General features: G+C 34.3%; 5 protein-coding genes across 5 annotated transcripts; 4 read left to right on the forward strand and 1 right to left on the reverse strand.

The window, feature by feature from the left end:
- The first annotated feature begins 5427 nt into the window (after positions 1 to 5427).
- On the forward strand, positions 5428 to 58278 carry LOC134852849 (kinesin-like protein KIF17). Its single transcript, XM_063868681.1, has 18 exons — positions 5428 to 6125; positions 24345 to 24508; positions 29523 to 29644; positions 29898 to 30164; positions 30626 to 30854; positions 31720 to 31877; positions 33582 to 33643; positions 34450 to 34814; positions 37347 to 37441; positions 37824 to 37892; positions 44891 to 45071; positions 46047 to 46179; positions 46823 to 46990; positions 47408 to 47533; positions 48127 to 48262; positions 48652 to 48812; positions 57604 to 57697; positions 57837 to 58278. The coding sequence occupies exons 1-18, from the start codon at positions 5901 to 5903 to the stop codon at positions 58163 to 58165; spliced, it is 3084 nt and encodes a 1027-aa protein (XP_063724751.1). The 5' UTR covers positions 5428 to 5900; the 3' UTR covers positions 58166 to 58278.
- Positions 38708 to 40466, forward strand: LOC134852850 (uncharacterized). The gene is made up of 2 exons (XM_063868683.1): positions 38708 to 39199; positions 40045 to 40466. The coding sequence occupies exons 1-2, from the start codon at positions 39085 to 39087 to the stop codon at positions 40269 to 40271; spliced, it is 342 nt and encodes a 113-aa protein (XP_063724753.1). The 5' UTR covers positions 38708 to 39084; the 3' UTR covers positions 40272 to 40466.
- A 5173-nt stretch (positions 58279 to 63451) lies between the features above and the next one.
- Positions 63452 to 69255, forward strand: LOC134852851 (neurocalcin homolog). Its single transcript, XM_063868684.1, has 4 exons — positions 63452 to 63656; positions 63843 to 63982; positions 64397 to 64526; positions 68208 to 69255. The coding sequence occupies exons 1-4, from the start codon at positions 63549 to 63551 to the stop codon at positions 68409 to 68411; spliced, it is 582 nt and encodes a 193-aa protein (XP_063724754.1). The 5' UTR covers positions 63452 to 63548; the 3' UTR covers positions 68412 to 69255.
- Positions 69256 to 71330: 2075 nt separating this feature from the next.
- Positions 71331 to 74701, forward strand: LOC134853559 (neurocalcin-delta B-like). Its single transcript, XM_063869559.1, has 2 exons — positions 71331 to 71531; positions 74498 to 74701. Exons 1-2 carry the CDS (start codon positions 71331 to 71333, stop codon positions 74699 to 74701), a joined length of 405 nt encoding a protein of 134 aa, XP_063725629.1.
- Positions 74702 to 133342: 58641 nt separating this feature from the next.
- On the reverse strand, positions 133343 to 139146 carry LOC134853125 (uncharacterized). The gene is made up of 3 exons (XM_063869068.1): positions 137242 to 139146; positions 135356 to 135620; positions 133343 to 134650 (listed from the first exon to the last, which is right to left on the reverse strand). Exons 1-3 carry the CDS (start codon positions 139009 to 139011, stop codon positions 133728 to 133730), a joined length of 2958 nt encoding a protein of 985 aa, XP_063725138.1. The 5' UTR covers positions 139012 to 139146; the 3' UTR covers positions 133343 to 133727.
- Positions 139147 to 144179: the final 5033 nt, after the last annotated feature.

Genomic DNA, 144179 nt, shown 5'->3' on the forward strand with positions numbered 1-144179 from the left:
ACATTAGAACACAACAATTCCAAGAATTATTAACACAAATGGACACAATACAAAGACAATCAATTGACCAAAACTTACGCAAACTTGCCGAAACCGCAGGATTTGCAGACATCTATACGCAAGACTATAGCGGATATTTTAAAGACATTAAAGATTATATATATCTAAACGGTGAAAAATACCGTCCCCAGGATATATCGCCTATCAATATTTTTAGCTTTGTTACACTCAAGAATGAAATTCTTGATTTTCTAGGATGGCCCTACTACATCTTAGAAAAATTGACTATTTTATACGCAATGTTTAACTTTATTGGATTTCTTTTTTCACTCTTAAAAGGAATCTATAACACATGTGCTATACACACACAAGTCAATAGACAAGCAAGTGTAGCACGCATACTATTTGCAGGATTTTTTGGAATTTTTTCTACATCAATAAACAAAATTCTTTTAGATGCACAAATAAAAGAATACAACACAAAAATAGCAACAAGACAGAACACATACGACGAAGAACATAACAATGTAGACACAACGCCAACAGCACCACAGTTACCACCCCTACCACATAACCATCCATTATCCCTAGTCCCACGTAATTTTCGAAACTTAGCAATAACACATAATCCAAATTTAAGACCAACCATATCACTAAGTCCCATCCAACATATAATGACACACCACTCACAAGATGAAAATACCTATGAACAAATTATAGAACAACCCCATACCACCGCTTTTCAGTCTCAAAATAATAATTTTTTTAGCCCACGATGAGCCGACAACTTGGATCCCTACACCGTTCAAATTCCCATCCAACCAACCTCACTACTCCAATTACAATAATACCACTTTTTGCTTTCCCACCACCCGATTTCCCAACCAGTAATGTAACATCAGGCATGAATTCCGATACTAATTCACACATCTCAGTTTTATACTCCATATCATAACTCAATAACCCGAATATTGAAACCCCCGATGAATTTGCCGACTCTGAACCATCTCCATCCAATAATTTTCACACCAACCCCTCAATTTTTTCCCAACCCCCTTTTCAACCAATGATACCAAATAACCCTGTCCCCACCAATTCTACACCCTCTTATGCTTCCCAAGTCACTCCAACCTATTCTTCATATCATTCAGACCGATCATCCAATTCTCCAGATACCCCCCAAATCTCCCCAGAACTAGATAATTTTATTACATTACAACAACAACCCTACCACCTTGACACCCCCACCATAAACCAAATTTCATCCACAATAGATTCATCCAACCCTCCTACCCCTACACCCTCTTCAATTTATACCGAATCATTAGCACCATCATCCACATCTACTGAATCTTCACTCAGCACTAATAGAGCTTACCGCACTTTTAAAAGAAAGTTCCCCAACCATCCTTTCCCAGCAAAACCAGGAACAGCCCGTGAATATATAAATCACCCAAATCACACTAATACAAAAGAATTTTTAGCTATCACCTTACCCTCATTTCCACAATACACCTTAAACACCCCTCACGACACTAACGAAACACATAACTTTGTAGACGAACACGTTTTAATGCCTACCCTTCCTTGGACCTCATATTATCATTTTACTAATCCCCTTTGCTTACCTTTATCTAACACTCACATCGATATAGAACGAAATAAGGACATGCTATATCGACTCACTACACCACTAACACCTAGACAATTTACTTACATAGGATATAAAAAATCACTAAAAACATACACTGCACCCCGAGCTAACGAATATACGCTAGAATATTACGATCATAACATCATCAGAACTAACCAAGATCAATTCTTAGACGATGACCGCTTCGCTAACCCACAAATCACAGAAAAATTTTTCATTAAAACACCATATGTATTTACACTCAATATATTTGATCGCAAATTTGACCACATCATCTCAGAAGCACTAACAGACACGCAAGCCTACGAAAGTTTTAAAGAACGCTTCCAAATATTTTCACTAACCTTTCATTTCCTTGCACCACATGAAAGAGATCTGCACTGCTCACACGATATTATGTTGCGCACTAAACAAACTCACACATATACATATTATCGTTTTATCCAAAATCACTTCGACCTACACACTCTCTCCAGACAACCACACCACCGTTTTCAATTCATCAATTCCAAATACACCTCACCATTCTTTCTTAACTTCACATATTGCATTAAAGATACTAACCTTCATGGTATTCTTCGAAATTATGATCCCATAACCCAAATGTATATTTTTTGTCCCATCACCAAGACCTTCAACGCAGAAGAATCCCGACCCTTCCTTCTCCCACACGAATTTGTTCAACCTATAGAAATCCCCATTTTAGAATTCATCCACAACACTAAATCAATCACAAATTATATAATCTAATCCAAAACACACCTTATGAGTTTGCAGTTGGCACTGAAGAACTAACCACCATTAAAGCACTTCAATTGCTTTGGCCACTGCTTCAAACTAAAAATATCATCCGCATCTTAGCTAAATTACTAACAACTTCAGATCTCATCCACGACATCTTCCCCCACGGTTTCTTCCCCGACGACTAACAGGTAAATATGAATTATACATATTATTAACTAATTAAATTAAAATTAGAAACTAACCATTCTTTATTCATGTCTTCTTTAGAATTTTAGCCTTCATCCAACGATCATCTGAAAAATTCACAAAAGAAAATAAAAATTGAACACTTCTTCAAACTGTTTAAAACTCTATTAATTTTTTGCACCAAACAAATCACTAAAAATAATACCAATCCAGTAATTTAAATTATAAAATTTTTCCCAAATGCAGAAAATCTAATAATGATGAAAATTTGTAACTTAATTTTCCCCAACAACTAGCAGTAAATTTGCATTTCTATGTAATAAATTGATAAAACGAAAATGCAGTACTAACCTTTTGATATTTCCATTCATTCGCACAAAGATTCTATCCACACTCGCACAGCTCGCCCACGAAGAATTGTTTAAAATAATGAATTTCAGTTTCAAGCTTTCACACTCAACAACTCTAACACACGATAACAAGTTTCAAACTTTCCTTTCACCCGGTTGGAAAGGAATTATATACTAAACAACACTAACCAACGCAGCTTACTAAACACCACAAATCATAGAATAACAGCATGACTAAGAAAAGGAAACCAACGGTACCCAAACCGGATTAACCCAGTTTAAAACTGGATAATTTATTCTTTTGAAGACTATTATAAAGTCTAAGAAAGAAATAATAAAACACAAAAAAGTCGAAAGACAAACCCATACCAAAAACAATTTGATTTTTGAAAAAAGGACACAACCAACAAAACATAAGAAAAACCACAACAAACCCAACATAAAACGTTGTCACATAACAGGATCTCTCACAAAAACCGCATGCAATCATACTCCCACTCCTGGCCTAACCCACCAGAAGAGGACGTCCTGAGCATGCTCTATAGCCGGCCTAACCCACCGTGCTACATCCACGCTTTGTGACCACACTCCTATTTTTAATAAGAGCTACTCAAGGGTGAGTAACTCTTCAAAATAACTGAACTAAAACAAAAAGCTTTTGTGAAAACAACTAACCAAAATCATAACTAAAACATTAAACTAATAAAAAATTTATAAAATGTAAATTATATCTTGCAGTATATATATCAGCATACAACACCAAAGACGAACATCCAAAGACAAGATGACCCCACTACACTCGAAAAAGAATGGCCAACCACAATCAATATGCCGCCCACAATCACAACTCAAAGGATTTAGAGTACGACTTGACTTCGCAGAAAAGGACTTCATTGAACTAGAACAATGACCACCTCGATGTTCAAGTATACGTACAGATCCGAGTAACCAGGTATCCCCTCCACACACAATCTCCACGCCATTCCCAGACAAGGTCAAACACAAAAGAAGTTCTCTACATGAAACGGAAAAACCTGTCATAGCCAACCATTCTGAAATCAGATTTGAGTTTGTTGCGAAAACCCAGTCGTTGTCTTGAGAAGACACAACGATTGAATCTGGGACTTCTCTAATAAGAAAACCCAGAAGAAATAAGATGTTCGCCAAATACCAACGTCCATCATCCATCCTTTGAATTGCAGAAAGACTATTCTAAAAAACTCTGTAAAACCCGGATGGGTGGAACCTGATCTAAACTACATTTTATGATTGGATAAATTAGATATTTTACCACTGTAAAGTATTTAATATTAACCAATCATGATCCATCTAACTAACAACCCACTTATTTGTAAGTGCTGAAATTACTTGTAATTTCAGCACCAGAGAGATTTGAATTTAACTTAGAAATTAGTTGACTCTCCAAGAAGACTTCAGCTGCCGCAATAAACCAGTATACCCTAGATCTATTGAGCCTAGCAGAGACTAGTTAAACAACCTGAGACTAGATAGTATAAGAGTAAGATTAGGATCGGTATTAGACTAAGAAGTTGCACGAATCTATCCGGCCGAAAATAAGATAGCGTGACGAGCAGACGGTGTACCCTATCCGAAATTACTCTATGAGTTATACACTTCGGTCCTAACTCATTATGGCTATTGTAAGTGACTCAAAAATATTTCTGATCTAATAAAAATTACAGATCAGAAGGGCCTGGCCGGCGTGAAGCCTATTTTTGAATACTTCATATCTCAGCAGCGAGAATAGATTCCGCTCAAGTAAGCGTAGTGTTTCCGTAGCTTAGACAGCTTGTTTACATTGTGCTGTAACTTTTTTTTAGTCTTCTTGTTTTTTTGTGTCTTCCCCTTGATACCGCAACACTTTGCATTAAAAGCCCGAGTTTGACGAAAATGACAACTGACAAAGCTTGAAAAGTAGTTCTTAACTCAGCATTGACAAGTAGCGACCGCTTCCTCGGCTGCGCTTGCATTAGTCAAAAGTGGTATTCATTCGGCACGCTTGCTCGACTGCGCTTACTTTCTACACACGTGAATCGGTGTTTGCCGCTATCTAGATTGTAGTTAAAGAGACTTGTGTACTTTTTATTTATTGATGCGAGTTGTCGCTTTCCCTAAATTTTGTGAGTCGTCTTTGTTGTGAGTTGTCGTATTACGCTTCCTTTTAGTTGTTTCAGTTTAAAAAATGCTTCCGTTGTAGCACTTTTTTTCCTTTGTAGCTTTTTATTTCAAATTCATATCAAAGGGCTTTCTTTGACGCTTTTTGTCCATTTTACTTAAGCTAGCGATCGGAAAGTTGAGAAATTCATTGACTGTATATTGTCTTTAGGGACAGATGAAAGTATAATCTGGCAAAACACTTCATCTTTAAGCGGTAATTTCCATCACAAAACACGGGGCTCACTTGCACCATGCTTAACAAAATCTAAATTTTATCTGTCTAAATTTATTCATAATTTAGCAAGACCACCTGCCTGTGTAGCTACCGCATGTAGTTTGTATTAATAGCGAACGAGGTAGATCTGTGCGGTAAAACGCTCTAATGCGCACAATGGTAGCAGTTTAGTTTTTCTCTAGCCTTGTTCTTCATTCCTTCAAGTGGATAAACATCAGGTGGTTTTCATAATTTATAATTAAATTAACCAACAAGGTATTAAATAATGCGGCTTCTTAACAATGCTTTTCTATAGATATTGCTAAGCTATTGACTTCTAATCCAAAACTTAAGATTGATTCCCTTTTTTTGATGATTTCCAAGAAACTTCATTACGTCAGTATACGTTTGCAAAAGTTAATCTGCCAGAATTCTATCTTCTTGACAGCTTTTTTGAGACATAGGTTTTTCCAGTTATTTCTCAGTTTTTACAAAAAGACTAGTTGGCTGAATTATTATTCAGTTTTAAGTTGAAAATTTTTGCTAGTTGTTAATCAGTTATAACGTTATCAATATGGCAGAAGCAGTAAAAGTAATAGTGCGATGTCGACCTATGAACACACGTGAACGGAACTTGAACTGCGGGGAGGTGGTCTCGATGACATCGCAGACTCAATGTACAATTGTGAACCCAGACGCTCAAAGCGACCCCCCGAAAGATTTCACGTTCGATGGGGCCTATTTCACAGATAGCACCACTGAACAGATTTACAATGACGTGTGCTTCGACTTAGTAGAGGTAGACTTTTCGAAGTTTATGTTTCCATTTGGCTGTTCGTTTAATTTAGTTTGTTCATCTATTCAACCAACAGATGAAAGGCCTTTTTGGCGACAATTCCGCTTTCTACGATAAGCAAGTGTATCGAAACCGGGTACTAGACTTTGTTTTGCCGCAGACAACTTTGCCCACAGGATGAATAAAATTGGAGTCATCTCCATATTTAGTATCTTTTTTGCATGCAATATGTTTTCTATTGCAGTGAGTAGTACTGTATCTGTCTGAAATTGTAAAATTATTTTTTAGCTTGGGAAGAAAAAGGACTCGTGTCTGCCTGTTTTTATCGGCTTAGTTTCCGCATTAAGTAATTTTTGTGAAGGTTCAGCTGTTTTAGTCATTTTAGAATCCTCTACTAAACATTTGCAACGGTGCAGGTCACTGGTTCCAAGAGGTGCAGGTTCCAAGATTTTATATAGTTTTCCTTTTACTTTCGTGTTTTTCAGTGGTTTAAATCGTTGTGGTTTTTTTTATATTGGTTTAGTTGACTGCAACTACATCGTTTGAGGAGCGTACATAGATTTTAAAATCTTTGTATAAATCTGGATAGATAATGAAGTTAAAATTTTGAAAATTAAAATTGTTTAAAATTTTGAAAATTTAAATTGTTTAAAATTTTATATGACCGTTTTAACGGCCCAACCGGTCTCTGTAACTTTTCTCTGTGTTGTTACAGCTCGGTTGTTGTTGTTGTTGTAGCTACATCGATCTCTGCTTTGAGCCTCTGGTTGAGTTCGAGGGAGAGAGAGAGTTAAGGAAATTTTGATCGCGAGTCTTTGTTCTCGTCTCGGCATTTTCCCTTTGTATAGCACCCTCAAGAGGGAGATTTCGATTTTGTTATGAAACCCGTTCTAGGGGCCAAGTTTTTCGGCGTGCGGAGAACCGAGTGAAACTCCATGCCCGGTTCAAGCGGGCAGTTTTTATTTATTGGGGAGAACCGAGAAAAACTCCCGTTACGTGGGGTTATGTGATAAGCTGCAGATATTTGGCAGCTCCTTCGGGATTCTCCCATAAGCTCTCGATGGTAAGTGAGATTGGGTGTACCGATGGCAATGTGAGTTGAATATCCAGATCGCAATTTTGACAGTGTACATCGAGTTTTGGTGATAAAATTGGGGGACATGTACTTCTGTGGTGCCATCAAGATTTTAAAGAAAATTGTTTCTTTTTTGCGATTTGTCATAGGTCTTATGCTGTGATAGCTAAAATTCAGTTGGTTGTCAAATGTTACTCCTAGAATTTTGGGGTTGCGAGTAGTCGTAGGCTAGCTTCCTCAAACATAACTTTTGGTTGAAATTAAATTCATTGGTCGAAGTTGAGAATATTGGTGTTGTGGACTTATCTGTGGTTAGCATGTAGAAACCTATCACTATCCAAAGATAAGTCCACAACATCAGTATTCTCAACTTGGACCAATGAATTTAGCTTGAACTATCGGTTATTTTGTAGTATACCTATTTCAATTCTATTCGATAAAATATGAGCCTACAACAAGTGGTTAAAGCTGAAATACTTTCGTTTTTATCGAGCTCTTTTTTGGAGTTTTCTGTCTTACGGACCAGTAATAGAAATAAGCATTTGTTCCGAACAAAATGTAGAGAAACTTTTTCTTCTCATGTTTCAGTTTATTAAAGTGTCGTTGAACATAGTTCAGACCTTATAAAGATCGTCATGATTTTTTTCAGGAAAAGTAGTAAAGTTGTTTACGCTCAAATTTGATTTTTGCGGTTGAGCTTTTGATTTTTTCTTAATTCAGTTCATTTCCTTTGTTATAAAGAAGGAAAACTTCATTATCGAACACTTGAAGTGTTAAGTCACGAAAAACGTGATTGACATCTAGTGTGGAATTTAATTTAAGTTCCCAGCGGAAAAAAAACTTTACGTATTGATCCAGTTTCCTCAAATTGAGTTGATTTGATCAAAACGAATCAATCATAAATTGTTCAAGAAATTAAAAGAGCTTTAAAGCCATATGTTTACTTTGAAGTTAGAAAGTTGAAGTTTAAGAAAATTAATTTAATTTGTCTATTCTGTTTCTTTGCGTTCATTGACTTTTTTCCATTTGTCTGTTGGCAATTTTTTTTTTCACGCAATATCAGGTACCTTAAATAAGTTTCGGAATGAGTCGAGTGATATATTGCAAAATAAGTTTTTCAGTGGTGAGAAAATCCGGTTTGCTTTTCAGTCTTATTTTGAGCGAGAAGGTGTTATAATGGCAGAAACAGTCTTCATTTAAGGCGTAAAGAAATTAACTTTGATCTAGGAGAAGTAGTTTTTTAGCTTCATCTAGCGCCTCCACTACAATATGAAATTTTTCTGTCAAATTGAATTTGTTATGTCAATTTTCAAAGCTGTAGTCAAATTGCTTTCATGACTCAATGAAACAATTTAGAAATTTTTTTTATTTTTGTTAAGCTCACGGATAAGCAAGCGTTATCAAACTGGAATATAGTTTTTTTTCTAGCTATCAACTAGTTCAAGATAATCAGTTGAATCACTTGCTGACTTCTTTTCTCTTCTCCTAACATCCTCCAGGCTGCTTCCACTTGTGGCTTGGAGTTAAAACAGTTGCCTTTTACGCTAAGATCTGGGTTTCGAGTCGTGACCTTGTTTCATTCAGTATCAGGGAAATTGAAAAAAAAAATTGATTTGTCATAGGTCTTATGCTGTGATAGCTAAAATTCAGTTGGTTGTCAAATGTTACTCCTAGAATTTTGGGGTTGCGAGTAGTCGTAGGCTAGCTTCCTCAAACATAACTTTTGGTTGAAATTAAATTCATTGGTCGAAGTTGAGAATATTGGTGTTGTGGACTTATCTGTGGTTAGCATGTAGAAACCTATCACTATCCAAAGATAAGTCCACAACATCAGTATTCTCAACTTGGACCAATGAATTTAGCTTGAACTATCGGTTATTTTGTAGTATACCTATTTCAATTCTATTCGATAAAATATGAGCCTACAACAAGTGGTTAAAGCTGAAATACTTTCGTTTTTATCGAGCTCTTTTTTGGAGTTTTCTGTCTTACGGACCAGTAATAGAAATAAGCATTTGTTCCGAACAAAATGTAGAGAAACTTTTTCTTCTCATGTTTCAGTTTATTAAAGTGTCGTTGAACATAGTTCAGACCTTATAAAGATCGTCATGATTTTTTTCAGGAAAAGTAGTAAAGTTGTTTACGCTCAAATTTGATTTTTGCGGTTGAGCTTTTGATTTTTTCTTAATTCAGTTCATTTCCTTTGTTATAAAGAAGGAAAACTTCATTATCGAACACTTGAAGTGTTAAGTCACGAAAAACGTGATTGACATCTAGTGTGGAATTTAATTTAAGTTCCCAGCGGAAAAAAAACTTTACGTATTGATCCAGTTTCCTCAAATTGAGTTGATTTGATCAAAACGAATCAATCATAAATTGTTCAAGAAATTAAAAGAGCTTTAAAGCCATATGTTTACTTTGAAGTTAGAAAGTTGAAGTTTAAGAAAATTAATTTAATTTGTCTATTCTGTTTCTTTGCGTTCATTGACTTTTTTCCATTTGTCTGTTGGCAATTTTTTTTTTCACGCAATATCAGGTACCTTAAATAAGTTTCGGAATGAGTCGAGTGATATATTGCAAAATAAGTTTTTCAGTGGTGAGAAAATCCGGTTTGCTTTTCAGTCTTATTTTGAGCGAGAAGGTGTTATAATGGCAGAAACAGTCTTCATTTAAGGCGTAAAGAAATTAACTTTGATCTAGGAGAAGTAGTTTTTTAGCTTCATCTAGCGCCTCCACTACAATATGAAATTTTTCTGTCAAATTGAATTTGTTATGTCAATTTTCAAAGCTGTAGTCAAATTGCTTTCATGACTCAATGAAACAATTTAGAAATTTTTTTTATTTTTGTTAAGCTCACGGATAAGCAAGCGTTATCAAACTGGAATATAGTTTTTTTTCTAGCTATCAACTAGTTCAAGATAATCAGTTGAATCACTTGCTGACTTCTTTTCTCTTCTCCTAACATCCTCCAGGCTGCTTCCACTTGTGGCTTGGAGTTAAAACAGTTGCCTTTTACGCTAAGATCTGGGTTTCGAGTCGTGACCTTGTTTCATTCAGTATCAGGGAAATTGAAAAAAAAAATCAGAGAAAAGTGAATTGTTGGTTTTTTGTTTGTTCGTTCAAGGTTTGTCGGCCAAATTGTCACGACGGATTTTGATTGTGCTGTAGACAGTTTTCCTTGTAGTTACTAGTTCAATCGTTGTTCATTCTAATATCAGAGAGGACTTGAATGATTAAAAAAAAAATTCATAATTTTTTTTGGTTCAGTTGCTGTCTGCTCAAAGAATGTCGCCTTAGTTGCCATATCGCTTATTTTTTTTGCTTTTAGCAATTTTCATTTTAGTTGCAAGTGCAACTGCTGTTCATTCTATTTTCAAGGGGGACTTGAAAGATTTCCAAAAAAAACGAAAAATCATTTTTTTTCGGTATAAGTCGTTGTTTGCTTAGTTGCAACATCACTGCTGTTTCTTGTGCTGTTAACAACTTTCATTGTAGTTTCAAGTGCCATTGTTGTCCATTGTTTCATAAATCATTACTTAAAAAAACTTTTTATATATTTTTTCGGCTCAACTCGTGTCTGCTCTAAGATTGTCGGCTTTGTTTCTTTTCGTAAATTTTGTTTCGTTGTTTATTCAAAATTCAAATTACTGAAATGTTTGCCTGGAATAAATTTATATCGAGACATATGAAAGTTTATGACCTGTTTTTTTTCAAAATTTCTTTTTTTGGCTTTTATGTTTTTTTTTGTTGTATCGCAAGTGGTGCGCCTCTGTGAATATGGTAGGAAACTAATAGGATAATGAGAAACATCAGAACAGCAAATTTAAAATTTGCGCCTTATAACAGATGGAAACGCTTTTTTCTGTGGATTGATCGCCAGGTTGATTAAAAATGTCATGGAGAAGTATTAATGAACGATTTGATTTATCACTTTTTAGGCCGTGAGTTTTTTCTTTCATGAAAAATTCTTACAATTTGTTTAAGCTCTAATTATTGGTTCTATTTTTGATTTTTTGAAGTTAAGTTCATATTCATTTGCTAAAAAGAAGGCAAATTGCAAATTACGCTCTCCAATTACAAATAGAAAATTATAAATGGGAAAAAAGTCGATGATTTGTTGCTTCGAAAGTGGATTTTAGTTTTGCAGTCAGAATTTACAACGGAATAAAAATAAAACTTTTTGAATCAGTTTTCTTTAATTTGGTTAGTTTTAAGAAGAAAGTGTTTGTCTTAAAAGGTTCTTGAAAGTCAAAGAGCTTTGACGTGTTACACTTTTTCTTCGAAATTTGAGAAGTGAACAGATAAATATAGTCATTTTTTTTCGGGTTCCTTGAGTTCATTGACATTTTTGCAACTCAATGTTGGCTTTATTGTGTAATTTAGCTTGTGTTTTTGAAAATAATGAATTGAACTGGGTTTGCTTTTCAGTCTTATTTTGAGCGAGAAGGTGTTATAATGGCAGAAACAGTCTTCATTTAAGGCGTAAAGAAATTAACTTTGATCTAGGAGAAGTAGTTTTTTAGCTTCATCTAGCGCCTCCACTACAATATGAAATTTTTCTGTCAAATTGAATTTGTTATGTCAATTTTCAAAGCTGTAGTCAAATTGCTTTCATGACTCAATGAAACAATTTAGAAATTTTTTTTATTTTTGTTAAGCTCACGGATAAGCAAGCGTTATCAAACTGGAATATAGTTTTTTTTCTAGCTATCAACTAGTTCAAGATAATCAGTTGAATCACTTGCTGACTTCTTTTCTCTTCTCCTAACATCCTCCAGGCTGCTTCCACTTGTGGCTTGGAGTTAAAACAGTTGCCTTTTACGCTAAGATCTGGGTTTCGAGTCGTGACCTTGTTTCATTCAGTATCAGGGAAATTGAAAAAAAAAATCAGAGAAAAGTGAATTGTTGGTTTTTTGTTTGTTCGTTCAAGGTTTGTCGGCCAAATTGTCACGACGGATTTTGATTGTGCTGTAGACAGTTTTCCTTGTAGTTACTAGTTCAATCGTTGTTCATTCTAATATCAGAGAGGACTTGAATGATTAAAAAAAAAATTCATAATTTTTTTTGGTTCAGTTGCTGTCTGCTCAAAGAATGTCGCCTTAGTTGCCATATCGCTTATTTTTTTGCTTTTAGCAATTTTCATTTTAGTTGCAAGTGCAACTGCTGTTCATTCTATTTTCAAGGGGGACTTGAAAGATTTCCAAAAAAAACGAAAAATCATTTTTTTTCGGTATAAGTCGTTGTTTGCTTAGTTGCAACATCACTGCTGTTTCTTGTGCTGTTAACAACTTTCATTGTAGTTTCAAGTGCCATTGTTGTCCATTGTTTCATAAATCATTACTTAAAAAAACTTTTTATATATTTTTTCGGCTCAACTCGTGTCTGCTCTAAGATTGTCGGCTTTGTTTCTTTTCGTAAATTTTGTTTCGTTGTTTATTCAAAATTCAAATTACTGAAATGTTTGCCTGGAATAAATTTATATCGAGACATATGAAAGTTTATGACCTGTTTTTTTTTCAAAATTTCTTTTTTTGGCTTTTATGTTTTTTTTTGTTGTATCGCAAGTGGTGCGCCTCTGTGAATATGGTAGGAAACTAATAGGATAATGAGAAACATCAGAACAGCAAATTTAAAATTTGCGCCTTATAACAGATGGAAACGCTTTTTTCTGTGGATTGATCGCCAGGTTGATTAAAAATGTCATGGAGAAGTATTAATGAACGATTTGATTTATCACTTTTTAGGCCGTGAGTTTTTTCTTTCATGAAAAATTCTTACAATTTGTTTAAGCTCTAATTATTGGTTCTATTTTTGATTTTTTGAAGTTAAGTTCATATTCATTTGCTAAAAAGAAGGCAAATTGCAAATTACGCTCTCCAATTACAAATAGAAAATTATAAATGGGAAAAAAGTCGATGATTTGTTGCTTCGAAAGTGGATTTTAGTTTTGCAGTCAGAATTTACAACGGAATAAAAATAAAACTTTTTGAATCAGTTTTCTTTAATTTGGTTAGTTTTAAGAAGAAAGTGTTTGTCTTAAAAGGTTCTTGAAAGTCAAAGAGCTTTGACGTGTTACACTTTTTCTTCGAAATTTGAGAAGTGAACAGATAAATATAGTCATTTTTTTTCGGGTTCCTTGAGTTCATTGACATTTTTGCAACTCAATGTTGGCTTTATTGTGTAATTTAGCTTGTGTTTTTGAAAATAATGAATTGAACTGGGTAGCTGGGATTTTGTGTCTCTTTAGATCTTCTTGTTCAGTTTATTACCTTTGGTCACTTTACGCTAAGTTCTCTTTCAAAATAGATAAAATAGTATTAGGAAATAGACATGGAATATCTGGCACCAGATTTCACCAATAGTCCTACGAACAAACGGACAGAAATAATCTGTTCGTCCTCGCATTGAACATTTGATCTTTGTATTAAGATAAACTCGAATGGAAAATCACTCTTTAACATGCTGTAATTTGGTTAATAGTTGAGAAGGATCCTGACAAAATTAGGCGAAAATATTTAGACGCGACCCCGTTAATATGAATTTTGATGCATTTGGAAAAAGCAATTAAGAGTAAATTATAGTTTTATTTGTTCATTGGTCTGTTATTGCGCTCGAAATTTGTTGCTCAACACAAATTGAACTACCGATATTGAATAAATAAATAAGGTACAAGAGTGTCAAAATAAACTAGTCTCGAATAAAAGGTATTCATCAGTGCCAAAAATATTAAACTGCTTCAAAATGTAGATCAATTAAAACAGTTTAACTTTTATTCGAACTTCTTTCTCTTTTGTTGGAAAACGCTTACTTTGACGAAATTGTCTACTGCGTTTTAAATACTGTTCATTTTTTTTATAGGTTCCATTAAATTTTAACAAATCTGTTTTGGTTTATTTTAAATTTTTTTGGTTTTGGCTTTTTCAATATCGGTTTCATGGCATCATTTTGCGGCGTTTAATGAGCTTAAAAAAGTTACTTTTGCGTGTGTTGCGGAAAAGATTTTTTTTTTTGCAAACTGTTTTTTGCTCATGTTGTTATTGTAGCTACTTCGATCGTTCATATTTGTGGGATCCAGGAGAGAGTTAGGGAAATATTGATCGTGAGCGTGTTTGGTCATATTGGTTTTGTCTAGTTTAATCTATCACTGCAGTTTCCCGTGGTCACTAGCGCCAAAATCGCCGTAGAATGCGAACCACCTGTTCCAGTGATATCGTCTTTGTGCTGGCACCTTCCCTCTGTATAGCACACTCAAGATGGACGTTTTGATTTAGTTGTGAAACCCGTTCTAGGGGCCGTTTTGATTAGGTTGTGAAACCCGTTTCGGTGTGCGGTGAACCGAGTGAAACGCCATGCCCGGTTCAAGCGGGCAGTTTTTATTAGGGAGTAAAACCGAGAAAAACTCCCGTTACGTGGGGTTATGTGATGAGCTGCTGATATTTGGCAGCTTTTTCGGGATTCTCGCTTCGTAACTTTTGCTCTGATCCTTTGTCAATTTTAAATTCTTCACTTGGCGTGTTTTTCTAAAATGAATTTCCTTGAAGGCAAAACGGTACGAAGATTCTCGAATTTGGGTAGATCGTTGTTCGATTTTTTGTTTTTAAGGAATTTTCTTTTCGACTTTGGGGTTTTGTCTCATTTTTGACGAACTGGGTTCCGTCTCATTTTCATCATGATTTTTTTGCTTCGTTGTCTTTCTTGTATCGCAAGTGGCGCGAAGCTTGACCCTTAAGTATTTCGGAACTATTCGTTTTGTTAACAAAAACACATTGGTCGTTCGTCACTCTGATTGCGCCCTCGAAAAAAATGTGTATCATATTCAGGTTTAGTGGCATTGTTTTATTAGTTTTCAACATAGGTCAGACTCTTATATGTGAAGAAAATTTACCGCAAATTCGGGTTTTTACTACGGGTAAAGGGTAACTTTAAGGACCATAGTCGACCGACAGCAAATTATCTGAACTAGCCTCTCTAAGTCCCAAATTTTACTCTGTAGCACTTAACAGTGTTTGTCGGGTCTCAAAATGCCAGTTTTCATCATCCGCACTAAGTTTTTGAAAACGCGTGAAATTGTAAGAAACTGCAGGGTTAATTAATTTTGTCACACTGATTTTTTTTATTTTTCTCGCTGAGAATGTTTCACGTCTCGCGAACATTTTTTTCTCCGTTCATTCGAGAAACAGTTCACTACGATGGAAAACCTAACGCAGACGGTGAAATTTGGCATTTTCAGACCCAGAAAAAATTAGTAAGTGCTTCAAATTAAAAATTGAGATTTTCAGTGAAGGTAGTTTTGATCATTTGCTGTGGGTCGATGTATAAATTTTGTTGTAATTCTAAATAAATGTTGTCCAAAATGTGCCTTAAATAGGTGTTTTAAAAGTGAACACCTAAATTTGCTTTTATTTTTGTCCAACCTGTAGGTGCTGATGATTAGTTTTTCTTAGGTCTTGCAATTTATATTCAGGCTCAATTTTTTTTTTTGCGATTTGACTTATGATTTCTTTGTAAGTTCAGTTCATTTCCTTTCTGAAAAGGAAGGCAAACTGCATTATCGAACAGCAAAAGTAAAAAGTTAACGAAAAACGTAATAGACCTCTGGTTTCGAAAGTAGAATTTGATTTTTAAACTTCTCATCAGAATAAAAGTTTACTTGTTGATCCAGTTTTTCTCAAATTGGATAATCCTAATAAAAAAGTGTCAATCATAAATCGTTCTAGAATTTCAAAGAGTTTAAGGCCATCTACTTTTTTTGAAATTCGAAAGGTGAGTTTTTAATAGAACAAGGCAGTTTTTTAGCAAGTGGATCTAAATTTGTGCACCCGAAATGCGCTGAGAGTATTTGTAAATCAGCCAGTCATATTTTCCACAAAATTAAGCAATCAGGACTGTTGGAAAAAATCGATTATAAGCCCTCTTCATAAGAAAGACTCCAAATCGGACGTCGAGAGCTTTAAGCAAGTATCATTTTTTCCTATCGTTGAAAAAAAGTTTGAACAATGATTGTTCATATATCTGTACAAAGACCTCTATCAATTTTTCATGAATCACAATACGGTTGCCGAAACGGACGGTCAGGCGTCATACAATTGCCAGTACTCCTGGAAAAAGTATTGAAAGCAGTAGTCAAATCGATATTATTTGTATGGATAAAGAAAAAGCTTTTGACAGCGTAGGTCTCGGAATCTTATCTAAATCATTGAAGCTTTGAATCAGAAGACGATTGACTGAATGTCCCGTCAAATTTTTGAATTAAATGTCAATTGTAATTAATTGGTGATAGTTGTTAGCTTCAGGTTTTGCCCAAAAATAAAGTGTAGTAAACGTTTTTTTTTGAGATTTGTCACCAAAATCTAGTATGTCAGCAACGTAAATCTTTTTTGCCGAAAAAACCATCGAATATGGTGGCTGACACGTATCCGGCATGTCACTCACTGTTAAATGTAATTAACTCTTCTTCCAGTTCATTTCAAATGACGTCACCTGATTCAATATAAGTTTCTACAGCCTATTGTTCCGACCGTTTCAGGAAGTCGGAAGCAGCAATGACGTAGGTTGTGTTTGTCTTACGCCTATCGATCAACTCAAAAAAACTAGCAGAGCTTCAAAGGTGGTATCGTATTAAACCCTTTTTGGTGGTTTTTCGGATTTTAGCTAAAGAATATTTCAGCATTTTTTGTTTCATTTTTTAGTGCAAATTGCGAAGTTAACGACATTTTTTTTTGAATCTTTCCTTGTTTACTCTGATTTTTTCCTGTCGATTTTTTTGTGCTGCTGCCAAAAAATGGCTCTTTAATGAACTGGTGGGCGTCAGTTCTCCCATTATATTTACTCATTATATTTTCACTGGCTCAGAATTTTTTGGCGTTTTGCTAAAGTAAGTCTTGACTTATACTATTTTCTAGTATAAGGAGGAAATGGCAAACATTCATATCAATATCATCATGGTTGGTGTAACGTGTAGTGGTTGGATAGTAGGTATGGGTTTAGGATGCTTGTTAAGAGTTTTTAGAGTATTTTTTCTATGCCTAAATTTTTTGGTTGTTTTTCGGCGCTGGAAGACGTCGGCTTTAATTTCGTCGGCTTATTTTCCGAATAATTTTTTTTCGATTAAATTTCGTTGGTATTCTATAGCAGTGAATGGATTTTTACATGTTGTTGGAAAAGTTCAAATCAACCTCCTAGACCCTTCTCAATAAAGTGAAAAAGTCAAAAAAAAATGTTAATTAAATTTTTTTTTGAGTTTTTTTTTCTCAGCTTGCGTAAAAAAAATGGTTCAAGCGTTGTGTTTATGGCATTCTTTTTGGTGCACATAAAATAGCCCATTAGTTTTTGTACTTTTTTGTGTTTAGTTTTTTGAGTTTTTTGACCTTTGATATTTCAATTTTTTTTCATTGGATTATAGTCCATATTTTGTAAATTTCATGTGAAAAACGAGGACCAAGCAAGTCTGCAGTCCTATCAAATCAGAATTAAATAAACTCAAAGTTTTCTGTAATTTCGTTCAAATTTGCTGGACACATTTTTTGTTTTCTTGTGTGAACTTGAGTTGCTGTCTGCTATTTTTCCTAATACACTTGTTCCATTCAATTAATTTTTGATAGTTCCAATGTTAAAAACAAACACAAATTTTTTTTAGTTTTTAATTTCTCAAATTTAAAATTTTTTTTACACGTCCAGATAGTATTGATACGGTTCTAGGGTCAGTCTTTTTTAAAATTGTTCTATGAAATGTATTTCTTATCTTTCCATCAGTAGTAGTTTAGTTGCGTTTTTCTAATTGAGTTTTCTTCAGTTTTTTCTTCCTGTAAAATTGTAGTTTTTGTCCAATCGAAGTTTTTTTTTCTAGAAATTGAAATCGGCGTTTGTTTTTGGCCTCGGATTCTTGCAAAAACATTTGATTGTTCTTAGCCACTGTCTCTTTCTTGTTTTTTACCTTGTTTCATTCGAGTTTTTTTTTTGTGTCATGTCAAAAAAGTCAGAAAACGTTTTTTCGATCAGTTTGATGTTTACAAATGGTTTCATCGCGTGTCTTCTGAAAACCTTGATGAATTGCAGGCAGTGTTACTCGGCAGATAGAGAGAAACTAATAATGTTGCTTGTTTAATTTTCGAAATTATTTTGCTACAAATTTCCAATTTTATTTTTAAACTTTTTTAATAGATTTTTTTCCATCGCAAGTGGTGCGAAGCTCTGCTTCTCCTGTGTTCAATTTCTCAAAATAACCTTCACGACAATTTTGTTGCAAAATCAATTTTTGTGTTTTAATATTTGCTTTAACCGTTTTTATGTTTAATGAAGTAATAAATGTGTTGCGACCAGCAGTTACAATTATATCAAATTATAGGCAAAATCAATGATTGGAGAAACTTTCAGGTTTAAAGAAACTTCTGGTTATAATTGTCGGAAACATAAATAATTCAAAAAAAATGTCTTCCATACTTGAATTTCCCAGAAGCGCTGTTTTAAAGTTTTTGAAAATCCTTATTGATTAGCAGTTGTTATTGATTTTCCAAGTTATGCTGTGTCCACATGTAGTCAAAAAGTATGTGGAATCTAGATCTTTATCTAACATTTCTAACTTTTGCTTCGCAATTTTTACTTGAATCTATAAAGATTAAAAAGCGTTGCCAAATAATCTGGGTATTGTACGAAAATTTTGTCGACGTGTTTTTAGGTTGAGCAAATCAATTTTCCGAGCGCTCCGAGAACACTATTAACACTCTAGTTTGACAAAAAAAATTGCAAAGCACCAGTCAAACATGACGTTTTTAAGCCCTTTTTGGGAAATTTTGACCAAAAAAAATGTTTTTTTTTTTCCGGGACGCGCTGTTCAAAATTAGTAGAGATGTTGGCGCCAAAGGCCGAAAATAGATGTCAGAAAATAATACCAAAGGGACGATCCTTGGTTGGTAAGGGGAGCCAGTCTTTGCCGCTTCTTCGAATTCGCCTGAGATCTGGCGGCCTGCACGACTGAAATATGGAAATCGTAGTTTTCTTAATGGTTCGCAGTTTTGCGAACCATTAATTGAAACGTATTGCGAACCATTTCTGTTTTTAGTTGAAACGCAAATTTCAATTTCATGCTCAGAGTTATCTGGCCAGGATTGCTTCGTTTTTTTTCGCAAAGGTTTGCGAGGTTTCATTGGCCTTGGTGTGAAATTTTTGGAAAGTTTGCTTGATTGGGCAATGTGTCGAAAGATTCTTTGCCCAAGCTATTTTAAGAGTTGCAAAATTAATGGAGTCAAATCAAAGGTTTGCGTCATAGGCAAACAATTTGTCAAATTTGTTTGCCTGTCAGCGTTCTTGCGACAAATTAGAATTGATTTTCGTTTTCTTCGATACTAATTCGCAGTATATAGAATTGATTTTCGTTTTGTCCGATTTTAATTCGCCGTATATCTTCCACGATGGATGGTGTTCAATTTAAATATGTCGCTGAACTTATCATAAAACCACTGGACACTTTCGAAGAACTTAAAAAGACAGTTGCCCGGTTCGAAAACTTGTGTTTCTTATATGAAGAAATTTGTGATAGCACAGAAGAGCAGAGGACTTTCAAGTTGCAGCTCTTCGAAGCTACTGAATTGAAAGATGCCGCGGAAAAACTGTTGGAGGGCAGAGAGCTCAAAGAGAACCTAGAGAAGGATTCCGCTAAGGATTCAATGTCGGGCTACTGTTTTGCCAACCCGTCCATGAAGACGGACAACGCATTGAAGTTCAATTCGTGGAACGAAAAGGCTGAACAAACGATTATTCAGTTGAAGGAAAGCATAGCTTTTCTGGATCATTACACGCGAGACACCGATATGGTGGAATCGAAGCTTCTAGCAAGACGAATGAAAGATAAATGTTCGTTCGTTGAAACCAGTAACACTAAGCTGCAGATATATAAACTGCCGGCTTGTGTGGCTTATGAGGATTCAAAATCGAAGGTCAGACTGATCAGAGTTGGGCCACGAGACATAGACTCTCTGTTCAGACCGACCAAAGTGGTCATGATGACAGGAATGACAGGTTCTGGCAAGACTTTAATGATGAATGCGTTCGTGAACTACCTTTACGGAGTTGATTTTCATGACTCTTTTCGGTTTCAACTGGTCGAGAAAAGTCAGGAGAAGCGAGAACGAGACTTTGGCTCAGACTCAGAAGCGATGAGCATGACTTCTTGGGTGACTGGCTACGAGTTGAAATGGCAGACAGGCTTTCGGTTTGAGGAGAACCTTCTGCTAATTGATACACCTGGATTCTCAGATCCGCGTGGGTTATTAAGGGACCAGGAAATCATACAGAGCATTAAACAGTTTTTCGAAGACGACTCTGCGTGTATAGTTGGCGACATAGCATCAGTTGCTTTCATCATGAAAGCATCATCCAATAGGCTGACCAAGGAAGAAAAATATTGCATAGATCAGGTGCTTAGTCTGTTCGGGGTAGATTTGGGGAAAAATTTGACAATTTTGTTTACTTTTTCCAACGACGAGGATCCGCCCGCCCTTGAGGTTGTCAGAGCCGACAAAATCCCTTTTATTGAATATCTTTGCATGAACAATTGCAGCGTTTTTGGGAAACAAAACCCGATGAATAAACTTTACTGGGAGCAAAACGAAAAGGCGCTCGATTGCTTTTTCAAAACACTTTCAAATATTGAAGTTACCGATTTGAATCTAACGAAAGAAGTGTTGAAGGAACGCGATTGTTTGAAAATAGTTCTCGAAGATCTAAAGCGGAGAATCGGAGAATCTATATTGATGCTTAAAGATATGGAGGCTTGTATAGACGCTGTGCTGGCTATAGTTTCAAATATTGGAGGTCATGAACAGGATTTGCGTAAGGTGAACTTCAGTTACAGAACTCATCGAAAAGTTCTCGAAACTGTGTCCAAATACTGCATGAACTGTAAAACATGTAAACATTCGTGCCACGTTGGTTGTAGGAGTCCTTGGAACTACTGGTGTTCATGTTTTGACTCATTTTCAAACTGTAAAGTGTGTGATGGGAAGTGTGGAAAAAAGGATCACGTAAAAGAGTGTAGAATGTATAAGATCGTGGAGACACAAGTGAGCCATACGGTAGATTCTCTGCTCCAGAAGAATCAGATTCCCACTGAGGATCCCGATGCAGAGCGAAAGCTTCTGGGCATGTTGCTTGACAATTACAACCTCCGTAAAGAGTGTGTTTTTTACAAAATATTGAACGCTATTTCAACCATGCACAAGTTGGATATCATCGCTCTAAGAAACACAATGTTCACTCAAGAAGACTACCTAACTTATCTCATTGAGAGAGAAGTGAGTTTCGGCACATCAGACGGGAATGATAAAAGAACACAGGTAGAAATGCTGGAACAAATGCGTGAAGTTCTGCGCATAGGTCATTTTATGCAGAATTCGATTCGAAACGCGAGTGAGTCTTTTGATGCTCCGCAATCCAGAACAGTTATGGAGATTTGGTTGAATATGCATGGTGGGTATGAGAGGCAAGTTGACGACAAGCTTACGAGTTTTCAACAAAATTTTGTGAAAGCATCGGCCTCAGAGAAGTGTGATGGTGCAGGTATTTTGAATCGGACCAAAAGATTGTTGAATATTCCGATCGGAAGAGAGGCAGTTGGAGCATATCAGCTGCTTGATAGAAAAGTTGTGGGATCAAGCGCACCGAATTAGAGTAGACTGAGTCCTCTTAGGGCAGAAGTAGCAGACAGTACTTAGTTCACCATTACATGTTTGTTACCATAAAAGTTCAAAACTGTCGAATTAGTTAGACTTTTGACTCGGTTAGATGTTTAACTTTTTCCTCGTCATAATAGTCGTTTGTCAATTGTATTTAAACAAGGTTGGGATACTCAATCCTGCAAAATTAATTAACATTTTTCTATTTTTACTCTCGAATTTGCTTTTAGCCTAAAAATTTACAGCAGGAAGGATTGATTTTTAGAAGTAGCTCTAGTTGATGTAAATTATGATTTTGATTCGGATATTCAATATACTTTTATTTCTCAATTCCAGCTTGTACATAAGAAAAAGGTAGATCTTTATTTCAATTGACTTGGTGGATTCTCTTTTTCTGTCAGCTTAGCTTGTGTTTACTGTGTCGCTTGCTGTGCGAAGCTCCGCGTCGCCTCCCGGTTGAACAACTTATTCGAACGATCATTTAAATTAAAAGGGTTGTAAAAATCGAAAAAAATCGAAAGTTATTCATTTAATTGAAGAGCGGTAACTAATCAATAGGTTCTCTTAGCTTTTTATTTAACAGTTTTTTGGGATCCTTTTAATGACTGAAGTGGCTGTAACATGTCACCATATTCGATCGTATGCGAGCTTGCTTTGTTGTAAATGAAATCAAGTGAAAAACTACCCTAATCACATCATAAGTCCCTCAATCAAGTGAAAAACTACCCTAATCACATCATAAGTCCCTCCTGCACGAAAAGTCGGTCTCAGCAACAATTTCAATCACAAACGAGCTTCTAGCGAGCGTAGTGTTATATTACGAATCACTTTTTTTTCTAATCCAACTGGCAAATAAAAGTAATAATTTAATGGCAATTTGCTACACTAGCATGGGCAGTTGAATATCATGTTCTATCTGCTTTATTAGTGAATAGTGTGTATAGATCGTCACGCGTTCATGAGCAGAGGTGAGGACGTGTGATGCTTTAACTTTAGGTTGAGAGTTCGATTCCAGAACATGAGCAGACGTATAATTTTTCAAAGATTATTTAAATTTTTTTTGTATTTGACATTTTAGAGCTTTTTTTTGCCGTTTTCTCGCTTGTGTTTGCAAAGTGTTTTCTCGACTGTTTTCCGTATGGCATCAAGCTAATTCGGTTCCCATCGCATCGAGCTATTTTTGTCGGACTTCTTTTCTAACTTCTGGCGGTCATAACGTTTTAATAAGCTCTTCTGAACTCTCTAAAGATAGATTACGAAATACAATGATGAGTCCAAAACTTAAAAAACCTATTCATTTTAATGACTATGTTTTTAAGAATCATACTTCATTTTAGTTGAATCTTTTTCTGTTTTGGTTTGCTTTAAGTAGATTGTTTCTTATTAGTTTAAACCAAAAAAAAAGTTTAAAAAAGTCATTGGAAAACAGAAGTTGAGTTTTGGCTCAGAAGGACAGATTTACCTGGCCACGGTTGCCTGCAGAGCTTCGATAAGCCCTATCAGACTTCACGATAGATGGCGAAACGCATGATTTTTCCCATTTAATTTTAATCAGATTGTAGCATGTTTGTCCAGCTTTGTCGGCTGATCGGTGCTGAACTGCTCTATTGTTACGCAGCGTTCATAGATTCAGACAAAGAGACAACTCAACCCACATCAAGCTATGAAACCGCGATTGTAGGCAATAATTTGCGGCTGCCGTGGACCTGAAACTAGACCCCCCAGTGAGCTGAAATTGATATCACAGATTTGATTTTGATCATACCTTCGCCAATGAATTCAGATTTGTCGTGGTTGCGGCATGATTTCACGATGTAGATAGACCGTTACATCTTTTTTCGGCCGGAACTTGCTTTCTTTTGAAGTTGACCGGAAGGAACTATGGATTAGCTAGTGTGTTTTTCCGATCGATTTTGACTACCTCAAAGAAAGTACTTCGCAGGTAGTCAAGTGTGGTACAGATTGAAACCAAGCCCATTCAACCGTGATTGCACAAAAAAAGCTCAAAAGTTTTATCCGTTTCGAGAAAGATGGGAGTCATGATTTTCATCTCTTTTTCAGGCTAATTTTCAAACTGGATAAATTTCAGACATTCCTCTATTTTAATTTTATTAGCCATATTTATAGCTTTTTAACCAATTTAGTCCCCTCTCGCGTTCACTAGTTGAAACCGAAAAAAGGGAAAAATCAGATTCTTTTCTTTTTAATTTTTATTGCAAAAATAAGCGTGACGGAAAATTCTATGCTGCTTGCCAAACAACCGGCTATCTTTTCAAAATTTTTATGTTCAGTTATTTTTGAGCTCACCATTTGCATAAAGCCAAATCGAATTAATCCAAAAAGTGGTCATTTCAGTTTAAAAAGAGATCGTATTTCTCCAACAAGTGTTTGAAAATCTTATAACCTGTTTTTTTTTCAGATACCTGATCTACAAGCATACTTTCTGATACTTCATGTTCAGATGTCTGTTTCTTCTAGAATGTTCTGGAAGGCTATAATGGCACTGTGTTCGCCTATGGGCAGACTGGATGTGGGAAGTCTTTCTCCATGCAGGGAATCCCCCAACCCACCACTCAAAGGGGAATCATCCCGCGTGCATTTGACCACATATTCGAGGCAGTGGCTATTGCTAAGGACAAGAGGTAGCTAAATTTCCAATATTTTGAAGCCTCTTTATAATGAAGTTTTTCCAATAAATTTTGATATCAGAAAAAGTAACAAAAATAGCATTTCAAGTCAAATCCATGTTTTATGTAACCACATATGTAAGAGATTGATTTTCCATGAAATTCTTTTGTTGCCTTTTATTACGCTTGCGATTGGCAAGTGATATCAAAGCAGAACATAGAAGTTTCAGGGCAACAACTTGTCTAACAGAATCTTTGAATCATTTCGTGCCAAAATGCATACTTGGTCAACACATGGCGTATTTTGAACATATAACTGCTTTTTTACTCAAGCAAAGCTTATGTGATAGTATGAACTCCTTTTTTTCCAAACTAACTCACAAATATTAGTGTTCATTTCGAAAGTGTTCTTTCTATGCAGTATGTGCTCAAGATCAATAACCAGCTATTCAGTACAGCGAATGCTAAGGATATTAACAGAGACTATTATATTACAAGTAGCACTTTAGCTTCAAATTGGAATTAGTAAGTTTTGAATGGTTTAGTGTGCTTTAGGTTAGATCAGTTTCATTTGAAATCGATTCAAGTTGATGGCATAGCGTATTGTTTTCATGTCAAAAATTTTTTCAAAAAAATCATAATTTTCCAGAAAGTTTGCTTTTTTGTTCCGAGCATTGAAAATGGGGAGTACCTTCGTATTTGGGTGTGTATTAGATTTTTTCCTTTCTTTTTGTTTTCTACGCGAAATCAGCCATCACAAATTATCATTGGTTTGAGTTGAGTGATATATCAGATTACAGCACTTTCAGTCGTGATTCGACCGACATTAAAAAATTTCAAACAAGTTTTCCCAAAACCGGTTATAAACTTTTGATTTTTCGTCTTATGTTAAGCGAGTAAGCAGGCTTACATTAGCTTATTTATGCTCAATTTAAGCCTTGAAAATTTGATTTTACCCGAGTTACTTCAAAAATGCAATAAGTTCCTGAAAAAGCATTGAAAATTTTTTTTTCTTCTAAAACTGTTTTCCAATTTGCCTATTTTACTATGACTGTCAAATATGCCTTCTCACCACGCAAATGTTAACTGGAAGTCAAACTGCGCTCTTCGTTTACAAAAAGGAAAATCGCGCAAAATTGTTTTGAAAATGGATTTTAATTACTTGATTCCCCAACGGAATAAATAAAAATTTATGTATTGACCCATTTTTTGTACGGGCTATTGAAAATTGGGAGGAACTTTATTTTCGCGGTGTTGTAGTTCCTTTTTTTCCCACGCAACATCAGGTACCACAAATGGTCATCGGAATAGGTCGAGTGATAAATCATCAAATCGTTTTCAATCGTGATTCGAACCTTAAGTAAGTTTAAAAAATTTTCCCAGTTTCAAGATGTTTTGTCTAATATCTTCAATTTATGATTTTTCGTCTTATTACGAGCAAATAAAGCGAGCGAGCATGCTTGTAGCAGTAACTAAACTTATGAAGGTAACAGTAACTATATTGATATAGCATTGAAAGCATAGATATATTCAATAATCCCTATTTACTATTTCGCGGTTTGACTTTTGATTTCTTTTAAGTTAGGTTCATTTCCTTTGTTGAAGGGAAGGCAAACTCCATTATCGAACAGCAAAAGTGTAAATGTCGAGAAAAACGTGATCGACTTCTAGTTCCTGTTTGATTAAAACAGGTATAATGGGAATTCCTGTTTGATTAACACAAGTATTATGAAAGTGTATAATTTTGTGTTTTTTAGTTTTATTTTTTTTATTTGTAATGAAGCGGTTGCTACCAGTTATATTACACAAAAAGTTATGGCTGTCGAAAATTCAAAAGTTCACTTTTTGAACTTTTTTTGAAACTTCTCGATTTTCTAGAAGGTTATCCTGCCAAATCGAACTAAAAAAAATCACTCCAATTTATTTTACAGATTTAGAGAGCAGAACTATTGGAGGTTTTGCGTGAAGCCCAGTTTTTGAACTTTTTCCTTTCTCTTACGCGTCAATTGAGAAAAAATCAAGTATTATCCAACGGGTATTTGCAATTTTAGCTGGCCTCTAGTTTGTATGGGATTGGTTTTTTTATTATAATTATTTATAATTATTATTTTTTTCGGAGACGCTGTCGATATATATATATTTTTTTCAAAATCTGGTTTTTCTCGAAAACTACTCTACCGATTTTCAAAATAGTGTTACCGACGGAAAGTTCGCCCACTCCCCTGTGTGGCTGTCCAATCTGTTAGTCTCTATTTTTAACCTTAGATCTCTTTCTACTAGCCTTCAAAAAAGTGTGTGGGGATTTTTGTCCAAATTTTTTAGGACTTTTTTAAACATTTTTCTCCTACCCTCCTAAATTTTAAATTTTAGTTTCAATCGAAAGGAAAGATTTTGAGAAGGTACCTTGCGTAAGCGGTTACGCTCAATTTTTTTACACAAAAAGAAATGAACCTGGGAAATGTCGAGTTTTCGTTTTTTTTACCTTTTTTGAAACTTTTAGTTTTTTCTCGAAAACTACCCTCCCAAATCTGGGATTTTGGGTTCAACGGAAAGTAAAAGTTTTAGGAACCTCCCATACATAAGCGATGACGCCCAATTTTAATTGTTGAAAATTTTGTGGCCCTTGGGAAACCGATTTTTCAATTTTGACCTTTTATTAAAAAAACTTCAGACTTTTCGAAAACTACTCTCCCAAATCTGAGGTTTTTTCTTTCAATGGGCATAACGTGTTGTGGAAAGTTCGCCTGCAGAAGCGGTTACGCCCATTTTTTTTCTTAAAAAAGTTATGGCTCTCAGAAATTCAATTTTTTGATCGTTTTTGAAACTTCTTGATTTTCTCGAAGGTTATCCTACCAAATCGAACTCAAAAAATTCACTCCTTGTTATTTTGAGAACCAACTGAGGTTTTGCAGGAAGCTCACTTTTTGAAATTTTCCCTTTCTCTTACGCGTCAGTTGCAAATTTTTTCGAACAAGTATGACAGCTTTTGCTGGCCTGTAGTGTGTATGGGATGGGGTTTTTTTATTATAATAATTTAATTTTTTTGAAAGGCTTTTGAAAAAATTTTCACTTTTTTCAAAAGTTTAGTTTTTCTCGAAATTAATCTACCGATTTCCAAAAAGTGGTACCAATTGAAAGTCTACCCACTCGTCTGTGTGGCTGCATAATCTGTTAGTCTGTTTTTAAACCTTAGATCACTTTCTACTCGCCTTCAAAAAAGTGTGTGGGAATTTTTTGCCCAAATTTTTTGATTTTTCACATTTCCTCAAAAACTACCCTCCCAAATCTGAGATTTTGGATTCAACTGTTAGAACAGGTTGTGGGACGCTCACTTGCATAAGCAGCTACGCCCAATTTCTTTAAACAAAAAGTTATGGCCCTCAGAAAAGAAAAATTTCGATTTTTCGAAGCTTTTTGATTTTTCTCAAAAACTACCCTCCCAAATCTGAGATTTTAGTTTCAATGGGTATAATGGGTCGTGGAAGTTTCGCCTGCAGAAGCGACTACGCCCATTTTTGTTACACAAAAAATTATGGCTTTCAAAAACTAAAACTCAAAAAAATCTTTGCTAGTTATTTTGAAAACCAACTCAGGTTTTGCGTGCAGCTCACTTTTTGAATTTTTCCCTTTCTCTTACGCGTCAGGTGAAAAAAAATTAAAAATTATTGAACAGGTATCCAGCTTTAGCTGACCTGTAATGTGTATGAGATTGGGTTTTTTATTATGATAATTTATTATTCTTTTTTTTCGAAATTACTCTACCGATTTTCAAAAAGTGGTACCAATGGAAAGTTCGCCCACTTCCCTGTGTGGCTGCAAAATGCCCTAATACTTTCTCACCTTACCCCACTTTCTACAGCCTTCGAAAAAGTGTGTGGAGGATTTTTTGTACCCAAATTTTTGGATTTTTTGCTTTCCCTACCAGAAAACTACCCTCCTAAATCTGAGATTTCGGGTTCAACGGATAGAACAGGTTGTGGAAAGCTCACGTGCAAGAGCAGCTACGCCCAATTTTTTTACACTAAAAGCTATGGCCCTCAGAAAAGTCAAATTTTCGATTTTTTGACCGTTTTTTGAAACTTTTTGACTTTTCTCAAAAACTACCCTGCCAAATCTGAGATTTTAATTTCAATCGAAAGGCCGGATTGTGAGAAGCTCCCCTGCATAAGCGGTTATGCCCAAGTTTTTGTACACTAAAATTAATGACCCTCGGAAAAGTTGATTTTTCGATATTTGACCGTTTTTTAAAACTTCTTGGTTTTCTCGCAGGTTTTCCAGCCAAATCAACTCAAAAAAATTCACTCCTAGTTTATTTTCTTAGAGAACCAACTGAACTTTTAGGTGAAGCCCAGTTTTCGAATTTTTTCCTTCAAAATTTCAAAAATCATCAAACAGGTATTTTTCCAGCTTTTGCTGGCCTCTAGTTTCCAAAGTGGAATTTAGTTATGAGATTTGACAGAGGAATAAAAAATATACCTATTGATCCAGTTTTCTCGAACTGGCCTGATGAAATCGAAAAAGTGTCAGTCATAATTAGTTCTAGAAAGTCAATGGGTTTCAAGGATGTATATTTTTTCTTTGAAAATCTGAGAGGTGAGATTTTCTCTACAAAAAAAACAAACTGTTTCCTTGCGTTAATTCATTTTTTTTTCCAAATGCCAGTTAGCTATGTTTATGAAAGTTTGGTAGACGTAGTTTTACGTTTTTTTTCATGGAACTATTTTTTCGACTGGCTATCGTCTAATTTGTTTTGTTGGCTAGGTTGCCATGCTGTTTTTGCGATGTATGCCAAGTGCTCTTGAGCTCTCATTTGCCTCTGTGTTATATTGTGCGTTTGTTAGGACGTGTTGTCGGCGTTTGATTACAGAGACGGAGGCTTTGTAATTTGAGATGAATTGGTTTTATAATCTGAATGTTTCTAATGAAGCTGACCGAGAGTTTGGAAAACGTATTCTTTTGGTGTCTCAAACAGCGAGAGTTAGATTTTATAATAAAAGTAGTGGTTATCTCCAATTTGTTTTCATTATAGGTTTCTCGTGCATGCGAGTTATCTGGAGATCTACAATGAGCAAGTCAGAGATCTGCTGTCGAAGGATGCGAAGAAGCAACTGGATCTGAAGGAGCATCCAGAGAAAGGAGTCTATGTGTCAGGTAGTCCACCGTCCAGCGTCACTAAATAGCTTCTTTTCAGTCTAGTATCAGTGTAAAATGATAGAATGAACCCCAAGAAAGGCAGTCATTTGTCCAATTTTTGCTCACAATGAAGTACTCTGAAGTTGAGGATAGAGCATAAATGTGGCACTTGAAAGATCTCTTGGGGAATGTAATTAGTTGTAGTAAATTACTTCAATTTTTGAATGAGAAAATGCCGTAACAGTAGTAGTAATAGTAATTTTTGTTTCAGGTCTCTCTCAGAACGAGGTGCGCAATGTCGAAGACTGCCAACTGCTGATGGCCAAAGGGTGGAACAACCGAGCAGTGGGAGCCACTCTGATGAATGCCGACTCCTCCAGATCCCACTCCATATTCACAATCAACATCGAGATCATGGACTCCAATGCAGCAACACAGTCAGTTGGTGCTCCATCAGCCGGGGGAGGGGAGGAACATTTCTTGGCTTCAAAGTTGAATCTGGTTGACTTGGCGGGAAGTGAGAGGCAATCTAAGACAGGTGCGTCCTAAGACTCCGCACATATAGAGTGTGCAATCAGTTCCATAATGTTAATCGTGCGGTTTTTTTTACTTCGACCTATGGCTCAACTATGGTTTATCCAGCCAATTTTTACTAGCTCAAAGAAAACTTGTTCTGGGTTCAAGTTTCACTTGGGCTGGCTTATTCACATTCTCTGAGAATACTGTTGTTTTAACTATCAAAACAAATGTCTAATCTAATCATAAACTAAGGTGATTTATGATTGTCAAAATTTTGAAAAATTAAAGCTCGTTCATTAACTTGGAGTTAAATTTCACCCAACGCAAAAAAACTATACTAATCAACCAAAGTATGAAAAATCTAAATTTACTGATAGTTATTCACATAACGATTTCTTACCCCGGGTATTCCTATGTTTATTATATTTGCTGTGTCCCTTGATAAACAGCTCAAACAAAGTAATCGGTCTAAATGTGTAGGCGCGGCGGGAGACCGTCTGAAAGAGGCCACCAAAATTAACCTGTCCCTGTCTGCACTGGGTAATGTCATCAGTGCCCTGGTGGATGGGAAGAGCAAACACATTCCATACAGGGACTCCAAACTGACTCGGCTGTTGCAAGACTCCCTCGGAGGCAACACTAAGACACTCATGGTGGCTTGTCTCTCACCTGCTGCTGATAATTACGATGAGACTCTCTCAACTCTTAGGTTAGTTAAAGAACCACGATAAAATGTATTCAGTGTTTATTCTGAGGACATGGCTTAATATGGCATTTCTTGCTTGTAAGGCCTCATGAGTGGTGTTCAAGGAAAGTTTTATGACTCTTGTAACAGTCTTGTAATAAATAAAGCTGCTAAGTATGGATATCAATAGCGCTGTCGTCATTTATTTGTTCACAATTGAATTCTGATCAAATCGCGCCATCATTCAATCAAATGCTTTTGATTGAATGATGGTGCGAGTATTAACTCCTCCTGATTCTCGTAGTACTTTGTTGAAAGTTGAGTCATGGAACGTCAATAGATGTGGTCAGCTAACATCTAACGATTGGAACTATCAGTAGCGGATTTACGGGGGGGGGGGGGGGGGGGGGCTGACGCTGCCCTCCCCCCTCAGGGATTCGACCCCCTGCCGACCCAAAGGGTCCCCCCTTTGTACTATTTTAAGATATCTATTTTTGGTGAGGTACCTTAAAATTTTTCTAAAGCCAATAAATACTAATTTTTGATGGGGGAGCGCGCGCCGAAAAAACGCGATTTTCCAGAAAGTGCCCTAATACGCCTTTTTTGGCCTGTTTTTTTTCAAAAACTTGCCTGCGGCGCATAAAATTTGGTCAAAATGGGGCATTTATAGTGATTTGGGAGAGCTCAGAAAATCAATTTGGTCGACCTAAAAAAATCGACAAAATTTTCGAAAATTTTTCAAAAATACGCCCCCCTCTCTCGGGAAAATCCTAGATCCGCCCCTGGGGGCTGTTAAAGCCTATATAAAAACATTTATTTAAAGATTTGGGCGAGGATTCTTGGTTTTTATATCTTAAACATAAAATTATTTATTATGATTGTTCTCTAGGTATGCGAATCGGGCGAAGAATATAAAGAATAAGCCGAAGATCAACGAGGACCCTAAGGATGCGCTGTTGAGACAGTATCAAGAGGAAATAATGCAACTGAAGGCCATGCTAGACGGGAAACCACTGCCAGCAACTGTGACCACAAATCAGAATAAAGGTAGGCATAGATCATTTTCAAAGCGCTGTATTGGTTAAATATTTTTACTCTTGCAATAAGGAAGGGTATTGCAATCGATATAAGAGTTTTTTCCCGGAAAGCACTTTGTTGACTGGATCTCCTATTTTAAGATATCCATTTTTTAGCACGTTGTACGTTTTACGGCTGTAGTTTAAGAGCTGTTTTAGAGCTACCATAGGGATACTGAAAATGCAGCTGAAAAAAAAATTTTTCGTCGGCTTTAATGATTTCACCCAATTTTTGTCGCGTTACTTGCCGGGTGTATAATTCTGTACTTTTTTGGTAGATTTTTAAATTCCTTTTTCCTCCTTGTCAAGTGTTTAACTGTAAATCATGATTTACTGTTTTTATGCACGCCAAAACTTAACATTAAAAAGATTTTTTTGAGAGTTTTTCTGGTAGCACTTCGCATTAAATTTTCTGTTTCGATTTTTGATTTGTTATTTGTTCTACAAGTTCGGGGAATTAGTAAGTCGAATTGGTTAAGTGTGTTTTAGTTTACATCAGTTTCAATTGAAATGGATTCATGTTGATGACATAGCATATTGTTTTCATGTCGAAATTTTTTCAGTCATTATTTTCCAGAAAATTTGCTTTTTTTTGTTCCAATCATTGAAAATGGAGAGGAACTTTGTATTCGGGTGTTTTCTTAGTTTCCTCTTTTTTCTCAAATTTCGTTTTCCACGCAAAATCATCGGAATGGGTCGAGTGATGTATCATATTGAAGCCCTTTCAGTCGTCATTCGAACAATATCAGTGTTTAGAAAAACCTGTTTTAAATTGAGAATCAAAAATTCAAAAAAAAAATTCAGCAAAAAAAGTTCGAATTTCTTGTCGTTTTTCTTCAATAATTTTTGTCCAATTTGCCTATATTACTATAACTGTCGAATGTGCTTAAATTATATTTTCACTTCAGATCTTTATATTACACCACGCTGAAAAGACGACACTAATTTGAATAAACTTTTGCACAGTAACTGGCTATCCTTGTTTGCATCTTTGATTTGACTGTTTTGCTTACAAAAGAATGTGCTAAGTGTTGTACGAGATTCAGGAATCTTGGTTTTCCTGGCTGAAATTGTTGAAATAAAGAAAGTTCGCAATTTTTTTTTCAGATTTTCTGCCAGTTTTTTGCGCTTATTTTGAAATTTGGTTATGTTTCCTCCATTATGATCTTACTTTATACAAAAAACGGATAGGGGTTTTTCTTATTCCTATTTCGTCCTGTATGATATGCAGGTTGTATGGTTGCAAGATTTTAAGCAAAGTTTTTGAGTAAATTTAGGATTTTTTGGATCTATTTTGTTTTACCAACGTTTTTTTTTTCAATCATTTCCATTTATTGGTTATAAGAAAGAATTGAACGAAATTCATGTAGTCCGAATCTTGATTTTGTTCTAGTTAATTGCTTTGTATAACATTTTTCGTCGAGACATCTATTGATGTTTGGCATTTTATTTTGTATCGCAAGTGGTGCGAAGCTCAGCTTAGCTTCTGTGTTAGAAAGTTGATCTTTCAAAGAATCATTTCATTGGTGAATTTTAAATCTGGGCGAAACTAATAACTTAAATCAGGTTTTCAAGAAAAATAGCTCCAAGAGGATATTAATTACTTTTTAGTCTTTGTGTAAACCTATCATTTTAACTTAAATTTAAACTTTGATTACATATATTTGTGTTTTAGTGACGTCTAACAGTAGTGGTGACCGTGTGAAAATGGACAAAGAAAAAGAACAGATTAAACAGGTTAGTTAAAAAGTAAGAATCAGACGGCAGTGGAACATGCATTGGAGTTGATGAAGATAAACATTCCATCCAGCTGATGTTTAATAGTATGAACGCGGTTTGGCTCATTTGTTTTTTCGAGGTTTGACTTTTGATTTTTTTTCAAGTTGTTTTCATGTTCTTTTCGTTTCCTTTGTTAAAAGGAAGGCAAACTCCACTATCGAATAGCAGAAAAAGATAAGGTCGTCAAAAACGTGATCGATTTCTAATTTCAAAAATGCAATTTTATCAGATTTCCCAGCAAAATAAAAAATGAAAAATTTTACCTGTTGATCCAGTTTTCTCAATTTGGGTAAAATTTATCAAAAAAGCACCGATCATAAATGGTTCGTGAAATTCAAAGTGCTTAAAGGGCAATTTTTTTAAATTTAAAATTCGAAAGTTAGTTAAAAAAACAAATGAAATTTTTGTTTCATTACTCTTTGGCAACTCTCAGTTGGCTATGTTTTAACCTAATCATCAATATGGGTGTTGTTATGGGCGAAGCGGAGACTCGATAGGCTAATATGTCTTCTTCCAGTTTTGATGTTATGTTTTGAAGCGGATGTTTGTTGACTGTGATTGTATGTTATAGATTAAACTTCAATTTAAGAAGTCTAAAACAATAAAAAGGTTTATAACTTTTTTGGACATAGTTTTTACGCGAGGAAATCAGTGATTAACTGAAATTCACATTAAAATGAGCAGTTTTTGAATTAATAACTTCGTTCAGGTTTGTTGACCGAAAAGACAATTTGTGTTAAAATATATTCTTCTTGGCTATTTAGGAGTACGAAAGCCACTTGAGGCAGATGGAACAGCAGATTAGTGACTTGAGCAGAGCGAAGCAGATGGTCGAACACGAACTAACCTCTCTCAAACTCAAATCCACCCCGAACTCAACCGCTTCTCAAGGTCATGACCTGAGCCACAACCGAAGTGAAGAAGGACTCAGAGATCCCCCCAATGATGATGCAGATGATGACCCCTGTAGGGACGAAGGGAGACAGGGTGTGAAATACGGTCATGATGAAAATAGAGAAGAAAAGCTGGTGCGTGCAAGAGGTGGCTTTGACGATGATGGCGAGGGGGAGTTAAACGAAGGCATCGATGACGAGGAAGGGGATCTGAGAGAGTTCTACGATGATGAAAAGTGAGTGGATGTCATTCAATCTTTCTCATAATGTTTTTTTAAGGAAACAAACTACTTAATTGGGCCACCATTAAATTTAGCATCTCTAGAATGCAACACAAATCCTGAGCAACCATTAAATTTAGCATCTCTAGAATGCAACACAAATCCTGAGCAACCATTAAATTTAGCATCTCTAGAATGCAACACAAATCCTGAGCAACCATTAAATTTAGCATCTCTAGAATGCAACACAAATCCTGAGCAACCATTAAATTTAGCATCTCTAGAATGCAACACAAATCCTGAGCAACCATTAAATTTAGCATCTCTAGAATGCAACACAAATCCTGAGCAACCATTAAATTTAGCATCTCTAGAATGCAACACAAATCCTGAGCAACCATTAAATTTAGCATCTCTAGAATGCAACACAAATCCTGAGCAACCATTAAATTTAGCATCTCTAGAATGCAACACAAATCCTGAGCAACCATTAAATTTAGCATCTCTAGAATGCAACACAAATCCTGAGCAACCATTAAATTTAGCATCTCTAGAATGCAACACAAATCCTGAGCAACCATTAAATTTAGCATCTCTAGAATGCAACACAAATCCTGAGCAACCATTAAATTTAGCATCTCTAGAATGCAACACAAATCCTGAGCAACCATTAAATTTAGCATCTCTAGAATGCAACACAAATCCTGAGCAACCATTAAATTTAGCATCTCTAGAATGCAACACAAATCCTGAGCAACCATTAAATTTAGCATCTCTAGAATGCAACACAAATCCTGAGCAACCATTAAATTTAGCATCTCTAGAATGCAACACAAATCCTGAGCAACCATTAAATTTAGCATCTCTAGAATGCAACACAAATCCTGAGCAACCATTAAATTTAGCATCTCTAGAATGCAACACAAATCCTGAGCAACCATTAAATTTAGCATCTCTAGAATGCAACACAAATCCTGAGCAACCATTAAATTTAGCATCTCTAGTATGCAACACAAATCCTGAGCAACCATTAAATTTAGCATCTCTAGAATGCAACACAAATCCTGAGCAACCATTAAATTTAGCATCTCTAGAATGCAACACAAATCCTGAGCAACCATTAAATTTAGCATCTCTAGAATGCAACACAAATCCTGAGCAACCATTAAATTTAGCATCTCTAGAATGCAACACAAATCCTGAGCAACCATTAAATTTAGCATCTCTAGAATGCAACACAAATCCTGAGCAACCATTAAATTTAGCATCTCTAGAATGCAACATAAATCCTGAGCAACCATTAAATTTAGCATCTCTAGAATGCAACACAAATCCCGAGCAACCATTAAATTTAGCATCTCTAGAATGCAACACAAATCCTGAGCAACCATTAAATTTAGCATCTCTAGAATGCAACACAAATCCTGAGCAACCATTAAATTTAGCATCTCTAGAATGCAACACAAATCCTGAGCAACCATTAAATTTAGCATCTCTAGAATGCAACACAAATCCTGAGCAACCATTAAATTTAGCATCTCTAGAATGCAACACAAATCCTGAGCAACCATTAAATTTAGCATCTCTAGAATGCAACACAAATCCTGAGCAACCATTAAATTTAGCATCTCTAGAATGCAACACAAATCCTGAGCAACCATTAAATTTAGCATCTCTAGAATGCAACACAAATCCTGAGCAACCATTAAATTTAGCATCTCTAGAATGCAACACAAATCCTGAGCAACCATTAAATTTAGCATCTCTAGAATGCAACACAAATCCTGAGCAACCATTAAATTTAGCATCTCTAGAATGCAACACAAATCCTGAGCAACCATTAAATTTAGCATCTCTAGAATGCAACACAAACCCTGAGCAACCATTAAATTTAGCATGCTACATAAATCCTCAATTTTAACAATCATGAACGTAGTGAATACTTTTATGTAGGTCTTGGTGATTTTTGTTTTTTTTTGTTTTCAGAAAAAAGTCCTAAAATTTGTTCACTAAAATTTCGAAATGGAAATTGATTATCAGATTTCTCAGCGAAATAAAAAATCTCAAATTGGGCTGATTTTATCGAAAACGTGTGAATCATAAATTATTCCAGAAATTCAAAAAGCCTTAAGGCCATATTTAAGGCCATGTTCGTAGATCCCACCCCCTTTCTTTTAGAACGAAACCCCCTTCAAAAGTCCTTTTTTACTAACCAATTTCATATTCATTTTTTGAATTTTGGCATGATTTTGACGATGAGAGTTTTCAGAGAAAATGCCGGACTCTTCCTCCCCGACTCTTCTGATCTTTTAAAAACTTATCTCCATGCAATGAAAAACGCTTATTTTCTACTGAAAACTTCCCCCTCACCCGTCGATCATTTTCAACTTCAATGACCAAACCTTCCCACACCCCTCCCCCAATATCCGTTCATTTTGAAGCCCATGAGAACTAAATACTCACGAGCAATAATCTAGTTAAGACACTCTGAAGTCTATGCTCTAAGTTGAAGCTTTCCAATGTCTAATGTAGAGTGTGTTGCTTAAGTGGCGACTGTGAAGGGGTTCAAGATGAAAGTGGAAACTTCCTGAAAGTGAAGGACAGTGGAGACGCATCTGCCTTCAAAAAGAGTCCCGAATTGAGTAAGCAGAAAACAAATGGGCTAAATAAAGTCATCGGTTTTCTTAATACGATAGAAGATATACCCCAAGCTTATACATTACTTATTGGGCCTAATACTGTAAATGATTCGTAAACATGTAAAAATTGAAAAGAAGAAATTAAAATATATCAAGTGAGTATACAAGATTAATCAGTAGTGATTGGTGGTTATTGATTCGATCAACCTTTGAGTGAGCACCTTTAAATATTTTACACTACCCTGTTTTCAGGCGAGCTTTTTGACGCAGTAAAATTCTGTGATGAATTTTACGTATCATGAAAAACTTTTCTGTTTCCCAAAACAGAAGATGGTTAGCGATAACTAATTCTATTGTGAGGTATTTGAGGTGTTGTCTGTTTAAGGGCGCAAGAATGCCCGGCCCAAGTCGTCAGCCCCGAACCTCATCTCCATCTCAGAGGCAGATGCAGAGGGTGAGTCACACATGTCCACTCTCGCAGAATCGAGATACTAGTACACACTTATAGTGCTACGAGAAGAAGTTATGATGAGGACTATGATGTGAACCATTTTATCCCTAAAATCCCCCTATCCTCCTATAAAAGGTGTTCAACCAAGTGAACAAACTCCGCCTAAGTTGGTTTAAGGCAGAAAGTATTTTTTTTGGGCTTGTTATGACAACTTCATTAGCAATTTTGGTGTTCTTTGTTTACGTGGGCGTGTCATTTTTGTCTGCATTATTTGCAATGTTTGCCGCTTTTTGGGATTGGATGCAAAATTCGATGGTCATGAAAAAAGGGAAGCTGATGTGTGATTTCACGGGAATTTTAGTGTGAACATAGCCGGCGAGTTCAACAATGATGGTAGTTGAACAAATCGTTTATTCGCGGTTGATGAAATTTAAGCCCTGAAAACTTTGCGCCATTTTGGATTTTCGTTTTTTTTCGTTTTTCTTCAGTTTTTTTGTCCAATTTACTTGTATTACTATGGTTGTCGAATATGCCTAAATTATAGTTATACGACAGATCCTGTTATCACACCGCGTAGAAAAAACTACTAGAATTTGAAAAAAAAACTGTTTTATTGTTTTTTTAAAGACTTTGGTCGGGAGAGTCTGTGATAATTGCCCAGTAACTTGTTCAATTTGGTCTTCTTTTCCTCCCTTGACTAAATTTGTTTTATAAAGAATCATTTTTATAATGAAATTTAGCTGGAGTTTTACGCCAAATTTGGTCACAGAAGATATTTATTTGATGCTTACTTTTTGGCACAAAATTTCAATGAGCACAACACGCTAAGCTCTGTGCAGCATTTCTTTTCTCTTCATTCAATCAAACTCGCAAGTAATTATTCATCAAACGAGCAGAGAAAACATCTGCGTACAAAACAACACATAGGTCAGAAGAAAACGTTTGATCAATCAGTTGTGATTCAATCGAGTAAGAACAACGAATTGATCTGGGAACTATCGTGTCAATCGCGGACAATAATTGGTCTTCTAAGAAACTATATCTACTATTCATCGACCCGACAACAAAGTATAAAGTTGTGCTAGCTCGCTTTTTGTATCTACACGTGACGGATATAGTTCTTCTCGACTAAACCAAAGACTATCAAAACAACAACAAGAGCAACAGTGATCAAAAATAGTGTTGATTGGCGAGGATGACGCTGACCAACTTTGAGATCAAGAGTGTGTGTGTTGTGTGCGAGGTGCCCTTCGATTCTTTGGCGGAGAAAGTGCCTGGATGGAGCTACCACTACAAATGCTTCCACTGCAGTAAGTTCATTTTGATATCCTGTTTTTGTTTATGAGTAACGAACGTAGTTAAGTCGCTTTCATAGGTCTTGCTGATTTTTTTCACGATTTTTTCTTGCTGATTTTTTCAGGATGCTGATTCAGGAAAAGTCTTAAAAGTATGTAATAACTACAGATGTGCATTCATACATATTGATGCATTTATGAAAGCACTTAGGTATATATGCTTTTTTTGATTTTCATTGAAATTCATCTGCTGAAAATGACGTAAATAGTACTCTCCAAACACGAACGTGGAAATGGCGCGAAAAAAAACGTAAATGATTTCTAGTTTCGAAAGTGAAATTTAGTTTTTAGATTTTCAGCGGAATAAAAAGTTTACCTGTTCATCCAGTTGTCTCAAGTTGGGTTATTATTATCAAAAAAGCTCAATTCATAAATCGTTAGCTAGAAATTTAAAGAGCTTAAAGGTTTTTTCTTTGAAATTTGAAAGTTGAGCTTTGTTCAACAAAGTCAGTGTTTTTTTATTTTTACTTGCTTTCATTACTTTTTTCCAATCTTCGATTGGCTATGTTCATTCGTACAGTACCAGTGAGCCCATAGTGGATGCCATGCATTAATAACGAAGAAGAACCCTATGAGTGTTCAAGTAGAATTGCCTTCTAAATCAATCCTTGGTGATGAATCAAGCAGCGATTTTCGATCAATGGCACTAATACGTCAAGATGAGGCTATAGGTTAAGATGGGGTGGTTATTGGGTAGACATAAATTAGTTATAATTTTTTGTTAAGAAGCATGCAACAAAATTTTTTAAGTAATTTTCCATTCAGAAGCAAGTCACAAAATTTTGCAAATTTTTGTTTAGAAGCATGTCACAAAGTAGTAGAAGACGAGTACTTGTCTGACTCCTCCTCCCCCTGCAACCCCATCTACTGTCTCTCCTGCGGGGTGGGGGAGTTCAGAGAGGAGAGCATAGAGAACAACCCCACCCACTACTACATCAAAGACCGCGTGAGGAAAGTGAGACATGGAAAACTGATTCCCTTGATGGGACTGAAGAAGAAGATATCCTCTGGGTTGCATCTCAAGTGATAGAAAAGAAGCGAGCGAAATGAAATCAAATGAGTTCAAATCAAATCAAATGAATTTTGATCAGTCGACGTGCTCAAATTATCCTCCAAAGAACTGAATATCTTCCATCCAATTTGGCAGATATTTCTCAGAAGTAGTTTAATATGTGAATTTCTTCTTAGAAAAACTGACTGAAATTATTTAGATTATCTTCAATTTAGGTTTTCGCGGTTCGAATTATGATATCTTCTTAATTTCGATTCAAATTCATTTGCTAAATGGAGGGAAAATTACGCTATCTACTTAAAAATGTGCAAATGGCGCGAAACCTGAAAATCTTTTTAGTTCTTGTTGAAGTTCGATTTTAAATTTCAGTTCTCCTCTCTGTAGCGGAAAAAATCTTGATCCTTTTTTAGAGTCAATGATAGTTCAGACTCTTTTATAGGTCGCGATGATTTTATTTGTCGTTTTTTTTGTAGGAAGTTTTTTTCCTTGCGATAATCAAGGGTGTTGCTATTGGATGCTAGACTTTTTTCCCCGTACAGAATTTTGTTCACAGAATAGTCATTTTAGTAGGAATGGTAAATATAACTTCTGACATGTTCATATTCTTGATATTCGAATTAAACTACCATCATTTAAGTAGTAATTAGTTAAAGACTGTTTCAAGTTTTAATTAATTTCGAGTTCGTGTTTTTCGTTTTAACACATTTTCTTTATCTGGCAGGGTTTTTTATGGGCTTACTATTTAAGGCATGATTTTTGTTTTAATTTAAATCAGTAATTTGTACAGTCAGAATTTTTTTCGTTCATTTTTTTCTGTTTTTTTTTCTCTAAATATTTAAACAGTTTGTTTTTTTTCCGGCTTAGTCAACTTATATTGCGTAACTTCGAGGGTAAATATATTTCTATAGAATTATGTGCTTCAGGATGGCTCGTAAAATCTTTTAAAACTGAATGAAGATTTTTTGACAACAGTTTTGTTTTCGTCGAAACAGGTTTCGACCCAAAATTAGCTTTTTTAATAGCCCACGGCCTGCTTGAAATACCGTTGGGGGAGGGAGATGTCATCTATTTCGCCGCAACCGGTCGCACCTTGAGGAGGCGGATGACACTGGTTACCCCTCCAACCGTGACCGAAGCGGGATTCAAACCAATGGCCCTCGTGTTGAGAGACATGTGCGTAACCCAAAATTAGTAGCCTCGGTGAATGATTTCCAATTGTTTTTAAGGCTGTTTATGAATTTCATCCGATGCAACCATGAAATTTTTGTAGCTGTAGTTTTTCCAATTTTTTCGGGTGATATTTTCAAGTAATCTTTTCAACTTAATTTACAGTAGTTTTTTTGACTTCTCTTTTATTCCACTGATTATATTGTAGCGCAATGCGTAGCGCAGTTCGATGTTTTGGCAATCCAATTCAATAATGGCTGTTGTGTTTTGACACAGGTATTAATCAAAAAGATTTTTACAATCATTTGAAAATTTTGGTTGTTTTTTTTTGTCGTTTTGTCAATTTTTTTGGAGTCGTGGCTTAGTGTATCGCAAGTTGTGCGAAGTTCAGCTTCGCCTCTGTTTAAAACTTGTTCAGGCTCATATTAACGTTTTTGTGGTTTGAATTTTGAAATTCAGTACATTTTCTTTGTTAAAAGGAAGGCAAACTCCACTATCGAACAGCATAAATGTAAAGGTGACGAAAAACGTGATTGACTTCTAGTTTCGGAAGTGGAATTTAATTTTCAGATTTGCCAGCGGAACAAAAACTTAAAATAGTACTTATTTATTCAGTTTTCTCAAATTGAGTTAATTTTTTTTCAAAAAAGTGTGTATCATAAATTGTTGTAGAAATTCAAAGAACTCTGAGGACATCTTTTTCTTCGAAATTTGAAGTTTTTTTTCAAAAAAAACAGGTCAACTTTTTTTGTTTACTTGCGTTCATTGACTCTTTTCCAACTGTTTGTTTGCGGTGTTTCTTCAATTAGGGTTGTTTTAAGAAAGGAATTCGATCATGACATCTTGAAAAATGATTAAAAAAGCCGATCGTTTTATTCGTCTTCCTTGTTGATTGACACTTTGTTAACTTCTTGTTGGCTATGTTTTAACTGAATCAATCTCTACCCTATTTAATCAGTATCCAAATAAGTTTAAGCCGAGGAACGACGTAAAAATTTTTCCCCTAGTTATTAACTAATTTCATAGCACAATTTTTCTTGCGACTTCAGGTATATCCGCTTAATTAAGCTTATTAATAGCTGCCTAGTTAAGAGTAATGAACGTCGTGAGTACTCTTATAAAGGCCTTGCTGATTTTTTACTATCGCTTGTAAGAATTCATTTGTTGCTGTTCAGTTGACTAATATGTTATATGTGAAGTATGAATTGTTAGCAAGAAGTATGGGCTTGTTAAACCTACGAAATGGCAGACCGTTTTCTTGCTCAGGGCTTTATTTTGTTGAGGGTACTTTTCGTATTCTCATAACTTTGGCTATTTTATAGATAATTTTTTTACTTTTTCCCCATAGTGAATCTTCGCCGCTATAAATAAATATGTCATGTAACTTCTTAAGGCTTTTCATAAACCAAGGATAGCAATATCAGCCGGAAAACAGTTGATCTACTTTAGATAATAGCGTTTATTCGATTAGGCCTATCTCTTGTCAAGCGCTATTCAACTTTTGCGATTTTTTCCAGAAAAACATGTTTACCCTTGCGATTAGCAACGGTTTTGTAATGTGATAACAGATTTTTCTGCTGTTGAAAACTTTGTTTGTAGAGTTCGCTTTCGATAAGGCTACGTGTTTTATTTTGCTGCATTTTTAATTAAATTCAATTTTGGTTTGTCAGGGCGCGCAGTTGTCGTAGAGTTAACATCTGAGACAGGTTGATGATACTTCTTATAAAAAAAAAATTAGTTGGGCTTATGTTACATCCGTTTAGTTGACTCGTATGCTATTGTTTGAAGGGCGAGATTGAATAATAAGTTGGTCGTCTGTGCTTCAGGGGGACTGAAACTTAATGACAGTATTAAAACTCAATGAACGTAGTGTAGACTCTTATATTGGTCGTGGTGATTTTTGTTTCGATCATTGAAAATAGGGATGAACTTGGGATTTGGGTGTTTTAGTTTTTCTTTTTTTTTTCTCACAGAATCAAAAAACCACGAAAAATCATCGGAATGGGACAGGTAATATATCTGATTGAAGCCTTTTCAGCCGTTATTCGAATATTCAAAAAGTTTTCCCAGCGTCTCGAGAAAAACCGTTTTGTAATTTTTGAGTCTCAGTCTGATTTCGAGCGCGTAAAGCGAAGTTTGTAGGCTAAGAAAACTTGATTGCGAAGCGAGTCGCGAGTTATTTGAAATTATGATTATTCTTACAATTGCTATGATCTGCTGAGACATTTTAATTAAATTTATTTTTAAGATTTCCTAGCGGAATAAAAACTTTGGGTTCATGTTATCAAAAAAGCGCCACTCATAAATTGTTCAAGAAATTGAAACAGCTTAAAGGGCATCTATTTTTTCTTTGAAATTCGAAAGTTGAGATTTTTCGAGAAAGTTAGTGTTTTTTGTTTAATTTTTGCGGTCATTACTCTTTTCCAATCTTCGATTTGCTGTTTAATTTTTTCAAACGGTAAATCTTAACAGTTTCTCGAAAAAAGTGTTTTTTAAGGTATTTTAAAAAATTGGGAATTTTTTCTCAGTCAGTTTTTGCTACTGTAAATTTCACAAACTGGTCTAACAGTAAGCCTTCGCAATTATTTAACTTAGGTGTAACATGGTGTCTTCAATCGAGGATACGATTTGAGAACACCTATTTTGAAAAAGAAACGATGAAAAGAGGCACCCACAGGGCTGCAATGTTTAAAACAAGGTTGCACATTAGCATTTAAAACAACTTCCCCTGATTGGCTGATTTTCTTGTGTGCTTTGACTAACTGAAATTCAAGATATGTGCGTTTGAAAATTCAAGATATATTCGTTTTGTCCGGATAATTTAAATCAGCACTGTATTACTGTGCAACTTAAATAAATCGAACAAGAACTCAGTTGCTTATGCGGTTTTTTTTGTGGAAAAACTTCTCGATGGATTTCGTGAACAAGATATCGAATGACGAAATGGCTCGAAAGTGCCGAAAAGCGGTTATATATCTTTTTTCCGGATTGTTGATTTGCTGCGTATTTATTGTGTCCGGCTTTTTTTCGGAGTCGATCTTACTGAAAGTTCCAGTCTAGTTGTTTAAAATCTGATTAGATTATCTTAAAGACCATAAAAGTCTTCGATCACTACTTGGACCTGGTTTATATTAAAAATTCGCTCCATTTTCGCTCCTAGCATAAAACTAGCAAATTTCGCTCCATTTTCGTGAAGGCAATTTTCGGGAAGTTTTCGTTTTAAAATCAGCTGCTTGCTTCCTGGATGTGAGGCGGATGAGGGTCATCCTCGCTCATATGCAGTGTCTTCATGAGTGTGCAACAGATTAAGAAGCGAAAAAACAAGAATAAATTAATCTAATTTAAGTGAAATAACAGTTCAAAAACGATTTGTGAATAATAGCATTGTTACCTTCAAATCCCAAAATATTCCTCAGAAAATATTCGCATTCCTTGCCTTGTACCAAAGTCATATCTTTCTGCATTAGGTTCCCCTAGAAATGCCAAAAATGTGGAGAGTCAATTGACAGCTAATGCACGACCATCTAGTCATTCGGAGACACAGCAGAATTCTACGCAGCGACAGCAAACAGATGTCAATTGTGTCGCACCCGAGAACCAGAACGGCCAAGGTGTCACCACCGAACAGCAGGAGGCAGCCATGAAACGGTACCTACATCTAGTACTAGAAGCATGGATCTATTCAATAGTCCACCTCCACATTTTATTTGCTACTTCATTGTGTAAAGTTTTCTACACTTGGAAAATGTTGATTTTCGTATTTGATTTTTTTCCTTTTGGTTGGGTTTTGAGCCAACTTTTTGCTTTAGTTGTTTTACCCTGAGTTGCAGTTTTGCTTCATCAAATTACAGTAGTTTTCGAAATTGTCCTTATTTCAAAAATTAAGTTAAATTCCATTTTATCATTATTTTGCCGTAGTTCACGTTTGCCTTATGCTGAAAAAGAGGGCAAACCATCATCTACATGCAACAGTGTCACTTGCAAGTTCAAAGTCTTAAGTTTTTGCAATTGTGTGAAATTGCATTTCTCACCGTAAAGTTTTAACCTATTTAACCTATTATAAGACACTTATTTAAAAGAATAAAAACTTATCGGCTACTTTAATCCATGATTGGCCATCTTTTATTGACTTTATTGGTAGGCTCATCAGGCCTTGCTTCACTTTCAAAAAAGCCATAATGGGCTGCGACATGGGGCTAGTCGGGTCAATATTGAAATTAATGACTGAATCGCAGTTAAATTCAATTTTTTCATGGGTTCCATGACCTTTCTTGAAGATTTAACACTTTTTTTCGAAAGTTCAATCTGAGTGCATAAGTTGCACCAATCTATGAAATCTTGGCTTAGGGTCATATTTAAAAATTCACTAGCATTTCCTTATTTCAAGAGTAATTACTAGCATTTCGCGATTCCTCCAGTATTTGACGGTTTCAAGAAATGATAGTAATTATCAAAATTGGCAAGGACGACTCAAAATTGGCAAGAAAGCGTACGCTCCCTCCTATATTCGCTACTGATTTCAGCTCGTACAAACCTTGTCTAAAAATCTCAACCTAAAAAAATTGCGAAATAAGTTTTTCGGCTTTCAATTTTTTTGCAATTATGCTGTGCTCTGTTATTTAGCCTGGCAGAACTGGAGGCGATGTTCAACCAGAAATTCATAAAGGGAGGAAGTGGTGCTACTGGCTCTGGCTCAAAACAGACTGCAGCTGGAGATAGTGTCAGTGCAGGATCTGGAGTTGGGCTGCAGGAAAAGGTTTGTTAGAGCAATTCACTAATCAATCATCCCTGCTATTTTAGAATGGTTTTTATCATAAGAAGAATGTAATGTCTATAGTCAGTGTCACTTTTTAAAAGATATTTTTCAGCTGAAATTCAGATGTAAAGTGACCTGGAATGAAGTAAAATCTGGGTGAGCGTAAAAGTTATATTGAGGGCGCCCTTAAATTGTAACTTCGTTGGATAAACACTAAACGAAATTCCTATATTTTGCCGAATATTGTTAATCCTACCGTTTTTAATTCGATGTTGACCTTGCTGATAATCTTCACTTCGTCAAAATCCCTCCTTCTTGCCCGTTTTTAAGAAGAAAAGGACCTGTTCTCTTTAATTTGGTCCTGTTTTCTAAATGAATTTTTGGTGGGGTTATTCTCCACTGTGTAATGCTGCAAACAGTTCCTTTTTTGGCCGAAACTTAGTAACCAAATTTCCTACCTTAACCTTTTGACGGAGGGGCTTGTTAATTTTGTTTCTTTTTGGTCGATGTTAGAAGTTATGAGGAGGAAACTTATCAACAATTCAATGTAGTTCAGTTATTTACATGAAGTATATGGGTAGTTCAAAAAGAGTTTTTTCCCTTGAAATCTGAAATGAATTTATGTTGTGTTGTGTGTTTGTAGAGACTGCGTCGTAAGCGACAGAAGGAGAAGACAGAAGAGGAGAGGAGGCGGAGACAGTTGAGGGAGGCGGCAGAGAGGGACAACATGGACAGTGTGGTCCAAGTGTACGACAGTGTCATGAATGAGATACAGGACAGGGAGAAGGGGGAGGAGAGGCTGCAGAGGAAGGTCAGTTAAGAGAGGGGGATGAAGGATGGACCTAATGGACAGGGAGATAGATTTTAGAGTGTGAATAGACGAAGCTCATTCTCTCATACTGTCGTTTTGTTTTTCATTTTGTCGGTTTTGTTTATAATGAAGCTCGTTTATTTAAATATCAAAATTCGAGAGAGCATTGAAGTGAGCTTTACTTTCAGTATCAAAGGCTAATTTAATTTAACAATACGAATAAAACAATACATTTCAACATGATTTTATCAAATCACTTTTTTGACCCAATTTGCACTTATCATTGCACAGGTTTCGTGCGAAGCGGTGTCTGCGTTTTTTGAGCTGGATAAACTAGGTCCACGATGTTGTTAATATATATAGCATAAAGAAGTCAGATTTTCAACTGGTTTGAATTGAGTTTAATCGTTTCTTCAGCTAAAAGCGGCGGAGACTGAGATCCGTGACTTGACGTCTGAGTTTGAGCTGGAGAGGAGGGACTACTTGGAGACCATCCGCAGTCAAACTAAACAGATGCAGCTGGTGGAAGCCATTCTGGAGAAGGTATGGAAAGGAAAGAATTGTTCATTTAAAGGTAGTAACCTCGTGAACACTGTAGCACGCTGACATATCGTAGCGTTAGTTCTCTTCTTTCTAAAGAAAGCGGCTGATTCTGAGTTATTAATATCAATAAAACATTACTTCAGAACAACTAGCTTGAAACTTACCCTTAGATTAAAACTCAAAAACAATTTAATTCCAGCTGAATCGGATGTTTTGAGAAGTTTGAAAATCTGATTGGATTGTGTTCTGTGACGTTGAGCATTTGATGATATTGCTATTATCGAATGGTTGGTAATTATTCAATTGAAGAAAAAAAAGAAGTTTTCTTCAATTTTTGAGCCAGATTACAAATCACTTGAGAGACTTGATTTGACATGGATCCGTTAGTTCAGCGAATAAAAAAGTCTTAGTTACGATTTGCATGCTTTTCCCTTGCAAATAAATTATCTTAATTTAACTTAACTATGTTTGTTAAATCGCAAGATGAAAAGCGATGCAGAACAAAGCGAGAGGACCAACTATACGCTAGGTGTGTTCAATTGATGGTTCTTTGAATGCTGATGGTATTGTGTATGTGAGGGGGCGTGTTGTAGGTGCAGCCTCTGATCCAGCGGGACTGCAACTACTTCAGCCTGAGGAAAGTGAAGGAGGAGGCCAAGTATGATGTGGATGGACTGTGCTGGCGACTCCCCGAAGTACAGCTCATCAAAACCAACTTGCCCAGTCTCGGTCAGTATCTTGTGGTAGTTTTTTTTTGCTGCAAAAAACATACACTGATCCAAATAAAAAAAGTGAATATTCTGGACAGGTTTAAGTTTTCTGACAGTTTTCGAAAAATAATAATTAACGTGTTACACTTTTTATAGCTTATATTTTATTATAATAATTCGGAAGTTTGCATGGATAAGGAATATCAAGTTGTATAGTTTGCAATGAGGTGTGGAAAATAGCCATAAGCCCTTAATTGGACTGGTGTACCGTCAAATTCTCGGGAAAGCTTCTATGCTCAAGTAACAAGCGACTCATATTTTATAGCTGAGTCTGAGTTGGTAGTTTTGTCAATATCATAATGTTCATTTGTGAGTGTTGGTGAACGGATGGACTGCTTGTGATTCCAGGCCAAGATGGGCAGCAGCAGAGAAATGGGACCACTGGTCCATTTGGGACTAAGTTGTCGGACAGCAGTGGTGGTGGTGGCAGAGGAGGAGGAGGAGGCAGCAATGGGTACGCACAGGCGGGTAGAGGGGACAACCTACATGACAACAGCCAGTCTCACAGGGTACTTATATCAAATCAAACAAATGATTATCTCACTTGCCAAAACAGGTGTACTTATTATCGGAAACTGGACTTTCGTATCCTGTAAACAATTTTCCGTGCAAAACCTGTCAACAATTAAGGTTGTTTTATTTTGGAACTTCCGTTACTTTGGAGCAGCTGTTAAATTAGTGCAGTGGAAAGGAGGTTACAAAGATTTGGGGTTAGTATCCAGTCCGGACCATGTTGTTTTATATTTATGTAATTGAGGTTTCAATTGTTTAATGTTTTTGGTCTTCGTCCCAGTTCTTGTCGGCTTAGGTTCCGTTGTTTTTTTTACTTGCGAGGTCAAGTGACTTGTAATCGGGAACTAAACTTTTTCCCCATAAACAACTTTGGTTACACATTCAAGATGTACGTGCAGTTTCTACTGTGCAGGCTGGCATACTCATTTTCTTGGAATTCAAATAAAAGTATCTTTTGATCATTGCGGGTTGTAATTAATGTTTTAAAATATATTTATTGAAAAAATGTTGATTTTTTTTTCGGATTCGTGTTTTTCGGCCTAGTTTATGTCGGTTCATTTTCCGATTTTTAAAATGGCATTTATAATATCTGGTACTGTTTTAATCGGCTCACTTTAAAAAACAAGTACATGTGTTTTTGTATTGTGTTCTGTAATTTAACGTGGGAAAAGTTGTTTTTCAGTAAAATTAAGTTTTATGAAAACGCATAGGCTTTTCATTTTTATTTCAATTTTTTTCGAGTGGCTTCGGAAAAAATGTGTGTCTGCGTTTTTCCTAGTCTCTTTTTACCTTGCTCCACCTTCAGCAGCCTTCAGAAATTTCAGCACGGGGAATATGTTTGACTCATATTTTGGATTTTCCCGCCAAACCTGACATTAAGATTTCAATTGAAAGAATCGGTAACGGAGATCTCTTCTGCATCAGCTGCTAGGCCCTAATTTTTATAGATAAAAGTTGTGGCCTCAAAAACTACCATCTCATATCAGGCCATATTTCGGACTTGTTCTTTTTTTGAATTTTTCTCAAAAAGCATCTCATACCTAGGTCAAATCGAAAAAAAAACTGGCTGTGGGAATCTTTCAAGCAGAAACGTTCCAATTTTTCAGTTAAAAGAATTAAGGACTCAAAAAAGACAATTTTTTGACAGTTGTGTAACTTTTCGGCTTTGCTCGAAAATCACCCTCCCAAATCTGTGTTCAGTAGATCCCGATCAGTGAAGCATATTCTGTAAAAACTCTTGAAACTTTATAGCTCATTTTTTTTTGTCAGCGGTTTTTGAGGCTCATCAGGTGGGCAACCAAAAATTTCAATCAATTTGAGCAATTTTCTCAACTAAGTTTTTCAAAAAAATCCTTCTTCCATATTTTGCTCTATTCATTCTCTTGTAACGCAATGTGTTTCGCTTTGCCTTTGCATTCTAAAGATCAGTTCGATACCTCTCAAATGTCTTTCAGGTTGCAGTTCATTTACAAAGCGATAGAATTTGGACAGCAATTTTTATCTTCATTTTTTCAGCGTTGTGTTTGCTATTGAATCGATTTCCGAATGCTAAATTTCAGTTTCGCACCTTTTTAACTCTAAACAACCTAACATCATGCAATTTCACTTACTAGCTTTGTTACCTTTCAATTTATAATCACTATATTTTAAAAGCCATTTCTATAACTTTAGACCGCTTTAATCTAAAATGAAAAGAAAACTCACTTCAAATGCGTCTTGGTAAACATCAAAGAGTAAAGCGAGAGATATTTTTGCCAATGAAAGCCAGCAAATTTCGCGCTTCTTACTTCGCGTAAGTAATGATTGGAAATGACCTTGCCAATAATTCGGATTAATAGTTTCAGCCGGTACAAAATTTAAAAAATAATAAGGTTTTTTCAGTGGCAAAAGGTTAAAAATCAACGCACCGTCCAAAAAAGGTTGATTGTCGCGACATAAAATTACTAGTGCACGAGTCCAGGTCTTGCATTTAATACGTTTTTAAAAAGGAAAGAATTAAACAAAAATAAGACAACACACACTGGCGTAACACAAATTAGACAATGCTAAAGTTTAGATCAGTTTTGTCTTTGAAACAGACATATTGTCTTGAATTCTTTCATTTAATATGCGGTATTTTGTGAGTTTATGGCCACTGGATGCATCGAAAAAGTTCTAGTTCTTGCACGGAGGCGTCGTTTTGAAGGCTGCCCACTACTTTCAATTTACTAGTGCTATTTCCACTGCATTTGCTGTCGTAGCAAGCCCACTCACTGCCGCATCTCGTGTTTTCCAACAGAAAAGTGAGAATTCAACTTCACCATGCTTTTTACTTAGTCAGAGCCGATGTAGGGACACAGGCCGTCAATTTTTCGGGCTCCAAACAGTTTTTGTGGCATATTTTCTGATTTTTTTGAACGTTCATAACATAGGACTTGCCTATTTTTTTCTTCTTTCAAATGCATGGAAAGGCAGCATATTCAAAGCAAACGCTAAATCATGATTTGTTTCGTAGGTCACTGTGAGACCCAGCTCAATATTTTTTTAGGTAACTGAGATGGAAAAAACAACCCTAAAAATGCACTCCGGGGATTTTTAGGAATGAACAAAGAGCAGCTGGCTCAAAAGCTAACAGTTTTTCTAGGCCGGCGGTTTAGTGCTAAATCAGTTAAAGGTTGCAAAAACCGATGATAGCTTTTTTTTCTGGGAAGACAGTTGTATATACATGCGATACCAGATACACTAACATGAATTGAGTATTGCTGATAGAACATTTCGGAAGTAATGTTATAGGTTCCATCGGCTAACCAGAGGTGATTTTTCCAAAATTGATAGCATTTTGTGGTCACCTCATAAAATGATCCGCTCATGATCAATTGATCCACTTTCATACCGGATAAAATTTCCAGAAAGTTCAAGAATCTCGAAGTTTAGTGCAACGGGGAAAGGTGTCATATTTATCTCTAGCTGCTTGCGTGTGCGTGCAGCCGTTTAAATCAGTTTTTTTAAGTTGAAATGACCACTCTATTTGTCATCCCAGCTAACTTTTATTTCTGGCAAAACTGCCCTGGAAATTGCGGCAGCCGGTGTAAGTCTCTCACTGAGCTCTTTTAAATGCTTGATGTTTCGGACATCTGATTTTCCCGCTGAAATGTCTTGATTAGGTTCTCCACGCGTCTCGGTCAATTCTTAATTTTCAATAATTGCAGCTGCTCGGAACTTATATGTTTTATATTCTGAGGAAATCCTGTTTTTGGTATAATTTCGCTTGAAAAAATTTCGTGGCCCAAAGCCCAGCTTGTGTTTAGGTAAATATGTGAAATCGAAAGAAGACTCGATCTTTATTTCTTTTTGGTGTTTGTTTTTTTTTTATGATTTCAGCACACCCTTAATTGACTCTCAGAAAACATATTTGTCAGAAACAAAACGTCGAATTGTCATGAATTTAGCTGAAGCTTGTTTTCTTGTAATTATGTTGATGTTGATTTAAAATTCATCTAATTGAATTTTAAATACGAACGGGTCGATGAGAGCATTTTTTTTTATTAAAGCTTTACTGAGTATGTATAACAATATGTGTAACAGTTCATCAATATGATGCGTGCGTTACTTACAGGGTTAACTTTGGTGTGATAGGAGTTAAGATAAGGAAAGGAGTTCATACAGCACTAATTTTGGTATAAAGTTATAAAATAGGAATTAAATTATGGGGGGTTTAAATTCTTCAGTAATAAAATGACTAGGTAGTAAAATGCACGGTGGTAAATTGATTGTTATTTTGTAGGACACCCATTTTTGTTTATGCGAGTGCTTGCGCTCATGTATTGACGTATATAGGAGCACTGCAACGTATTTTATTAAGTGTAAAAAATTGAATTAATTTTGGTTTTGGTGATTAGAAATAGTTTTTGGTTTTGGTGATTAAAGGATAATTTTATTTCAGAGCGGGTGAAACTGGTGAAGACCCTTAGATAGGTCATGATTTTTTTAGAGAAAAGCGTTAAGCTTCGATCGCGCTGAAAAGTTGACAATTTTTTGACAGTTGTGTAACTTTTCGGCTTTGCTCGAAAATCACCCTCCCAAATCTGTGTTCAGTAGATCCCGATCAGTGAAGCATATTCTGTAAAAACTCTTGAAACTTTATAGCTCATTTTTTTTTGTCAGCGGTTTTTGAGGCTCATCAGGTGGGCAACCAAAAATTTCAATCAATTTGAGCAATTTTCTCAACTAAGTTTTTCAAAAAAAATCCTTCTTCCATATTTTGCTCTATTCATTCTCTTGTAACGCAATGTGTTTCGCTTTGCCTTTGCATTCTAAAGATCAGTTCGATACCTCTCAAATGTCTTTCAGGTTGCAGTTCATTTACAAAGCGATAGAATTTGGACAGCAATTTTTATCTTCATTTTTTTCAGCGTTGAGTTTGCTATTGAATCGATTTCCGAATGCTAAATTTCAGTTTCGCACCTTTTTAACTCTAAACAACCTAACATCATGCAATTTCACTTACTAGCTTTGTTACCTTTCAATTTATAATCACTATATTTTAAAAGCCATTTCTATAACTTTAGACCGCTTTAATCTTGCCTATTTTTTTTCTTTCAAATGCATGGAAAGGCAGCATATTCAAAGCAAACGCTAAATCATGATTTGTTTCGTAGGTCACTGTGAGACCCAGCTCAATATTTTTTTAGGTAACTCTGAGATGGAAAAAACAACCCTAAAAATGCACTCCGGGGATTTTTAGGAATGAACAAAGAGCAGCTGGCTCAAAAGCTAACAGTTTTTCTAGGCCGGCGGTTTAGTGCTAAATCAGTTAAAGGTTGCAAAAACCGATGATAGCTTTTTTTTCTGGGAAGACAGTTGTATATACATGCGATACCAGATACACTAACATGAATTGAGTATTGCTGATAGAACATTTCGGAAGTAATGTTATAGGTTCCATCGGCTAACCAGAGGTGATTTTTCCAAAATTGATAGCATTTTGTGGTCACCTCATAAAATGATCCGCTCATGATCAATTGATCCACTTTCATACCGGATAAAATTTCCAGAAAGTTCAAGAATCTCGAAGTTTAGTGCAACGGGGAAAGGTGTCATATTTATCTCTAGCTGCTTGCGTGTGCGTGCAGCCGTTTAAATCAGTTTTTTTAAGTTGAAATGACCACTCTATTTGTCATCCCAGCTAACTTTTATTTCTGGCAAAACTGCCCTGGAAATTGCGGCAGCCGGTGTAAGTCTCTCACTGAGCTCTTTTAAATGCTTGATGTTTCGGACATCTGATTTTCCCGCTGAAATGTCTTGATTAGGTTCTCCACGCGTCTCGGTCAATTCTTAATTTTCAATAATTGCAGCTGCTCGGAACTTATATGTTTTGTATTCTGAGGAAATCCTGTTTTTGGTATAATTTCGCTTGAAAAAATTTCATGGCCCAAAGCCCAGCTTGTGTTTAGGTAAATATGTGAAATCGAAAGAAGACTCGATCTTTATTTCTTTTTGGTGTTTGTTTTTTTTTATGATTTCAGCACACCCTTAATTGACTCTCAGAAAACATATTTGTCAGAAACAAAACGTCGAATTGTCATGAATTTAGCTGAAGCTCGTTTTCTTGTAATTATGTTGATGTTGATTTAAAATTCATCTAATTGAATTTTAAATACGAACGGGTCGATGAGAGCATTTTTTTTATTAAAGCTTTACTGAGTATGTATAACAATATGTGTAACAGTTCATCAATATGATGCATGCGTTACTTACAGGGTTAACTTTGGTGTGATAGGAGTTAAGATAAGGAAAGGAGTTCATACAGCACTAATTTTGGTATAAAGTTATAAAATAGGAATTAAATTATGGGGGGTTTAAATTCTTCAGTAATAAAATGACTAGGTAGTAAAATGCACGGTGGTAAATTGATTGTTATTTTGTAGGACACCCATTTTTGTTTATGCGAGTGCTTGCGCTCATGTATTGACGTATATAGGAGCACTGCAACGTATTTTATTAAGTGTAAAAAATTGAATTAATTTTGGTTTTGGTGATTAGAAATAGTTTTTGGTTTTGGTGATTAAAGGATAATTTTATTTCAGAGCGGGTGAAACTGGTGAAGACCCTTAGATAGGTCATGATTTTTTTAGAGAAAAGCGTTAAGCTTCGATCGCGCTGAAAAGTTGACAATTTTTTGACAGTTGTGTAACTTTTCGGCTTTGCTCGAAAATCACCCTCCCAAATCTGTGTTCAGTAGATCCCGATCAGTGAAGCATATTCTGTAAAAACTCTTGAAAGTTTATAGCTCATTTTTTTTGTCAGCGGTTTTTGAGGCTCATCAGGTGGGCAACCAAAAATTTCAATCAATTTGAGCAATTTTCTCAACTAAGTTTTTCAAAAAAAATCCTTCTTCCATATTTTGCTCTATTCATTATCTTGTAACGCAATGTGTTTCGCTTTGCCTTTGCATTCTAAAGATCAGTTCGATACCTCTCAAATGTCTTTCAGGTTGCAGTTCATTTACAAAGCGATAGAATTTGGACAGCAATTTTTATCTTCATTTTTTTCAGCGTTGAGTTTGCTATTGAATCGATTTCCGAATGCTAAATTTCAGTTTCGCACCTTTTTAACTCTAAGCAACCTAACATCATGCAATTTCACTTACTAGCTTTGTTACCTTTCAATTTATAATCACTATATTTTAAAAGCCATTTCTATAACTTTAGACCGCTTTAATCTTGCCTATTTTTTTTCTTCTTTCAAATGCATGGAAAGGCAGCATATTCAAAGCAAACGCTAAATCATGATTTGTTTCGTAGGTCACTGTGAGACCCAGCTCAATATTTTTTTAGGTAACTCTGAGATGGAAAAAACAACCCTAAAAATGCACTCCGGGGATTTTTAGGAATGAACAAAGAGCAGCTGGCTCAAAAGCTAACAGTTTTTCTAGGCCGGCGGTTTAGTGCTAAATCAGTTAAAGGTTGCAAAAACCGATGATAGCTTTTTTTTCTGGGAAGACAGTTGTATATACATGCGATACCAGATACACTAACATGAATTGAGTATTGCTGATAGAACATTTCGGAAGTAATGTTATAGGTTCCATCGGCTAACCAGAGGTGATTTTTCCAAAATTGATAGCATTTTGTGGTCACCTCATAAAATGATCCGCTCATGATCAATTGATCCACTTTCATACCGGATAAAATTTCCAGAAAGTTCAAGAATCTCGAAGTTTAGTGCAACGGGGAAAGGTGTCATATTTATCTCTAGCTGCTTGCGTGTGCGTGCAGCCGTTTAAATCAGTTTTTTTAAGTTGAAATGACCACTCTATTTGTCATCCCAGCTAACTTTTATTTCTGGCAAAACTGCCCTGGAAATTGCGGCAGCCGGTGTAAGTCTCTCACTGAGCTCTTTTAAATGCTTGATGTTTCGGACATCTGATTTTCCCGCTGAAATGTCTTGATTAGGTTCTCCACGCGTCTCGGTCAATTCTTAATTTTCAATAATTGCAGCTGCTCGGAACTTATATGTTTTATATTCTGAGGAAATCCTGTTTTTGGTATAATTTCGCTTGAAAAAATTTCGTGGCCCAAAGCCCAGCTTGTGTTTAGGTAAATATGTGAAATCGAAAGAAGACTCGATCTTTATTTCTTTTTGGTGTTTGTTTTTTTTATGATTTCAGCACACCCTTAATTGACTCTCAGAAAACATATTTGTCAGAAACAAAACGTCGAATTGTCATGAATTTAGCTGAAACTCGTTTTCTTGTAATTATGTTGATGTTGATTTAAAATTCATCTAATTGAATTTTAAATACGAACGGGTCGATGAGAGCATTTTTTTTTTTATTAAAGCTTTACTGAATATGTATAACAATATGTGTAACAGTTCATCAATATGATGCGTGCGTTACTTACAGGGTTAACTTTGGTGTGATAGGAGTTAAGATAAGGAAAGGAGTTCATACAGCACTAATTTTGGTATAAAGTTATAAAATAGGAATTAAATTATGGGGGGTTTAAATTCTTCAGTAATAAAATGACTAGGTAGTAAAATGCACGGTGGTAAATTGATTGTTATTTTGTAGGACACCCATTTTTGTTTATGCGAGTGCTTGCGCTCATGTATTGACGTATATAGGAGCACTGCAACGTATTTTATTAAGTGTAAAAAATTGAATTAATTTTGGTTTTGGTGATTAGAAATAGTTTTTGGTTTTGGTGATTAAAGGATAATTTTATTTCAGAGCGGGTGAAACTGGTGAAGACCCTTAGATAGGTCATGATTTTTTTTAGAGAAAAGCGTTAAACTTCGATCGCGCTGAAAAGTTGATTGGTTTTGATTAGTTTTTGGATGACTCACTCGTTCACCCTTAAGCTTATATTCTTGTAAAATTCTCTTGTCGCTAGTTTCGGATAATACGAGACAGGCCCAGACGAGTCAGCATGAGGAAAAATGTTGAAAACTTTCTGAAATTTTGCTGAACCCAATTAACGATGTTTTTCCTCAGTGTAACTTTTTTCTGGCTGCTGATTCATAGTCCTTTTTGTTTTGTGATAATGCACGGGAGGTTTTGAATAATTACCATTCACTACAAAGTAGTTACCATTCACTACAAAGCAAATGCCGTTTTCTCAAGCAAATTAGAATTTAAGCTTTGACTATTGACGTTTCAATAAACTCAATTAAGCTTGAAGGACGTATTAACAATTGCATGATTTTTCATGATGTTTTTTGTTTTTTCATAGATAGTTCGGAAAAACATTCACTCATTCGTTTGTCATGCGTGTAAAAAAGAATAATTATTGCTCTTGTTTGCAGTTTTTCGATGAAAACTACGGAATCCAACAGGACGATGTGTTCCAAAACTACATGAAGCCTAAGAGAGCACAGAAGATACTGGAGCAAGGCGCAGGTAAAAAACACTAAAAAGTGGAGGTCATTGTTTGTGTTTGAAAATTTTACGTTAAATATTAGCTTTGTGTTATGGTACGGGATCACTTTTTCAAAAGAAGAAACAAATTTCATCGGTCTGATTTTATGTGTCTTTTCAGCGACCAGAGGCATGAATGACAACTCAAATTCAAGGCGCAAGTCTATTTCTTCCCAAATGACATCCAGTGGGGACCATCTCGGATCCTCTTATCGCAATTCACACCAGCTATTAGGGGAGCACCCACCCTTCTGCTCTTCCTCCTCCTCCCCCATCGGATTGGGAATGGGGGCGGGAACTAGCAGCACCGTTTTAATGTCCCCCTCAAATGCGTTTGAGATCCCTAATCCGAAAAATGTTCGTCTGGAGAAATTGGATTTGAATGCGGAAAGACCTTTCTCGAATAAGTCGAAAAAGAAGAAAAAAGAGAAGACCTTCGTGGCTTATTAGTGACGAATTATGAAAGTCGAACCAAATTTGATGCTATGTTTGTATTATTTTTGACTTGTATTAAAATGTAGGTAATGCTGATTATTTGATATGTCGGCCAAAGTATTTGATATGTCGGCACTTATTTTAACCTAATATAGTTTCCGTCTAATATGTGCAGCCGCGATGAATTCTCATCTCTTTTTTAGGTTCTGCCCAATTATGTCTCAAATTTTTGGCATTATCTACGAGCTTTAAGTTGTTTTGAAAAAAATATGTTCAAAAAGCAAAAATAAATAAAAGTGCTATTTTAATTATTTCATGTTTTCATTCAAAGTTTTCATGATTACAATATTGTATTTTCAAAAGGCAACACCGAAAGTTAAAGCTGCAAATACTCCGGGCAAATTGCGGAAGGGACGTACTATAAGTATTGGTAAAAAAAAGAAGTAGTAGTAATAGTGTTTTGTATCGAAAATCGAAAAGTTGTCCAAGTCCGGATATTGGATAGATTTTTGCCTCCTTTCTTATCAGAATCCTAAGTGGAAACAAACCCCATTGTACTACCACAATAACACTATTTTGTGTTACTCCCATATGTGTTGTTGTTTGTTGATGCTGTTAGATTTTTTTGTGGACACGGCTAACTCATTAATGATACGTATCATTTACCGAAAAATTAAAGTACAGCGAAAGCTAAAAAGTCTAGGTTTACTTTAAGACTATTAAATATTAGAAGGTGAGCTAGAGGCTCTCTTTTTTGGTAAAATTATGATTTTGAGGGTACATGAAATTACTTTTAAAAGTTGAGAATTTATGGAATGAGTTTGAGATTTGCATTATACTTGTTTTTTTTTTTCCACGGTCTTCTTTGAATCACGCTTCTTTATTTATCTTTTATTTTGTACATGAGGATTTACGATTAATCAATTCCTTGTTAAAATAGAAAATACAAGAGCTCTTATCATTTGGTTAGACTGTAATGAATACAGAACGGAACAATAAAATAATTAATTGGTTTCTGTTGTTTAACCCCGAATTGGGTAACCATTAGCTAAAAATATGAACAGAAAATTTTGAAATTATATCCCCGTTTGAACCCGAATCAAGTTGGCTTCGATTGCTTTTTCTGGTTTACTGTTAATCAAACGCTGTCATTGCTTCTGAAAATATATGCGGGGTATCTCGAAGCCTACAGGTAAGATGTGCCAATGAGCGCAAAGAATTATTTTTTTTTTGGAGAATATCTTAAAAGGTGTTCACACTCAATTTTGATTTTTTTATTGTTAGTTTTTTTCACTTGCGAGAGCTAGTGACTCGTTATTTTGAGTTCAATTCAATTTCATGTTCTGAAATGGAGGTCAAATATCTTTCCAATCACAAAAGTGAAAAAGACGCAAAAAAGGATTAAGTTTGTGTGAAAAGTTTTCCCAGCGGCGTAATAATGTATGTCGGTTTTACCCTAGCGATTAGCGCTGTGTATTATTACAAACTTTCATTGCACTAGCGATCAGCGTAGGGCATGATTACTAGCCTTCTTTTTTGTCTAACCTGACTCGCAAATAAAAGTGTTCATCAAAACTGTTCACTTATTTGGAAATTTAACTGTAGCATTGGAAGTTGCATAGCATCTGTTCTCTGCTTTTATTGTGGCTAGTTTTTGATGCCTATTAAGCGTCCGTGGCTGAGTGGTTAGTGCGCGAGACTCAAAATCTATAGGTCGTAGGTTCGCACCCGAGACGTAGTCGAATTTTTACTAATTCGATGCTTTTTGTCTAATTTTTCCTATTGCACTTATAGAGCTGCTTTTTGTCGTTTTTTCGCTGTTGTTTGCAAAGCGCAGCTTCGGCTCTGCGTTCAAATTGCTTTGGTTTTATCAAACGAATGTCGATCTTAAAAAAATCAGGAATTCAAAGAGCTTTGAGGTAGCATTTTTCCCGCAAGTTGCAAATTTTAGATCAGTTTATGCGTTTTTAATCAAATAGCATCTTTATCCGCTCTTTTAAAGCGCATTTTTTTTGCCTGATTTTTAAGAAAATTATATACGAAAAAGTTGATTAGTCCAAGAGGCCATGGTTCAATAGTTAAGACAAATCTATCTCAATCTGGAGAAACTTATAGGAAGCCTGTAGTCCAATTGTTTTTGAAGAGTCATAAACGTAGTGAATACTATATAGGTTTTGTTGATTTTTTAGGAAAGGAGTTGAAAGGAAGGCAAACGCCACTATCGAACATCAAAAGTGTAAAGACCGTGTTGATCGACTTCTAGTTCTAAAAGGGAATACAAAGCTTGCCTATTGACACAGTTTTCTCAAAAAGAGCCAATTTTATCAAAAAAGTAAATCATTAAGTAATTTTTTGTTTTTCGTGTTCTTGCGTTCATGACTCTTTTCCAACTGTCTGTTGGTTGTGTTATTTTGGAGCTAGAGCTCCTGCTTGCCGTTTGTTCCGCTTGTGTTTGCAATGTGTAGCTCTATTTCAATCTGTCTTTTTTCGACGGTTCGATTTTTGAAACGATGTTTTTGCGATCGATTTTCAAACGGAGCTCGTCCAAATGAAGCTTTGTTTCATGAACAATTTTTTTACTCTTACGATAAGCAAGGGTATTGCAACCGGTAACTGGACTTTTTTTCCCGTAAACAACAGTCCACAGGGCTCGTCTGGACTCATCTCTAACGTGTTCCATTATGTATTCAAATTTCTTAGCGTTCCGGGCCAACGAGGTAACGAATATGCCGGGCTTGGAGGTAACGAATATGCCGGGGACGGCAAAGTTCATGGGTTTGAGTCTGACCAGGTTCTGTTTTTTTAAACGAGAAATATTCTGTTTCAAAAAAAAATTGTCGGCCAATTATTTGTCTGCTTCTCGGTTGCCGGCTTAATTGTCACTTCTTGGAATTGTTTTTACGCGCATTTTGTAAATGTTGTTTGAAGTTTTTGAATTAGGCCTACATTTTGTAATTTATAACCTTACCTTTACTTCATATTTCCTTCTTTGTTTTTTGTTTTGCTAAAAAATTCCTCGGACAGAATTATTTCGGCCTAAATTTTCATCTGTTAAATGACCTAATTTTGGGACGTTTCGAGATCAACATAATTTTAGCACTCCCTCCCGCACTTTTCACGTTAGTGTTATGTTTACCAGCCTGTTTGTTGAAAATTCATTTTTTTTCGTTGTCGAAATATTTTTCTTTTGCAAAAATTTCTGTTCTTCTCAGAAACTTCTGATTTTCAAAGAAAGAGTATCTAATGATAGAACGCTTATTCCTCTGTGTGCCTGCATACTTGCCTAGAGTCTTTTCTTACTTGACCCCTGTGTCTACAGCCTTCGAAGAAATGTGGGGAATATTTGACCCATTTTTGATTTTTGTTTCGTTTTCTCGAAAACTACCTCTCTCAAATATGAGTTTTTGGTTTCAATGGGTAGAACTGTTTTGACAAGCTTCTCTGCATAAGTATATACGACCAATTTTTTTTTCACATAAAGTTGTGGCACTCGGAATTGTTAAATTTTTTCACCGCTTTGTGTTTTTTTCGACTTTTCTCGAAAACTAAACTCTCAAATCTGTATTCTGAGTAAATGAGATAAAAGATGGTGGAAAGATCGAATAAACAGGTTGTTGAAAGCCTACCTTTCAAATTAGCTATGCCCAGTTTGTTTTTGAAAAGTTATGGCTTTTGAGGATTTTGGAAAGTCTTTTGAACTTTTTTGAATACTTACGACCACTTTTTAGAAACTTTTTGAATTTTCTTAAAATTTACTCAATCAAATATGAGATGGAAAGTTCCATTGAAAGAACGGGTTGCGATAATTGTTCCGCAGATGCAGCGATTCCTTGTTTTTTTCTAAGATTACTCTTATCGCCTTGGGAGAATTGATTGTAAAATTTTCTTACTCTCCTGACTTATTTCAGTAGATAAACAACTAATTTGTTAGGCAAAGTCCAATTTTTGAAATCACACTTTTCGTGCCACATCAGTATAGCAAACTCATTTAATATTAAACACGTGCCTTTAGCTTTAGCTGGGCCTGTAGTTGTTTTTATCGAGGGCTACGAAAAATTTGATTCGCCTTGTTTTTTTCAACATAATTTTTTTTCGACTCATGTTTTTTTTTATGTTTGTATTATATCGCAAATGGTGCGAAGCTCCGCTTCGCCTCTGCATTGAAGATTATGCAAATGTCAAATTTTCTTGTCGGTGTAGGTCCGATCAGCAGTGCCTAAGTACAACAGTGCTGCAACCAAAAATGTGTTCAACTGTTCCAAAAATTGATCATTTTCGAGAATTTTGTTTGTGAATCCTTGGCAGTTTTGCGTAAGTACTGTTTGGGAGCGAAACCGAGAAGACAATTTGCCGAGCTAACTGTTTGTTCAGAAAAATTAATGGCGTCGCGCTTGGTGAAATTTTGATTGTTCAACAAGCAGCATCAATTAAATTGATAGTTTTTGTCTTTTCAACTTCCATCCATTTGAATATAATTTCAGTCAGTGATTTGGAATGAGTAAAAACAGTATTCAATACAGTTTTTGGCATTTTTGAGCAGTATTCTGGTTTTCGTCACTGTTTTACTTCGGCACTGCTGTACTGCCCCGTTTCTTTCGTTCAACAAATGGAATAGCAAAACCCAAAATGGGACAAAAAACGTTAATGACTTCATTTCAAAAGTATGTTTTAATTTTTAGCGAAAAAACGTGAATGTTTTTTAATTTCAAAAGTGAGTTTTAATTTAAGATTTTGCTGAATATAAAATATGAGCTAGTAATCCAGTTTTTTTGAGTTGACTTATTTATAGAAATTGAACGAGTTTTAAGGTTAAGGATTTTCTTTCGGTTTTCTTGAATGCATTTCATTTCTTTCAGTTCTGATTTTTGTTTCTTTTTAAACGTGTGCAAAATTAAATTTCAAAAGCTAGTTTTTAACTGCTGGAATGAATTGTCATTACAAAGTTTGAAATATTATTTTATAATGTTACACCAAATTGTTTTGCTCCAAAATGAGAATTGAGAAAATCTGTGGAAAGCTTTTATTGCAGCCTAAATCGCAATGAAAAGCTGTCAATATGGTTGATCCCAAACTACTCTGTCGATCATTTGAGTTGTAGTTTTTTTGGGAAAAGCACTGTCGAATACATAATGCCTTAACTCTTCAGCTCGATATTGTCACAATTTGATTAGTTTTTCTAGACAATATATACTTAGTCAATCAGATGAGATAATTCTATTAATCAACTGTCACTATAAAAACATCTTTGACAATGTGTTAGTTCTTGAAGTTAATTTTGTTTTGCTGATTTTTTTCAGAGTAGTACTGGTTCGTAGGATTGATTGACTGCATATTGGACATTTGAGACTCACAGGATATACAGGTCAAGTGAAGTAGTGATTGATTGAGTAAGGAAGTGATGGGCAAGCAGAACAGTAAGTTGAAGCCAGAGGAGCTGGCCTCCTTCCGGGCTCAGACCGAGTTCACAGATGAAGAGATAGTCGAGTGGTACAGGGGGTTCCTCAAGGTACACATTCAATGCCTTCTAAGGTGCAGTTAAACAAACAAATTGTTTTTGAGCAATCATGGTGTGCCGCGCAAGTACTGATCTTCGACCACAATTAACTGCACAACAAAAAAATTACAAAATTATACAGTTTCAGAGCTTTGTCGGATACAGAAACTAATGAATCCGATGCGACTATATGTTTAGGATTGTCCGTCTGGCCAATTGAGTGTGAGTGAGTTCAAGAAGATTTATGGAAATTTTTTCCCCTGTGGAGACGCCTCCAAGTTCGCAGAGCACGTGTTCAGGACATTCGACGTCAACGGAGATGGAAAGATTGACTTCAGGTTAGATCCAGCGGGAACATTCCTATTAGTTATTGAAAATAAGTTGGCGTCCTCAAACCATATAATTTGAAGATACCAGAAGATTCTTTTAGGATTGCTTATCGCGTCGTCTTCTTACATTTGTGACACGCCTCGACAAAAGTTATCCGGGAAGTTTTTGTTATACATTCAATTCTGTCATCAATTGCAGAGCAGAGTACCGATGTAATGTATCATGTATCGTGCAGATCATCATCATTATTGAAAACTTATTTGCAGAAATCTGTATAATTGTTGATTTCGGTCATATAAAAGAAGCAACAAAGCACGTATAAAAATCGTAAAAGGAAGATTTAGAGGTTCAAATTTCTTACGTTTTTTAAAACGAAGATTTGAAATTTGGAAAATCAGTCGATGTTTTTGTTCACATCGCAGGGAGTTCATCTGTGCACTGAGTGTGACATCGAGGGGCCAGCTAGACCAGAAGCTCAGATGGGCATTCAGCATGTATGATCTAGACGGAAACGGATTCATATCCAGGGACGAGATGCTAGAGATAGTTTCGGTATGTTCAACTGTAGTGAAACATCCTTGTACATTTTAAATCAAGCAAATATTGTCTCTTTATAATGAGCAAGCGAACGACATCGCCCTGTAGAGTTAATCGACCAAATTTTATCAAGCAAATAAAATAACAAAATTCTGTATTCTAATTGTTAAGAAAAAATACAGTGAAAAATCTTCCATCTGATGCTAGGTTTTGAAAAAAATCATCGTGATAAATTTTAGTCCTTTCAGTTCACCTATATTGTTTCCCCCTGTTTCCATTCTGTTTTAACATTCAAAAAATTGAAAGAGTTGGTTGTGCTGTTTTGACGATTGCGATTAGCAAACATTATCAAATCGGAACTTATACTTTTTCCAGGTGAACAATTTATTTAACAAAACCACTGAATCCATTTCGCTTTTCCAGGTAAACAACTTATTGAACAAAACCATTGAATCTGTTTCTCAAATGTGTACTTTTGTCAACCAATGGGCATATTTTGAGCATGTTTTTGTTTTAAATACCTTTTCTATTCGAAATTTGTTGTTGTATGTTGGTTCTAAATTAACCTGCTCCGGTCTGACATAATTTCAGTTATTTCGATGTTTTCACTTCTGTTTATTCAGATGAAAGGGTTTTAGATTATATTTTAATCGACTTAGTGAACTCATTTTGGGTCGTTGGATGAGCTGAAAAGTTTTCATGTCTGTGTGTGTTATGAGGGGGGAGAGGATGCTTTTTTAATGAACAGTATTTTTTTCTGCCCTACTAGTTCTTTCTGCTTTCTTGCCGCTTCACAAGTTTTGTTACGATGCTACTTTAGCATTTAATTGTTTTACTCGGTATGTTTTTTCAAAGTGAACTTGATGGCAATTCGATGACAATTCGAAATTAACACATGAAAAGTTTGGTAGATCTAGTTTTCTTTCGAAATTTTGGCTTTTTATCGAATATATTTTCTGCATGATATTTTACTCGTTGACTTCACTTTACAGTGCGTCTTTTTTCATCCGAGTTACAGAAGCTCATCTTAAGGTATATTACAAGACAAAGATTTTGAGCTGATATCCGGCATTTCATTGTACAATTAAGTAACAGGGGAGGGTTCTCATGCTTGAAGGACCGAATGCTTGAAAAATGTCAGCCAATCAAAATCGCTAAGCGTTTCTATTGGCTAATGCCTTTCTCAGAAAATCGAAGTCAATATTAACAGAAAATGTTTTAAATCAGTGGTAAATAATAAAACCGCAAAACTATTTAGATAAACATCAATATTTATGAGTTCAATTTTATAAGATTTTTTAATTCTTGAAAACTCATCTGCTTATTATCTAATCGGTCAGTATTAACACTATTGGCCTGGATTTATGTTTTTACTGCGAGATTTTCACGGTTTACTTTGAGATTTTGAATACTCAATTCTGATTGGCTGAAAGTAAGCTAAAATAAATTTCAAGCATTCGGTCCTTCAAGCATGAGGGACGCCACCTAAGTAACAGTTGACAGTATAACAAAGTCACACATTACAATAGCGCGGATGTACAGGCTCTTTGAAAGAAGAAAAATGATATTCCTAAAACACACGAATTTGGGTGTTGAAGTCGAGGAAGGCCCTAAAAAGCATAATTTTTTAAATAGTTTGTTTCACTATCAAATTGCATCAAAAAGGTTTTTGTCTCGGTTGTATCATGTTATCTAATTTAGCGCTATATCGTTTTAATTCTGTATATTTTCAAGTGCGGAGTTTATTCACACGTGCGAACTGTAGTATAATATTAGGAAGTCCTTTCTTTTTTAACCTAAGTCGCAATTAAATGTGCTCATTTGATTTTGTATTTTGGAGAATACAATTTTCCAAAATAGCATTTTGGAGAATTTTGGAGAAATAGCATTTTTGGAGAATAGCTGGGAGAAATAGCATTTTTTTGGAGACATAGCATTTTTGGAGAAATAGCATTTTGGAGAAATAGCATTTTTGGAGAAATTACATTTTTTTTTCAATTCTGTTTTTTTTATATGTTCGGAGCGTATTTGCACGTATTTTAGTGCCATTCCACTGGGGTTTAGGCAATTAGACGATAAACAAATTAGAAGATCAGAAAATAACGGAATTTAGGCAATAACTTGCGTGTAAATAGCTTGAAGTTTGTTACAAACTGAAATTAAATTTTGGTGGAGTAAATACTGTTTGTTCAACCACAAATCAGATTATTAATGTCACAGTTGTATAATTTATGCATTTCAAAAATATAATTTAACTTTTGATTTCACGTTTTATAAGTAACTTACAATAGTAATTTTGATCAGTTCTGTGATCATATACTCTTTTTGTTTTTGTGTAAGTTCACGCTAAAGAAAAAGTTTTCTTGGCTCAGATCTCAACGTCTAAATTCAAAAGCATTTGTCGTCTATATTCAGTTTTTTGTTACGGTCGTCTAATTTGCTTGTCTTCTAATTTCCTAAGCCTGTATTCCACTCCACTTCTTATTTTGGTTTACTTTTGCTCTCGTAGCATTGTTCTTAGCGTTTTTTTGGTTCTTAGCATTTTGCTGCAGTTTTTTTGGCTTACTTTTGCTGCCCTTGCATTGTTTCTGGTTAAATTTTGCTGCCTTAGCAGTATACTTGGAATAATTTTGCTGCATGGATGACTAGTGTTTGAAGATGTCAAACGACTGTTTTGCAGATGCTAGGAAGCGTGACTCTCAATCTCGAGGTCGGAGGTTTCATTCCGGTACATAGCAGAATTTTTATTAGTCTTACTTTTTCTTTCTTTTTCAATTTTCACCCTTTTAGAGCTTCTGTTGCGGTTTTCTCGCTTGTGTTTGCCTCCGTGTAATTTAAATGTGATTTTACCCAAAGACGTTACCTAACCCCAAAATGCGGATTTAGGGGTGTGGATTTCGTCGACCTTTTCTTCAGGTTTTGATTTTCTGAGCTTTCTCAAAACAAAATATCCTAATACGCCAAAACGCAGGCAATTTTTTGCGTCTCCTGAAATACAGGCAAATTTTTGTGCCACCTTTTAAGTTTTGTCTTAATTGGTGCCGAAAGCACTTTTGGAATGAAATTTAAGTTTGTTTGATGCTCGATTTTTGAAAAAGCTTTCCAGGTGGAACTCAATTTAAGATCAATGAGAACAGAAGTGATTTTATTACGCGTGTTGAAATGATTTATCATTAACTTTTGTGACAAAAAATAGTTCTTGAAGCTTCAGTTCACTTAGGTACTCCCTCGCACGAAAACAGTTACGCAAGTTTCGAAAATAATCTGTGCGTTAAAATAACTGTGTTTTCTGTGATACACACTCCGAGGTGCATATATAGAGTTTTCTCGAGAGGGATGCGGATTCCCAAAAAAAAGAATACTTTTCGTCGGCCGTTTTGAATCGGCAAAAAAACTTTTTCGAGCTCTGTTTAGTAGTTTTGCCAAAAAGTTTTTTTCCCTACAAATTGCCCTAAAATGTTATTAGAGCAGTTTTGAAGGGTTTTGATTTGAAAATTCATGTTTACAAATATAAGGTTTAGAGAATAAAGGCACCAAATATGCTTTACGAGTGGAAAATGAAAATTGATATGGTAAAAAGACGCAAACGGGGACCATTTGGGTTGCCAAGGGTTCGAATCCTGCTTCTATTTAAATCCACAACGTATTTGTTGCTGTCTTGTTTTGTATTTTTGCCTGATGTAAATGTGTTTGAAGGCCATTTACAAGATGGTGGGCTCCGTGATCAAAATGCCCGAAGATGAACAAACTCCGCTGCAGAGGACCAACAAGATATTCAAACAGATGGACAAAAACGTGGATGGGAAACTATCCTTGGCAGAATTCATAGAAGGAGCCAGAAGCGACCCCTCTATTGTGCGGCTGCTGCAGTGCGACCCAAGTGGGGTGGGGACATCCTAGAAAACTTAGACTGTCAACCCTCCTCCCTCTAAATAAAAAAACTCTATCCTGCTGCCGAACACATCTGCCCCCCTCCTACTCCCCCACTCAACCTCAATTTCTGCTATACTTTGTCCGCTCAAATCAGAGACCCTTCTTCTGCATAAGCGTAACAAGTTGCTACGAGATTCTGGTTTAGTACTACTTAGACGTGCTCTATCAGTAGTGAGATATATCATTTCATTTGCTGACATGAATGGCAGTTGTTGTTGTTGTTCAAATCATAACTATTAGCCCGAGTGCAATAACCGAATGCGTGAACAAATCACTTTTGCGTAACAGAAACAGATCGAATTTCTATTTTTCTGTATTTTGTTGAGGTCAAAATTCGGTATTGATTTTATATTTTTCTAAATTGGAGAAACCTGGTTTGAAGCAAACAATACCAAATTTTTTGAAAGTTAATTAGTAATAAAGCTCATATATGTGCATGTAGTTAAACATCAAATAAGTTCTAATAAGTGTTTGCTTACAAGATTTTTAATGATTAATTTTGAGTGGAGGTAAATGATGGTAATTTCAATATGATGATATTGGTTCGTTTGCTGAGATGATTATAAAGATAACCAACTTTATGTGTGCAGTATAATTATAAGTTGATTGTTGTGTAGTTTGTCTACCTAACATTACCTATTTTCTTAACTTCTTTTAAAATTCAACTCAACCCAATTGGCCATGAATTTGAACCATATGCCGGCCAATTGAGTTACAGTGTGTGCTAAGGCTTTGAATCCAAATGTTGTTTCTCAAAACATCTGTTTGTTGGCCAAGTTCTTTGAATCCAAAAAATAATATCAATTTTTAAAGGATAATTTTGAACTTGGCCATCGTAATGACACGCTACAAAGTAAATTATGAATTTAATTTAATTACATTAATTGTAAAGATGCATAGTGCCTTTTTACCCTCTAAGTTATTTCTCTTGATTGAAATGATCATTTAACTAATGCTTGTGATTTAATATCCCGTCAAATTTAATTTTAAATAAGCAATACCACGAAATTTAAAGAAAAGAAGCACACCATTTGCAGAAGACACTTTCATTAGTGCATGGCGTATCCAACGTGAAGCGGCCTACTAGCAGATGCGTCGATTAGAATGCCCATTTAAAAGAGTTGTTTGAATATTCGCTCATTCACGTTCTGTTTGCTCAAATTTGCACATTTTGAACAGTAAGCTTTTGGTCGAATTTTTATTAAGGCGAAAGCCAAAATTTAACTCTTCTAACAAAGCAATTAACTTTGAATTATTCATGCTTGCAATATTGAGATACTGATTGCCTCTATAATGGAATGACGATGGATAGAGGTGGCGTAGAATGCATGGAATAGTTAGTAATTTACAATCATTCTCTGATTTTCTGGGTTTAGAAGCTTCGACTGTGATAGAATAAATTGCTTTCTGCGGTTTTCTGTCCTCGCAAACACCATTCTCGTTTTCTGACAGAGTCGTGATGGTCGTTTATACTCTTCCAGCATCCCTGAAGTCTCCATTTTCTCCCAAGTTTTTCCAGCATTCTATTGCATGAGCGAGTCTAAAGAAGGCTTAGCCCGCAGATGTAGCAACTGGATAACTTTCTTCTGTTGTCAATCGATAGTTTGTTTTTGAGATGGTGTCAGAGAGTAATAGAAAAGACATGAACAATACGTTAGATTTGGCAAAATAAAAGGCTAATTTATTCAGAGAATGATTGAAAATTTAGGCTAATTTATTTTCGTCTTAATGCACCCAGTTAAAGCCATAAACGCATGCTAAAAGGCGCGCAAGCTAATCGCTACGCCTAAATTTTCAAATATTTCTCTTGAATTTTCTCTAAGCTTAAAATGTTTTGTACTAGTAGATGTGTTCCTTAATGAGTGCCAGATTTGTACTGATTTTTTTTAGCTGGCCGGAAAAAATTATTTAAATGACTATTCTGGTATAAGGCTTTTTGGTTCCACAGATTTAAGTAAAATTCAACTCAACCCAATTGGCCTTGAATTTGAACCATATGCCGGCCAATTGAGTTACAGTGTGTGCTAAGGCTTTGAATCCAAATGTTTTTTTCTCAAAACATCTGTTTGTTGGTCAAGTTCTTTGAATCCAAAAAATAATATGAATTTTTAAAGGATAATTTTGAACTTGGCCATCGTAATGACACGCTTCAGTGTAAATTATGAATTTAATTTAATTACATTAATTCTAAAGATGTATAGTGTCTTTTTACCCTCTAAGTTATTTCTCTTGATTGAAATGATAATTTAACTAATGTTTGTGATTCAATATCCCGTCAAATTTAATTTTAATTAAGCAATACCACGAAATTGAAAGAAAAGAAGCACACCATTTGCAGAAGACACTTTCATTAGTGCATGGCGTACTAGCAGATGCGTCTGTTAGAATGTCCATTTAAAAGAGTTGTTTGATTATTCGCTCATTCACGTTCTGTTTGCTCAAATTTGCACATTTTGAACAGTAAACTTTAAGCCGATTTTTTATTAAGGCGAAGTTTTCTGGAGAGGGATGCGGATTCCCAAAAAAGAATACTTTTCGTCAGCCGTTTTGAATCGGCAAAAAATATTTTTCGAGCTCTGTTTAGTACTTTTGCCAAAAAGTTCTTCTGCCCTACAAATTGCCCTAAAATTTCATTACAACATTTTTTGAAGGGTTTTGATTTGAAAATTCATGTTCACAAAATTAAGGTTTGGGAACTCAACATTTAGAGAATATAGGCAACAAATATGCTTTTAGAAAGTGTTTTACGAGTGGAAAATCAAAATTGATAACGTAAAAAGGCGCAAACGGGGATCATTTGGGTTGCCAAAGGTTCGAATCCCGCTTCTCTTTATATCTGCAATGTGTTTTTTTTGCTTTCTTGTTTTGTATTTTTGCCTGATGAAAATGTGTTTGAAGGCCATTTACAAGATGGTGGGCTCCGTGATCAAAATGCCCGAAGATGAACAAACTCCGCTGCAGAGGACCAACAAGATATTCAAACAGATGGACAAAAACGTGGATGGGAAACTGTCCCTGGCAGAATTCATAGAAGGAACCAGAAGCGACCCCTCTATTGTGCGGCTGCTGCAGTGCGACCCGAGTGGGGTGGGGACATCCTAGAAAACTTAGACTGTCAACCCTCCTCCCTCTAAATAAAAAAACTCTATCCTGCTGCCGAACACATCTGCCCCCCTCCTACTCCCCCACTCAACCTCAATTTCTGCTATACTTTGTCCGCTCAAATCAGAGACCCTTCTTCTGCATAAGCGTAACAAGTTGCTACGAGATTCTGGTTTAGTACTACTTAGACGTGCACTATCATTAGTGAGATGGATCATTTCATTTGCTGACATGAATTGCAGTAGCTGTTGCTGTTGTTGTTGAAATCATAACGATTAGCCCGAGTGCAATAACCGAATGCGTGACAAATCCCTTTTGCGTAACAATAACAAATCGAATTTCTATTTTTCTGTATTTTGTTGAGGTCAAAACTCGGTATTGATTTTATAATTTTCTAAATTGGAGAAACCTGGTTTGAAGCAAACAATACCAAATTTTTTGAAAGTTAATTAGTAATAAAGCTCATATATGTGCATGTAGTTAAACATCAAATAAGTTCTAATAAGTGTTTGCTTTTATGCTTACAAGATTTTTAATGATTAATTTTGAGTGGAGGTAAATGATGGTAATTTCAATATGATGATATTGGTTCGTGTGCTGAGATGATTATAAAGATAACCAACTTTATGTGTGCAGTATAATTATAAGTTGATTGTTGTGTAGTTTGTCTACCTAACATTACCTATTTTCTTAACTTCTTTTAAAATTCAACTCAATCCAATTGGCCATGAATTTGAACCATATGCCGGCCAATTGAGTTACAGTGTGTGCTAAGGCTTTGAATCCAATTGTTGTTTCTCAAAACATCTGTTTGTTGGCCAAGTTCTTTGAATCCAAAATATAATATCAATTTTTAAAGGATAATTTTGAACTTGGCCATCGTAATGACAAGCTACAAAGTAAATTATGAATTTAATTTAATTACATTAATTGTAAAGATGCATAGTGCCTTTTTACCCTCTAAGTTATTTCTCTTGATTGAAATGATCATTTAACTAATGCTTGTGATTTAATATCCCGTCAAATTTAATTTTAAATAAGCAATACCACGAAATTTAAAGAAAAGAAGCACACCATTTGCAGAAGACACTTTCATTAGTGCATGGCGTATCCAACGTGAAGCGGCCTACTAGCAGATGCGTCGATTAGAATGCCCATTTAAAAGAGTTGTTTGAATATTCGCTCATTCACGTTCTGTTTGCTCAAATTTGCACATTTTGAACAGTAAGCTTTTGGCCGAATTTTTATTAAGGCGAAAGCGAAAATTTAACTCTTCTCTTCTAACAAAGCAATTAACTTTGAATTATTCATGTTTGCAATATTGAGATACTGATTGCCTCTATAATGGAATGACGATGGATAGAGGGGGCGTAGAATGCATGGAATAATTAGTAATTTACAATCATTCTCTGATTTTCTGGGTTTAGAAGCTTCGACTGTGATAGAATAAATTGCTTTCTGCGGTTTTCTGTCCTCGCAAACACCATTCTCGTTTTCTGACAGAGTCGTGATGGTCGTTTATACTCTTCCAGCATCCCTGAAGTCTCCATTTTCTCCCAAGTTTTTCCAGCATTCTATTGCATGAGAGAGTCTAAAGAAGGCTTAGCCCGCAGATGTAGCAACTGGATAACTTTCTTCTGTTGTGAATCGATAGTTTTTTTTTGAGATGGTGTCAGAGAGTAATAGAAAAGACATGAACAATACGTTAGATTTGGCAAAATAAAAGGCTAATTTATTCAGAGAATGATTGAAAATTTAGGCTAATTTATTTTCGTCTTAATGCACCCAGTTAAAGCCATAAACGCATGCTAATAGGCGCGCAAGCTAATCGCTACGCCTAAATTTTCAAATATTTCTCTGTTGAATTTTCTCTAAGCTTAAAATGTTTTGTACTAGTAGATGTGTTCCTTAATGAGTGCCAGATTTGTACTGATTTTTTTTAGCTGGCCGGAAAAAATTGTTTAAATGACTATTCTGGTATAATGCTTTTTGGTTCCACAGATTTAAGTAAAATTCAACTCAACTCAATTGGCCATGAATTTGAACCATATGCCGGCCAATTGAGTTACAGTGTGTGCTAAGGCTTTGAATCCAAATGCTTTTTTCTCAAAACATCTGTTTGTTGGTCAAGTTCTTTGAATCCAAAAAATAATATGAATTTTTAAAGGATAATTTTGAACTTGGCCATCGTAATGACACGCTTCAAAGTAAATTATGAATTTAATTTAATTACATTAATTCTAAAGATGCATAGTGTCTTTTTACCCTCTAAGTTATTTCTCTTGATTGAAATGATAATTTAACTAATGTTTGTGATTCAATATCCCGTCAAATTTAATTTTAATTAAGCAATACCACGAAATTGAAAGAAAAGAAGCACACCATTTGCAGAAGACACTTTCATTAGTGCATGGCGTACTAGCAGATGCGTCGGTTAGAATGTCCATTTAAAAGAGTTGTTTGATTATTCGCTCATTCACGTTCTGTTTGCTCAAATTTGCACATTTTGAACAGTAAACTTTAAGCCGATTTTTTATTAAGGCGAAGTTTTCTGGAGAGGGATGCGGATTCCCAAAAAAGAATACTTTTCGTCAGCCGTTTTGAATCGGCAAAAAATATTTTTCGAGCTCTGTTTAGTACTTTTGCCAAAAAGTTCTTCTGCCCTACAAATTGCCCTAAAATTTCATTAGAACATTTTTTGAAGGGTTTTGATTTGAAAATTCATGTTCACAAAATTAAGGTTTGGGAACTCAACATTTAGAGAATATAGGCAACAAATATGCTTTTAGAAAGTGTTTTACGAGTGGAAAATCAAAATTGATAACGTAAAAAGGCGCAAACGGGGATCATTTGGGTTGCCAAAGGTTCGAATCCCGCTTCTCTTTATATCTGCAATGTGTTTTTTTTGCTTTCTTGTTTTGTATTTTTGCCTGATGAAAATGTGTTTGAAGGCCATTTACAAGATGGTGGGCTCCGTCATCAAAATGCCCGAAGATGAACAAACTCCGCTGCAGAGGACCAACAAGATATTCAAACAGATGGACAAAAACGTGGATGGGAAACTGTCCCTGGCAGAATTCATAGAAGGAGCCAGAAGCGACCCCTCTATTGTGCGGCTGCTGCAGTGCGACCCAAGTGGGGTGGGGACATCCTAGAAAACTTAGACTGTCAACCCTCCTCCCTCTAAATAAAAAAACTCTATCCTGCTGCCGAACACATCTGCCCCCCTCCTACTCCCCCACTCAACCTCAATTTCTGCTATACTTTGTCCGCTCAAATCAGAGACCCTTCTTCTGCATAAGCGTAACAAGTTGCTACGAGATTCTGGTTTAGTACTACTTAGACGTGCACTATCATTAGTGAGATGGATCATTTCATTTGCTGACAAGAATTGCAGTTGTTGTTGCTGTTGTTGTTGAAATCATAACGATTAGCCCGAGTGCAATAACCGAATGCGTGACAAATCCCTTTTGCGTAACAATAACAGATCGAATTTCTATTTTTCTGTATTTTGTTGAGGTCAAAACTCGGTATTGATTTTATAATTTTCTAAATTGGAGAAACCTGGTTTGAAGCAAACAATACCAAATTTTTTGAAAGTTAATTAGTAATAAAGCTCATATATGTGCATGTAGTTAAACATCAAATAAGTTCTAATAAGTGTTTGCTTACATGCTTACAAGATTTTTAATGATTAATTTTGAGTGGAGGTAAATGATGGTAATTTCAATATGATGATATTGGTTCGTGTGCTGAGATGATTATAAAGATAACCAACTTTATGTGTGCAGTATAATTATAAGTTGATTGTTGTGTAGTTTGTCTACCTAACATTACCTATTTTCTTAACTTCTTTTAAAATTCAACTCAATCCAATTGGCCATGAATTTGAACCATATGCCGGCCAATTGAGTTACAGTGTGTGCTAAGGCTTTGAATCCAATTTTTGTTTCTCAAAACATCTGTTTGTTGGCCAAGTTCTTTGAATCCAAAATATAATATCAATTTTTAAAGGATAATTTTGAACTTGGCCATCGTAATGACAAGCTACAAAGTAAATTATGAATTTAATTTAATTACATTAATTGTAAAGATGCATAGTGCCTTTTTACCCTCTAAGTTATTTCTCTTGATTGAAATGATCATTTAACTAATACTTGTGATTTAATATCCCGTCAAATTTAATTTTAAATAAGCAATACCACGAAATTTAAAGAAAAGAAACACACCATTTGCAGAAGACACTTTCATTAGTGCATGGCGTATCCAACGTGAAGCGGCCTACTAGCAGATGCGTCGATTAGAATGCCCATTTAAAAGAGTTGTTTGAATATTCGCTCATTCACGTTCTGTTTGCTCAAATTTGCACATTTTGAACAGTAAGCTTTTGGCCGAATTTTTATTAAGGCGAAAGCGAAAATTTAACTCTTCTAACAAAGCAATTAACTTTGAATTATTCATGTTTGCAATATTGAGATACTGATTGCCTCTATAATGGAATGACGATGGATAGAGGGGGCGTAGAATGCATGGAATAATTAGTAATTTACAATCATTCTCTGATTTTCTGGGTTTAGAAGCTTCGACTGTGATAGAATAAATTGCTTTCTGCGGTTTTCTGTCCTCGCAAACACCATTCTCGTTTTCTGACAGAGTCGTGATGGTCGTTTATACTCTTCCAGCATCCCTGAAGTCTCCATTTTCTCCCAAGTTTTTCCAGCATTCTATTGCATGAGCGAGTCTAAAGAAGGCTTAGCCCGCAGATGTAGCAACTGGATAACTTTCTTCTGTTGTCAATCGATAGTTTGTTTTTGAGATGGTGTCTGAGAGTAATAGAAAAGACATGAACAATACGTTAGATTTGGCAAAATAAAAGGCTAATTTATTCAGAGAATGATTGGAATTTTAGGCTAATTTATTTTCGTCTTAATGCACCCAGTTAAAGCCATAAACGCATGCTAATAGGCGCGCAAGCTAATCGCTACGCCTAAATTTTCAAATATTTCTCTGTTGAATTTTCTCTAAGCTTAAAATGTTTTGTACTAGTAGATGTGTTCCTTAATGAGTGCCAGATTTGTACTGATTTTTTTTAGCTGGCCGGAAAAAATTGTTTAAATGACTATTCTGGTATAATGCTTTTTGGTTCCACAGATTTAAGTAAAATTCAACTCAACTCAATTGGCCATGAATTTGAACCATATGCCGGCCAATTGAGTTACAGTGTTTGCTAAGGCTTTGAATCCAAATGCTTTTTTCTCAAAACATCTGTTTGTTGGTCAAGTTCATTGAATCCAATAAATAATATGAATTTTTAAAGGATAATTTTGAACTTGGCCATCGTAATGACACGCTTCAAAGTAAATTATGAATTTAATTTAATTACATTAATTCTAAAGATGCATAATGTCTTTTTACCCTCTTAGTTATTTCTCTTGATTGAAATGATAATTTAACTAATGTTTGTGATTCAATATCCCGTCAAATTTAATTTTAATTAAGCAATACCACGAAATTGAAAGAAAAGAAGCACACCATTTGCAGAAGACACTTTCATTAGTGCATGGCGTACTAGCAGATGCGTCGGTTAGAATGTCCATATAAAAGAGTTGTTTGATTATTTGCTCATTCACGTTCTGTTTGCTCAAATTTGCACATTTTGAACAGTAAACTTTAAGCCGATTTTTTATTAAGGCGAAAGCGAAAATTTAACTCTCCTAACAAATCAAGTAACTTTGATTTTTTCATGCTTGCAATATTGAGATAATGATTGCCTTTATAATGGAATGACGATTGATAGAGGGGGCGTAGAATGCATGGAATATTTAGTAATTTACAATCATTCTCTGATTTTCGGGGTTTAGAAGCTTCGAATGTGATGGAACTTTAAAACATGTCACTTTAAAACATGTTTTCAAAGTACCTCTACAGTTCACTTGCAAGCGCGCATGTTACGAATTTTTTCACGCCGATTGAACGCACGCTGCGCGTTATCTAGTTTTGTTCAGTTTTGTGCAAGCAACTTGACTGAAGTATAGTATCTTTCTCGGGGACATATACGAAATTTCTTATTATCTGTTTTCTGAATACTTGAAGCCTATACTTTTCCTTAAAAAAACTTTTAAACAGCCCAACAAGTATGTCTGTTTAATGCATTGAGCGCATTTTCTCTTGAGCCAACTAATAGTGAAAAATTGGTAGCAAGCTCTTTAGTTGAGCGAAAGTTCTTATTTTTTTTGCCATTTTTTGTAGAAACTTTTAAAATAAGAAAGTGAAAACAAAAAACGTTGTTTTGTTGTTGAAGGTGAGTTTGTGTCATTTGAAAATTTTTAATAAAAATTTTAGATTGATTTATTGAGTATTTCTCGCAAAGTTTATGCTCAAACGTATCAGCTGATTAGCGTATTTTATCATTTTGCAATTTTTGTCTATTTGTTTCTCTATTTCATAGACCAAATTGTTGAATAGGATCGGAATTAATACCGTGATTTGGTGTATTCCTTGCCTTCTTTTGATTATTTATAACAACAACAGTCCACATTCATTTTTTGTGTTTTATGTGTTAAAAGCTTCAGAGTAGGTTTTATGGTTTTGAAAGATGAGGAAATGCAGTCTTTTCCATGTTGTACACACGTTCCATATTGCACATGTTTCCAAATGTACACACGCCTTTGTCCAGATTAGTTTTTTTGTTATTGAATTCAATAGCGCATCAGTTGTAGAGAAGCGATGAATAAAACCAAACTGGTTTTCAGAAATAGGGTTATTTTCATCCACGCTACGAACCATCCATCTGTTATTCCAGTAACCGTTCCTTAACGTTTGAGAGAGTTGGAGTGAAGGATATTGGTCAATAGTTTTCGGCTGTCGCGTGGTTACCGTTTTTGAAAACTGGTTTTGCATAGCATGAAAATAGTTTCACATATATTTGATATACGATATTTTAATCCAGCAGCGTTCTTAAGAGCGGATAATTGTTTTTTTGATTAGCCCGACAATGCACTAGAAAGTATAGACTTAACTTCATTTTAATCTTTTTTTTGGGTGACAAAGCAAAAAGACAAGTTGTTTCAGTGTTTATTGTCTGTCATGCAAAATGCCGGCGTTGATAGTTAGGAGTCAATCATAATTCTTTCCCAAAGTATAAATTTTGGAAAAATGTGCGATTGACATGTGGTCTGTTATCAAATCGCGAAATGGATTTCCGAAAAAATCAACAGTGACCATGTCACATAATTTGTATCTCAGTATGTTGATAAGTTTACAGTTATCATAATAGTTTTGAAGTGAAATGGAGTTTGATCGACTTTTTTTTATTCATTGTAACTTTTCTTTTTTTCTAAGTAAAATTAAGTTTTCTTTCAACTTTTTATATCAGTTCTCCGATTTTTTATGGAGCGAAGGTTCTTTCATGAAGTAAAGGATTTAATGATGCTGGAAATTTCTGTAGTTGTTTTTTTAAAAAAATTAAACGATTTCCCTATCAACAAAATTTGCAAAGGCGGATAATTGCTTTTCGATGAAAAAAAATTAATCGAATTGTTTATGTTTTTCACTGGGATCTTCCAAAGCTAAAATTAGATTCGAGCTTAATTTTTTGGACGCGCTTAGAGCTGATTTTTACTGTATCTGTTATTTAATGTATTCGTTTGTTCATAGCTTTTTTAGTTAGTTTTCCACGAAGGAACCCAATAGTGCAAAAACTCGATGTCTAAATCGCTAATCATTTTACCTTTACAGGTTACTGAATTGTAAGTGGTTCTTATGTTATTCGGAACCAGTTTGTTAGCGATTTTTGTCCGTACGAATTTCTGGCAGATTCTAAGCAATTTGAGGCCTTGTTGATAGATATATTTACATTTCAGTCAAATATTAAGATAATAGTTTTGTTTTCACTGATTGTGGAATCAACGTCACAATTAAACACCAAACAAATTTTTGAGCGAAAAATCTGTCCAGCAGTTTCTAGCTACAGGGTACATTCTTTACAAAATGTTTTTTTACGGGCTTTCAGTTATACTGTCGTTTAACTGAATTTCTTAGGCATGCAGAAAAACAAACAGCCTCCTCTGGATTTATTATTTGACCTGTCTTGTCTGAAAAACTAATAACTAGGTTCAATCACCGGAAAGTTTGAGGAAAATTTTGGTTGAATCCGCTCTTCCGCTTTTCCAAGGATTGTTTTCTGCTAGTGTCAAGAAACTTCAGTTTTTTCTAAATTTTCCGACCTATACTTTGAATGTTCAAAAATAATTGATTCTTCATTTTTGATTTTTGTTTCAGTTTTCTGATTGTTCGTAAAAGTTATAATTGGTTCACGGCTGGTATGACTGCTTCCGCATATCATCAAATTTTTGTTCTCGTAAACAAAATTTCTATAGAGTTTCAACTTAAATCTCAAAAAAACTAGGGAGTCGAAAAATGCTTTTGTATTTTATTTTGTTTGCAAAGTCGATGTGGGTCAGTGTCGATTCATTAAGATTTAACAATGGGAAATTGAGAGCACAGAAAAAAAATGAAAAAATGGTCATGGAGCAAGGGTGTTGATTGCTGCTTTACAAATTATAAAGACGCGTTTTTGAAAAATATCATCATTAAAAAAAATAAAAGCTGAACGGCATCTGAAAATGCATATGATGATTACTCCGATTTAGTGAGTTTTGTTTTTCTAGAGCCTTTAGCATATGCAACAGATTTGCTTCTATCGGAAATATTGGATTTTCTTGGTATAATTTTTTGAAAAAGCGGAAACTTATGAAAAGAAATGCTAGGCATTGTAATCGCCAATACGTTCATTGCTCATTTAATTTTGTAACGTCAAAATTTTTTTTTACTACAATAATCTTTCAAAACTGCGAAAAAATGACTGTTTTTCGAATCAAGCTGTCAAATAAGTGAGAGAAGGTGATAAGTTTTGTATGTTTGAGTAAGACCTCGTACATTCTACTGGACTCCAATGTATCAAAATAGTTTATAGCCTTCCGCTGCTCGAACACTTTTATTAAAATAGGGAAGAGGTTTCCTAGGCCTAAAGACAGGAAATAGTATTTCGCGAGCAACAAGTTAGGTTGTAGATTCCCGGTCTATCTGCATTTTAAATGATAAAAAAACACTGAAGTGTTACAAGGATCAGTAAAGCAGAACACATTTTATCTAGTGTACAGCAGACATTTTTTTTGTCAGATCCAACATAGTGAGCTGATAATGGTAGATTCAAATTTAACTTTTTTATAGGTTAGGTTATCTCAAGATTGTTACAATTATGGTGAAATAAATAAATAAAAAGATCTAGTCTTGATCTTACAACTTTTTCTGGTTAACGGAAAATTGGCAGCTCCCTAGAGTTACCATACTGCTCTACGTAATGTTTTATAGTTGTTTTTTTTTGAGAAAAGCATAAGAAATTGTAAACAAACAATAAACCATTTGAAAGCAATATACTGGAAAAATTTTTCTTTCCCTTTGTTTTTACGGTTAAATATAAATGAACTTTCTATTTAACCGTGAAAACAAATAGAAGTTCAATCAAAAAGTATTTTTTAAATTTCACTTAAGTCTGAAGTAGAAGTTTCGCAACTGTTTTTTTTTCAAGCGAGAGGTATTTCATTCCTTATCCTAGGGGCTGCCAGGATTTCCTAAGTGCGTAAACAAACAGTTGCGAAAATGCTCTAGTGAACAAAACATTTATGTGTTTACTTATTATACATACAAATAAAGTTAGTTTTCTCACTTTAAAGCATGTTTTCAAAGTACCTCTACAGTTCACTTGCAAGCGTGCATGTAACGAATTTTTTCACGGCGATTGAACGGCACGCTGCGCCTTATCTATTTTTGTTCAGTTTTGTGCAAGCAACTTGACTGAAGTATAATATCTTTCTCGAGGACATAAATGAAATTTCTTGTTATCTGTTTTCTGAATACTTGAAGCCTATACTTTTCCTTAAAAAAACTTTTAAACAGCCCAACAAGTATGTCTGTTTAATGCATTGAGCGCATTTTCTCGAAAGCCAACTAATAGTGAAAAATTGGTAGCAAGCTCTTTAGTTGAGCGAAAGTTCTTATTTTTTTTGCCATTTTTTGTAGAAACTTTTAAAATAAGAAAGTGAAAACAAAAAACGTTGTTTTGTTGTTGAAGGTGAGTTTGTGTCATTTGAAAATTTTTAATAAAAATTTTAGATTGATTTCTTGAGTATTTCTCGCGAAGTTGATGCTCAAACGTATCAGCTGATTAGCGTATTTTATCATTTTGCAATTTTTGTCTATTTGTTTCTCTATTTCATAGACCAAATTGTTGAATAGGATCGGAATTAATACCGTGATTTGGTGTATTCCTTGCCTTCTTTTGATTATTTATTCCAACAACAGTCCACATTCATTTTTTGTGTTTTATGTGTTAAAAGCTTCAGAGTAGGTTTTATGGTTTTGAAAGATGAGGAAATGCAGTCTTTTCCATGTTGTACACACGTTCCATATTGCACATGTTTCCAAATGTACACACGCCTTTGTCCAGATTAGTTTTTTTGTTATTGAATTCAATAGCGCATCAGTTGTAGAGAAGCGATGAATAAACTCAAACTGATTTTCAGAAATAGGGTTATTTTCATCCACGCTATGAACCATCCATCTGTTATTCCAGTAACCGTTCCTTAACGTTTGAGAGAGTTGGAGTGAAGGATATTGGTCAATAGTTTTCGGCTGTCGCGTGGTTACCCTTTTTGAAAACTGGTTTTGCATTGCATGAAAACATGAAAAAAATTTCACATATATTTGATATAAGATATTTTAATCCAGCAGCGTTCTTAAGAGCGGATAATTGTATTTTTGATTAGCCCGACAATGCACTAGAAAGTATAGAATTAACTTCATCTTAACTATTTTTTTTTGAGTGACAAAGCAAAAAAACAAGTTGTTTCAGTGTTTACTGTCTGTCATGCAAAATGCCGGCGTTGATAGTTAGGACTTAATCATAATTCTTTCCCAAAGTATAAATTTTGGAAATAATGTGCGATTGACATGTGGTCTGTTATCAAATCGCGAAAGGAAGTTCCGAAAAAATCAACAGTGACCATGTCACATATTTTGTATCTCAAGGATTGTTTTCTGCTAGTTTCAAGAAACTTCAGTTTTTTCTAAATTTTCCGACCTATACTTTGAATGTTCAAAAATAATTGATTCTTCATTTTTTATTTTTGTTTCAGTTTTCTGATTGTTCGTAAGAGTTATAATTGGTTCACGGCTGGTATGACTGCCTCCGCATATCATTAGCTTTCTGTTTTCATAAACAAATTTTCTTCAGAGTTTTTGCTGATATCTCGAAAAAATTAGGGCGTAGAAAAATTCTTTTGTATTTTAGGTTGTTTTCAAATTCGATGTGGGTCAGTGTCGTTTCATCAGGATTCTTCAATGGGGAATTGAGAGCACGGAAAAGAAACGAAAAAATTGTCATGCAGCAAGGGTGTCGATTGCTGCTTTACAAATTATAAAGACGCGTTTTTGAAAAATATCATCAAAAAAAAATAAAAGCTGAACGGCATCTGAAAATGCATATGATGATTACTCCGATTTAGTGAATTTTGTTTTTCTAGAGCCTGTAGCATATGAAACAGACTTGCTTCTATCGGAAATTTTGGATTTCTTTAGTATAATTTTTTGAAAAAGCGGAAACTTATGAAAGGAAACGCTAGCCATTGTAATCGCCAATATATTTTTTGCTCATTTAATTTTATAACGTCAAACTTTTTTCTGCTACAATAATCTTTCAAAACTGCAAAAATATGATTGTTTTTCGAATCCTTACTGGTTTTGGTAGTCAGCTAAGACACCTCAAAAACCACGATTTTGTAGGGCAAGAACGTTTCATAGCACATATCACTTGTTATTCGAACTTGATTCAGATACCATTATCATCCCAATCGTTTTTTAATTTTCTGTTTGCGTCGTATTTTTCTTATCATATTTTTCAAAGACGTTTATTTTTCACGGGATGATGGATTGATCATCAGCATTTACCTGGGTGTCTAGGAGGTTACCGGGGTTGAGAAACTACGCTGGATCCTATGATCAAATTCGTAACCTAATCTTTAACTGCTAAAAATTTGAAATCTCGAACCCTATCTCTCCTTGACTTAAACCGAATTTCTGATTTCGACGTAACGCTGTCAAAAATCATTGTTTTTATAAATTGAATCCAAGTTTGTGTGAGAAATTGTTTTTGCAGCAATTTTTGTAATAAAACATTCTTAAAAATAACAACTGTTTTCGAAAGTCAAACTCCGAGCACAAACATTCAGTCGTTTTCTAAAGCCGGAAAAAAACTGCTCGTATCTGAATTTTTCAGGTATGCCGAAAAACAAACAGCCGCCTCTGTAATTCTTATTTGACCTGTCTTGTCTGAAAAACTAATAATTAGGCTCAAACATTGAAAAATTTGAGGAAAGTTTTGGTTGAAACCACTCTTCCGTTTTTCAGTGATTGTTTACTTCTGCTAGTTTCAAGAAACGTCAGATTTTGAAAGTTTTCCGTCTTATATTTTAAATGTTCAAATTAAATTGATTCTTCTTTCTCGATTTTTGTTTCAGATTTGTGTCTGGCTCGTAGGGGTTATAATTGGTTCCACGGCTGGTATGAATGCTTCCGCATATCATAAGCTTTCTGTTTTCATAAATAGAATTTCAGAGTTTTTGCTGATATCTCGAAAAAAATTAGGGCGTAGAACAATTCTTTTGTGTTTTAGGTTGTTTGCAAAGTCGATGTGGGTCAGTATCGTTTCATTAGGATACAACAATGGGAAACTGAGAGCACGGAAAAATAAAGAAGAAATTGTCATGGAGCAAGGGTGTCAGATGCTGCTTTACAAATTAAAAAGACGCGTTTTTGAAAATTATCATCAAAATAAAAAAAAAAACTAAACGGAATCTGAAAATGCATATGATGGTTACCCCAGTTTAGTGATTTTAGCTTTTCTAGAGCCTTTAGCATATGAAATGGATTCGCTTCTATCGGGAATTTTCCGTTTACTTAGTATATTTTTCGAAAAAGGAAAGTTATGAAAGGAAATGCTAGCCAATGTAATCGCCAATATATTTTTTTGCTCATTTAATTTTTTAATGTCAAACTTTTTTTTACTACAATAATCTTTCAAAACTGCAAAAAAAAGATTGTTTTTCGAATCCTTTCTGGTTTTGGTAGTCAGCTAAGACACTCAAAAACATTGATTTTGTCGGGCAAAAACATGTTATAGCACATATCACTTGTTTTTCGAACTTACTTCAGATACCATTATCATCCCAATCGGTTTTTAATTTTCTCTTTGCGTCGTATTTTTTTTATCATATTTTCCAAATACGTTTCTTTTTCTTGAGACGATGTGTTGATCATCAGCATTTATCTGGGTTTCTAGGAGGTTACCGGGGTTGAGAAACTACGCTGGATCCTATGATCAAATTCGTAACCTAATCTTTAACTGCTAAAAATTTGAAATCTCGAACCCTATCTCTCCTTGACTTAAACCTGTATTTCTGATTTCGACGTAACGCTGTCAAAAGTCATTGTTTTTATAAATTGAATCCAAGTTTGTGTGAGAAATTTTTTTTGCAGCAATTTTTGTAATAGAACGTTCTTAAAAATAACAACTGTTTTCGAAAGTCAAAATCTTCAGTCGTATTCTAAAGCCGGAAAAAAACTGCTCGTATCTGAATTTCTCAGGTATGCAGAAAAACAAACAGCCGCCTCTGTAATTCTTATTTGACCTGTCTTGTCTGTAAAACTAATAATTAGGTTCAAACACCGAAAAATTTGAGGAAAGTTTTGGTTGAAACCACTCTTCCGTTTTTTCAGTGATTGTTTACTTCTGCTAGTTTCAAGAAACGTCAGATTTTAAAAGTTTTCCGTCTTATATTTTTAATGTTCAAAATAAATTGATTCTTCATTCTCGATTTTTGTTTCAGATTTGTGTCTGGCTCGTAGGAGTTATAATTGTATTTTACTTTGTTTGCAAAGTCGATGTGGGTCAGTGTCGATTCATTAAGATTTAACAATGGGAAATTGAGAGCACAGAAAAAAAACGAAAAAATGGTCATGGAGCAAAGGTGTCGATTGTTGCTTTACAAATTATAAAGACGCGTTTTTAAAAAATATCATCATTAAAAAAATGAAAGCTGAACGGCATCTGAAAATGCATATGATGATTACTCCGATTTAGTGAATTTTGTTTTTCTAGAGCCTTTAGCATGTGAAACAGATTTGCTTCTATCGGGAATTTTGGGTTTCCTTGTATAACTTTTTGAAAAAGCGGAAATTTATGAAAGGAAATGCTAGGCATTGTAATCGCCGATACGTTCTTTGCTCATTTATTTTTATAACGTCAAACTTTTTTTACTACAATAATCTTTCAAAACTGCAAAAAAATGACTGTTTTTCGATTCAAGCTGTCATATAATTGAGAGAAGGGGGTAACTTCCCTCCACGCCCCTCCTAAATCCGCTATTGAAGTAGAATTTGTATGTTTGAGTATGACCTCGTACATTCTGCTGGACTCCAATTTATCTAAATAGTTTATAGCCTTCCGCTGCTCGAACACTTTTATTAAATTAGGGAAGAGGTTTCCTAGGCCTTAAGACAGGAAATAGTATTTCGCGAGCAACAAGTTAGGTTGTAGATCCCCGGTCTATCTGCATTTTAAATGACAAAAAACACTGAATTGTTACAATGATCAGTAAAACAGAACACATTTTTTTTTGTTTAGTTTACAGCAGACATTTTTTTGTCAGACCCAACATAGTGAGCTGATAACGGTAGACTCAAACTTAACTTTTTTATAGGTTAGGTTATCTCAAGATTGTTACCATTATGGTGAAATAATTATATAAATAGATCTAGTCTTGATCTAACAACTTTTTCTGGTTAACCGAAAACTGGCAGCTCCCTAGAGTTACCATACTGCTCTACGTAATGTTTTATAGTTGTTTTTTTTTTGAGAAAAGCATAAGAAGTTGTAAACAAACAATAAACCATTTGAAAGCAATATACTGGAAATATTATTCTTTCCCTTTGTTTTCACGGTTAAATAGAAATGAACTTTTTATTTAACCGTGAAAAAAATAGAAATTCAATCGAAAAGTGTTTTTTAAATTTCACTTAATTCTGAAGTAGAAGTTTCGCAACTGTTTTTTTTTCAAGCGAGAGGGATTTCATTCCTTATCCTAGTGGCTGCCAGGATTTCCTAAGTGTGTAAACAAACCGTTGCGAAAATGCTCTAGCGAACAAAACATTTATGTGTTTACTTTTTATTATACAAATAAAGTTAGTTTCTCACTTTGAAACATGTTTTCAAAGTACCTCTACAGTTCACTTGCAAGCGTGCATGTAACGAATTTTTTCACGCTGATTGAACGCACGCTGCGCGTTATCCTATTTTTGTTCCTATACTTTTCCTTAAAAAAAACTTTTTAACAGCCCAACAAGTATGTCTGTCTAATGCATTGAGCGCATTTTCTCGAAAGCCAACTAATAGTGAACAATTGGTAGCAAGCTCTTTAGTTGAGCGAAAGTTCTTATTATTTTTGCCATTTTTCGTAGAAACTTTTAAAATAAAAAAGTGAAAAGCAAAAACGTTGTTTTGTTGTTGAAGGTGAGTTTGTGTCATTTGAAAGTTTTTATAAAAAATTTTAGATTGATTTTTTGAGTATTTCTCGCAAAATTGATGCTCAAACGTGAGCAGTAGAATTAAGTATCAGCTGATTAGCGTATTTTATCATTTTGCATTTTTTGTCTATTTGTTTCTCTATTTCATAGACCAAATTGTTGAATAGGATCGCAATTATTACCGTGATTTGGTTTATTCCTTGCCTACTTTTGATGATTTATAAAAAGCAACAGTCCACAGTCATTTTTGTGTTTTATGTGCTCAAAAGCTTCAGAGTAGGTTTAATGGTTTTGAAAGATGAGGAAATGCAGTCTTTTCCATGTTGTACACACGTTCCATATTGCACATGTTTCCAAATGTACACACGCCTTTGTCCAGATTAGTTTTTTTGTTATTGAATTCAATAGCGCATCAGTTGTAGAGAAGCGATGAATAAACTCAAACTGATTTTCAGAAGTAGGGTTGTCTTCATCCACGCTACGAACCATCCATCTATTATTCCAGTAACCATTCCTTAACGTTTGAGAGAGTTGTAGTGAAGAATATTTGTCAATAGTTTTCCGCTGTCGCGTGGTTACCCTTTTTGAAAACTGGTTTTGCATTGCATGAAAATAATTTCACATATATTTGATGTAAGATATTTTAATCCAGCAGCGGGTTCTTAAGAGCGGATAATTGTATTTTTGATTAGCCCGACAATGCACTAAAAAGTATAGACTTAACTTCATCTTAACTATTTTTTTTGAGTGACAAAGCAAAACAACAGGTTGTTTCAGTGTTTATTGTCTGTCATGCAAAATGCCGGCGTTGATAGTTAGGACTTAATCATAATTCTTTCCCAAAGAATATATTTTGGAAAAATGTGCGATTGACATGTGTTCTGTTATCAAATCGCGAAATGAATTTCCGAAAAAAATTACATATTTTGTATCTCAGTATGTTGATAAGTATACAGTTGTCATAATAGTTTTGAAGTTAAATGAAGTTTGATTGACTTTTTTAATTCGTTTTTTTTTCTTTTTTTCCTAAGTAAATTTAAGTTTTCTTTCAACTGTTTATATCAGTTCTCAGATTTTTTATGGAGCGAACGTTTTTTCATGAAGTAAAGGCTGTAATGATGCTGGAATTTTCTGTAGTTGTTTCTAAAAAAATTAAACGATTTCCCTATCAACCAAATTTGCAAAGGCGGACAATTGCTTTTCGATGAAAAAAAATTAATCGAATTGCTTATGTTTTTCACTGGGATCTTCCAAAGCTAAAATTAGATTCGAGCTTAATTTTTTTGGAAGCGCTTGGAGTTGATTTTTATTGTATCTGTTTTGTAATATATTCGTTTATTCATAGCTTTTTTTAGTTAGTTTTCCACGAAGAAACCCAATAGTGCAAAAACTCGATGTCTAAATCGCTAATCATTTTACCTTCATAGGTTACTGAATTGTAGCTATTTTTGTCCGTACGAATTTCTAGCAGTTTCTAAGCAATTTAAGGCTTGTTGATAGAAATATTTACATTTCATTCAAATATTAGGATAATAGTTTTGTTTTCACTGATTGTGGAATCAACGTCACAATTAAACACCAAACAAATTTTTGAGCAAAAAATCTGTCTAGCAGTTTCTAGCTATAGGGTAAATTATTTCCAAAGTGTTTGTTTTATTTTACGGGCTTTTAGTTATACTGTCGTTTAACTGAATTTCTTAGGTATGCAGAAAAACAAACAGCCGCCTCTGGATTTTTTATTTGACCTGTCTTGTCTGAAAAACTAATAACTAGGTTCAATCACCGAAAAGTTTGGGGAAAGTTTTGGTTGAATCAGCTCTTCCGCTTTTCCAAGGATTGTTTTCTGCTAGTTTCAAGAAACTTCAGTTTTTTCTGAATTTTCCGACCTATACTTTGAATGTTCAAAAATAATTGTTTCTTCATTTTCGATTTTTGTTTCAGTTTTCTGATTGTTCGTAAAAGTTATAATTGGTTCACGGCTGGTATGACTGCTTCCGCATATCATCAAATTTTTGTTCTCATAAAGAAAACTTCTGTAGAGTTTTAACTTTTATCTCGAAAATACTAAGGAGTAAAAAATGCTTTTGTATTTTATTTTGTTTGCAAAGTCGATATGGGTCAGTGTCGATTCATTGAGATTTAATAATGGGAAATTGAGAGCACAGAAAAAAATCGAAAAAATGGTCATGGAGTAAGGGTGTCGATTGCTGCTTTACAAATTATAAAGACGCGTTTTTGAAAAATATTATCATTAAAAAAAATAAAAGCTGAACGGCATCTGAAAATGCATATGATGATTACTCCGATTTAGTGAATTTTGTTTTTCTAGAGCCTTTAGCATATGAAACCGATTTGCTTCTATCGGGAATTTTGGGTTTCCTTTGTATAATTTTTTGAAAAAGCGGAAACTTATGAAACGAAACGCTAGGCATTGTAATCGCCAATACCTTCTTTGCTCATTTAATTTTATAACGTCAAACTTTTTTTTACTACAAAAATCTTTCAAAACTGCAAAAAATTGACTGTTTTTTGAATCCTTACTGGTTTTGGTAGTCAGCTAAGACACTTCAAAAACAACGATTTTGTCGGGCAAGAACGTTTCAAAGCACAAATCACTTGTTATTCGAGCTTACTTCAGATACCATTATCATCCCAATCGGTTTTTAATTTTCTGTTTGCGTCGTATTTTTCTTGTCATATTATCCGAAGATCCTTCTTTTTCACGGGATGATGGATTGATCAGCAGCATTTACCTGGGTGTCTAGGAGGTTACCGGGGTTGAGAAACTACGCTGGATCCTATGATCAAATTTGTAACCTAATCTTTAACTGCTAAAAATTTGAAACCTCGAACCTTATCTCTCCTTGACTTAAACCTGTATTTCTGATTTCGACGTAACCCTGTCAAAAACCATTGTTTTTATAAATTGAATCCAAGTTTGTGTGAGAAAATTTTTTTGCAGCAATTTTTGTAATAAAACGTTTAAAAAGATAACAACTGTTTTCGAAAGTCAAACTCCGAGCACAATTATTCAGTCGTTTTCTAAAGCCGGAAAAAAACTGCTCGTATCTGAATTTCTCAGGTATGCAGAAAAACAAACAGCCGCCTCTGGATTTCCTAATTGACCTGTCTTGTCTGAAAAACTAATAATTAGGTTCAATCATCGAAAAAGTTGAGGAAAGTTTTGGTTGAAACCACTCTTCCGTTTTTTCAGGGATTGTTTACTTCTGCTAGTTTCAAGAAACTTCATATTTTTAAAGATTTCCGTCCTATACTTTTAATGTTCAAATTAAATTGATTTTTCATTCTCGATTTTTTTTTCAATTTTGTGTCTGGCTCGTAGCTGTTATAATTGGTGCCATGGCTGGTATGAATGCTTCAGCATATCATTAGCTTTCCGTTTTCATAAACAAAATTTTTTCAGAGTTTTTGCTGATATCTCGAAAAAATTAGGCTGTAGAAAAATGCCTTTGTATTTTAGGTTGTTTTCAAAGTCGATGTGGGTCAGTGTCGTTTCATTAGGATTCATCAATGGGGAATTGAGAGCACGGAAAAGAAACGAAAAATTGTCATGGAGCAAGGGTGTCGATCGCTGCTTTACAAATTATAAAGACGCGTTTTTGAAAATTGTCATCAATAATAAAAATGAAAACTAAACGGAATCTGAAAATGCATATGATGGTTACCCCGTTTAGTGATTTTAGCTTTTCTAGAGCCTTTAGCATATGAAACGGATTTGCTTCTATCGAGATTTTTGCGTTTCCTTAGTACATTTTTTTGAAAAGGGAAATTTATGAAAAGAAGTGCTAGCCAATGTAATTGCCAATATATTTTTTGCTCATTTAATTTTATAACGTCAAACTTTTTTCTACTACAATAATCTTTCAAAACTGCAAAAAATTGATTGTTTTTCGAATCCTTACTGGTTTTGGTAGTCAGCTAAGACACTTCAAAAACAATGATTTTGTCGGGCACATTTCACTTGTTTTTCGAACTTTCTTCAGATACCATAGTAGTAGATGTTGGAGCTGAAGTGGGGGGGAGGGTGGGGGGTGCATGGCGGACCCCATGTATTAAGATACGTTATAGATTTCCGGTCCGCCATGCTATGTATTAAGATTGGGTATAGAGTCTACAATGTATTAAGACAGGGAATACCGATGGTAAGCTTTCAATGTGATGGTAAGATAATGGTAAGAAAAACGAAAAATTTTTAGTTTTTGTGCGAAAATGTCTATTTTTTTCGCAAAAATCTCGGCGCGCGTTACCTAATTGGGAACAATTAATTGTTAATTACGTGTAGATTGTAAAATTAAGATTATGTATTTAGTTTTTTTGTTGGATGGTAAGTCAATGGTAAGAGTTTTTGTGCAAAAACTTGGAATTTTTATCAAAAAAATTTAAAATTTTTTCGAAAAAATTCAAAACACGATAAGATTTTGTTTAATTTGATCTAATAAAAATTTATTCGATACTTTTACTTTCTATCTATCTGAATCTATTCTGAACCTACAGAGACATCGAAAAAAATCGAATTTTTTGAGAGAAAAAAATTAAATTACAAAAAAGTATTTAAATCACTGCATTGTATAACAAGTTTACCGCAAAATTTTACATTTTAACATCATAAAACCAATATAACACGACATCATGAATAATTTTACTAGACCAGATCAGATCTTATAAATTCAGTGGTTTTGTATGAATTCCATCAACTTGTACTTGTCTTTTTGGATAAAAATAGCTTAGTCCTTCTTTGTTTGTTCATATGTTGCCATCATATGATTTATAGTTCTGAATCCTCTATTTGTAGATGTTAAGTTGATTGCTTCATCGAGCACTCTCCTGTACTTTGACATAGGTTTGTCACCAGAATCTTCGAGAACTCGCTTGTTTAATCCTTTACTGCTAAATTTGAACTTATCTGACTTGTTGTCATAGCAGCAATATGTCTTGCTACACAAACATAGCATTTCTGTACATCTAAATTCTTCTTTAAAAAGTCCCGGCTCCCGTTTATCATACTTTTTATGCGTACTGCAACACGTTCGAGGGAAGAAGTTAGATTTTGCATCCGCCTTGAAAGAGTCTCTACAGTCATTTTCCCTAATTTTTTCCCAAGCAGCTTTCTTATCTGGTTTGATACAGTCGTATAAATTTTCTTCGGCTAGTGCCAAGTAAAGTGAGTCTGTGTCCATCTCCAACTCTTCCAATTTATTCACATCACAGAACTTGTCAAAGAAGTTATAGTAGAGTTCCAACATTCTCAGTTTTGCATACTGAAGTATGAAAAATCCAACGATGATGGGTTCTCTATGTTCAATGGTTGATTTCAACAACTCCACCTCATACAAGTCTTTTTCAACTGTATTCAATCTTTTGAACAATGGTTCATTGATTGCCTTGTGATTTTTTTCATCGTTCAGATGTTTTGTGATTGTATGTCTCGATCTATCCATGATCTGATATCCATACGAAGAATTACCCAAAAGTTTCATTGTTTCTGCTACAACTCCTGACAAAGGGTTTTCATCTCCTTCTCTTCTAGCATCAACCACTGACTGAACGAGATTATTAAAGCATTTCCGAGGAGAATACTGAACAAATCGGTAAATTTTGGTGCACTGCAATCCAAGTTCCATATAAAAGTTGAAGAGAGGAGTTATAACTGTTCCATTTTCCAGCTTGAAACTAGATATCAGCATTCTCTGAGGATGCTTTAACATTTCGTTCTCGATCGCATAGTTTTTCATGTAATCTCCAATATCATCTGTTCCAACCTCAGTATTTTTCAAAAAAGGAGGAAAATTCGCAAATTTTGATTTTAGCTCATATGGGACAGCTACGTCGCACTGAACGTAGCCAAAAAGAGATCCATGTTTTATTTTTGCTAGAAGGGAGTCTGTAGAAAGGGGTCTTTTATAGGGAAAGCGGGTTCTGACGTGATTTTTGATCTTGTCATCGGTTTTGAAACTTTCCCACCAGTCACACTCCCACATTTCTTCCACTTTGTATCCTTTCTCTTTAATGTATTCTCGTCGCAAATCATCCATCTCTCTCTTCTTGTTTCCTCGCTCAACATCCTGTTCTGTTAAGAAGGGACGAGCTTCTTGACAGGAACAGAAGTGGTAGTAGCATCCCATTGCTTCAAACACTGTCTTACAGTGATCACAAAAACCGTCCACATTAAAACAGTCGATTTTTTTTTGTTTTCCAGATGTAAAAAAGCTCTCAATTTTACCTTCTGGTCTTGATTCTTGATAAAAAGACATGACTTTATTCTCAAAGTTGCAAGTTCGATTATGTTCAGCCTTGAATTTCTCCAACGATTGATTTACAAACACTTGATAAACTTCTGATCAAACACTGTCTTACAGTGATCACAAAAACCGTCCACATTAAAACAGTCGATTTTTTTTTGTTTTCCAGATGTAAAAAAGCTCTCAATTTTACCTTCTGGTCTTGATTCTTGATAAAAAGACATGACTATATTCTCAAAGTTGCAAGTTCGATTATGTTCAGCCTTGAATTTCTCCAACGATTGATTTACAAACACTTGATAAACTTCTGATATACGTTTCATCAACTACAGCTTTTCGAGTGAAAACAATGGAAGGTCCTCCAGTCATGTCCTCTCTAATTTTTCACACAAGTCCTAATCACTTTCGCAAAATGGATAAAACTTGTAACATGTAGATTTGTGTAGACAAATGTTTGCTAGATTTGGAAGTGTGCAACCAAGTTTTAACATAACAATCTCCTTGTTATGATAAAAATGAATCATTTTTTGCATTGCTTCCAGAGTTGGAACAACAATATTGTTGTTTAACACCGCAAAGAGTCTTTGAACACAGTCATTCAGTTTTTCTTCCAAGTCTCTCGTAAGTAATTGTACTTATCCAAACCAAATGGAGGCACAGTTTTGATTTGAAGCTTTGTTTGTGCTGGTTGTTCGTCATGCCTACTTTTTCTTAGCTTCTCATAATCAATGAAGTCTTTGTCTAGAGGATTGGTGTTTCTAAGTGCAACTCAAACAAGGGATTAGGAAGGACTAGATCAAATTCAAGTCATACCTACATATCTCTAAGTTTTAATCTCCTTGTTATGATAAAATTGAATCATTTTTTGCATTGCCTTTAGGGTTGGAACTACAACTTTGTTGTTGTACCTTTTCAAAAAGTCTTTGGACACTGTCGTTCCATTTTTCTTCCAAGTCTCTTGTAAGTAATTGTAATTATCCAAGCCAGATGGAGGAACAGTCTTGATTTGAAGCTTTTTCAGTGCCTGTTGTTCGTCAAACCCGCTTTTTCTAAGCTTCTCATAATCAAGGAAGTCTTCGTCTGGAGGATTGGTGTTTTTAAGTGCAACTCAAACAAGGGATTAGGAAGGACTAGATCAAATTCAAGTCATATCTACATATCTCTAAGTTTTAATCTCCTTGTTATGATAAAATTGAATCATTTTTTGCATTGCCGTTAGGGTTGGAACTACATCTTTGTTGTTGTACCTTTTCAAAAAGTCTTTGGACACTGTCATTCCATTTTTCTTCCAAGTCTCTTGTAAGTAATTGTAATTATCCAAGCCAGATGGAGGAACAGTCTTGATTTGAAGCTTTTTCAGTGCCTGTTGTTCGTCAAACCCGCTTTTTCGAAGCTTCTCATAATCAAGGAAGTCTTCGTCTAGAGGATTGTTGTTTCTAAGTTTACTGAAAAAGGCTTCATACGGTGGCAATTCAGGAAAGTCAAGTTTGTCTGGGTTATCAAACCACTCATAGGGAAAGAATACTTTCGTTTCGCTAGCTTTATAGGCTTTGAGAATGGAGTCCAGAGTAGTTGCCCCTCGCAAAAACTTCATTATGTCGTACATCTCCAAACTTGAAAGATATAAAGTCATTCGCTTTTTTGATGACGGACTTTTCTTGTTCTTTATCGCGAGTCAAATAGGGGATTAGGTAGGACTTGATCAAATTTAAATCATATCTACCGCTGATAAATCCAAAAACAGGTAAAGTATTTACATATCTCTCCAGATGTTGTTTCAAATCAATGAGTTGATTTTTCTGAATTCGCAAGAATTGTGTTGACATATCTGCTTCTTCCGAATCTTCAATGCATTCGTCTTCGTACTCAAATTTGTTACTTGAATATTTTTTACCACGTTCGTTTAGCTGATCAAAGACCTTTTTCATTCTTTCATTGACAGCTACTTCAATTTCTTGAAATTTTGTTCCCATCTCCAGCTTACTTTTCTCAGCCAACAGCTCGAGTTTGCTTACAAAATCAATAATCAAGTTCTGTGGATCCTTGTTGTACAAAAATATGGGTTCATCAATCAGATTTGATGATATAGAGACTGAAATGGGGACATGTTTTCCAATCCAGGTAGTAGTTTGCGTCTCTTTTAGTTCCTCTGTAGGAACACAAATCGACTCAAAGTCGAAAATTGCTAGATTATTGAAAAGCTTGTTTTCTGCAGAAACTGGAAGACTGAATTCTTCTAGCTTTTCAAACCAGGTTTCGCGAAGCTCATAGACGTTCTTTGGGTAAATATGTTTCACTCGGTCCTTGCACCTCAGAAGATGTTTGTTAAAATTGTCGGATTTATTAAAAAAAAGTGTCACAACTAGCACACCGGAAACACTTGAAGAAAGAATCAATATCATTTGTATGAATGATATGATTGTTAACTCTCAGTAATTTGACTGTTTTGTCAAATCTTCCAATTCTTCGTCGAGCTAGTTCTCCTACATATTTTCCTTCTTGGATATCGAAATCGTATATAAAAATGTTTCTTTGCACAGTTTCTTCGACAACAGGTAAGTCTTCTACAGAAACTCTACGAAAACTTTTATGATCATAACCAGATTTTGATATAAAATCTGTAAAGTATCTAGAAGTGTGAGAATCGAGATCATTATGTCCGTTCATGTACATGGCCAATGCGCGGAAAACACACAAATGATCTTTGTAAGGTTCCTTGTCTTTGTTGGATAAAAGACAATTCCCTTGCGTATGTCGTAATAAAGGTTCGGGTAAGACAGAGTCCGGACATCCCATGGGGATGTTTTTCAGCAAAGCAGCAAAAATTGTAACGTTAGTAATCAACTTGAATCGCCACTTTGTGTTCTGGCGTTCTTGGGTACATTGCTCCACAATATCAAATTTTTCTACTTTTCCTTGGATTGTTATCAAATCCGCTTTCGTACAAAGTAAGTGGGATTTTTTAAACAGAGTATTGTTTTCATGGGCGTAGAAATATCGATTTTCACCAGTCTCAAGGTTTCGAAGTACAAAACCCAGAGCAATGTTGATTTTAGCTGCAGAATCAAGCTTACTGAAGACTTCCTCTAGTTTCTCGTTGATTATTTTAGTATCTAACTTGGACATTTGAAAGTTAAATACCTTATGTGTCCCATTTTCCATCTCCGTTGACAAGCACTAAGTTCCTCCTTCAGCTTTTCACCATCTTCCCCTTCTTCCTCCACAATCTTATTCAAGTCCGCTACAGTCTCACTGGGTTTCCGTTGTTTTGCTCCATGTTCTTTTCTCCGATGTTGTTGGAGAGAGTAGTAACTTGGGAACTCTGGTTCACAAGAAGGACAAACCGTCGACTGCTTTGAACTTGGTTGAGCATGCTTTTTCGCATAATGATAACCCATCTCCTCTTTGCTCTTTGTATAAAAATGACAGTTTGGACACTTATGTTCCTTTTGTTTTTCACATCTTTTTCGATGTCTCGCTGCATCAGCTCTCCTGTATTCCTGTGCACAGTCCTCACAATTCCTTTTCTCATTTCGGTTAAGGGCAGGCATTATCTAAAAACAATTGGGACGTCAGAAATGTTCCAAAATTAAAAACTTAAAGTACCAATTGAATGAAAATACTTACTTTTTTTCTTCGTGAAGTAACGAAATGTAAAATTTGAAGTAGAATTCAATTGACTGTTTCTGATTGGAAAACAAAATGAATGATTTAACACAATAAAATAAGTGTATTTATACTATCAATGACGCCTACGCTCAAATTTCAATGATAAAATTTTGATAAAAACTAAACTAATTATGCATCTGGTAAATACTTTTATAGAGTTTTGCTAGAAACATGACAAAAAAATTAAACCAATTTTTTGCACCATGCAAAAATTTTCATAATTGTTTTGCACACTTGTTAAAAAAATCAAAGAAAATCTCGCAAATTAAGAAAAATTTCATTAAATATTTTCGCATTTTAAAGAAAACTGAAAGAGAATTTTCTTGCACTGTTAATAATTAAAGGAAATGAAAATCTGTGTTTTAAATTTGACCATAAAAAAAAATCTCTTTTATGCATGTATATTGATCAAAAATATTGGAAAAACAATGTATTAAGATAGGGAATAGCACTCAAAGTCAGCAATTATGAAAAAATTTCAGCATTAATTTAACAAGTTTTTTACAATAAAGTTTTGCAATTTTTGCATATGCTAAAGAAAAAATAAGTTATTTTTTGCATTTGTTTTCAAAAAAACCACAAAAAAAAACTTGCATCTAACACGAAAGTTTATTGAAAATTTTTGCACACTTGTTGAAAAAACCAAAACAGTTTTTGCATCTTGTAAAAAAGTTTAATCAAATTTCTACATTCTACATTTCAAGTTGTGTTCGACTGCACGATTCAATTGATTGAAAACTTCACCTTTTGATGAAATAATATTGAAATAAAATTTGTATTTGTATAAAGTATATACACAGTCAACAATTTGATAAGTGAAAAGATATTTATATAATCTTTGCAAAATCTGATCGAGCGATGATCCGATTAGTTTTAAGTGAAATTTGCATTTTTCCATTGGGCAGAATGATGAATGGTTAGATACACAGTATTCTTGGGTGACAATAAATTTTTCATAAAAGTTTTCTGAGACAGAGATAAAAATAGATTTTGCATTGTAGTCCGAATAAAAAGTGGGATATGCTTAACACATAGCAGATGCCATCACCGATTACTTGTTGAAAATGATTTTTATCTTCATTGAATTGCTTATATAGTAGTTCCATCACCTACGCAATGTCCATATTTGGATCATCACCTACTCATTATTCCATATAAGGTAATAATACCTTAATTAATTGGATTGTACAGTGAGTCATCTACATTTCCTAATTTCTATATATTTACAAATATCATTTTTTTTGAAATATCTACTACTAATCAGTTGGCTCTGAGTCTCAAATCAAAAAATGTATTCACGAAAAGATATACTTCCCAACTATATTGAATTTGCTAAGAACCAAAATAGAATCGGGAGATTTTCTCGGTCCCAAAAACCCTACAACGGAAAAATTTACGTTGAACCTTGCTTCCAATTGCTAAAGAAAAAGGGATCGGGACAAATCGAAAAAACGCAGCAAGGTGAAAACGAAGGGGAAGGGATATCAGCAATACGGAATACTGTTGTTCACAATGCTGAAAACCTTGGACTCGTTCCTGTATTGGAACCCTATTCTGAGAAAGACTCAACCATGGAGCAGGAACTTGCGAACTGTCATGCGGTGTATGACGTAGCAACATACAAGAAGAGAAGGGTGTGTGTCACAATCAAGAAGTACAGTGTTAACAAGCCACCCTACAAGTCGATTCGATTCTTCACTGCAAAGGAGAACGAAGTCTTGAAGCAAGTTGCCTATGTCAACTATACTTTGAACGAATTCAAAGAACTCGCCCAAGTCTTGGGATATTTTATGTTTGTTAAGAACTGTAATGTTCAATAATTTTGTTGAGTGGTGTTATTATAGTAATGTAATTCAAATATTCATCTTCTTGAAATAAAATCTTTTTATAAAATTTTTTTGAGCTGAGCAGTATTGGAACATTGGTTGGAACATTGGTTTTTCCAGAAATCTTGTTTTAAAGATTCAAAAGAAATTGTGACTTTTTCATATCGTCTTACAAGAAAAGTCCCAGAAATTTTCACTAACAGTTTTGGAATCTCGAAATTTACCCAAATTGGAACATTTGGATACAGAATCACAAATTTCTCAATTTGAGTGGGCTTTGCATAATGAAAGACGAAAAGTTTTTCTAAATTATTGTTCAGGTATTAAAAAAATAGATCTTATAGAGTATCGTAGAAAAGGAAACACTAGGAAAAACAATCAGAAATTTCAGTTGAAAAAAGAAGAGTATGATAAACTGGTTGATTTTATCCCCTCAGTTTTGTCTTATGTAAAAACATTCAAAAAAACTTGTATCATTATTGACCAATGCACTGTAGAAAATGAACGTTCAGAAATTGAATGAATTTCTCAGAAATTTTGATTTGATAAAGCATGACTTTTCATCAAATACAAAAAGAAAAAATTACTTTCTTTGTACCTGTATTAAATTGGATCCAAACATAAATTTGAATAGAAATGGACCAAAAATTTCCTTTTGGGGGTCTAATTGGATACGGAAATTCTTGTATGGATTACTTTTTTGCAAATTCAAAAATTTTCAGACTTCATGCAATTTTACATGATGCTGCTGGATCTGTGAAGTCTACTACTTGTAAGTTACCTGGTTATTGTTATGTTTTACCTAGTTTTCCAAGTTCTTGTTTTCTTGGTCACGTGACTGGATTGTTCTTCTGTTTATATGTTAAACTTTTGCTTCATCAGTATATGCATTGTTCGATTGTTAGTTATTCTAACTAAAATTTTCAGCGAAAACAGTTACCATGATGAGTCTAGTTGTTTTGGATATTGAGTGTTTTGAAAACAAAATAGTTAAAGAGTTAGGAGTTTATCAAAATGGACAAACTGTGGGATATTCCTTTCTTCCTCCCAAAAAATTCAAAGCTACATCTCAGTCTGCTTGGTGTACGAAGCATCTTCATGGAATCAATTGGAACAGTGGCCATGAAAAATATACTGAGCTTGAAAAAATATTGAAAAAATTAAAAAATCCAGAAACGGAGTTTTTTGCAAAAGTGAATGAAAAATGTAAAATTCTGTCAGAAATTTGGGAAACAAAGGTTACAAACTTGGATGGCTACGCACGTCCAAAAGTTCAGAATTTGATTTTCAAAGATGAGGAATATGATTGGAGGTGTAGCAACTACCCATTTCGTCATGCAAATACTCTTCACTGTGCAGAAAGAAAAGCATTTGCATACGGAACATGGACTCGATGTTTTTTTAATAAATTGTAAATTACCTTAATAATTTTGTATCATCGTGTTTTTGAAATTTAAATGTTAATCATTATCAATTTTTTCATTCCATAGTTGAGATGGGAGATGAATGTGACAAGCAATTAAATTTAGGAAATTTTGTTTTTGATGAGGAGAATCATGAACGAAAATCTTGGAAGTTTTTTGGACGTACGTGTAATAGATCTCTTTTAGTGTTTATGTGCCAATTTTTTGTCATAGTTTTAATACTAGCATGTGCAATCGTTCGAATAATGTTATCCACTACATGTGAAGAAACAACAGTTTGGGTAGCAATTTTATCAAGTACAGTCGGTTATATTTTACCTTCTCCAAAGCTATGAATAAAATAAATTCTACCAAAGAACGAGTTTTTATTTCGCTAGTTGGACCGAGTGGATCTGGAAAATCGCATCTTATTTTTGAGTGGTTAAAAATTGGTGCATTTCAATAAAACTTTGACAAAATTTTTTATTTTATCAACATTATCAACCTCTTTATGGACAAATTCAAAGAAAAAATCTTAGGTTTATCCAAGGAGTTGACTTTGAACTGATTGAAAACCTTCCCAATAATGGAACAAAATACCTGTTAATATTTGATGACTCTTGTGAAAAAATTTCCAATTCTAAGCAGGTTGAAAAAGTTGCTACTGCTGGAAGACACAGGGGACTGAATACAATAGATATTAAGCATAACTTGTTTCATCAAAGCAAATTGGGAAGAGATGTTGAGTCACAAAACACATATAGTCTTATTGAAGTCACCGAGAGATGTTTTACAAATCAATACATTAAGTCAACAACTAGGTCTAGGATCACAATTGAAAGAGTGGTATCAAGATGCAACATCTACCATCTACTCCTTATGGTCATTTACTCATTGATTTAACTCCAAAAACAGTTGATTCGCTAAGATATTGCACAAACAGTGGTTCAATTCCATCAAAATTTTATTTACCAGCAGGAACAGAAACTAGGTTTTTGGACGATGAGCATACAATACGTCTCTATACTCCCAATATTTCAAACATTTTCCAAAAAACTTCAAAAACAATTCATCCTCCATTGTCCAAAAAGTTTCATTCCATTCCTCTGCGAATGTCTAGGAAACTTATTACGAGGCGAGCTAAAGGATCTTCGAAAAGTAGACGTAGTAAAATATCGGAGAGAAATATTAGAACTCACACGAAGAAGAACTTCACTGCATAAAAGGAGAACTATTTTGAGCTCGCCAAAAGGCTTACAATTAATATCTGTTATCACTCCTTTTGTCATTAAACGAGTAATCACTCGAGTTGCTCTCTTGTTCCGCAAGATTTCGAATAATCATTTTTGATTTAAAGTTCATACGAAATGGTTGCTCAAAATTCAGCTGATTTCCCTATTTTTCGAGGACATGCAAGACAGCGTGGAAGAGGTTTTGGAGCTCTTGCACAAACTCTTGGGAGAACTTCAATCCCCTTTATTAAAATATATATAGCAGCTGCGAAAGGAATTGCGGAAGATTTGTTTGAAATCGCTGCTCCAGAGATTGGGGAAGTTGTTAGTGGACGTAAAAAAAATCAAAACATTTGCAAAAGATTTGGGAACAAAAACAGTTCGGAAACAATTGGGAGGTGAAAAAAAGAAATCTAAGCGTAGAACTGCTAGAACCAGATCCATTTCTCGAAAAAGTAGATCGAAAAACAGTCGCTCTCGCAAAGATATTTTTGACAATATAAAATGAGTGTAAATCAAAGCCATTTTCGGTACGGGGTTTTTACAAATTCTTCATTGGATATTTTTGATAAAGACCCAGCTTTGGAAACAATTATGTCATCTTACACACAAGAAATATTCCCCAGTACTTCTCTGGATGAAAGCAGTATTGAGTTTGATTTTGAAACGGATCGTAATCTCTACTTGGATATGCGTGATACTCATCTTAGCTTAAAGCTTCAACTATTCAACGCTATAGATCAGTTGTCATGGATTATTTTCCTTTTGAGCTAGTTTCTAACTTTTCAATTGAACTTTAACCAAATAATATATTTTTTTCTTTTACAACTGTTCTACCCAAGGAAATACATTTGAAAACAGAATGCTATGTTGCAACTTCAGAAACAAGTAATTTTGTTGAACCAATACATATTGAACCAGGATTGTGTCCAAGTAATTTTGGTTTAGTTGTAACAGTGAGCAAAAAAATTCGAGATTGTCTAGGTGCTCAAGCGTTTGATTAAAAAAATATATGTATCAGTACATCAAAATACACAAAAGATTGCCGTATAATTACCTGAGGCTCAATCAGTGTTTATGATTCAAAGCTTTGTTTTGAGTCTAAATGTTGGTTGTGACTTAGAACAAAGTTAAACAGGGGTTATAATGAGTGGAAAAGGACAGCATTATCCTCAGTATTCTTACAACATTATGAAAAACGATCTTCGATTATATTTAGTGATTTTATTGAAAATAACATTGTCGGCGATACAAAATTTCCTTTATTACGTTGTACTTCATTCAGGTCCAAAGTCAAAAGTGGAGATACAGTTTCCACAGGACAGAACATGAATTATTATCCATTACAAACTTACGGCTTTAGAAAACTGTTAAAAACTCTTTCAAGACAGAATTAGGAGATAGTACAGGAGGAAAAAGTCCTTTTGTTCCCTGTAAGAATTACACAAGTTGTTCCCTTGTTCGGCAAGGTTTCTAATAATCACTTTTGATTTCTAATTCATACGAAAATGTTGCTCAAAATTCAGATGGTTTCCCCATTTGTCAAGGACATGCAAGGACAATGTGGAAAAGGTTTTAGTGCTCTTGCACAAACTCTTGGGAGAACTGCAATCCCCTTCATTAAGAAATATATAGTCCCAGCTGCAACACAAAAAAACATAAACATTTCGGAAACAATTGGGCGGTGGAAAAAAGAATCTAAGCGTAGACTAGTAGAAACAGATCCATTTCTCAAGAAATTACTTACAAAACCAGTCGTTCTCCTCGCAAAGACATTTTTGACAATATAAAAAGGTTATAAGCCAAAGTAGTAATTTCTGGTAGGGAGCTTATACAAATTCCTAAAATAACATTTTTTTAAACTTCCTAAACGTTTTTGATATTGTCCCAGTCTTGGAAACTCTTTTGCCATCTTACTCACAAGAAATGTTCCACAGTACTTCTCTTAATGAAAGCAGGATTGAGTTTAAGTTTGAAACAGATCGCAATCTCTACTTGGGTATGCGTGATATATCTTAGTATAAAGCTTCAATTTTTCAAGGGAAGGTTGTTTGATGCTTTCAAAAAAGAAAAAGCAGAACATAAAGCAAAATCGGAGGAAGATTCAGATGAGGAACCACAAACTTACTTAACTTATGTAAACAATCTACTACATTCTCTATTCTCAAACTGTGAATTTTTTTTAACAATACAATGGTTTACAATGCCAATGGGTTATATCCTCATAAGGCACAGATATCGAACGAATTCAACTCGTCAGCAGTGTGTAATAAAGGAATTCTTGCTTGTCATGGATACAGTTTTGAAGAAAATCCTGATGCATTTGATATGTATTTATTCACTGATAGAGCAAATTCCTTGGGAACTGTGATAACTTTTTCACTCTATGGGAGGCTCGCCATTGATTTGTTTACTTGCGAAAAACTGTTGCTACCAAATACCAAAGTTCGAATTAAATTTATTCGAGCTAGACCTAAATTTTACATGTTATCTGATAAACCAAATGTCAGTCTGAAAATTGTTGATTGTTCGTTGTTTACTAGAAGAATTTTAGTTGCTGAACCTAATCATCAATACTTGCAATGGAATCTGGAAAAAGAACCTGCTCAATACAATTACATGGAAACTATAGCAAGAACCTTTATCATTCCATCTCGTCAAAACCAATTCATACAAGAAAATATATTCAATAACGCTCCAATAAGAAGAGTAGCTGTTGCAATGAATACAAATTCAGCTGTTGCAGGTTCTTTTCATGAAAACCCTTTAAGCTATCAGCAATTTCATTTAAAAGAACTTAGAATTATTTGGGGTGGAAGAGCAATTGTTTCATTAGATACAACTTCTCCTTGTCGACCTTATGTTACAACAATGAAAGCAATGCAGTTTAACGAAGATTTCCCAGCTCTTCCTATGGAAGATTTTCAAAATCACTATATTCTAGTTTTTGACTTGACTTCACTACAGGATGCTGCTGAACAGTTGCATTATCCAGAACTTAGTGGAGAAAGTTGAGATTAGATGTGTTTTTCCAGTTTCCCTTGGAGCAAGTAACGAAAGTGATAGTCTTGGGAGAACAGTTGCTAAAAATGTTTAGTATTTTGAGTTTTCAGGTTCCTATAAAAATATTGTAGCTTTTTTGGGACTTTTCATTGTGATTGTCTCTGTACTATATATTTTGTTTTTCTTCAGACCTAAATCTCCAGAAAAAGCAGCTAATGAAAGCTGTTTAATTGAAAACCCAAGAAATTTCTTCAACCTAGACTGTAAATCAGTGCTCAACAATATTTGTCCAGTTCACAAGTTTTGTGTATGGGACTTTGTTGATTCAGTACCTAAATGCGAGTAAGTCAATAAGTTTAGGATTTTCCATCCTAAATTACAATATCAAACTTTCTATTTCTTTGTTTTAGATGGAATTCAGCTAACATTTGCGAAAATGGATAATTTTTCACTTCTGCAAATTATTGAAAGATTTCCTGAACTCAGGTTCAAGTACATGGGATCTTACCCCTCTGATAAAGTACCTCAACTAACAAAATACTCTTTTTCAATTGTTAACTCAGCTCCAAGCAATGATAGAGGGGAGCACTGGATCATGATGGCTCGATTGGATAAAACTTACTATTTTGCTGATTCTTTGGGTCGAAAAAAAACAGCTTATTCCTTTCTAACAAAAAATTATCGGCGAATGGTTCCTCAAAAGCTACAAAAAACTGATAATTTGTGTGGATTTTACGCAATTTATTCAGCATTTCCTCTTTTTAAATTCTACCATACAAACTTGAATAAAATTCATGATGTGCATGTTTTGAATTTTTTAAGTAATTTTTATGTAAATTTGTAGTTTTTTCATTTGTAAGTGTAAATTATGGTAGTAAGTTTACTATACGATGCAGTGATTTATATATTTTTATTGTAATTTAATTTTTTTCTCTCAAAAAATTCGATTTTTTTCGATGTCTCTGTAGGTTCAGAATAGATTCAGATAGATAGAAAGTAAAAGTATCGAATAAATTTTTATTAGATCAAATTAAACAAAATCTTATCGTGTTTTGAATTTTTTCGAAAAAATTTTAAATTTTTTTGATAAAAATTCCAAGTTTTTGCACAAAAACTCTTACCATTGACTTACCATCCACCAAAAAAACTAAATACATAATCTTAATTCTACAATCTACACGTAATTAACAATTAATTGTTCCCAATTAGGTAACGCGCGCCGAGATTTTTGCGAAAAAATTAGACATTTTCGCACAAAAACTAAAAATTTTTCGTTTTTCTTACCATTATCTTACCATCACACTGAAACCTTACCATCGGTATTCCCTATCTTAATACATTGTAGACTCTATACCCAATCTTAATACATAGCATGGTGGACCGGAAATATATAACGTATCTTAATATATGGGGTCCGCCATGCACCCGCCCCCCCCCCCCCACTTCAGCTCCAGCATCTACTACTTACCATTATCATCCCAATTTTCTGTTTGCGTCGTTTTTTTTAATCATATTTCCCAATACGTTTCTTTTTCTTGAGATGATGGATTGATCATCTGTATTTACCTGGGTGTATAGGAGGTTGCCGGGGTTTGGAAATTACGCTGGATCCTATGATCAAATTCGTAACCTAATCTTTAACTGTTAAAAATTTGAAATCTCGAACTTTAACTCTCCTTGATTTTAACCTGTATTTCTGATTTCGACGAAACGCTGTCAAAAATCATTGTTTTTATAAATTGAATCCAAGTTTGTGTGAGAAAATTGTTTTGTAGCAATTTTTGCAATAAAAGGTTTGTAAAAATAATGTTTTTGAAAGTCAAACTCCGAGCACAAATATTCCGTCGTTTTTCAAAGCCGAAAAAAAACTGCTTGTATCTGAATTTCCCAGGTATGCAGAAAAACAAACAGCCGCCTCTGGATTTCTTATTTGACCTGTTTTGTCTGATAAACTAATAATTAGGTTCAATCACCGAAAAATTTGAGGAAAGATTTGGTTGAAACCACTCTTCCATTTTTTCAGTGATTGTTTACTTCTGCTAGTTTCAAGAAACGTCAGATTTTTAAAGTTTTCCGTCCTATATTTTTAAGTTTAAAATTAAATTGATTCTTCATTCTCGATTTTCGTTCCAGTTTTGTGTCTGGCTCGTAGGAGTTATAATTGGTTCACGGCTGGTATGAATGCTTCCGCATATCATTAGCTTTCTGTTTTCATAAACAAAATTTCTTCAAAGTTTTGGCTGATATCTCGAAAAAATTAGGCTGTAGAAAAATGCTTTTGTATTTTAAATTGTTTTCAAAGTCGATGTGGGTCAGTGTCGTTTCATTAGGATTCATCAATGGGGAATTAGAGCACGGAAAAGAAACGAAACAATTGTCATGGAGCAAGGGTGTCGATTGCTGCTTTACAAATTATAAAGACGCGTTTTTGAAAATTATCATCAATAAAAAAAGTGAAAATTAAACGGAATCTGAAACTGCATATGATGGTTACCCCGGTTTAGTGATTTTAGCTTTTCTAGAGCCTTTAGCATATGAAATGAATTTGGTTCTATCGGGAATTTTCCGTTTTTTTAGTATTTTTTTTTGAAAAGGGAAATTTATGAAAGGAAATGCTAGCCAATGTAATTGCCAATATATTTTTTTGCTCATTTAATTTTGTAATTTCAAACTTTTTTTACTACAATAATCTTTCAAAACTGCAAGAAAATGATGGTTTTTCGAATCCTTACTGATTTTGGTAGTCAGCTAAGACACTTCAAAAACAATGATTTTTTTGGGAAAGAACATGTCATAGCACATATCACTTGTTTTTCGAACTAACTTCAGATACCATTATCATCCCAATCGGTTTTTAATTTCTGCTTGCGTCTTTTTTTTTATCATATTTTCCAAATACGTTTCTTTCTCTTGAATTAATGGGTTGATCATCAGCATTTAACTGGGTGTCTAGGAGGTTACCGGGGTTGAGAAACTACGCTGGATCCTATGATCAAATTCGTAACCTAATCTTTAACTGCTAAAAATTTAAAATCTCAAGCATTATCTCTCCTTGACTTTAACCTGTATTGCTGATTTCGAGGTAACGCTGTCAAAAATCATTGTTTTTATAAATTGAATCCAAGTTTGGGTGAAAAAAAATTTTTTGGAGCAATTTTTGTATTAAAAGGTTCGTAAAAATAACAAATGTTTTCGAAAGTCAAACTCCGAGCAGAAATTTTCCGTCGTTTTCCAAAGCCGGAAAAAAACTGCTTGTATCTGAATTTCCCAGGTATGCAGAAAAACAAACAGCCGCCTCTGGATTTCTTAATTGACCTGTCTTGTCTGAAAAACTTATAAATAGGTGCAATCATCGAAAAAGTTGCGGAAAGATTTGGTTGAAACCACTCTTCCGTTTTTTCAGGGATTTTTTACTTCTGCTAGTTTCAAGAAACATCAGATTTTTAAAATTTTCCGTCCTAGACTTTTATTGTTCATATTAAATTGATTCTTCGTTCTCGATTTTTTTTTTCATTATTGTGTCTGGCTCGTAGGAGTTATAATTCGTTCCACGGCTGGTATGAATGCTTCCGCATATCATTAGCTTTCTGTTTTCATAAACAAATTTTTTTCAGAGTTTTTGCTGACATCTCGAAAAAATTAGGGCGTAGAAAAATTCTTTTGTATTTTAAGTTGTTTGCAAAGTCGATGTGGGTCAGTGTCGTTTCATTAGGATTCAACAATGGGAAACTGAGAGCACGGAAATGTAACGAAAAAATTGTCATGGAGCAAGGGTGTCAATTGCTGCTTTACATATTATAAAGACGCGGTTTTAAAAATTATCATCAAAAATAAAAATTGAAACTAAACGGAATCTGAAAATGCATATGATGGTTACCCCGATTTAGTGATTTTAGCTTTTTTAGAGCCTTTAGCATATGAAATGGATTTGCTTCTATCGGGAAGTTTCTGTTTACTTAGTATATTTATTTGAAAAGGGAAATTTATGAAAGGAAATGCTAGCCATTGTAATCGCCAATATATTTTCTTGCTCATTTAATTTTATAAAGTCAAACTTTTTTTTTACTAGAATAATCTTTCAAAACTGCAAAAATTGACTGTTTTTCGAATCAAGCTGTCAAATAATTGAGAGAAGGGGGTAACTTCCCTCCACGCCCCTCTTAAATCCGCTATTGAAGTAGAAGTTGTTTGTTTGAGTATGACCTCGTACATTCTGCTGGACTCCAATGTATCAAAATAGTTTATAGCCTTCCGCTGCTCGAACACTTTTATTAAATTAGGGAAGACGTTTCCTAGGCCTTAAGATAGGAAATAGTATTTCGCGAGCAACTAGTTAGGTTTTAGATTCCCGGTCTGTCTATCTGCATTTTAAATGATAAAAAAACACTGAATTGTTACAATGATCAGTAAAGCAGAACACATTTTATTTAGTGTACAGCAGACATTTTTTTGTCAGACCGAACATAGTGAGCTGATAATGGTAGATTCAAACTTAACTTTTTTATAGGTTAGGTTATCTCAAGATTGTTACAATTATGGCGAAATAATTAAATAAATAGATCTAGTCTTGATGTTACAACTTTTTCTGGTTAACGGAAAATTGGCAGCTCCCTAGAGTTACCATACTCTAAGTATTGTTTCATAGTTGTTTTTTTGAGAAAAGCATACAAAATTGTAAACTTACAATAACTCATTTAAAAGCAAACTACTGGAAATATTTTTCTTTCCCTTTGTTTTCACGGTTAAATAGAAATGAGCTTTCTATTTAACCGTGAAAACAAATAGAAATTCAATCAAAAAGTATTTTTTAATTTTCACTTAATTCTGAAGTAGAAATTCGCAACTGTTTTTTTTCAAGCGAGAGGGATTTCATTCCTTATCCTAGGGGCTGCCAGCATTTCCTAAGTGCGTAAACAAACAGTTGCAAAAATGCTCTAGTGAACAAAACATCTATGTGTTTACTTTTTATACATACAAATAAGGTTAGTTTCTCACTTTAAAACATGTTTTCAAAGTACCTCTACAGTTCACTTGCAAGCGTGCATGTAACGATTTTTTTCACGCCGATTGAACGCACGCTGCGCGTTATCTATTTTTGTTCAGATTTATGCAAGCAACTTGACTGAAGTATAATATCTTTCTCGGGGACATATATGAAATTTCTTGTTTTCTGTTTTCTGAATACTTGAAGCCTATACGTTTCCTTAGAAAAACTTTTTAACAGCCCAACAAGTATGTCTGTCTAATGCATTGAGAGTATTTTCTCGAAAGCCAACTAATAGTGAACAATTGGTAGCAAGCTCTTTAGTTGAGCGAAAGTTCTAATTGTTTTTGCCATTTTTCGTAGAAACTTTTAAAATAAAAAAGTGTAAACGAATAACGTTGTTTTGTTGTTGGAGGTGAGTTTGTGTCATTTGAAAGTTTTTAATAAAAATTTTAGATTGATTTCTTGAGTATTTCTCGTATATTTGATGCTCAAACGTGAGCAGTAGAATAAAGTATCAGATGTTTAGCGTAATTTATTATTTTGCATTTTTGTCTATTTGTTTCTCTATTTCATAGACCAAATTGTTGAATAGGATCGGAATTAATACCGTGATTTGGTGTATTCCTTGCCGACTTTTGATTTTTTTTATAAAAAGCAACAGTCCACATTCATTTTGTGTTTTATGTGCTCAAAAGCTTCAGAGTAGGTTTTATGGTTTTGAAAGATAAGGAAATGCAGTCTTTTTCATGTTGTACACACGTTACATATTGCACATACTTTCCAAATGTACACACGCCTTTGATCAGATTAGTTTTTTTGTTATTGAATTCAATAGCGCATCAGTTGAGAAGCGATGAATAAACTCAAACTGATTTTCAGAAATAGGGTTATTTTCATCCACGCTACAAACCATCCATCTGTTATTCCAGTAACCGTTCCTTAACGTTTGAGAGAGTTGGAGTGAAGGATATTGGTCAATAGTTTTCGGCTGTCGCGTGGTTACCCTTTTTTAAAACTGGTTTTGCATTGCATGAAAATAATTTCACATATAATTGATGTAAGATATTTTAATCCAGCAGTGTTCTTAAGAGCGGATAATTGTACTTTTGATTAGCCCGACAATGCACTAGAAAGTTTAGACTTAACTTCATCTTAATCTTTTTACTGAGTGACAAAGCAAAAAAACAAGTTGTTTTAGTGTTTATTGTCTGTCATGCAAAATGCCGGCGTTGATAGTTAGGACTTAAACATAATTCTTTCCCAAAGTATAAATTTTGGAAAAATGTGCGATTGACATGTGGTCTGTTATCAAATCGCGAAATGGATTTCCGAAAAAATCAACAGTGACCATGTCACATAATTTGTATCTCAGTATGTTGATAAGTTTACAGTTATCATAATAGTTTTGAAGTTAAATGGAGTTTGATTGACTTTTTTAAATTCATTGTAACGTTTCTTTTTTCTAAGGAAAATTAAATTTTCTTTCAACTGTTTATATCAGTTCTCAGATTTTTTATGGAGCGAAGTTTTTTTCATGAATTAAAGAATTTAATGATGCTGGAAATTTCTGTAGTTGTTTCTAAAAAAATTAAACGATTTCCCTATCAACAAAATTTGCAAAGACGGACAATTGCTTTTCGATGAAAAAAAATTAATCGAATTGTTTATGTTTTTCACTGGGATCTTCCAAAGCTAAAATTAGATTCGAGCTTATTTTTTCTGGAAGCGCTTAGAGTTGATTTTTACTGTATCTGTTTTTAAATTTGTTTGTTTATTCATAGCTTTTTTTAGTTAGTTTTCCAGGAAGTAACCCAATAGTGCAAAAACTCGATGTCTAAATCGCTAATCATTTTATTTTTACAGGTTACTGAATTGTAAGTGGATCCTATGTTATGTGGATCCTATGAAAAACTAATAAATAGGTGCAATCATCGAAAAAGTTGCGGAAAGATTTGGTTGAAACCACTCTTCCATTTTTTCAGTGATTGTTTACTTCTGCTAGGTTCAAGAAACGTCAGATTTTTAAAGTTTCCGTCCTATATTTTTAATGTTCAAATTGAATTGATTCTTCATTCTCGATTTTCGTTCCAGTTTTGTGTCTGGCTCGTAGGAGTTATAATTGGTTCACGGCTGGTATGAATGCTTCCGCATATCATTAGCTTTCTGTTTTCATAAACAAAATTTCTTCAAAGTTTTGGCTGATATCTCGAAAAAATTAGGCTGTAGAAAAATGCTTTTGTATTTTAAATTGTTTTCAAAGTCGATGTGGGTCAGTGTCGTTTCATTAGGATTCATCAATGGGGAATTAGAGCACGGAAAAGAAACGAAACAATTGTCATGGAGCAAGGGTGTCGATTGCTGCTTTACAAATTATAAAGACGCGTTTTTGAAAATTATCATCAATAAAAAAAGTGAAAATTAAACGGAATCTGAAACTGCATATGATGGTTACCCCGGTTTAGTGATTTTAGCTTTTCTAGAGCCTTTAGCATATGAAATGAATTTGCTTCTATCGGGAATTTTCCGTTTTTTTAGTATTTTTTTTTGAAAAGGGAAATTTATGAAAGGAAATGCTAGCCAATGTAATTGCCAATATATTTTTTTGCTCATTTAATTTTATAATTTCAAACTTTTTTTACTACAATAATCTTTCAAAACTGCAAGAAAATGATGGTTTTTCGAATCCTTACTGATTTTGGTAGTCAGCTAAGACACTTCAAAAACAATGATTTTTTTGGGAAAGAACATGTCATAGCACATATCACTTGTTTTTCGAACTAACTTCAGATACCATTATCATCCCAATCGGTTTTTAATTTCTGCTTGCGTCTTTTTTTTTCATCATATTTTCCAAATACGTTTCTTTCTCTCGAGATAATGGGTTGATCATCAGCATTTAACTGGGTGTCTAGGAGGTTACCGGGGTTGAGAAACTACGCTGGATCCTATGATCAAATTCGTAACCTAATCTTTAACTGCTAAAAATTTAAAATCTCAAGCATTATCTCTCCTTGACTTTAACCTGTATTGCTGATTTCGAGGTAACGCTGTCAAAAATCATTGTTTTTATAAATTGAATCCAAGTTTGTGTGAAAAAAAATTTTTGGAGCAATTTTTGTAATAAAAGGTTCGTAAAAATAACAAATGTTTTCGAAAGTCAAACTCCGAGCAGAAATTTTCCGTCGTTTTCCAAAGCCGGAAAAAAACTGCTTGTATCTGAATTTCCCAGGTATGCAGAAAAACAAACAGCCGCCTCTGGATTTCTTAATTGACCTGTCTTGTCTGAAAAACTAATAAATAGGTGCAATCATCGAAAAAGTTGCGGAAAGATTTGGTTGAAACCACTCTTCCGTTTTTTCAGGGATTTTTTACTTCTGCTAGTTTCAAGAAACATCAGATTTTTAAAATTTTCCGTCCTAGACTTTTATTGTTCATATTAAATTGATTCTTCGTTCTCGATTTTTTTTTTCAATATTGTGTCTGGCTCGTAGGAGTTATAATTCGTTCCACGGCTGGTATGAATGCTTCCGCATATCGTTAGCTTTCTGTTTTCATAAACAAATTTTTTTCAGAGTTTTTGCTGACATCTCGAAAAAATTAGGGCGTAGAAAAATTCTTTTGTATTTTAAGTTGTTTGCAAAGTCGATGTGGGTCAGTGTCGTTTCATTAGGATTCAACAATGGGAAACTGAGAGCACGGAAATGTAACGAAAAAATTGTCATGGAGCAAGGGTGTCAATTGCTGCTTTACATATTATAAAGACGCGGTTTTAAAAATTATCATCAAAAATAAAAATTGAAACTAAACGGAATCTGAAAATGCATATGATGGTTACCCCGATTTAGTGATTTTAGCTTTTTTAGAGCCTTTAGCATATGAAATGGATTTGCTTCTATCGGGAAGTTTCTGTTTACTTAGTATATTTATTTGAAAAGGGAAATTTACGAAAGGAAATGCTAGCCATTGTAATCGCCAATATATTTTCTTGCTCATTTAATTTTATAAAGTCAAACTTTTTTTTTACTAGAATAATCTTTCAAAACTGCAAAAATTGACTGTTTTCCGAATCAAGCTGTCAAATAATTGAGAGAAGGGGGTAACTTCCCTCCACGCCCCTCTTAAATCCGCTATTGAAGTAGAAGTTGTTTGTTTGAGTATGACCTCGTACATTCTGCTGGACTCCAATGTATCAAAATAGTTTATAGCCTTCCGCTGCTCGAACACTTTTATTAAATTAGGGAAGACGTTTCCTAGGCCTTAAGATAGGAAATAGTATTTCGCGAGCAACTAGTTAGGTTTTAGATTCCCGGTCTGTCTATCTGCATTTTAAATGATAAAAAAACACTGAATTGTTACAATGATCAGTAAAGCAGAACACATTTTATTTAGTGTACAGCAGACATTTTTTTTGTCAGACCGAACATAGTGAGCTGATAATGGTAGATTCAAACTTAACTTTTTTATAGGTTAGGTTATCTCAAGATTGTTACAATTATGGCGAAATAATTAAATAAATAGATCTAGTCTTGATCTTACAACTCTAAGTATTGTTTCATAGTTGTTTTTTTGAGAAAAGCATACAAAATTGTAAACTTACAATAAACCATTTAAAAGCAAACTACTGGAAATATTTTTCTTTCCCTTTGTTTTCACGGTTAAATAGAAATGAGCTTTCTATTTAACCGTGAAAACAAATAGAAATTCAATCAAAAAGTATTTTTTAATTTTCACTTAATTCTGAAGTAGAAATTCGCAACTGTTTTTTTTCAAGCGAGAGGGATTTCATTCCTTATCCTAGGGGCTGCCAGCATTTCCTAAGTGCGTAAACAAACAGTTGCAAAAATGCTCTAGTGAACAAAACATCTATGTGTTTACTTTTTATACATACAAATAAGGTTAGTTTCTCACTTTAAAACATGTTTTCAAAGTACCTATACAGTTCACTTGCAAGCGTGCATGTAACGATTTTTTTCACGCCGATTGAACGCACGCTGCGCGTTATCTATTTTTGTTCAGATTTATGCAAGCAACTTGACTGAAGTATAATATCTTTCTCGGGGACATATATGAAATTTCTTGTTATCTGTTTTCTGAATACTTGAAGCCTATACGTTTCCTTAGAAAAACTTTTTAACAGCCCAACAAGTATGTCTGTCTAATGCATTGAGAGTATTTTCTCGAAAGCCAACTAATAGTGAACAATTGGTAGCAAGCTCTTTAGTTGAGCGAAAGTTCTAATTGTTTTTGCCATTTTTCGTAGAAACTTTTAAAATAAAAAAGTGTAAACGAATAACGTTGTTTTGTTGTTGGAGGTGAGTTTGTGTCATTTGAAAGTTTTTAATAAAAATTTTAGATTGATTTCTTGAGTATTTCTCGTATATTTGATGCTCAAACGTGAGCAGTAGAATAAAGTATCAGATGTTTAGCGTAATTTATCATTTTGCATTTTTGTCTATTTGTTTCTCTATTTCATAGACCAAATTGTTGAATAGGATCGGAATTAATACCGTGATTTGGTGTATTCCTTGCCGACTTTTGATTTTTTTTATAAAAAGCAACAGTCCACATTCATTTTGTGTTTTATGTGCTCAAAAGCTTCAGAGTAGGTTTTATGGTTTTGAAAGATAAGGAAATGCAGTCTTTTTCATGTTGTACACACGTTACATATTGCACATACTTTCCAAATGTACACACGCCTTTGATCAGATTAGTTTTTTTGTTATTGAATTCAATAGCGCATCAGTTGAGAAGCAATGAATAAACTCAAACTGATTTTCAGAAATAGGGTTATTTTCATCCACGCTACAAACCATCCATCTGTTATTCCAGTAACCGTTCCTTAACGTTTGAGAGAGTTGGAGTGAAGGATATTGGTCAATAGTTTTCGGCTGTCGCGTGGTTACCCTTTTTTAAAACTGGTTTTGCATTGCATGAAAATAATTTCACATATAATTGATGTAAGATATTTTAATCCAGCAGTGTTCTTAAGAGCGGATAATTGTACTTTTGATTAGCCCGACAATGCACTAGAAAGTTTAGACTTAACTTCATCTTAATCTTTTTACTGAGTGACAAAGCAAAAAAACAAGTTGTTTTAGTGTTTATTGTCTGTCATGCAAAATGCCGGCGTTGATAGTTAGGACTTAAACATAATTCTTTCCCAAAGTATAAATTTTGGAAAAATGTGCGATTGACATGTGGTCTGTTATCAAATCGCGAAATGGATTTCCGAAAAAATCAACAGTGACCATGTCACATAATTTGTATCTCAGTATGTTGATAAGTTTACAGTTATCATAATAGTTTTGAAGTTAAATGGAGTTTGATTGACTTTTTTAAATTCATTGTAACTTTTCTTTTTTCTAAGGAAAATTAAATTTTCTTTCAACTGTTTATATCAGTTCTCAGATTTTTTATGGAGCAAAGTTTTTTTCATGAATTAAAGAATTTAATGATGCTGGAAATTTCTGTAGTTGTTTCTAAAAAAATTAAACGATTTCCCTATCAACAAAATTTGCAAAGACGGACAATTGCTTTTCGATGAAAAAAAATTAATCGAATTGTTTATGTTTTTCACTGGGATCTTCCAAAGCTAAAATTAGATTCGAGCTTATTTTTTCTGGAAGCGCTTAGAATTGATTTTTACTGTATCTGTTTTTTAATGTGTTTGTTTATTCATAGCTTTTTTTAGTTAGTTTTCCAGGAAGTAACCCAATAGTGCAAAAACTCGATGTCTAAATCGCTAATCATTTTATTTTTACAGGTTACTGAATTGTAAGTGGATCCTATGTTATGTGGATCCTATGAAAAACTAATAAATAGGTGCAATCATCGAAAAAGTTGCGGAAAGATTTGGTTGAAACCACTCTTCCATTTTTTCAGTGATTGTTTACTTCTGCTAGGTTCAAGAAACGTCAGATTTTTAAAGTTTCCGTCCTATATTTTTAATGTTCAAATTGAATTGATTCTTCATTCTCGATTTTCGTTCCAGTTTTGTGTCTGGCTCGTAGGAGTTATAATTGGTTCCACGGCTGGTATGAATGCTTCCGCATATCATTAGCTTTCTGTTTTCATAAACAAAATTTTTTCAGAGTTTCGGCTGATATCTCGAAAAAAAAAATAGGCTGTAGAAAAATGCTTTTGTATTTTAGGTTGTTTTCAAAGTCGATGTGGGTCAGTGTCGTTTCATTAGGATTCATCAATGGGGAATTGAGAGCACGGAAAAGAAATGAAAAAATTTTCATGGAGCAAGGGTGTCGATTGCTGCTTTACAAATTATAAAGACGCGTTTTTGAAAATTATCATCAATAAAAAAAGTGAAAATTAAACGGAATCTGAAAATGCATATGATGGTTACCCGGTTTAGTGATTTTAGCTTTTCTAGAGCCTTTAGCATATGAAATGGATTTGCTTCTATCGGGAATTTTCCGTTTTTTAATATGAAAAGGGAAATTTATGAAAGGAAATGCTAGCCAATGTAATTGCCAATATATGTTTTTTGCTCATTTAATTTTATAATGTCAAACTGTTTTTACTACAATAATCTTTCAAAACTGCAAAAAAAAGACTGTTTTCCGAATCAAGCTGTCAAATAATTGAGAGAAGGGGGTAACTTTCCTCCACGCCCCTCCTAAATCCGCTATTGAAGTAGAATTTGTATGTTTGAGTATGACCTCGTACATTCTGCTGGACTCCAATGTATCAAAATAGTTTATAGCCTTCCGCTGCTCGAACACTTTTATTAAATTAGGGAAGAAGTTTCCTAGGCGTTAAGATAGGAAATAGTATTTCGCGAGCAACTAGTTAGCTTTTAGATTCCCAGTCTGTCTATCTGCATTTTAAATGATAAAAAAACACTGAATTGTTACAATGATCAGCAAAGCAGAATACATTTTAATTAGTGTACAGCAGACATTTTTTTTGTCAGACCCAACATAGTGAGCTGATAATGGTAGATTCAAACTTAACTTTTTTATAGGTTAGGTTATCTCAAGATTGTTAAATTATGGCGAAATAAATAAATAAATAGATCTAGTCTTGATCTTACAACTTTTTCTGGTTAACGGAAAATTGGCAGCTCCCTAGAGTTACCATACTGCTCTAAGTAATGTTTCATAGTTGTTTTTTTTTAAGAAAAGCATACGAAATTGTAAACTAACAATAAACCATTTGAAAGCAAAATACTGGAAATATTTTTCTTTCCCTTTGTTTTCACAGTTAAATAGAAATGAGCTTTCTATTTAACCATGAAAACAAATAGAAATTCAATCAAAAAGTGTTTTTTAATTTTCACTTAATTCTGAAGTAGAACTTCGCAACTGTTTTTTTTCAAGCGAGGGGATTTCATTCCTTATCCTAGTGGCTGCCAGCATTTCCTAAGTGCGTAAACAAACAGTTGCAAAAATCCTCTTGTGAACAAAACATCTATGTGTTTACTTTTTATACATTCAAATAAAGTTAGTTTCTCACTTTAAAACATGTTTTCAAAGTACCTCTACAGTTCACTTGCAAGCGTGCATGTAACAAATTTTTTCACGCCGATTGAACGCACGCTGCGCGTTATCTCTTTTTGTTCAGATTTGTGCAAGCAACTTGACTGAAGTATAATATCTTTCTCGGGGACATATATGAAATTTCTTTTTATCTGTTTTCTGAATACTTGAAGCCTATACGTTTCCTTAGCAAAAACTTTTCAACAGCCCAACAAGTATGTCTGTCTAATGCATTGAGAGTATACTTTCGAAAGCCAACTAATAGTGAACAATTGGTAGCAAGCTCTTTAGTTGAGCGAAAGTTCTTATGGTTTTTGCCATTTTTCGTAGAAACTTTTAAAATAAAAAAAGTGAAAACGATTAACGTTGTTTTGTTGTTGAAGGTGAGTTTGTGTCATTTGAAAGTTTTCAATAAAATTTTTAGATTGATTTCTTGAGTATTTCTCGCATGATTGATGCTCAAACATGAGCAGTAGAATAAAGTATCAGCTGTTTAGCGTATTTTTTCATTTTGCATTTTTTGTCTATTTGTTTCTCTATTTCATAGACCAAATTGTTGAATAGGATCGGAATTAATACCGTGATTTGGTGTATTCCTTGCCGACTTTTGATTATTTATAAAAAGCAACAGTCCACATTCATTTTGTGTTTTATGTGCTCAAAAGCTTCAGAGTAGGTTTTATGGTTTTGAAAGATGAGGAAATGCAGTCTTTTCCATGTTGTACACACGTTCCATATTGCACATGTTTCCAAATGTACACACGCCTTTGTCCAGATTAGTTTTTTTGTTATTGAATTCAATAGCGCATCAGTTGTAGAGAGGCGATGAATAAACTCAAACTGATTTTCAGAAATAGGGTTATTTTCATCCACGCTACAAACCATCCATCTGTTATTCCAGTAACCGTTCCTTAACGTTTGAGAGAGTTGGAGTGAAGGATATTGGTCAATAGTTTTCGGCTGTCGCGTGGTTACCCTTTTTTAAAACTGGTTTGGCATTGCATGAAAATAATTTCACATATAATTGATGTAAGATATTTTAATCCAGCAGTGTTCTTAAGAGCGGATAATTGTACTTTTGATTAGCCCGACAATGCACTAGAAAGTGTAGACTTAACTTCATCTTAATCTTTTTTTTGAGTGACAAAGCAAAAAAACAAGTTGTTTTAGTGTTTACTGTCTGTCATGCAAAATGCCGGCGTTGATAGTTAGGATTTAATCATAATTCTTTCCCAAAGTATAAATTTTGGAAATAATGTGCGATTGGCATGTGGTCTGTTATCAAATCGCGAAAAGAATTTCCGAAAAAATTAACAGTTACCATGTCACATTTTTTGTGTCTCAGTATGTTGATACAGTTTTCATAATAGTTTTGAAGTTAAATGGAGTTTGATTGACTTTTTTAAATTCATTGTAACTTTTCTTTTTTCTAAGTAAAATTAAATTTTCTTTCAACTGTTTGTATCAGTTCTCAGATTTTTTATGAAGCGAAGGTTTTTTCATGAATTAAAGAAATTAATGATGCTGGAAATTTCTGTAGTTGTTTCTAAAAAAATTAAACGATTTCCCTATCAACAAAATTTGCAAAGACGGACAATTGCTTTTCGATGAAAAAAAATTAATGGAATTGTTTATGTTTTTCACTGGGATCTTCCAAAACTAAAATTAGATTCGAGCTTTTTTTTTTGGAAGCGCTTAGAGTTGATTTTTACTGTATCTGTTTTGTAATGTGTTTGTTTATTCATAGCTTTTTTTAGTTAGTTTTCCAGGAAGTAACCCAATAGTGCAAAAACTCGATGTCTAAATCGCTAATCATTTTATTTTTACAGGTTACTGAATTGTAAGTGGATCCTATGTTATTCGGAACCAGTTTGTTAGCTATTTTTGTCCGTACAAATTTCTGTCAGTCTCTAAGCAATTTAAGGCCTTGTTGATAGAATTAAACGTCACAATTAAACACCAAACGAATTTTTCAACACTGAAAAATTTGTTTAGCAGTTTCAAGCTATAGGGTACATTCTTTCCAAAGTGTTTATTTTAATTTACCGGCTTTCAGTTATACTCTCGCTTAACTGAATTTCTTAGGTATGCAGAAAAACAAACAGCCGCCTCTGGATTTATTATTTGACCTGTCTTGTCTGAAAAACTAATAACTAGGTTCAATCAACGAAAAGTTTGAGGAAAATTTTGGTTGAAACTGCTCTTCCGTTTTTCCAAGGATTGTTTTCTGCTAGTTTCAAGAAACTTCAGTTTTTTCTAAAATTTCCGACCTATAGTGTGAATGTTCAAAAAAAATTGATTCTTCATTTTCGATTTTTGTTTCAGTTTTCTAAATGTTCGTAAAAGTTATTATTGGTTCACGGCTGGTATGACTGCTTCCACATATCATCAAATTTTTGTTCTCATAAACAAAATTTCTATAGAGTTTCAACTTATATCTCGAAAAAACTAGGGAGTAGAAAAATGCTTTTGTATTTTATTTTGTTTGCAAAGTCGATGTGGGTCAGTGTCGATTCATTAAGATTTAACAATGGGAAATTGAGAGCACAGAAAAGAAACCAAAAAGTTGTCATGGAGCAGGGGTGTCGATTGCTGCTTGACAAATTATAAAGACGCGTTTTTGAAAATTATCATCATTAAAAAAAATAAAAGCTGAACGGCATCTAAAAATGCATATGATGATTAATCCGATTTAGTGTACTTGTTTTTCTACGGCCTTTAGCATAATAAACAGATTTGCTTCTATCGGGAATTTTGCGTTTCCTTGTATAATTTTTTGAAAAAGCGGAAATTCATGAAAGGAATTGCAAGGCATTGTAATCGCCGATACGTTCTTTGCTCATTTAATTTTATAACGTCAAAATTTTTGTTATTACGAAAATCTTTCAAAATTGCAAAAAAATGACTGTTTTTCGAAACCTTACTGGTTTTGGTAATCAGCCATGACACTTCAAAAACAATGATTTTGTCGGGCAAGAACGTTTCATAGCACATATCACTTGATTTTGAATTTACTTCAGATACCATTATCATCCCAATCGATTTTTAATTTTCTGTTTGCGTTGTATTTTTTTATCATTTTCCCCAATACGTTTCTTTTTCTTGAGATGATGAATTGATCATCAGCATTTACCTGGGTGTATAGGAGGTTACCGGGGTTGAGAAACTACGATGGATCCTATGATCAAATTCGTAACCTAATCTTTAACTGCTAAAAATTTGAAATCTTGAACCTTATCTTACCTTGACTTTAACCTGTATTTCTGTTTTCGACGTAAAGCTGTCAAAAACCATTGTACTTATAAATTGAATCCAAGTTTGTGTGAGAAGAATTTTTTGCAGCAATTTTTGTAATAAAAAGTTCTTAAAAAAACAACTGTTTTCGAAAGTCAAACTCCGAGCACAAATATTCAGTCGTTTTCTAAAGCCGGAAAAAAACTGCTTGTATCTGAATTTCCCAGGTATGCAGAAAAACAAACAGCCGCCTCTGGATTTTTTATTTGACCTGTCTTGTCCGAAAATCTAATAGTTAGTTTCAATCACCGAAAAACTTGAGAGAAGTTTTGGTTGAAACCACTCTTCAGTTTTTTCAGGGATTGGTTACTTCTGCTAGTTTCAAGAAACTTCAGATTTTTTAAGTTTTCCGTCCTATATTTTTAATGTTCAAACTATATTGATTCTTCATTCTCAATTTTTGTTTCAGTTTTGTGTCTGGCTCGTAGGAGTTATAATTGGCTCCACGGCTGATATGAATGCTTCCGCATATCATTAGCTTTCTGTTTTCATAAACAAAAATTATTTAGTGTACAGCAGACATTTTTTTGTCAGACCCATCATAGTGAGCTGATAATGGTAGATTCAAACTTAACTTTTTTATAGGTTAGGTTATCTCAAGAATGTTACAGTTATGGTGAAATAATTAAAGAAATAGATCTAGTCTTGATCTTACAACTTTTTCTGGTTAACGGAAAATTGGCAGCTCCCTAGAGTTACCATACTGCTCTAAGTAATGTTTCATAAATGTTTTTTTTTTGAGAAAAGCATACGAAATTGTAAACAAACAATAAACCATCTGAAAGCAATATACTGGAAATACTTTTCTTTCCCTTTGTTTTCACGGTTAAATAGAAATGAATTTTCTATTTAACCGTGAAAACAAATTGAAATTCAATCAAAAAGTATTTTTCTAAATTTCACTTTATTCTGAAGTAGAACTTCGCAACTGTTTTTTTTTTCAAGCGAGAGGGATTTCATTTCTTATCCTAGGGGCTGCCAGCATTTCCTAAGTGCGTAAACAAACAGTTGCAAAAATGCTCTAGTGAACAAAACATCTATGTGTTTACTTTTTACACATACAAATAAAGTTACTTTCTCACTTTAAAACATGTTTTCAAAGTACCTCTACAGTTCACTTGCAAGCGTGCATGTAACGATTTTTTTCACGCCGATTGAACGCACGCTGCGCGTTATCTGTTTTTGTTCAGATTTGTGCAAGCAACTTGACTGAAGTTTAATATCTTTCTCGGGGACATCTGTTTTCTGAATTCTTGTTATCTGTTTTCTGAATACTTGAAGCCTATACTTTTCCTTAAAAAAACTTTTTAACAGCCCAACAAGTATTTCTGTCTAATGCATTCAGCGCATTTTCTCGAAAGCCAACTAATAGTGAACAATTGGTAGCAAGCTCTTTAGTTGAGCGAAAGTTTTTATTGTTTTTGCCATTTTTTGTAGAAGTTTTAAAATAAAAAAGTGAAAACAAAAAACGGCGTTTTGTTGTTGAAGGTGAGTTTGTGTCATTTGAAAGTTTTTAATAAAAAATTTAAATTGATTTTTTGAGTATTTCTCGCAAAATTGATGCTCAAACGTGAGCAGTAGAATAAAGTATCAGCTGATTAGCGAATTTTATCATTTTTTATTTTTGTCTATTTGTTTCTCTATTTCAAAGACCAAATTGTTGAATAGGATCGGAAATAATACCATGATTTGGTGTATTCCTTGCCTACTTTTGATTATTTATAAAAAGCAACAGTCCACATTCATTTTTGTGTTTTATGTGCTCAAAAGCTTCAGAGTAGGTTTTATCGTTTTGAAAGATAAGGAAATGCAGTGTTTTTTCATGTTGTACACACGTTCCCTATTGCACATACTTTCCAAATATACACATGCCTTTGTCCAGATTAGTTTTTTTGTTATTGAATTCAATAGCGCATCAGTTTTAGAGAAGCGATGAATAAACTCAAACTGATTTTCAGAAATAGGGTTACTTTCATCCACGCTACGAACCATCCATCTGTTATTCCAATAACCGTTCCTTAACATTTGAGAGAGTTGGAGTGAAGGATATTGGTCAATAGTTTTTGGCTGTCGCGTGGTTACCTTTTTTGAAAACTGGTTTTGCATTGCATGAAAATAATTTCACATATATTTGATGTAAGATATTTTAATCCAGCAGCGTTCTTAAGAGCGGATAACTGTATTTTTGATTAGCCCGACAATGCACTAGAAAGTATAGATTTAACTTCATCTTAATCTTTTTTTTTGAGTGACAAAGCAAAAAAACAAGTTGTTTCAGTTATTATTGTCTGTCATGCAAAATGCCGGCGTTGATAGTTAGGACTTAATCATAATTCTTTCCCAAAGTATAAGTTTTGGAAAATTATGCGATTGACATGTGGTCTGTTATCAAATCGCGAAATGAGTTTCCGAAAAAATCAACAGTGACCATGTCACATTTTTTGTGTCTTAGTATGTTGATAAGTGTACAGTTTTCATAATAGTTTTCAAGTTAAATGGAGTTTGATTGACTTTTTTAAATTCATTGTAACTTTTCTTTTTCCTAAGTAAAATTAAATTTTCTTTCAACTGTTTATATCAGTTCTCAGAGTTTTTATGGAGCGAAGGTTTTTTCATGAATTAAAGAATTTAATGATGCTGGAAATTCCTGTAGTTGATTCTAAAAAAATTAAACGATTTACCTATCAACAAAATTTGCAAAGACGGACAATTGCTTTTCGATGAAAAAAAATTAATCGAATTGTTTATGTTTTTCACTGGGATCTTCCAAAGCTAAAATTGGATTCGAGCTTAATTTTTTTGGAAGCGCTTAGAGTTGATTTTTACTGTATCTGTTTTGTAATGTGTTCGTTTATTCATAGCTTTTTTTAGTTAGTTTTCCAGGAAGTAACCCAATAGTGCAAAAACTCGATGTCTAAATCGCTAATCATTTTATTTTTACAGGTTACTGAATTGTAAGTGGATCCTATGTTATTCGGAACCAGTTTGTTAGCTATTTTTGTCCGTACAAATTTCTGTCAGTCTCTAAGCAATTTAAGGCCTTGTTGATAGAATTATTTACCTTCCAGTCAAATATTAAGATAATAGTTTTGTTTTTACTGATTGTGGAATCAACGTCACAATTAAACGCCAAACGAATTTTTTAACAATAAACGAGCAAAAAATCTGTCTAGCAGTTTCAAGCTATAGGATACATTCTTTCCAAAGTGTTTGTTTTAATTTACATGCTTTCAGTTAAACTGTCGTTTAACTGAATTTCTTAGGTATGCAGAAAAAAAAGCCGCCTCTGGATTTATTATTTGATCTGTCTTGTCTGAAAAACTAATAACTAGGTTCAATCACCGAAAAGTTTGAGGAAAGTTTTGGTTGAAACTGTTCTTCTGTTTTTCCAAGGATTCTTCAGAGTTTTTATTGATATCTTCAAAAATAAGGCTGTAGAAAATTGCTTTTGTATTTTAGGTTGTTTTCAAAGTCGATGTGGTTCAGTGTCGATTCATTAAGATTTAACAATGGGAAATTGAGAGCACAGAAAAAAAACAAAAAAATGGTCATGGAGCAAGGGTGTCGATTGCTGCTTTACAAATTATAAAGACCTGTTTTTAAAAAATATCATCATTAAAAAAAATGAAAGCTGAACGGCATCTGAAAATGCATATGATGATTACTCCGATTTAGTGATTTTTGTTTTTCTAGAGCCTTTAGCATATGAAACAGATTTGCTTCTTTCGGGAATTTTGGGTTTCCTTAGTAAAATTTTTTGAAAAAGTGGAAACTTATGAAAGGAAACGCTAGGCATTTTAATCGCCAATACGTTCTTTGCTCATTGAATTTTATAACCTCAAACCTTTTTTCTACTACAATAATCATTCAAAACTGCAAAAAAAATGACTGTTTTTTGAATCCTTACTGGTTTTGGTAGTCAGCTAAGACACTTCAAAAACAACGATTTTTTCGGGCAAGAACGTTTCATAGCACATATCACTTGTTATTCGAACTTACTTCAGATACCATTATCATCCCAATCGGTTTTTAATTCTCTGTTTGCGTCGTATTTTTCTTATCATATTTTCCAAAGACGTTTCTTTTTCACGGGATGATGGATTGATCATCAGCCTTTACCTGGGTATCCAGGAGGTTACCGGGGTTGAGAAACTACGCCGGATCCTATGATCAAATTCGTAACCTAATCTTTAACTGGTAAAAATTTGAAATCTCGAACCTTATCTCTCCTTGACTTTAACCTGTATTTCTGATTTCGACGTAACCCTGTCAAAAATTATTGTTTTTATGAATTGAATCCAAGTTTGTGTGAGAAATTTTTTTTGCAGCAGTTTTTGTAATAGAACGTTCTTAAAAATAACAACTGTTTTCGAAAGTCAAACTCCGAGCACAAATATTCAGTCGTTTTCTGAAGCCGGAAAAAAACTGCTTGTATCTGAATTTCTCAGGTAAGCAGAAAAGCAAACAGCCGCCTCTGGATTTCCTATTTGACCTGTCTTGTCTGAAAAACTAATAATTAGGTTCAATCATCGAAAAAATTGAGGAAAGTTTTGGTTGAAACCACTCTTCAGTTTTTTCAGGGATTGTTTACTTCTGCTAGTTTCAAGAAACTTCAGATTTTTTAAGTTTTCCGTCCTATACTTTTAATGTTCAAATTAAATTGATTTTTCATTCTCGATTTTTATTTCAGTTTTGTGTCTGGCTCGTAGGAGTTATAATTGGTTCCACGGCTGGTATGAATGCTTCCGCATATCATTCGCTTTCCGTTTTCATAAACAAAGTTTCTTCAGAGTTTTTGCTGATATCTCGAAAAAATTAAGGCGTAGAAAAATGCTTTTGTATTTTGGGTTGATTTCAAAGTCGATGTGGGTCAGAGTCGATTCATTAGGATTCAACAATGGGGAATTGAGAGCACGGAAAAGAAACGAAAAAAAATGTCATGGAGCAAGGGGTCGATTGCTGCTTTACAAATTATAAAGACGCGTTTTTGAAAACTATCATCAATAATAAAAATGAAAACTAAACGGAATCTGAAAAATCATTTGATGGTTACCCCGGTTTAGTGATTTTAGTTTTTCTAGACCCTTTAGCATATGAAACGAAATTGCTTTTATCGGGAATTTTGCGTTTCCTTAGTACATTTTTTTGAAAAGGGAAAATTATGAAAAGAAATGCTAGACATTGTAATTGCAAATAATTTTTTTGCTCATTTAATTTTATAACGTTGAACTTTTTTCTACTACAATAATCTTTCAAAACTTCAAAAAATGACTGTTTTTCGAATCCTTACGGGTTTTGGTAGTCAGCTAAGACACTTCAAAAACAATGATTTTGTCGGGCAAGAACATTTCATAGCACATATTACTTGCTTTTCGAACTTACTTCAGATACCATTATCATCCCAATCGGTTTTTAATTTTCTATTTGCGTCGTATTTTTCTTATCATATTTTCCAATTAGATTTCTTTTTCACGGGATGATGGTTGATCATCAGCATTTACCTGGGTGTCTAGGAGGTTACGGGGGTTGAGAAACTACGCTTGATACTATGATCAAATTCGTAACCTAATCTTTAACTGCTAAAAACTTGAAATCTCGAACCTTATCCCTCCATGACTTTAACATTTATTGCTGATTTCAAAGTAACGCTGTCACAAATCATTGTTTTTATAGATTGAATCCATTTTTGTGTGAAAAAAAGTTTTGAAGCAATTTTTGTAATAAAACGTTCTTAAAACTGACAACTGTTTTCGAAAGTCAAACTCCGACCAAAAATATTCCGTCGTTTTCCAAAGCCGGAAAAAAACTGCTCGTATCTGATTTTCTCAGGTATGCAGAAAAACAAACAGCCGCATCCGGATTTTTTATTTGACCTGTCTTGTCTGATAAACTAATAATTAGGTTCAATCATCGAAAAGTTTAAGGTAAGTTTTGGTTGAAACCACTCTTTCGTTTTTTCAGGGATTGTTTACTTCTGCTAGTTTCAACAAATTTCAGATGTTTAAAGTTTTTCGTCCTATACTTTTAATGTTCAAATTAAATTGATTCTTCATTCTCGATTTTTGTTCCAGTCTTGTGATTGTTCGTAAAAGTTATAATTGGTTCACGGCTGGTATGACTGCTTCCGCATATCATCAAATTTTTGTTCTCATAAACAAAAATTCTTCAGAGTTTTTGCTGATATCTCGAAAAAATTAAGGCGTAGAAAAATTCTTTTGTATTTTAGGTTCTTTGCAAAGTCGATGTGGGTCAGTGTCGTTTCATTAGGATTCAACAATGGGAAACTGAGAGCACGGAAATGTAACGAAAAAATTGTCATGGAGCAAGGGTGTCAATTGCTGCTTTACATAATATAAAGACGCGGTTTTGAAAATTATCATCAAAAATAAAAATTGAAACTAAACGGAATCTGAAAATGCATATGATGGTTACCCGGATTTAGTGATTTTAGCTTTTCTAGAGCCTTTAGCATATGAAATGGATTTGCTTCTATCGGGAAGTTTCTGTTTACTTAGTATATTTTTTTTGAAAAGGGAAATTTATGAAAAGAAATGCTAGCCATTGTAATCGCCAATATTTTTTTTTGCTCATTTAATTTTTTAATGTCAAACTTTTTTTTTTACTAGAATAATCTTTCAAAACTGCAAAAAATTGATTGTTTTTCGAATCCTTACTGGTTTTGGTAGTCAGCTAATACACTTCAAAAACAATGATTTTGTCGGGCAAGAACATGTCATAGCACATATCACTTGTTTTTCGAAATTACTTCAGATACCATTATCATCCCAATCGGTTTTTAATTTTCTATTTGCGTCGTATTTTTCTTATCATATTTTCCAATTAGATTTCTTTTTCACGGGATGATGGTTGATCATCAGCATTTACCTGGGTGTCTAGGAGGTTACGGGGGTTGAGAAACTACGCTTGATACTATGATCAAATTCGTAACCTAATCTTTAACTGCTAAAAACTTGAAATCTCGAACCTTATCCCTCCATGACTTTAACATTTATTGCTGATTTCAAAGTAACGCTGTCACAAATCATTGTTTTTATAGATTGAATCCATTTTTGTGTGAAAAAAAGTTTTGAAGCAATTTTTGTAATAAAACGTTCTTAAAACTGACAACTGTTTTCGAAAGTCAAACTCCGACCAAAAATATTCCGTCGTTTTCCAAAGCCGGAAAAAAACTGCTCGTATCTGATTTTCTCAGGTATGCAGAAAAACAAACAGCCGCATCCGGATTTTTTATTTGACCTGTCTTGTCTGATAAACTAATAATTAGGTTCAATCATCGAAAAGTTTAAGGTAAGTTTTGGTTGAAACCACTCTTTCGTTTTTTCAGGGATTGTTTACTTCTGCTAGTTTCAACAAATTTCAGATGTTTAAAGTTTTTCGTCCTATACTTTTAATGTTCAAATTAAATTGATTCTTCATTCTCGATTTTTGTTCCAGTCTTGTGATTGTTCGTAAAAGTTATAATTGGTTCACGGCTGGTATGACTGCTTCCGCATATCATCAAATTTTTGTTCTCATAAACAAAAATTCTTCAGAGTTTTTGCTGATATCTCGAAAAAATTAAGGCGTAGAAAAATTCTTTTGTATTTTAGGTTCTTTGCAAAGTCGATGTGGGTCAGTGTCGTTTCATTAGGATTCAACAATGGGAAACTGAGAGCACGGAAATGTAACGAAAAAATTGTCATGGAGCAAGGGTGTAAATTGCTGCTTTACATAATATAAAGACGCGGTTTTGAAAATTATCATCAAAAATAAAAATTGAAACTAAACGGAATCTGAAAATGCATATGATGGTTACCCGGATTTAGTGATTTTAGCTTTTCTAGAGCCTTTAGCATATGAAATGGATTTGCTTCTATCGGGAATTTTGCGTTTCCTTAGTACATTTTTTTGAAAAGGGAAAATTATGAAAAGAAATGCTAGACATTGTAATTGCAAATAATTTTTTTGCTCATTTAATTTTATAGCGCCAAACTTTTTTATTACAATCATTTTTCAAAATTGCAAAAAATGACTGTTTTTCGAATCCTTACTGGTTTTGGTAGTCAGCTAATACACTTCAAAAACAATGATTTTGTCGGGCAAGAACATGTCATAGCACATATCACTTGTTTTTCGAAATTACTTCAGATACCATTATCATCCCAATCGGTTTTTAATTTGCTGTTTGCGTCGTTTTTTTTATCATATTTTCCAAATACGTTTCTTTTTCTTGAGATGATGGGTTGATCATCAGCATTTACCTGGGTGTCTAGGAGGTTACCGGGGTTAACAAACTACGATGGATCCTATGATCAAATTCGTAACCTAATCTTTAACTGCTAAAAATTTGATATCTCAAACATTATCTCTCCTTGACTTCAACCTGTATTGCTGATTTCGACGTAACGCTGTCAAAACTCATTGTTTTTATAAATTGAATCCAAGTTTGTGTGAGAAAAATGTTTTTTGCAGCAATTTTTTGTTACAAAGTTTCGTAAAAAAAAAACAACTGTTTTCGAAAGTCAAACTCCGAGCACAAATATTCCGTCGTTTTCCAAAGCCGTAAAAAAATGCTTGTATCTGAATTTCTCAGGTATGCGGAAAAACAAACAGCCGCCTCTGGATTTCTTAATTGACCTGTCTTGTCTGAAAAACTAATAATTAGGTTCAATCACCGGAAAATTTGAGGAAAGTTTTGGTTGAAACCACTCTTCCCTTTTTTCAGGGATTGTTTTTTTCTGCTAGTTTCAAGAAACGTCAGATTTTTAATGTTTTCCGTCCTATACTTTTACTGTTCAAACTAAATTTATTCTTCATTCTCGTTTTTTTTTCAGTTTTGTGTCTGGCTCGTAGGAGTTATAATTCGTTCCACGGCTGGTATGAATGCTTCCGCATATCATTAGCTTTCTGTTTTCATAAACAAAACTTCTTCAGAGTTTTTGCTGATATCTCGAAAAAATTAAGGCGTAGGAAAATGCTTTTGTATTTTGGGTTGTTTGCAGAGTCGATGTCGGTCAGTGTCGTTTCATTAGGGTTCACCAATGGGAAATTGAAAGCACGGAAAAGAAACAAAAAAAATGTCATGGAGCAAGGGTGTCGATTGCTGCTTTACAAATTATACAGACGCGTTTTTAAAAATTATCATCAATTATACAAATGAAAACTAAACGGAATCTGAAAAAGCATATTATGGTTACCCCGGTTCAGTGATTTTAGCTTTTCTAGAGCCTTAAGCATATGAAACGGATTTGCTTCTATCGGGATTTTTGCGTTTCCTTAGTGTACTTTTTTGAAAATGGAAATTTCTGAAAGGAAATGCTAGTTATTGTAATCGCCAATATGTTTTTTTGCTCATTTAATTTTATAGCGCCAAACTTTTTTATTACAATCATTTTTCAAAATTGCAAAAAATGACTGTTTTTCTAATCCTTACTGGTTTTGGTAGTCAGCTAAGACACTTCAAAAACAATGATTTTGTAGGGCAAGAACGTTTTATAGCACATATCACTTGTTTTTTGAACTTACTTCAGATATCATTATCATCCCAATCGGTTTTTATTTTTCATCATCAGCATTTACCTGGGTGTCTAGGAGGTTACCGGGGTTGAGAAACTACGCTGGATCCTATGATAAAATTCGTAACCTAATCTTTAACTGCTAAAAATTTGAAATCTGGAACCTTATCTCTCCTTGACTTTAACCTGTATTGCTGACTTCGACGTAACGTTGTCAAAAATCATTTTTTAAATAAACTGAATCCAAGTTTGTGTGAGAAAAAAGTTTTTTTTTTGCAGCAATTTTTGTAATAAAACGTTCTTAAAAATAACAACTGTTTCTGAAAGTCAAACTCCGAGCACAAATATTCAGTCGTTTTCTAAAGCCGGAAAAAAACTGATCGTATCTGAATTTTTCAGGCATGCAGAAAAACAAACAGCCACCTCCGGATTTCTTATTTGACCTGTCTTGTCTGAAAAACTAACAATTAGATTCAATCACCGAAAAATTTGAGGAAAGTTTTGGTTGAAACCATTCTTCCGTTTTTTCAGCGATTGTTTTTTTCTGCTAGTTTCAAGAAACTTCAGATTTTTAAATCTTTCCGTCCTATACTTTTTTGTTCAAATTAAATTGATTCTTCATTCTCGATTTTTGTTTCAGTTTTGTGTCTGGCTCGTAGGAGTTATAATTGGTTCCACGGCTGGTATGAATGCTTCCGCATATCATTAGCTTTCTGTTTTCATAAACAAAGTTTTCACACAGTTTTCGCTTATTTTTCGTAAAAATTAGGGCGTAGCAAAATGCTTTTGTATTTCATGTTGTTTGCAAAGTCGATATTGGTTAGTGTCGTTTCATTAGGATTTAAAGATGGGAAATTGAGAGCACGGAAAAGAAACGAAAAAATTTTCATGTAGCAAGGGTGTCGATTGCTGCTTTACAAATTTGAACACGCGTTTTTGAAAATTATCATCATTAATAAAAATGAAAACTAAACGGCATCTAAAAATGCATATGATGGTTACCCCGATTAAGTGATTTTAGCTTTTCTAGAGCCTTTAGCATATGAAACGGATTTGCTTCTATCGGGAATTTTGCGGTTCCTTTGTATATTTTTTTGAAAAAGAAAATTTATGAAAGGAAATGCTAGTCATTGTAATCGCCAACATATTTTTTTGCTCGTTTGATTTTAAACTTTCAAATTTTTTATGATTAATATAATCTTTTGAAACTGCTAAAGAATGACTGTTTTTCAAATCCTAACTGGTTTTGGTAGTCAGCTATGGCACTTCGAAAACAATGATTTTGTCGGGCAAGAACGTTTCACTTGTTTTTTGAACTTACTTAAGATACTTTTACCATCCTGATCGGTTGTTTTTGATTTTCTGTTTGCGACGTTTTTTTCTTATTATATTTTTCAAATACGTTTCTTTTTTACGGGATGATGGATTCACCATCAGCATTTACCTGGGTGTATAGGGGTTGCGAAACTACGCAGGGTACTATGATCAAATTTGTAACCTAATGTTTAAGTGCTAAAATTTTGAAATCTCGAACCTTATCTCTCCTTCAGCTTAACATGTATTGCTGATTTCAATGTAAAGCTGTCAAAAATGAGGCCGTTTTTGTAATAATACGTTTTTAAAAACAACAACTGTTTTCGAAGGTCAAACTCCGAGCAGAAATATTCCGTTGTTTTCGAAAGCTGGAACAAGACTGCTCGTAACAGGGCGAAGCCCTGAATGTTCCGACTGCTTTTTAAGGTTTATGGAGCAGTAAAAACGTTAAATGAAATATTTTTTCTTTCATAAAAAAACAAAATGATTTTTTTTCAACTTGAATTATTTTTAAATTTAAATCATCACCCACACGCCATATAAAGTACAAAAGGATAAATTTCGCTCCTTGTAACAAATCAGTTAAGGCAAATAAGCTTCTTTCAACCAATTTAGAACGAAGACACATATTAACTCTCCGCTTACACGTTAATAGCGAGAAATATATCGCGCGTTAATTGTCCCAAATTGGCCAAAATGGCAATCTTTAAATCTCCACAACTTTACAAAAAATGATCACAGGTGAAATACCTTTTTAATTTTGAAGTCAGAACAACAATGCCTTTTGAATGATATAAAATAATTCCGTCAAAAATGGCTAGTTAAAAAGTCGATATTTGTCTAAAGGAAAAAAACCCACCCCGAGCACAAATATTTCGTTGCTTTCGTATCGAAATCAAAACAACAATAAATAAGTGTGGCCTACAGGAAACTATGCATTTGGATACAAACAAGTTCTTGATCTAATCTTATTTTTAATCAACGGGCATCAAAAGGATAATAAAAGATCTTAGTACTTTTGTCTACATATGCGATATCTGTTGAAACAATTGAAATGGTTAGATTGAGTCGCAAATATGGACATATTTGCATTACCAAAATAGAATGAGGTGAAACGAGTAATAATTGTTAGCTAAGAAACTGTCAGTTTGAAAATAAAAAACTAGTTTTTGAAAACACACACTATCAATCATGTTAATATAAATTTTGAATCTTTTTTGATTCATTTGTGATAAAATCAATGTAAGCTTCTTTTCAATGAGCAATACTGGTTTTTCTGGAGAATCATTCGGTCATATAATTTACTCTTTCATTATCTATTAAGTTGTGCCAGATAAAGAGTTCAAAGGAATCCATCATTCGTTATGACAAATGGTAAAAACTTGTCGATACTACTGGAGGTTTAGGTGGGAACTGATCCATGAAGTTGCAAATTGTCAGGATTGAAAAAAGAAATTAGTTTTTTAGTAAAAATTAGTTAGCGGCTTAAAAAGGCTTTTTGTATTTTTGGTAATTATTGTGTTATTCATCGTTCAATCCAATTCAGGTCATCGTTCACACAAGTCATCGCCAGTTGGGATTGCGTCCTCCCCCAAGAACGTCCTTAACTCTGGCGATAAGTCCGGCGCCTGAAGCTTGTAGTATGAGTCATCGTTGAAGGCTCTCTTCATTCTGCCTTTGAGATAATTTTCGTCACAAAATACCATTATTTCAGCCAGGGCTTTTCGGTTCTTCGGTTCCAGACAGTTTTCGCTCCCCTCCACACCTTCGTCCATTGTTTGCAATGTTTTAAGCTTCGCGTCGTCGTGACCTGATCTGAACCGATCGTCAAACAAACTTTCTAAGCTCTCTTTGATTTGGCTCTTTTTGAAATTATTTTCAGATTCAGCGTTTCTTCTCCAGAAGTTTGCAGTCATTATTTCGCTCCAGCTCCATTGCCTAGCAGTTTCCATCTCATTAGAAAATGATGATGACTTACACTTTGTTGCGATTGAGTCCTGAAACTCTTTCAATTTCAAACTTGTCTGTCTTTCATTTAAGCCTTTAATTTTGCTGTCAATAATTCTTTCGACTGTATCAGTGAAATCCACCGTAACCAGACACGACAGATCATCTCGAGGCAATTCTATCCCGTCTGTTACAAAAAGAATCCAGTTGTCGCCTAGCCTGTCAATGAAATCAGATAACATCGACACTGACAAATGTTTTTCCCTGTTTTTGCCTAGACTATTCAGTTCATCTTTTAGAAGGAATGGAAATTTGATGCTATTTGATCCAAATTTAAAATTAGCACTGGTCCGTTGATATGCCTCAGATGGTGGCTCAGCGTCATCAAACTTGTAGGGCCAACAATTGTCGTTCTTGTAGCCAAACTGCTTGAATACGCGTGGCTTACTATAGTCCAACCGCTTAGGTATCCCAAATTGCAACGTTCGGTCATCTCGCAAAAAGATTGTATGTGGCGGGGACTCTGAAGTATAAAAAAAGAAGTTTATAAAACTTGAAAATTTTTTTTGATAAAGTTAAGGTAATGTAAGATATGTTTCATGAAAACCAGTGCTGATATTTAACAAGGATAGCTAGCTGCTGTGCAAGTAGCATAGAAAACTTAGATCATTATAGTTTTAGAAAAAAATTCAAAATGAAAGACAGAATTCCAAGAAAAATAGAAAATCATTCAATTTTTTTTGTAAAATGAAAAAAAAATCCCCGAATTTCTAGCTTTTTTTTATTAGGGGGGCTGTATTAATTGAAAAGAAAACGAAAAACTAAAAAGTGTTGAAAGAGAAAATAATAATTTGAAAATTTGGTATAATTGAATTGGGAGGTCATCTTCATCAAATCTCCTCTAAATTAATCGGCAACCCGAAAATACTCCGACCAAGTTTTCTGGACATTGAGAGAATTTTTTCAAAATTTAATATAGAAACGGAATCACGATCAAAATGTGATACCACATTTGACTCCATACGAGTCTTTTGTGAGGTTGAGGTAGTCAAAACTGGCTGGAAAAAATACTACGAGAGTCCAAAATTCCTTCCATCTCTTCGAGAGTAGTCGAAACAATAAAATGTTGTCCAATCTAAGCATTTGGCAGTGACGTGTTGAAATAAGAAGCAATCTCAAGTTTAAAACTAATAGAAGTACATTATGAAGTAGACTGATATCAACTTACCTTCCATGCTTATTTCAACTAGGCCTGTTTGTTCCATAACTCTGTAGGTTTGCATGTCACTCAGTCTGCTGTATGACCAATTTGGTTTCGTTCTGAATGCTTCGGTCTCGGCACTGTTTCGAAATGGTCTGCAAGCAAAATCCAGTTTGAAGTCAGAAGTATCATTTTCCGATTGTATCGGTTGTTTCATCAGGAAATATACAGCTGACTCATCAAAAAGCAGAAGCTCGTCAAAGTAATAGGAATTTCGAAGCATGTCAGTTGCCTAAAATTATGCTCAAATTAACGTCACTTTCCTGTAACATTATACTTTGCCAAGATGATTGGGTTATCTGCAGCAGTTTTTTCAACTCAAAAATGAAGCTACATTTTCCAAACAGCTGAAAAATGGCATAGGTAGCTTGAAAAATTAAAAACAACTAAGTCTGAAAACAAAATCAATTCGAACCACGGCCATCTGATTGGAAATCATTTGTCTCTAGCACAAACGTAGTTGCTTTAATGCCGGAGTTAATTTTGCATTTTACTTCGATAGAAGTGAACTAGTATTATGGCTCAGGCATGGCTTGTGTTTTTTTAGGCCCTAATTGAAATTTAACATTACACAATTTTGAGATATTTCATCAATAATTGAAGAGAAAAGTATTGATTAACTAAAATTTTTAGGAAGGCCTTCAAAAAATTTAAATGCCGCTAAATGTTAAATTTTTTGTTGCAAAATATAGTTTTAGCCGATCACCTGAAAACGTCTCTGATAAACACTAGAATACAGGTTGATTATGTCCTGCATGTACAGCAAAACTGCTGAAATCACACAACACCCTGAATATTCCCAATGCTTTTTAAAGTCTATGGAGGAGTGTTTGTTACTAATAAATTGAATTGTTTTTTTTTTGAGTTTTTTTGAAAACTATACCACCATATGCTATGTAAAGTACACATTGATTGATTTCGCCTCAATTCAATTTGGAATGATTTTTAAGTTGGAATAAATTTCAGCTTTTGAGTTAATAGCACGAAACATATTCCGCGTTAATTATCCCCGATTGACCAAATTGGCATTTTTTTGCTACAATGCTGGTTTTTTTTCCAGTTATTCATCAAAAAACTTATGAACTTATAGATTGAGCTTCTGTATTTTTGATACTATTTAGCTGTAAATAATTTCAACCAATCAGATTTGACCATTGTGATGAATTGACAATCATGAAAAAATACGTTTTGAGCCGTATAGTACAAAAACCACAGTGCTGAAAAAAAAGACAGCATTTAGAGAGGGCGACCAGCATGAAAATCTGAAAATTGAAGGTCGTATAAACTAACTTAAAACATCGAAGCAAAAATTCAAAATTATTATCAAAATCAAAAAAACTATGCACCAAGAATGTTACAAATCAAAGTTTCTTCACAAAAATAATTTTTTGCATGCAACCAGTGTTACAGATTGGGATGTGACTGATTGCTAATTGTATTTAGGAATTTTATTTGGTTGCTGAATTTTTTGTGTGTATTGTAATTCTGAAAAATATAGCTATCGATATGATTCAAATTTCATGCTAGACGAGCGGTTACTGTATTTAGACTATAAACGCTCAGTTGTATGATCGCGAAAAAATAAGCTGAAAATAATAGCTGGACTAGATTGTTTTAAACACAAAACATAAAATTCAGTTCTTGAAATAAAAAATAGCGAATTTGAATTTGGAACTGCGTTAAATTTGAAAAAAATATTGGCAAAAAAGCAAGTTTTTATTGTATGAGAAGCAAAAAATAAATATAATTTTTTCTTCACATTTATTGAAATGTCATTTTTTGTATAGAGAAAAACCTGTTTTATTTAAAATCTTTGTTTTGTTCAAAAATGGTAATTAAAAAAATACACTTACAGCTGTTCTAAATTTTATCACCGCGGCAGGTGAAAAATCAAATGCTTTGATTGTTGCCGTATGCTCGTTAATTGACAATTGTTTCCTGAAACTGCTACGAGTTTCGAAGGTGCTCTGCACACCAAAATCCTTGTCAAAAATCGGCAACTCAATTTCCACTCTTCGCAAGAACTGCGTATGCTTCTCCAGTGAAATGTAAACCACGGGTGTGATAACCATCTCATTCTCTCTTAGTTTAACGGTGTTGCTTGGAAAAACAATTTCTAAGTGAATTCGTCTTTTTCCAAGAAGACAATTTTCGAGAAAAATGATCCTCACGTAATGTGTCTCTCCCTCTGGATTTGTGTTTTTGAACGTCAGTCGTTTCTCTTTTCCAGTAAAGAGTATCTGTTGTGTGAGAGTTCTTCCTAGTTTCACTTGAGTGACTTCCCATTCGTAGTCAAAATTGACACTAGGAAACTCGGTTATGCTTGATGGGTGACTTTTAAGAAGTTTTGAAATGTTCTGTTGACCCGCCTTGATCATTTCTAGCAGTCTATTGAATTCATTCAACACCATGTTAGAAGATATCTTGTTGTCTTGCTGTGAGATAGTGTCCAAGAGTTTAGTCTCAGTTCTCTGAAGCCAGTTGGAGGTGATAAGATCCTTAATAAGTCTAGCTACGCCCTTCATCGTCATGGCTGACTTTCGTACACTCGAATCCATTAATTGTTGTGAGATAAGGTGAGATTGCTGTGAGATAGTGTCCAAGAGTTTAGTCTCAGTTCTCTGAAGCCAGTTGGAGATGATAAGATCCTTAATAAGTCTAGGTTCGCCCTTCATCGTCATGGCTGACTTTCGTACATTCGAATCCATTAATTGTTCAATCAACCATTCATGAACTTTTTTGGGAACGGCACTTTTAACAAACCCAATTTCTCCAATGCGCTTACGATCGAGTACAATTTGAATAAATCTGAAGTCTGAAAAACTAGAGTCGCCTGTTTTCAAAAGTCCGGCTACTTGGTCGTTCTTATTTTCTATGACTTCACAAAAGTGTGCATGTTTTTTCCGTATGTTATTCAATTCTGAAGTGTCTGAAGAAGATGACACAATAGCAATAGTTGCAACATAGCTGGAACCAAAAATGACAAACTCTTCGAACTGATTGGCATCTTCGAAAAAGAAGTCTGTCCAGACAACATTTTGTTCATCAAGCTGCTCGGTCGTTTTCTGTTGATCAACATTGCCGGCAACAGTGCCATCAACACTGTTGCTGGCGCTGTTGATCAGTTGAGCACCAGTGTCATCTGTGTCATAGCCGTCAACATCTGTATCATATCCACTGTCCGTCATCGAAGACTCAATGACGGAAGCAACCAGTGAAGATACATCAATTGTGCTTTTAATGTTCGAAATATTCTGCTGAATTTTCTTACAGTATTCTGCTGAAATTTCATTTAGGATAGTTTTACTAACTGACCGTAAATTCAAAAGCCGTCGATCGATCGTCGGGTTGATTTGAAGGCTCTGATGGCTGAGAAAAAGATCTTTTAGTTTTCCAGACAGTTCATCTAGATGATCTGACAATTCCTGTTCAGATTCAGAGCTTAGAGTCGATGTGAGTGAAGCTATCAGAAGAAGTATTTTCGTGGAAGAGTGAAGTAATTGGATTTTTTCAGTTATCTTTTTTTCTTCTGTTTCCAACCAATCTTTCGCCATTGAACTCACTTGTGCACCTTGCGTCGAGATGTGATTATCTGGTGGTTCATGTTGCTTTTTATCTGTCATGTCTAGTTTGAGTCCTAAGGTCCTATTTTTTACGATTTCGATGTTCAATTCAACTCAGTAAACGAGTTAATATGAGAGTTTTTGTTTGTTTTTGGTTCAATACACAAAACCAAATTGGCTCACCTGGAGCTACTGATCTGGTGACACGAAGAGCAATGAAAAAATGACGGCAGACTTTTTATAACTACGTTGTTACAACAAGCTGACAGCACACTCATTGGCCAAATATGATTTAAAATAAAAACATTTGAAAACTATAACAATGGCTCATTATTGCATTGCAGATCAACAAATGAATGAAAAACCAGAAAAAACAATTGAAAAACAGCAAAACAACCTAATTCATAAGCTAGAACGAAAGTTAGCCGAAGAGCTTAATTCACATTAGGACTCAAAAATTGCAGTTTTCGTATGAATAAAAAATGCGCAAAACCTGATGTCCAGAAAAGAAACAATGATAATCCATCGATTGCAGTATAATAATAATGTCTATCAATGAAATTAATCTGTAGATATCATAGTTTTTGAAAATTTTTCATGAAGACCAAATAAAAATTTCAAACTGAAGTAAAATCCTTTCAGACAAAATGGCAGTCATTCCGTTTCTCCAGAAAAAGTTGTTGATCTCAGTTTTGGTGTTTATGCTGGAAATTATGTCTACCATTTATTTCATTTATTTGTAGAGTTTCTATATGTAATCATACAGTAACTTGTTGGTCTTGTGACTGTTTATGCACAGCACCTGTTTTTTTAATTACAATTTCTTACATGTAAATTAAACATATTGGTTAGTTTATATCACAGCTGTAGCCCTAAAAATAGAGCTTCAGTGTGGTGAATAAGTTGACTAAGACTGACAAATCACAGATAAAACATCTCAATTCAACTGTTCGGATTTAAGCAAATTATATTTCTCAGAAACACAATTGGAGAAATTTTGCGTTGCGCCGTCTTAAAGTTGCACAAAGAGTTTTTCGTCTTAGAAATTTTGGTCTTACTTGCTGGAAACCCTTTAGTACAGTGTTTGTAACCGTACAAAAACCAATGAGAAAAAGCCGGTTGCCCCTTCCCCTCTCAGGAATTCGACCCCCTGCCGACCCAAAGGGTCCCCCCTTTGATACTTTTTCAGAAATCCATTTTTGGCCAACCGACCCTAAAGTTTTTCTAGAGGCGCTTTCGGCTCCATTATATACTAAATTTGAATGGGAACGCGCGCCAAAAAAAAAGCATTTTTTTTGTCAAAATTTTTCAAAAAAAGCCCAAAAACGGCTTTTTTTGACTTTTTTCAAAAATTTGCCTGCGGCGCAGAACATTAAGCCAAAATAGGGGAAAAACAGTGCTTTGGGAGAGCTCAAAAAATCAATTTGGTCGACCTAAAAAAAAGGCCGTCAAAATTTTCGAATCTTTTTTTGAAAATCCGCCCCCCCCTCGAGAAAATCCTAGATCCGCCCCTGATTTGCTAATTGTAGTGCATTATGAATAGATAAAATCTTGGCTATCCAAGTTGACCTCCATACATGGAAAATGCTATAAATCAAATAATTCCATACACTTAATCTAGGGAAAAAGCGAGTGAAACATACTCAGTACTTTTTTTGCAAACACAGTGTTATAGAAATTGTTATAGAAAAGAGTTTTAATCACAAAAATGTTATTGGCGAAAGGAATCAAAATTGGAGAAAAGACTACTCCAATTTTGATGAGTATAGAAAGTGCGACAATTGGTTTCCTGAAAACTATGATGAACACAAATGGTAACTTTCCTGATCATCAAAGTAGAATTTATATTTGCCCCAACAATTTTTTCATCAACTTGAGGATATTCGAACTCTCAGATAAATCAACTTCTTTGGTTTTGAGATAACATTATTTGAAAAAAGCTCAAAAATTATTTGTTTTGGATTTATTATTTTCTACTTCTAACAAATAATCCACTTTCTTTTAGAGGTGAATCTTATATACAAACAATAAGTTAATGTTATTGTTTGTACGATATATCTTTTTGAGGCTGGTGTCAATTATTTTATGCACAACAGTTTCATTGATTTTGTTACTCAAGGTTTTGATTAACCAGGGTTTTCATCAGTTGGGTTTGATTAGGAATACAAAAAATCAAGGGAAAAACGCACTTTTTTGAATGAAAAAATGCTAATCCTACAACCTCAATGGATGAAAAATTACTTATCATACCTCTCAAGCAGTTTTTTCTGCTCATGGATTGAGCAGAAAATTATGAAAACTGTATGGTTACTGTGTTTTGCTCCAGCCTGGTTGGCAAATTTTGAAATTAATTTTCCTATGAGGCATCTTCTTCCTATTTCTTCCGAAAATTGAAACAAAAAGTCATATAACTGAAACTAGCAAAATAGAGGACTGGGAGATGATGGTAGATTGCGAGGAAAATTAACTTTTTTAGCAGAGCTTCAGACATTATGCACTCTCGTTTGTGTTGCCATTCAGCATTATAAAACACAATTCTTAGAGCACAATTTTTCACATTGTCCTTTCTATCGGTGTTTTTTACTACTTGTGGAACCTGATCTAAACTATATTTTATGATTGAATAAATTAGATATTTTACCACTGTAAAGTATTTAATATTAACCAATCATGATCCATCTAACTAACAACCCACTTATTTGTAAGTGCTGAAATTACTTGTAATTTCAGCACCAGAGAGATTTGAATTTAACTTAGAAATTAGTTGCCTCTCCAAGAGAACTTCAGCTGCCGCAACAAACCAGTATACCCTAGATCTATTGAGCCTAGCAGAGACTAGTAAAACACCCTGAGACTAGAAAGTATAAGAGTAAGATTAGGATCGGTATTAGACTAAGAATTTGTACGAATCTATCCGGCCGAAAATAAGATAGCGTGACGAGCAGACGGTGTACCCTATCCGAAATTACTCTATGAGTTAACCACATCGGTCCTAACTCATCTGGTGCGACCATAAGTCTCGAACAAGACCTTAATAGCTTAGAATTAACCAAAAATAGATTAGAATTTAGACAAAACATTTAATAAATGTTATACGACGATAATTTAATCGAAATGTCTCTACGACTCAATAGATCAGAGCCGATATTCCGAACGATAACAGAACTACCCGGAATCGTAAGAAGACCTCGAACCAGAGACGACATACGACAAAGTAGAAACTTACCATATAGTTATATGATAGTACGGCAAAAGCCAACACAAACTTTTATATTTAGAATCTAATTAGCAATGAATTTAGATTTTCATTTGCAAACATAAAATCTTGAAGTCAATCTTCATGATCATTTCAGGCGCTAAGCAAAATTATTAATATACAATAACGATTGATAAAAAGATCTCAGATCGTTTTCTTAAATTCTGCAGTATTATATAAATCATGTTTGGAAAATATTTATTGAAAATCAAAACAAAAATTAGTAGCATGACAATAAATTGTTAGTAATCATAAAATCATCTGTTGTCCCAGCTTCATCACCTAAACATCACAGCAATCATAAGCTCATTAATATCATTAAAAAATTAAATCTTTTTCTTAAACAAATTTAAACCATTTTAAACTTAAATTCACTTAATTTTAAAATCAGATCAACAAGGCTTATCCTTGGATCTTAATTAATTTTCTATTTCACTAAATTTAAAACTTGATCATCAAGGCCTATCCTTGGATCAAAAAGAACAATTTTGTTCTCCCCCACCCACTTAGCAAGTGTCTAACGACCTCAAACGTCGATTCACTATCAACCCTTCCAAAAAACCCAAGACAAGTAGAAATTTTCCAACAAAACTAACCATTCAAATTAGGATAAACAGTGAAGAACTTCGGTTATTCATCCTTCACTTGAACCCTCCTCTTACCAGACCCAGGATAAATCTTAGACTTAGTAAGTTTAAAATAGTATCTAACGAACTACTCGCGTTCTAATTATACCTGAACCTTGTTGATCGATTTACTATTCTCCAACCCTTGAACACAATCACTACCCCTAAGTAAGATTAAGTAAGTTAACACCTTAGCTTGTATTAGCCACGAGAAAGTAAAAAATCATTCTTCGGAATCGATATACTTTTCTCTCCAACTCTAAACAAATAGACCCAGGTTAAGCTAACCAAAAAACCGTAAGGACTACAGTTTAAGAAAGTAGACATCATCTAACAACTTTTTGCATCCCTCATCCTAAAACTTATGTCAATCAAAAATCTAGGAAATAAACAAACAATCGTTTTACACAACTGTGAAATAGATAACAAAAAATACGATCTTGTAATCACACCTCATACACAAACAGTTGGATATATCAGAACAAAACGACTAACAATAAAAAGAAAAATAAAAAACAAACAAAGACAAATCACACGAAAAAGATTTTCCAAAAATAGAAACACATTTTCAGAATCAGAAGCCAGCAATTTAGATGAACTCTATAAATTAAAAGAATCGATTGATAAAAATTGTCCCATTCACGATCAATTATATTTTTCCGACTCAGAAACAACTTCAAATTCATCAAAAAGAGGAAAAAGAAGAATAAAAAAACAAAATAAACACAAACCAGTACACTTATATAATTGGAATCAACCAATTAGACACATCGATAGTTATATATTAACAGTCATTAAACGAAAAAATGAGCCACAGCCACACTCAAAGTGATGAAAATCCAGATGACGAAGAGGTTTACCCCTTCCTCGTAGATGCACCCGATAATAGAGGGCAGCATGACTTTTGCAAGAATTTACTCCTAAATTTGTTTGAACCCGGAATCAGCCGATGCAAAGCAGAATTCCCAGATGTAAAAATCAAAAGACAAATTATCGAACATTATCTGAAAGATATATGTACTTTAACACAACAATACGGAATCTACACCATAGAATTCAGCACACCAAATCCGAATCACCGCAAATATGTAATTCAAACAGAAGATCTTGAATTAGAATTTTCAAAAGTATTCTTAGAATATATTAAAAGCATACAATATCATAATTCGCAAAGAGCAAACTCCATATTCACTAACGAAGTTTTTGCAATAATATATAGCTATATTTCAATATTAGAAAAAACTGAATTTAAAAGTATCTCACCAACTGAGACATCCAAACATACAAAAGTACGACAAGAAATCACATTATTTTCAACTTTTCTACATACAATCAAAGAAAATTTC

Source organism: Symsagittifera roscoffensis, chromosome 8 (genome assembly GCF_963678635.1).
Source record: "Symsagittifera roscoffensis chromosome 8, txSymRosc1.1, whole genome shotgun sequence".
Taxonomy (NCBI): domain Eukaryota; kingdom Metazoa; phylum Xenacoelomorpha; order Acoela; family Convolutidae; genus Symsagittifera; species Symsagittifera roscoffensis.

Coding starts and splice junctions, on each gene's coding strand:
- LOC134852849 (XM_063868681.1), top strand. CDS start 5,901: ATGGCAGAAGCAGTAAAAGTAATAGTGCGATGTCGACCTATGAACACA. Junction 24,509..29,522: donor GCTATTGCTAAGGACAAGAG/GTAGCTAAATTT, acceptor TTTTCATTATAG/GTTTCTCGTGCATGCGAGTT. Junction 45,072..46,046: donor CAGGAGGCAGCCATGAAACG/GTACCTACATCT, acceptor TCTGTTATTTAG/CCTGGCAGAACTGGAGGCGA.
- LOC134852850 (XM_063868683.1), top strand. CDS start 39,085: ATGACGCTGACCAACTTTGAGATCAAGAGTGTGTGTGTTGTGTGCGAG. Junction 39,200..40,044: donor CTACAAATGCTTCCACTGCA/GTAAGTTCATTT, acceptor ATTTTTGTTTAG/AAGCATGTCACAAAGTAGTA.
- LOC134852851 (XM_063868684.1), top strand. CDS start 63,549: ATGGGCAAGCAGAACAGTAAGTTGAAGCCAGAGGAGCTGGCCTCCTTC. Junction 63,657..63,842: donor GGTACAGGGGGTTCCTCAAG/GTACACATTCAA, acceptor CTATATGTTTAG/GATTGTCCGTCTGGCCAATT. Junction 64,527..68,207: donor AGATGCTAGAGATAGTTTCG/GTATGTTCAACT, acceptor ATGTGTTTGAAG/GCCATTTACAAGATGGTGGG.
- LOC134853559 (XM_063869559.1), top strand. CDS start 71,331: ATGTGTTTGAAGGCCATTTACAAGATGGTGGGCTCCGTGATCAAAATG. Junction 71,532..74,497: donor TGCAGTGCGACCCGAGTGGG/GTGGGGACATCC, acceptor ATGTGTTTGAAG/GCCATTTACAAGATGGTGGG.
- LOC134853125 (XM_063869068.1), bottom strand. CDS start 139,011: ATGACAGATAAAAAGCAACATGAACCACCAGATAATCACATCTCGACG. Junction 135,621..137,241: donor TGATAAAATTTAGAACAGCT/GTAAGTGTATTT, acceptor GCATAATTTTAG/GCAACTGACATGCTTCGAAA. Junction 134,651..135,355: donor AGTTGAAATAAGCATGGAAG/GTAAGTTGATAT, acceptor TTTATACTTCAG/AGTCCCCGCCACATACAATC.